This window comes from Cupressus sempervirens, chromosome 4 (genome assembly GCF_028749045.1).
Source record: "Cupressus sempervirens isolate cs-2001-9-10 chromosome 4, ASM2874904v1, whole genome shotgun sequence".
NCBI lineage: Eukaryota > Viridiplantae > Streptophyta > Pinopsida > Cupressales > Cupressaceae > Cupressus > Cupressus sempervirens.
Window position 1 is genome coordinate 648090843 of NC_143121.1, and position 144179 is coordinate 648235021.

Genomic DNA, 144179 nt, shown 5'->3' on the forward strand with positions numbered 1-144179 from the left:
AATAGAAGCTTTGGGTCTTCTGTGTTGTTTCTATTTATGTATAGGTCCTTTTTCTGGTCTATGTTTTTGGTTCTGATTTTTGGTTCTGGTTCTATTTTTTGGTAAAACTTTATTTCAAGTTCCAGGTCCTTGTAAAACTTGGATACTTTTATTGAAATTTGCTAGTGGTTTCAAGTCCCTATAAAAACCAATTTTCATTTTTCTTTTTAGTAGGTTTCATGACTATTCTTGGTGGTCTTAATTGCCTATCTTTCTTGTTTTTGTTAAAAGGGTTTCGGGGCCCCTTCAAAACCTTCTTTTACCGTAATCTAAAACAAATAAATGGTCACTTTATTGTATGTGGTACACATTACTTTCATAGAATTAGAATAGATTAAAGGGAGATGAATATGTTTTATTGTGTATTATTTCATTTTCTTGAATTTATTGTATATTGTCACTTACTACTTTCATAAAATTAGAATAGGTAAAAGAGAGATGACTATGATGTATTGTGTATTATCCAATTTTCTTAAATTAATTATATATAATAGAGAGATGGTCACTTTATTGCATGAATTATAGTATTTTCTTAGAATGAAAATAATTGAAAGAGAGATGATTATATTTTACTATTTACTATCTCATTTTCTTAGAATTTTATATTTTTAGATAGCAAATATTCTTCAACAAGACTCTTGTTGATATTGTTATATGGTTATCTAAATAAACTTTAGACTTTACTCAATTATATAGTCATTGTACATAGAAGAGAGATTGCCACTTTATTGCATATAGTATATTATTTTTTCATTTACTGTGGTTGTGATAATGTTATAGAGTTGACATAATAAAATATCTATTCAATTATAGAATTATTTTAGATAGAAGAGAGATAGTTAGAAATGATTATGTTTTATAGCTTTAAGTATCTGGTTTTCTTAAATTAATTATATATAATAGGGAGATGATGACATGTAGTATACAATTATATCTAAAATCTCTATTCAATTATAGAATTATTTTAGATAGAAGAGAGACAGTTAGAAATGATTATGTTTTATAGTTCAAGTATTTGGTTTTCTTAAATTAATTATATATAATAGGGAGATGGTCCCATCTAGTATAATATTTCCTTAGAATGAGAAAAGATAAAGGGAGATGATTATGTTTTAACTTGTTGGTCATTTTATCAGATGTCATATATTATTTGTTTAGAATGTGAATAGATTAAAAGGAGATGATTATGTTTTATGATACGTATACTATATTATTCTCTTAAATTGATTGCATATAATAGGGAGATGGTCATTTTATTGCATGTAGTATATTATTTTCTTAGAATGAGACTAGAGATTATTATGTTTTATTTTGTAGTGTCTCATTTTGTTAAATTAATTTTACATATAAGTATATGGTCACTTTATTTCATGTAGTATACTACTTTCATAGAATGAAAATAGACAAAAGGGAGATGTTTATATTTTATGGTGTAGTATCTCATTATATTAAATTGATTATACATAATAATATTATGGTCACTTTATTATGTGTAGTATTTTTTTTTTAAAGAATGAGAATAGATAAAAATGAGATGTTTACCTTTTATTGTGTAGTATCTAGTTTTCTTAAATTGGTTGTATATAACAAGGAGCTTGTTAGTTTATTGCATGTAGTATAGTATTTTCTTAGAATGAGAATAGATAAAAGAGAGATGATGTAACGTCCCACTTGGAAACCCAAAAGAAATAAACCTAATATGTTACAAAGTTTATTGAAGCATTTTTTTCTAAAGTTTATACAACATCAAAGTAACAATGTGGAAGCAATAAACACAAGCACAATATTTACAGATGCAATTACAATATAGATTCCATTCCTCAAGGGTTCCTTCATTTTGAGTCACGTTTAAGATTTTTTTATCAATTTCTTAAGTCTTAAGTACAATGTCCATAATCATAAAAATCTAACATATTGATCTCATAAGAAAATGCATGACTACAATTGATACAATAAAATATATCTAATGGATAGCATCCACTGCACATATAGCATGGTATGCGAGAATAGATATAAGTACATCAAAACACAAGATACATGATAATATATAAATACATCAACTGAATAGAAGTTTTCAAGATAGGGATAAGAATGATAAAGGTACAACTACATCATCAACCTTCCAACATCTTTAAATATGAGGGGGGCCAAATGGTAAGAATTCACTACCTCCCGACCACATGGTTACCTAGTCAAACTTCCACTCCCACCATGTTGAGAAGATAATGAACTATCTATATACAAAAAATCAAACCATAAAACATTCTTAGGAAAGGAATCCTTATAGTCAAATCTACCTCAAGGGTAACATGTACTACTCAAGAAGAAATGACAATCAAATCAATGAACACTCCATCCAATACCAACACCACATACCAAGTCAACATACATATACCAAGTATATATCAAGTACCAAAATCACGAGATCAAGTCCATAAAAGATATCCACCTCAAGTCAAAAGATACATGTCAAAAATACAATCACCATAAATCACTAATCACCATCAATGAAAGTAAACACCAACAATAAATACATCAAACAATAAGTACAACACCAATAACTGCACCACTAGAGGAAAATACAAAATCTATAGAGGAGACTCAGGCTACATAATAGGGAGTGTCATCCCATGGTCAAAACACTTGAGTTACCCTGAACTAGTCTCTCAATGGACCCAAGACCCTCAAGCATTGAGTTACCTTGGATTGGTCACTCTGGACCTCGGACCCTCAACGCGTGTCATGCCCAAAATACAAGGCAAAAACACATGTAATTTTTATTTTAAGTTACTTAAATCTACTATGTTAATATTAGTTGACAAAAGACATACATAAGTCACATTAGGTTTTGATATAATCGATATGTTTGTTTCACAAGTTAAAGTATAGGTACACTGAAGGACATATACAGGCTCCTTTAACAAGACCTTAAGACAACATTTTAGTTTATAACCATTGTGTAGGAATTAACTCATATAAAAACATTCATTCTTTAAGCAATTTTGACATTTATTCATTTTTATATTAGACCCCAATCTAACATCTCCCACTAGCTATCTTGCTAACTAACTCATCCTTTTATTGTCAATCTTAAATTTCACTATGTATTAACATTAATAAGATTAATGTTGACCAACTTAAACATTACCAATACTAATTAAATATTACTTGATAAATAATATATACTTTAATTAAATTGAATTTAATTAAAAATATATATATTATTTTTATTTACATTTTAATATTCCAAACACAAATCTTCCATACACTAATCCTACTAGTAAACATAAATTACAACTAAAACAAATTTAAAATGAAATTAAATTTACCAATATAATATTAACTAAACAAAATACTAATTGACAACATTTTTAAATCAATTCAGCAACAAATTAACAAATTTGAATCTTATTAATCAAAATATTAAAATTACAATAAATAACCGACTACACTAATATTAACATCTAATATACAACCCTATCTTAGAACTTTAAGATAATCTAATAAAGTAATTTAAACATTTAATTTAAAACTTTAAAATATAATATTAATGTAAAAACAACATATCTAAAACATTTCAAAATTTTAAACTTTTTAAACATTTAAATAACATCAATGTATTCTATTAAAAAGAATACTAAACTAAATTATAACTACATAAAACTATACTAAAATACTAACATTTATCAATAATTAACTTTGCTAACTAACTGAAATATTAATACCAAGTAATTAAAAGAACTAACAAATTTTAACATCTAACAAATAAAAATTATTTTTAAAATATAATTCTAACATTAACACACACTAATAAAATAACTTAACATCAACTAAAAACTAATTATTAACTAACACTAATTAAAATCTAATAAAGCAACTAAACTTTAACTAAATTATTAAAACAAAAAATACACTAACTAAATTCTAATTACTAACCTATTCTACACATCTAACAACTATCCCAACCCTTACTAACTTCATCTAACATCTTACTCCTTACTCCTAACTACCCCTTAACTCCTCCCTAACCCCCACCTAATCCCTCTCCCACACCTCCCAAGCAGGTCACGTCACCCAAGTGGGCCTGGGCACTTCCCCATGTTGCTTTCCTTGTCCCCCATGAGGATGTATGCAAAGCATGAAAGTAGGGGCAAATAAAAAAAAAGTCAACCCACACTCCCCCAACCAATCACATCAAAGGATGGGGAGCTGACTAGTTTTTTTAAAGGCTTATGCCATCCAAATTTAAATAATATTCTCAGCCCTTTATTCAAGTGCATGGCAGAGAATGCAAAATTTAAAGAAAGGGATAAGGGGTGAAATAAATGTGAGTGGTTAGCTTAGGTAAGAGTGTGATGAGATAGGGTAGTAATTATAAAAAGTTTTTTGGGTGAGACATAGGATAAAGTAGGATAGTATATATATAATAACTTGAACTATTAATCAAATTAATAATAAGGATTTTAAAAACAAAATCTTAAGGAATATGCTCTATCCTAGATGAATAAAAGCCTTTCCTCATACAAAAGACAATGAGTTTTTTTTTACTCTTAGGATGTTATTTTTCCTTTTTCAAGACCCAATTTTTTTTTAAGTGTTGAATTTTGAATGCAAGATATATTTCCTTGGCAAGGGAAATTTTTTTGGCCCCTGATTTTTTTATAGTAATGAATTATTAAATCTACTTAGTTAACCAAAGGGGACATTTTTCTTTTCTGAGTTGATTATAACGTAGAGTTAAACATTTATGTTGATACAACAATGTAGGAATATTTTACTTCCTAATAAAATGAGAATTTAAATGAAGTACCAATCATAGCATCAAATTTTCTTAACATATTTTGAACTCAAATTGCATAACTTAATATATATCATCATTTCCTCTGATTACAATTTAATCCATGAATACAAATTTGAATCACATAAACATATGCCTATAAATTGAATCACATGGAATATCATATGAACGAAAGGTACTCCATTTTTATTCATTCATCTAATTCAAGGAATCCCTCAAGAAAGAACTAGGGAAGAAAACCTGAGATTGTAGTCATACCTAAAATAAGTTTAACAATCACATTTTTACAACAGGATCATTATCCTAAGGAGAAATCTTACAACACATTTTGAATAACAACTCTGCATTTATTGATTGGCTCCATAACAAGGTAGCCAATGTGAAAACTACAACACATCAAGGTAACCATGAAAATAACAAAACTAACTGGGAGACGAACAACTTTAGCACAAAGAAAAAATCAATCATTTACTCCCATCCCAAGTTTGTACAATAGGTTCTTCATTGAACCAGATTAGGGAGAAGGTGGATATTTCCAAATAGGAGACATCAGTCACAACACCATAACAAATGCCCTTTCAAGGTTAATATCACAAGAAATTTTGTTCTTACACTTCTCAAATTCCCATACACAAAATATGGTTTGTATTGATGAGTAGGGGCCCATAACACCCTACTCTCTCCCTCTCCTCATCATAAGGAGAGACTTTGCATTGCTGGGGTCCAACTAAAGCCCTCCTCCCATACATGGCCACTTCTACCCTATCTGAGGGTGAGTAATGCCAACACAACCCATACAATCCCTTTGAAAATAAAAAGTAAAATACAAAGAAAAAACATTTAAATAAAAACCCATTACAATCCCTCCCAAACATGTTCATCAAACACATGATCATACATATGCAAACAAAACTACTTAAGAATGAGACATAGCATGGAAATATGCACTTGAAGGATTCCTACCTTCATAATAAGTTTATGGCAATTGAAATTTGAGAAGAACTTCCCTTCCTTCTCCTTCCATCTTGAATTGCTTTCTAAAACTAGAGGTTGGGTGAACAAATATTCACTCTCCAATCTGCCTCTAAATAGGCTCCTAACTAAATCACTTACAAAATGCAATAACTCCCCCACTTGATTAAGGTTTCTAGAGCCTTCTAACTCAAACTTATCATTAAGGCTAACCTCCAGGTGGAGTTTAACCTTCCAAACTCATGGTAAAACTTCAATTTTCGCAATAAAGCAAGAATTGGATATTTGGGTGGTCACCAAAGTCAACAAAAGGGGCTAGAGGGGTGGAAAATGCTCCCAACCCAAACATATACCCCCTAGGTACTTAGTTTTCATGATTTTTGGACTTTAGGACTATTTAGGGACCTACTAAAATGCTTGAATTATTTGGACTTCCTAAAAGACCTAAGAATGCAATTTTATCGCTAAACCCTGATTAGGATAATTAATCCTGATTACCCACTAATTAGCATTAGGTCACAATCCTAGTCCAATTCAAATTATTAGGTTAGTCAACTAACCCTAATTATCATGTTGAAATTCATAAATGTATCACGAGTGTCAAGCGACACTATAAAATTACTGTTACAAAATATTAACACTTAATGCTTACAGAATGATACATTCATTCAATTCATGATACAAATAAAATACGAACAACGGGGTCTGTATATTTTATGAGACTCAACCTTGGTTTTCACAAATGGTACATAGGCTCTAGTTCTAATTCTCCATTAGATTCCTCGACTAATAAATCCTGCACACTCATTTCACACATCAATAGCTCAATAGAATCACATGCATATATATAACTCATCAGGATAATTACATAAATCTTTCATTTAAATAACTCTTTGTAATTTTGGCACACACATTTAGTCATTAGTAATTACATAATCAATACAACATAACTTTATTCATTAATTCAGATTAAAATACTAGAATAATCATCGTTAGGCATGCATATATTTAAACATCATAAACATCACCAATTAAGGAATACTGAACTATCTGAATGCATATAACCCAATCATCAAGGTACCATAATCAACATTATCATCATTAGGCGAAAACACCTTGTATCATCGTTAGTGCAATTTAGTGTTTAAACTGTCAAGATAATGTAGTAGTTCTTGAATCACTGAGTAATTAAAACATGAATGTATCATTTGATCTCAATATTCATTAGGATATCTAACACATACAACATTACTTCATATCCATTCAAATCTCCTATATGGATTTAATGGAGAAATTCATATTTAAAAATTACATGTGAGGAGGAACTTGACAACATGACACATGCGAAACCAAAATACCCTCTCATGAAGATGAGAAAAACCAGTCATACCTCTCACTAGGTATCATCCCATTCCCATCCTTATCTTGTACAAGCACTCAAGGCATGGGCAAGGCACATCTCTAACTTATCTTTTTAGTGTATCTCAAGGGTAACCTATTGTAAGTTGTGTAATAAGTGATAACATAGTAATTAAAATATCTTTCCTAGACAACCTCCCCTAAGCACATAAACCACAATTTTGTCGCATACCACAACACCCATAATGATAGAACTTGGTTCCTTAACATGAAACCCAAAAAGAATTTGGTTCTTGAAACTCAAGTCTTCATATATGCTCACCAAATAAATCTCATAAACATAAGTCTCAATTTTGAATCATAAAGTACATGTTGACATCTAGTCAAAAACCATCATAAAAGAAATCTTAAAAGATGCCTCTAGTACACATCCTAGTTTGGCCAGCTAAATAGTTCACATAAAATTCATCACAAAATAAAACATCATATTAAAATTTACAAAACCCATCTCAAAACAATAATCACAAAAACTTAAATAAACACACATCAAGTAATACAAGGTTCCATCAAATAATTTGGATTAGGTTGTTTTCAAAAGTTTTATTTGATTATATAAAGGGTATATAAGTGCAAATAAATTCAATATGTTAATTGTTTAATAAGTTTAGAATTAATTTTAATTTTAATTTTAATCAATTATATTTAACAATAAAGATAAAACATTTTCAAAGTTCATAACAATGAGTTTTTTAAATTCATTTTCTCTATGTAAATCAGCTAGTTATTTAAATGTTATAATCTCATATAGGATGTACAGATTTACAACCTATATTGATAGAAAGATAATTTAATTTCACATATCTTTCATTATTACCAGTCCTAAATAAAAGTTCATTTGAATGATGGTAAAAATGAATCTTCCTAGTAGCACTATTTAGATTTGAAGGTTACTAGTTTAGAAGAAAGAGCATAACTTTTTGTTGAACTGTTGGATCTTCATGAAAATCAAGAAAAGTATTCATAGTAGACTTATTTAAAATAAAATAAAAAGATATTTTCCTAACTATATATTTTGCAAAATTTGTGAGTGATTTTTCGTGTATCTCTAATTGAAAAATCAATCTCAAATAGGCCTACTTTTAGCATGACAATCAATATTTGACCGTGTTTGTACAAAAAATCATCTATGATTTTTATATATGTTAAATAAAATCCAAATGGGTATCTAAAAATATCCTTACATTTTTTATAAGATATGTTAAATAAAAGTTATAGAAAAATTACATATTTCAAACTCTCAAATTGACACACAATTAATTGTAACCAAATTTATTCATAACCAAGAATATAACTATATATATTTAATTAAACTTATATAAAATAGTTAAACAATAATTATAAATACTAGCACTATAATTTATTTTAAATCTTCTCTCCTAAGGTTTCCAAACAAACTTTCTCAGAATATCAATTATGTCACAAATGAAATTTTTAATAAAATTCTACTATTTTCGATTTGTCAAAAAATTGAAGGTCCTCATTCAAATTCAAAGCTAAATTCACAACACAGAGAATACACTCTTTCCAACATAAATTGCAAAGAGATTTGAAAATCCCTACCTTCAAACACGAAATTGATTTGTTAAGAAGAATAAAACCCAATTGTAGACTTCACTCTCAAGCTTTGAAAAAAATCTTTTATTTCAAAATTTGAATACATACCTATAATTTTTCTTCTAAAATCTCTATTCTAAATTATCCGATTGTTCCCCAAAAATCTTCCCACTCAAAATGACTAGAATGACCTCTTACTAAGCAAAAATAAATAAATAAAACTAATAAAACTAAAGTATCTAAAATGAGTAAACTTACAAGAGAAGGTAACTCAACTAGAATTAAATAATAGTTTTAATTTATTTTCCTAGATTTTTAAAACATAAATAAAATCTTTACTTATGTTTTCTAAGAAAAGAAATACATAATTTCTTTTCTTTTTCCCCCCTTTCTTTTTATATTAAATAACTTCATTTATTTACTTTCTTTCCACCAAATAGATTTATATTTTTAGAATAAAATAAATAAACATCTTTTCTATTAAATTAAATAGCTTATTCCCCACTCAAAAATCTTATTTTAAAGGTAAGAGCCTACAACACAATGGTAAATTGTGGGCCTCCTATGTGGGAGGTCTTGGTTTTGAATCTACTCAAGATTAATACTTAATAATAATAATTAATCACAACACATAATGATAATAATAAATCTTGGCTTTGACCTCTTACCGATAAAAAATAATAATCTTATTTTAAATTAATTAATTAATGTGTAATTAAATTAATTATAATTAGTTTAATCATTAATAATAATTAAAACCCACTAATTATGTGAAACTCTAATTTCATTATCATTGATTAAATATTCATGATAAATCAATATTTAGTCTTTAATGTTTTAATTTATCCCTTTTCCAACTTTTCAATTTAGACTTTTAAATCAAGTCTTTTAAATAAAAAAATGACTATTTAATTAATTTAATTTCCCTATTAATTAAACATCTTGATATTGTCATTCTTCCTTTTGTTTAATAATATTTAATAATTCTAATATTATATAATTCATCTAATTATTCATATTTTGATTGGCACTACTAGATATTAATTTTAAATGAAAGATAAAATATGATTCCTTTTTAAAGTCCCAAGCGGAATATGATATGACTATAAATGTACTTATGGATTTAAGTAAGAATTTATTATGAGTGAACCACATTTTATGATGCTTGATCTAGAGGAGTAACCACTTACTCTCAACTTGGAAACTTCCAAGTTATGAGAGTGGGAATATTCTTTAGTTTTTCTTTTCATTAAAAGCACACAAAAAAGGAGATGGAGGTTTTTCTAGTTTTTATTTTATTTTAAATTTCTCTCAGGATTTAACAGTTGAAGAGGTTTGAGGAACTTTAAAAAAAAAAGATAGCCATTGAAAAGGCAAGTGAAAAATGTCTAAGAGAATTTCACACAAGGATAATACTCAATTGTATGTATGAACAATTATTTTTGTATCTCATTAGGATATGAAATATTTTTGATACCCAAGATTTAAAGATCTACCATTCCCTTGTAACATTTTACAAATGGGCTAAATACTTGTTTTTCTATACTATTTTGCATGAATCTTTGGATAGACATATGATGCAGATAATGATGAAATATTTGGTTTCACTCATTTGCATTCTAGTGATTATAACCATATGCCAAGATAGATTAAGAAAGCTATGCATCTTAATATCACATTCTTATCAGTACACACATTTGCATATGTGTAATTGCTTTGAAACATGTTAATCTAGTGCATCTTTAAAAGTAGCCAATATAAATCTAGGCTGAATGTGGTTCTAATACTTTAAATTGAATTTTCTAGTAAACATTCTTCCAAGAGAGGGATTTTCAAACACATATGATGTTATTAAAGAAACACAAAAGAGATAAAGAAGTTAACACAAGAAGAAACAATTGATAGAATGTTTTTGAAATATTAAGCAACCAAAACAAGGGGGTTGACCCTTACAAAAAGTCAAGCTGGCCGACTACTAGTAGATTACCATTCCAACAAAATCACCCCCTACCCTAGCTTAGCACACCAAAAACATAGTATGTAAAAACATAAGAACAACTAGGCATCCTACTAAGATAACCATCACTAGCACTGTTTAAACATAAAGAGTTTTCAGACAAAGGCAACACTACCTTAAAACTAAGTCAGAGATCCACCAAAAAAAGAAAAACAACATAAAACTAGAAGAGGACCAAGGCACTATTTAGCTTTTTCATCACCATTTCCCCTGAGGAGGACATACACCCAGTCTTCCACTAGGAACTTGAACAGTAATTTGGGGTCCTTCTAGTTCAGATCTTCATCTTTGTTATCTTTCAACAAATGCAAGGTTGTAACTGCCACATGGGTCACTTTGATGGTGAATTTGAAAAAAAAGGCCAAACCTTCCCTCCAAGACCATAATTTTCTCTCTCAGCTCCTTGACCTCCATTTTTAGAGCCTTCACTGTTTCTTCTAGATAGCCACATGACTTGCCCTTCTCCATCTCCAAGCTGTTAACTTGTGAAAATGGGGAGTCAGAACTAATTGTCCATTTAGAATTCACCCAAGCTAGGGAGGACACCATCATGGGGGAGGGGACCTTATCTGCCATCTCTAGAAATTGATCCTACGTGAGATCCTCCGTAGCCATCGTGAGGGATGCAAAGACATGAATCACCTCCTTACTCTCCTTTTCATCCTCTCTTGAACCTGACACTAAGGAATCCAAAATATCCACCTCCATTTTCTTATCCTCCTCCTTTTCTTCTTTTTAAGTCATCATCTTTTGTTTCATCCTTTTCTTGGACGGGGGGGGGGGGAGTGCAGGGCAGGGGTGTATCATCATATTTTGAATCATCCTCCTCCTATGATGTAGTGGTTTTCAATCCCCTCTTGGCATTAGTTTTTGTGAGTCTCCCAGACCTTCTTCTACCCCCTCTAGCCTCCTCCTTCAAATCCACTAGATCCTTCTCCTTTCCTTTGTTCATTTTCAGCCTCTTCTTAGTGGGCATCAATGGGGTCTTCTTGATCTTCGTAGGGGACCTGCTAGGAGAGGATTGGGGGGTGGGGGCCCTAGGACCAATAATTCTTAGAGGGACATGTGGAGGGTGGGGGTCATGATAAGTAGGGATATCAACTTCAACAATTTTAGGTGGTAACAGGGCCAAATGAAAATGGTAGAGATGAAACATCAAACCTTGGTGAAGCATAGTGTAATTAGCAACCTTTTTAATTTTTTTTGTCACATCCGTAATAATGTCCACTAACTAATGCAACAAAAAGAAATGAATGGAAAGACTATCACAATGTCTAAAATGGTTAAGGAGGGGAAAATGGTAATAATAGCACACCCCATACCTCCCTTTAGGAGTGAGTTACTTCATTAGAACTAAACATACCTCATTCCAAGGCCCTGGTAGCTTCTCTGTAAGAAACCCACCATAGTGGTGGACATGTTCTTCTTCTTCCCAAAAGAAATGGTTTGGACTAGCCTTGTCTACAACCCTAGTCACTTTCTACCATTTCCTACCTTTTAGAGCAAGGCCCTTCGCCATAGCAATTACTTCCTTAGACACCTATAAAATGATACCATTCACCATCATCCTTCTATCATCCCAAGAATTTACAAACTGAAGCAAACATCTTTCATCATAACCATTCATTGCCTCTATAAATAGAACCAGACTCCCTCCTTTAAAACATGTACTAGGTGAGGGTTTTTCAAGCACTTTCCTCAATTGTCAAGGTTCAATCCGAAGAAGGTCACCCCCCATTGCAATGTCATTCACAAAAATTCTCCCACCCTTTTGAGTCCTAGGCTAGGAATATAAAATGAAACTACAGTAACACTTTCACAAAAACAAAAGTTGCACAAAATAAAGCTTATACACATAAATGCCTTTAATGCCATGAAAACCCATGTCTATACTTGACCTTGTTACCACGTGCCATCTACCACTTCCCCCATTCCACTTTATCTCATTATCAACAAGGAACTAATGCCATTTGAAATTTGAATCATCACTTGTCATTTGGTACAAATTCATTATAAGAAAAATATAAAATATACACTCAAATCATACTTTGATTTTCTTTCCCTCTTGAACCTCATGTCTTTATTATTGGAAGTGCTCTTTCCATAAATTCTCGCCATCTATCTATTGTGCCTTGGTCCCATCAATCATCTTAGCATTGAGTTATCATCATAATCAATAAATTTTCTCCACATAGGTCCAATCATGAGTGGTTGTCCTTATTCATCGAAGGTATTACCAAATTTGGTAATGCCCCAACATCCCTCCAACAACCTAATCCATGCATCTTTAGACCCACCATAGCCATTGTGTCTACCATTGCATTCCCTTCCTAGTAAATATGTTGCAGGTCATATCACTTTAGGGTCATTAATAAATGCCACACTTCTTCAATCACCCTTCTAAATGCCCAACATGCTTTCATAAGACCCTCCATCATGCCTATGATAACCTTCAAGTCTCCTTCAATAACTACATTCTCCCACCCAATGAAAATAGTCAATTTTAGGCCCCAAAGGAGAGCCATAGCCTCAAAAATGTTATTTGAAGACTTACCTAAATTGCAAGCATAAGGGTATGTGCAAGATCATGGTCAACCAAACTATGACCTTAAGTGGCAGTGAAAAACCAACAAATCAGGGTTATGTCAACTTGACACATAATTTTAAAGTGGTTCTGTACTTTATATCAAAATGTTGTAAGAAAATAATCTGTAGGAAATTGAATGTAGTTTCTAAACTACTAGGCCTTGTCTGGAGAAAAAATTATTTGATTGGTCAAAAGTTTGGATTTTAATGCAGTACTACAAAAATTTCAAGGTGAAAATAAAAAGTAGGTGTATGTCTGACCACCTTAATCAAAATCAAATGATAATTTTTTAAATATAATTATAGATATAAAAAGTAGACTCATGCTTGGATGTGACACATATTTTTGGGTATTTTTATTCCAAATAAATAATTAAACATGATTTTTCTACTATAACTTTTCTAGGATTATAAAACTCCCATGTCTAACCACCTTAACTAATTGAAAACTTTGCCAAATTAATTTTTTTTCCCTTATACTAGGCAAAGCATAGAATGTGACACAACTTTTGGATTTCAAAAATGTTATATGATTTGAAAGTTATAGTTATTTTTCAATCAGTATGTCAATCAACACTTTACAATCATTTTCATTAAAAATTAATGAATAAATACTTATTGAACACATAATTTGACAACAATTATATCAATGGAATCTTGAGAGTGTTATAAAAAAACCCTTTTTGTTCATTGAATTTTGATGAAAATAATATTGTCAAATGGCTACTCGAAGTCTGAATGTCATTAAAACCTTTCTCAAACACATTTTTTGAGTTGACCAAACAGGTTTGGTAAATACCAAGCCTAATTGGGTATCCGATACCAAATTGGATACCTGATATGAAATCGGGTACTCGAAAAGTGGCATCCAAAATTCTTCCCCAAATTTTTCAAATTTTGAAATTTTGGAGGGAAACCACCCATATTGGAGGGAAACAAAAATTTGGGAAGTGTGGGCATTATTATTATTATTACATATGATTATGATTATTATTATTAACTATTATTATTATATATGATTATGATTATTATTATTATATATAGTAATATATGATTATTATTATTGTATTAAAACATATAGTATTATATTATTATTAAATATAATATTGTCATGAATTGCATCGAAAGGGGTCATAGGTTAACCTATGACCCAATTCAACACATTCCAAGCAACCAAATCGGTCCTTAGGGGTCATAGGGCCCCTAGGGACATATGTTGTTATGAAATGTGTTGAAAGGGGTCATGGGTTAACCTATGACCCCTTTCAATGCATTCAAACCAACCAAATGGGTCCCTAGGGGTCCTAAGGCCCCTAGGGATATATGTTGTCATGAAATACATTGAAAGGGGTCATAAGTTAACCTATGACCCCTTTCAACACATTGGAACCAACCAAATGGATCCCTAGGGGTCCTAGGGCCCCTAGGGACATATGTTTTCATGAAATGCATTGAAAAGGGTCATAGGTTAACCATTGACCCCATTTGATGCATTGGACATATGTTATCATGAAATACATTGAAAGAGATCATAGGTTAACTTATGAGCCCTTTTGACACATTTGAACCATCCAAATTGAATAAATATTGTCATGAAATGCATTGAAAGGGGTCATAGGTTCCCCTTTCAATGCATTAGAACCAATCAAATTTTCCTCTAGGGGTCCTAGGGCCCCTAGGGATATATGTTGTCATGAAATGCATCGAACCCCTTTTGATGCATTGGAACCAACCAAATGGGCCCCTAGGGGTCGTAGGGTCCCTAGGGACATATGTTGTCATGAAATGCATTGAAAGGGGTCATAGGTTAGCCTATGACCCCTTTTTATGCATTGGAACCATTCAAATGGGTCCCTAGGGGTCCTAGGGCCCCTAGAGACATATGTTGTCATGAAATGCATCGAAAGAGGTCATAGGCTAACCTATGAGCCCTTTCAACACATTTGAACCATCCAAATGGGTCCCTAGGGGTCTTAAGGCCCATAGGGACATATGGTGTCATGGAACCAACCAAATGGGTCCCTAGGGGTCCTAGGACCCATAGGGACATATGTTGTTATGAATTACGTCGAAAGGGGTCATAGGTTAACCTATGACCCCTTTTGACGCATTTGAACCAACCAAATGGGTCCCTATATATATTAATAGATTATATTTATAGGTAATAATAATATAATAATAATAATATATATTACTATATTATTTAATAATAATATAATATAATAATCATATATAATAATCAAATTTGTTCACATTGCCCACACTTTCCAAATTTTGACTTCCCTCCAAAATTTGGGCATCCAATTCGGGTACTCGATATCATATCAAATATCTAATTTGGGATCAGATACTCGATATGGGATTGGGTACCCAAAATACTGGTATGCTTTTTCCAACATATTCCTTATCATTGTAGACTTGGCAATCACATTTTTTGAGGATCATTTTCACGGATTTGGAGAGAACTGATTTTTTGGGGCCCATACGATTGAAAAAGGTTCTCTAATGTATGATTAGGTGTCTGATATTGTTTTCTAAATGGGGAGTAGTAGTCATCAAAAGGCCAAATGAAAAAGGAAGGTATCACATGAAGACATTGTAGCATATAGGGAAAGGGACAAGGTATGTTAAATTTGAGTCAAGTTGACGATGTATTGATCGAAGGTGAAATCATAGAGTCAGATAATGAATATGTACAATTGTAGAATGAAAATGTACCAATTGATAATGATAATGTCGATATTGAAAATTTAGAGAATGAAAATTTGGAGAATGAAATGCTACCAATTCATAATGTAAATTGCATGATTGACCATGTCAAAAATGATAATGCATGGGAATGTTACATATCTCCTAATTATAATCGACATGAAGGTTCTAGAACACCAAAATGGATAATTGAAATTGATGAAATGATTATTACCAATTTGGAAGGGAAAAAATTAGAAAGAACCATTTGGTTATGGGTTTCAAGATTATATAAGATGTTTTTCAACAACAAGATAGTGGTGAAGCAATGTCAACTTTTATGCACTTATTAAAGATGCAAAAGATGAGACCTATGGTTTCCAAATTGAAGATTCGTGTTAATAAAAAATTGGAAAGAAATGCCATTATTGTGAAGAATCTTTTTAGTGCTCTCAATAGCATTGGGAAAAATAGTAGGGAGAAGGATAAGAGAACTGCTCAAAGGGTTATTACAACCTCTTTGGTAAGTCATCATTTGAGAAAGGGTAGATAAGTGAGACAAACTTTCATTGACTTGAACCTAAATCATACTACTTTGAGAAGAGTACTTAGTAGATGAGAGAGAATTGATGATCCTCTTTAAAATGAAACATGGGCTTTTGGTGGGAGACTTCCACGTTTTGATGAGAAGCTATCTGATGATGTGAAGGAAAAAATTACACAATTTTGGCACTCTAGCTCAAGAGTATCACCCAATGCTAAAGATGTGTTAAAGTTGAGAATTGGCATCAAAGACCGCACGCCACATCCTAAACATTATTTGGAGGTAAGTCAAACTATGTTGATCAAACAATTTATAGAGAGTCATCCAAGATTACATATATCACAAAGGGCTTTTGAATCTTTGAAGCCATTTTATTGCATGCCACTTAAAATTCAAAATACATGTTGTTGCAAGTACCATGTCAAGTTTTCTATGCACAATGAACTATTACGCTCCATCCATTCTACTCTACATAGTAAAGAAATGTTGGACAATTGTGGTGCTAGTGGTCTTCCAAAATCATCAAGAGAATTGCTAGATCAATTTTTATGTCATAGAGTTGACAATTGTTTCTTTTATAGAAATGCTTACTTAAATGAGAAGTGTTTAGAATGTGGTGGGTTATCCAATTTTGACACATGTTTTCATGGAAGGTGCAAAAAACATCTTGGGAAGACAATAGTAAAAAAATGGTATATGAAACAGTGAAATACACATTGAAGAGTGGGGGTGAGTGCTCTAGATGTGAATTGGTTGCAAAAGAAATCAGTGTGGCTAGTTTTATTTCAGATTTCAAGACAAATATTTTTTACAAGTATGCAAGATATAGTCATAGGTCTTAGTGGTTAGATCAACAATTTAGAATGTGTAAGGAGACTTTTTCCATTGGCACTATTATATCAGTTGTTGACTTTTCTAAGAACTACACATTGCAGCCTCAAAATGAGACACAATCTTAGTATTACAACTCCATTCAAATTGCTATTTTTGTCCACATAACATATAGACATACCCTTGATAGTGCAGAAGATAATCAGAAGATTATTAGAGAGTACCATTTTTATATGAGTGATGATAGATCTCACTCTCATGAGTTTGTGCAACATTGTTTCAAGAATTATTTTGATTTCTTATAGTCGCATGCAATTGCTATTGATAGGCATATCATTTGGTTAAATAACTGCACAGGTCAATTCAAGAATGCTCATATGTTTTATTGGTTGTGTGGGATGCACATAGAGAGGGGGTGCCTCATATTTGGAGTTTTTTTGAGTCTGGCCATGGGAAAGGGGAACATGATGGAGTAGGGGCATGTGTGAAGAGAGCTCTAGTTAAGGAGAAATTGAAGATTTTAGGAGCAGAGCTTCTTGATGCTCATAGCATTGTTGATTGGTGTAGTTAAACATTATCATGGGGGGGACTCTTGATTCAGTAGTATGCAAGTTCTTTTGGTTGGTTTAGGAAGGGTCCATAGGTGATAGATTAGATTGTGCTATAGTGAGAGAGTCATAAAATATGCATTCATTGCAAAGCTTTGATTTTAGTAAATGAACCATTTGGACATGACAACTAGCTTGCTTTTGTCCTAGTTGTTTTCAGTGTGATTGGGATCACTGTAAGTTGAGTGAGTGGGTGGACACATGGGCTCCACATTATCTTACTCCATTTTCTATCATACCCTCTATTAGAAATGATGGTATGGAAAGTTCACTTGAGCATAACCATCTATCAGATCTTCTTTAGTTAGGACATGTCTTTGCATTGGTTGCACCATAGGGAAATGACGAGAAATCATTTTATTGGTTAGCACATTGTGTAAGAGATAAACAAAAGCTTGCACAAATGATCACAGATGATGATGGATTCACATATCCTATTGGTTCAGTGGTTGTCACTGGAACATGGCTACGGACATACATGCTTAGAAGGAATGGAATTCCTACATTCAAAGATTATTAGAAGCACAAAACAATTCTCATATATTCACATCTTATTATAGCAACAAATGTAAAGTTGAAGCATCAAGGAAGACCAAAACTAAAATAACTTTTTACTATTACTAATGATGATAATGAAGCCTTATTGGAAGTCCTAAAATAGAGAGAGGACCCTATTGGAACACTCAACTAGGTATATTTACTTCTTATGTTATTTTGTTCATAATGATTTGGTGAACCGATGATTATCTTGTTTAATAAAATAAGTTACCACTATTTTTTATGATATTAGAATGCAGGTACATCATGAAGAGTAGCCATGCATGAAGATAAAAAACTAAATAAGGAGTAGAATGAAGAAAAATCTATTCTATTTTTGACACTATGATTTTTGACACTACTTTTTTTGACACTACGATTTTTGACACTATGATTTTTGACACTACTATTTTTGACACTATGATTTTTGGTAGTTGTGAATTGATGTAATAATGATGAAACACTTGAGATATTATAAATGTAAAATTGTTGATTTAATGTAAGAAACAAAGATTATTTTACTTAATGCAATTTATGTGGATGAACCTAAAAAATGATGATTTTAATACATACTAACACCAAAATTACATTGTTCCCAATGCCAAAAACTTGAGAGAGGTAAAAAATAATAGTTTTACTTAATACTAACCCTAGTAACACCCTTGTTCTAGCTACAGAGAGCCTCCATTGTTCGTGGCCACCCCATACCAAAGAGTCTCCAAGGTGCTCTAAGTGCGTGTCAAGGTCGATCTTCCAAGGGTTCTAACTTAGAGCTCATGAGGGCTATTGATGAAATGTCGAAGCTATAAGATGCTCATGCCAAGGCCTAAAATAACATATCTCATTTTTGAGAGATCACATTCTATTTTGATTTGGCACAACAATCTCGCTTGATGCCAAAACTCGTAGTGTGCCTAAGTTCATAGGTGAATCACAATGTAACTTTGAAACCACTGATCTTGGCATCAAATCATCCATGCCATTAGCTCTAGATGGGCAGGTGTACCCTAGTGACACTCTTGTTCTAGCCATGGAGAGCCTCCATCATTCGCAACCACCCCATACTGAAGAGTCTCCAAGGTACTCTAAGTCTATGTCAAGGTCAATATTTCGAGGGTCGTAACTCAGAGCTCATGGGGGCTATTGATGAAACATTGAATGATACGATATGGTCATGTTGAGGCCTAAAATAACTTATCTCATTTTTTAGAGATCACATTCCATTTGGATTTGGCACAATGATCTCGCTCAATGCCAAAACTTGCAGTGTGCCTCAGTTCATAGGTGCATCACAACGTAACTTTGAAACCACTAATCTTGGCATCAAATTGTCAATGCCATTAGCTTCAAATGCGTGGGTGAACCCTAGTGACACCCTTGTTCTAGCCATAGAGAGCCTCTATTGTCCATAGCCACCCCATACCGAGGATTCTCCAAGGTCCTCTAAGTGCATGTCGAGGTTGATCTTCTGAGGGTCGTAACTCGGAGCTCGTGGGGGCTATTGATGAAATATTGAATGTTAAAGGAAAGTAATACCAAGGCTTAAAATAAATTATCTCATTTTTTTGGATTCGGCTCAATGATCTCATTTGATTCCAGAACTTGCAGTGTGCCTCAGTTCATAGGTACATCACAATGTAACTTTGAAACCACTGATCTTGGCATCGAATTGTCAATGAAATTAGCTCCAAATGGGTGGGTGAACCCTAGTGACACCCTTGTTCTAGCCACTAAGAGCCTCCATTATTTGCAGCCACCCTGTACCGAAGAGTCTGCAAAGTGCTTTAAGTGCATCTCAAGGTCAATCTTTCAAGGGTCGCAACTCAAAGCTCATGTGGGTTATCAATGAAATGTCAAATGATACATGACATTCATGTCAAGGCCTAAAATTAATTATCTCATTTTTAAGAGATCACGTTTTGTTTGGATTCAACACAATGATCTTGCTTGATGCCAAAACTTGCAGTGTACCTCTGTTCATAGGTGCATCACAGCCTAACTTTGAAACTGCTGATCTTTGCATCGAATCGTTAGTGTCATTAGCTCTGTATGGGTGGGTGAATCCTAGTGACACCCTTGTTCCTTTTGTAGAGAGCCTCCATTATCTATGACCACCCTATACTAAAGAGTCTCTAAGGTGCTCTAAGTGCATGTCAAGGTTGATCTTTCGAGGGTTGTAACTTAGAGCTCATGGGGGCTATCAATGAAATTTCAAATGTGATAGGATGGTAATGTTGAGGCCTAAAACAACCTATCTCATTTTCAAGATATTACATTCTATTTGGATTTGGCACAACAATCTTGCTTGATGCCAAAACTTGCAGTATGCCTTAGTTCATAGGTGCATCACAACATAACTTTGAAACTGCTAATCTTGGCATTGAATCATCAACGCCATTAGCTTTGGATGGGTGGGTGAACCATAGTGACACCCTAGTTTTGGCTGTGGAAAGCCTCCATCATTTGCAGACACCTTGGTGCAGGAGCACCTAGGTAGTCTAGTTTGTACCTAGTGCTTCTTTCTTGTCATTTTGGCTTGTAGTGATGCTAGCCATATCACTAGTGGTTTAATAAGACCTAATAGGTCCTTAGGTAAGGTTAACTTAGTTTCTAAGTGGGTTTTTGCTCTTAAGTTGTTGTTATGCATATAAGTTGCTCAATAGGAGTTAGGTTGACCAAAGAGGTAGAAAAGTTGACCAAGGGCCAAAAAACATCTTGGCATGTCTAATAACCTAATATGACCCCTTACCAAGTTTGGTGAACTCCTCTAATTAAGAATTTTAAGTTATAGAAAAAATTGCTCAAAATTGCAAAAGTTGCAAAATTGCAATTTTGCAACTTTTTCAACTTTTTCTTGCAGAGTTGAAATGAGTGTAAAGAGTTAGTTAGGGGTTTAAGCATGACCAAAAAATGTTGGAAACACCTATATAAGGTGTGAAATGACCTTGCTATGACTGTAGTTTTGATGTGCTAACAACAACTACTACTTGAAATTTGTTTGAGATATTGATTTTTAGTTATTATAGACCTATTGGTTGATTCAAACTCATACATATCAATGTCATGATGTTGATGGAAGCCTTGAATATTTCTTACATTTCCAAAATGTCATGTGGGCTTGGTAAGTCGAATGTGTAGTAAAGTCTGATAATAGCACCTGTTCTCATTTTTCTTTGTAAAGTTGATGTACTAGGGTAAAGGAGGTGGATCTTAGTTGGATCCAAAGTGGAAGAAGAAAGAAGAAAATAGCAAGGTCTTGAATTTGACCTTTGGAAGTCCTAAAAAGGACTAGCCAGTGTGAGAAAGCCTTGTAGTACATCACACCCCATACCAAAGAGTCTTCAAGGTGCTCTAAGTGTGTCTCAAGGTCAATCTTCTGAGGGTCATAACTTAGAGCTCGTGGGGGTTATCGATGAAACATTGAATTCTATAGGATGGTCATGTTGAGGCCTATAATAACCTATCTCATTTTTGAGAGATCACATTCCATTTGGATTCAGCACAATGATCTTGCTCATTGCCAAAACTTGCAATGTGCCTCAATTCATAGGTGCATCACAATGTAACTTTGAAACCACTGATCTTGGCATCGAATCATTAGTGCCATTAGCTTCGGATGGGCAAGTGAACTCTAGTGACACCCTTTTTCCAGCCATGAAGAGCTTCCATCATTTGTGGCCACCTTGTATCGAAGAGTCTTCTCCAAGGTACTTTAAGCATGTCTTGAGGTCGATCTTCTAAGGGTCATAGCTTGGAGCTCGTGGGGGCTATTGATGAAACATCAAATTCTATAGGATATTCATTCTAAGGCCTACAATAACCTATCTCATTTTCAAGGTGCTCTAAGTACATTTGGGTGGGTGAACCATAGTGACATCTTAAGGGATTACAAAGATTATTTCAAATTAAACATATAAGATAGCATTTCAAATTAAACATTGCATCAAAATTTGATAATAAAGGTTGTTAAAATGTTATTCATAAATTATTTCATTTGAATCAAATATAAAAAACATGATCAAAGTGAATGATATTCCATAAACATAAACAATACACATGATCCATGATAAATTGAACAATACTATACTAAATTAATATGTATATCATTGTGCACATAAATGAAAAAAATATATATCAAAATACATGTATCCCTAGAAAAATTACACAAATATATATCAAAGTTCATGTATCCATAGACAAATTATAGAAATATATATCAAAAGACATAGATCTATATACAAAATGTGGCTGATCATGCCATTGGAATGTGTATAATATCAATGTTTCTATATACAATGTGGCATATGCCATCTCAAAATGTCTCATGATGCATCCTATGACAACTATATTATCATAGGCTGCTAGTGGATGATCGAAATGTAGCCTCTTCATTGCACTAGGTGGATCGAATGCCTCCTACATAAACAAAAAAGGAAAACCCAAAGTTAGACTACTAAATTTATATGATTCTATGTACCTAACATTGAATTACTCAAATGCATAATGATATTTTTTAATAAAGATTTATATTATTAAAATTTCATCATAAATACCTCTCTTGTCGACCTCTTGTATTGGTTAGGAGTTCTCTCATATGTCCTCAGCAAAGCTTGAACCTCGTTGATTATGGCCTGTGTATGTTAAAGTATTTTTCAGATGAATCTACAAGTTAAGCTATAACATTATAATTTATGGAATCCTAAATTTATAACATATAATCAAAAATTAAAACTAAAACTTACCTGTGTCGACTCCTCCTTTGGATATAATGGCTGCATTAGTAAAGATACAAAACTCTGGCATCCAACCTCCTGTACACTAGGTGTTTCCTATGAGATACAAAATACTAGTTGTTGATATCATGGAAACCAGTTTTGAATTTATTTATGAAAATAAAGAAAATAAAAATAAATGATACTTATACATACAATGGGGCTTTCACTACGAATGGAAATGCCAGAGGGTTTGCGATTTGGAATCTACCTAGACTCATCACCAGTAGCCACACCCTATACAATAAAGAATGTAATTAAATTTCATTACCAAAAATATTTACAAGAATGCATCGATATTTAATCAAATAGAAAGAACCTAATTACCTTCCCCTTTCTAATGGGTTGTGCCTCATCCCCTACACTCTGCCTCTCATTGATAGGTGATACCTACAAGAGAAAAAATATATTAGAAACCACATATGCTCCAATATCAAATAGAAAAAACAATGAGAACACAACATAATGTACCGTAGATGTATCAAGAGCAAATGAAATAGCCAAGAGTGTGACATTATCAACCCGTCTGAGCTCCTCCTTAGTCATCAACTAAACATGAATGAAGATCACATACATGTATAAGTCAGTATGGGTTAAAAATTAAAATGACTCTATTATAAAGATTAGCTTTAAATTGCATATGTCATAACAAAAAAATGTATACATGTACTGACACAAAAGGACTCCATGCCTTTGCATGCCCCTCCTCTCTCACGTTAGTGTATGTAGCCTCTATATGTGCATCTTATGCATCCTCCTTAAATACAAATTGATACTCAAAAAGATCACCTATGGGACCCAGAAAAATATTCTTGCATGTTATGCAAGGATGGGGAACACAAATATGTGATGAGCTCGCCGATGATGAACTCACACTAGTATCATCAACACGGTGAGCCAACACTAACCTAGCCCAGGATATCAATAGGCTACTCAATGTATGGATGGCTGTAATAGTCTGAGAGCTAACCTCTGCAATGATATCAAGATGCTACACTTGAAGAGTGGGGGAGACATCTATAGGGGGGACAAAAGGGCTAGCTTTCTTTAGCTGGGAAAAGGGTCTATCCTGAGGAGCTCCTCCTCCTACACCCATGTTGGGCTTCATGCTCCAATAGTTCACCTTGAGGCCCAACAAAAATTTTGCATACAATTTTTTAATGAAATAAAATGGTACCTCTAAATTGTTGTGTGGAGGGATGTCAAAAACATCCACCAACGATCCCAAAAGTTTGCACTCATAGCCTCATTTGTGCACCATTTAATTGATAGTTTCAGCTTTTTGTTTTTGACTTGTTTACCAATTTTTTGGTCTGTAAAAAGGCTAACCATATCAGCTTTAGTTTTATTTAGGGCCACAACCTCATCATAGTCCAAACCATCATAAAAAATGGCATGCATTTGGTCATGCCGGTGAAGAGCAACATTTTGTTCATTGGTAAGTGTTTCAATATTATCCACTATGGTGTGTAACATGGATAACATGATAGCCAATGCGGGTATAGTATTATATGTGGTTTGCAAAACCCTCAATTCGGCAATATTTTCAAATATCAAATCTTCAATTTGAGGAGGGTTTTGAGGGGGTAGGGAATTGTTTGGTGGATGGTTTTGAGGGGGCACTAGATCGTTTGTTGGAGGGCTATGAGGAACATTGTTTCTTGCCTTAGTATCATCATTTGGGTCAGCCATACCTATTAATTTGCAAAACATAATTTCTATTAAAAATAACCTAAATTTCAACAATTTCTATTAAAAAAAACCTAATTTTTAACAAATTCAATTAAAAATAACTAATTTTTAATAATATTCATTCAAAACATTTTTTTTAAAAAAATTACCATTATCATATACTTGTTCTAAAATCCGATACCTGAATAGAGGTCAACTCTTAAGCAAAAAAAATGCAATGTGAAAAGAGCTCTTGGGTTTTTAAAAAAAAAATCAATGTTAAAGGTTTTGGGTATTCGATTTTATATCGGATACCCAATATAATATTGGGTATCTGATATGAAATCAAATAACCGATAAGGCTTGGTCCTAACTTTTTGGCTTTGGTATTAGGATGGGTGGAAAAAGGTCAGAGCAGATTTTGAAATGCTTTTAGATGTTTTCAAACTCTATTTTTTTCACATTGCCACTTTTTGGCACGCCATGATCTTGCACATACCCATAAGCCAACAAGATTCTACCTTTTGTATCTCTTACCATACCTCCTCCCACTGACCCATCTCCTCTCATAGCTCTGCCAAAGTTTAGTTTGACCAAATTTTTCTTTGGAAGGCACCATTTCGTCCTTGCTCTGGCGAGATGTTTTGAATTGTCAACCTCCATAAATCCCTCCTCAAGTTTCCAATTCCTAGAAATCCTTTGTTCACCAAGCATGGGGAGGGGGGGGAGGTGGGGATGACAATTTCTTCCACTTTCTATTCTACATGTTCTCCACTATCAGCTTAACAATCAATCCCATTACAACCTCCTCATTCCTTTATAAATTTTTGAAGGCCCTATTATTTCTTTCCTTCCAAATACCCCAATAGACATGGGGGGGAATCACATTCCACATTTGGGTGATGAGAGGATTGTGGAATAGACTCTGCCAATTCACAACAAATTATTCTATCCCCATATGAATGGCCTACTCCACCTCCAACATCTAGAGAATTCTTCCCCAAATACTTTTAAGTAAAGGTACATTCCTGAATGCTTCAATTAGAGCTCCATATTATAAGATTATTAACAAGTGCCACTTAGTGGCTAAGTATTTGCCATATTATAATAACTGGGTACAATGCGGGTAGGTGTCATATATGAAATCTAGATTCATAGAGAAAAGAGGCTACAAGGAAAGGTAAGTGATTCACTAGTATAATTGTACAATGCTAAAATTTAAAAATTATTTATTATACATACTTATGTGTGTTGACCATAACTTAACTAATTATAAGTTGGAAAATTCAACCTATGACCATTGGACTAAATTTCTTAGTTCTAAAAAGTAAAACATGTATATCAAAATAGTTTCTCCTGTAATCTAGGCACATGATGATAAAGCTCTAGTCCTTAATTTAAAAAAAAAAAATTCTCTTAATTAGTTTAAAATAGAAAATGACACCTATTGACCTCATGATTGAATTTATTAGTGGCAACCAATAGATTCTATAAACTTGTTCACTTTCAATTTAAACCTAGCGCAAGAATTTGCCTAAGGAAAATAATGAAAATGCCAAGAACTAGAATCTCAATTGCATAAAAAGAAAATAATAGAAAGGAAAATTTCAATATTTGATAACAACTCACTTCACCTCAAGTGAATTTATTCTACACCATGTGCTAAAATAAAATGCAAATCTTCTATGTCTACATGACAAGTAACATGGGGATGCATTATCTTAAGTTATGTAAAGTGTAATTATAATTAATTAATATACTAACAACCCCCATTAAGTGATATTTAGAGGAATGCACTTAGGCTCAAGATGCTAGATGAAAATGCATGATGGGTCCTAGCTACTAGGCCATGTTAGGTAGCCATGCACAATATGCAAGTATAAAAGATATGCAACACAATCTCACATAAATCTATGAAAGATTAAAAAACCTCATGGAAAAAATTCCCTAAAAAGAGAGATTAAGAAACAAAAAGATGCTAGAACCTTGGATGAAGTAATCATGACCCTTGCATTATGACGTACATCATGTATATACAATAAATAACCCCCATATATGAGAGAAGAATTGGAAGAGAGACTAAAAATATCCCCCATTAATGTAGAATATACACCAATATTAGATGCTCTAGGCTAGATGTATAAACTACTTAATGAGTATTATATAATGTTCCTCCCATTAGGAAGAAAGAAAACAAAAGGTGCATGTACGTAGCTTCCCCAAACTATAGGAAGAAACCTCAAAATGTATGGAAGCTTTGAATCCCATTCAAATATCTTTGTATCAGTATAAAAGATGTATCCTCCAATTATGTGTACTAGATCACACTACTAACAAGAACACAATAGAATCAAATGAGGATGAAAGTAGAACATGTTCCAAAGACTCAAGTGTCTCCTTTGAATATAAAGTGATCTCAAAATATTGCAAAAAAGTATCCACAATCATTTCAATCTCAAATGAATGATCAAGTGGAGAATAATGGGTTCCCTCACAACAATTGGAGAATGATCATACTCATCTAAGAGAAGATGAATGTCATCAATACTGTCATCTTAGACATTTGTATGTTTCAAATTTCATTCATGATCATAAAGCTGGTTCAATTAACGGGCTGAGCTAAGAAAATATGACATTTGCAATTCAATGTTGTCTTAGGTATATTTCAGTATTTAAATGTAGATAACATGTGCACAAAATTCTTTGATTGCTACATTTCTCAAACAATAAATAATTTGAAAATATTATTTTTCAAAACATTATAAAATTATTATTGATTTCTATATCCCAATTTGTAAAAGAAATTTTCATTTCATTTTATTTTTATTTTTTAACTTATGTTATTAAATCTCAAATATTATAATACAATCATATTTAATTGATTAATACCACATTCTTTTTTCACAAAGTTAATTTATGATATGTGATGTTTTAAGTCTAAAATTCATTAATATTTCATAACTAACCACTCACGAAAATCCATTTACAATGAGAATGAATAATAGACTTTAACCTCAATATATTTAAGTGATGATCATAAAAATGAAACATTAAACTTTCTTGAAAACATATGCATCCTTATACTATTGCAAATGATAGAACATATCTAATACTATTCCAAATGACATTCCTTCTTAAAATTCATTGTAATCTATATTACTTCCTTACCACTTATTTAGGTTTGCCATTAGGAAAATGACATTGAACAATTTTATGGCACAGGAGAAAGAGCTCTTTAATCATGTAATCATCCCTATTAAATATGTATGTACCGAGTCTTTAAAAATTTTCCTAGTTGAGTTTGAAAATTCTGGGTGCTTCTATAAAACTTTTATCACGCTCACTCTGCTCTATAATTTGTAATTCCTTTTAGCTTTCATCCCATTTTTGTATAAAAAAGAAAAAAGAAAAAGAGAAAATGATTTCAATCTTCAACTTACTTTAGCTGGTCTAAGAGAATGTGAATGTGAAGACGAGTAGACATCAAATCTTATATATATTTTTGTTTGAAAGACTATAACAAAAAATACTTTTATATGTTTGGGAAAGGTGCTAACATATTCGAAATTGGGAATCCATTGAGAGTTGTATGAATTTAAAATCTGAGACATGAACACTGTGGATGGATGCCATTTGAATGGTCTACATGCCTCTCTTTCTTTTGCCAACCCCACCATTTTAGAATAAATAGCAGACGATGAAGTGGTAATTTCACAATTCATATTTGTTGGCTTTGATTTTTAAGTTGTTGAAGATCTTCTCTCCCTTTTGTTGTTGTGGTGGTGAAGATGTCTTGCTGTGGTGGAAAGTGTGGCTGTGGAGGCAACTGCAATGGCTGTGCAGGGTATAAATCACACACTTCTTTATGTGTTCTTGTTTTTTTTATAAGTTCAATAGGAGAAATTGCTAATTTTTTCTTCTTTCTTTTGTGAATAAATCAGAATAGTTGTGTTTGATGTTATTGCAGTTGCAAGGCCTTCTCAGAGAAGGTTGTAGAAGGCTCAACTTTGGCAGCCATGACTGCTTCTGATATGCTCATGTAAGTTCTTCCTATTCCTCTTTTGAGTACCCACAAAAGTATAAAGGAAATAAATCTTATAATTGTTATTTGAATGATGTGAATGAAAATGTAGATATAATGGGGAGATGAGTGTGGCAGGGGAGAATGGATGCAAATGTGAAGGTGGGTGCAAATGTGGAGGCAGCTGCACTTGCAATCCTTGCAACTGCAAATGATCTGCCATTATTACGGTTAACATTATCATCATTTTCTATTAAGTTTGTGTACTATAATCTTTGGTATTATACCAAGGTTTGAATATTATAAACCCATAAAAATGTCATGTATTATGGCATCGCATAACTCTTATATAACTAGATTTTAATCCATGATGACAATTGGGCGTCTTAATTGGAATGAAAGAATACTTGATTTAAAGTTTTTAGTGTACTTTTATATTAGACATACATTATCATATGGAGGGGCATTCTACAGTTAATATATATAATGTAAAATCTTTTGTGAATTTACAGGTGATTTATTTAAATTAATGCCTTATGATACTTACAATTACAAAAAAAAATTGAACACTGACTGACTAATTTTATAAAAGAAAATTGTAATTTAAAATATTGCGGGAACGTTTCTATTATGATTTGGCAGAGATACAGAAAAAGGTTTATATTCATTTCAGGTTTTAGAGTTGCATGCCATTATTTCAGTGTAGAGTCTTTTGTCTTCGCTGTGGGTAAAGAGAATTTGTACTGTCGTCAGTTCAATATTTTACATGTATATCTGTCTGTTTTGAAGATTTCTTTATTGTCATTTTCATGGAGAGATGATTGCATTCTTCATAGAATTAATGATATTCCTTTATTGCATGATCGAATAAAAAAAAAATGTATATAGTCTTATTGTTTTATTAATGGTGCTCCTCATATTGCTCAACTTATATGGACCATCTCATAAGCCTCTCTCAATCATCAAGGTTATTTCCCTTTTTAATCTATAAAAACAACGGTCGTGACTGTCTTTTCCTGTTTTTGGATATTTAATCATAGATACCAACATTTATTCCATTTTTTTTTCCCCTTGAGATGAAGTTTCTAGAGGAAAACTTCTTATTTAGTGTTAAGGAACTAAAATATTCACATATCATCCAATCATTAGGGTTTGTAGATCTAGATTTTTTTTTGTTTTCTTCTATTTAATATAAAGATATGAAGTTGACATCTCTTCTAAATGTTAAGCTATTTAAATTTGAAGGTAGATAACATACCAAGTCATAATATATTGATAGCAATTCCCATAAAATAAAGTTTTTGGATTAAGGTAAAAGTAGCTTTTACAAGGACCTAAAATTCAATAATTATCAAGTTACAAAAGTTTAAACATTAAAGTCTAAAATTCAAGACTATGTTGAAAAACAGATAATCCTTGACTAAAACCAACATCCTTACCCATAGACTGAGCAAAACAAAAGACCAGTAAGAAGAATAAGAGGAAAAAACACAAAAAACAAAAACAAAAACAAGTGAACAACATAAAACCAATAGTACAAGTTGAAGAAACAAATAAAACTTACTTGCAAAACCTGCCAGTGGCTCTTGCCTACAACTCTTATGCATGTTTCCTGACTCTCCTGGGGGTTCCTACCCTCCCCCCCAACATGACCTGGAGCAAGACTGTTTGGACCTTTTCCTAGTTCTTTCTTCCAAATCTCATGATACCCCTATGGAGATTAGATTGGATATCATTTACAACCCTACCAGGTCAATTGATTTTTCTGATGATTTCGCATTCATGGGCCCCCTCTGCCCCCACCCCACGAGCCCCTATGAGGTTGTGGGCTCCAAGGGAGATGCAACCTCGAAGTCAGACTAGAAAGGGGTTGTCTTGGGTTCCAAGAGACCTATGGATCTTGGGGAATAACCAAAGGTGGTCTCAAAATCAACAGGGCTTGAGATTTCATTGTCAGACTTGGTGGTTGACTCAACATCCTCTGGGCTCTCCCTCAGTTTGGTGCGTAAGTTTGTTTCTTTTAGACCTAATGTGGATTTGGTTAGGAAATGGTGTTTTGCTAGATGGAGATTGGTAGAATCTATGACTATCTCGACAATGATAGATTCTCTCTTTCTATTTAATTTCACAGCTAAAGCTAACATAAATATTATTCTAGCAAGCTCGTGGCATTATGGTAAACATCTTCTAATTCCCGTGAAATGGAAACTATATTTCTGTCCCAATCTAGACTTGCAGAAGCTTGTGCTGGTTTGGGTTCAACTGCTGGGACTCCCTTTGGAATTCTAGGATGAGAGGGTTTTCAGGTGGATTAGGGATTCTAATTGGGCACTTCATTAAATCTAACATAACCACCAATACCAAAGTCAGACTAGCTTTTGCTATATTTTGTGTGAATGTAGTGATAAATAAACCACTATAGACCTTTGTGGCCTTGAAGTCAAAATGGGGTTCTTGGTCTAAATCTATCTTGTACAAGAATGTTGCCCCCTTTTTCCACACCTAAAATACATTCAAAAATATAGTAGTGGACTATACATGCGTACTAAGAAGCAAAAGGAAAAGTCTCCTCTCTTGGTGTGGTTAAGGTCAACAGTTCAAAAATGATCGCAACTAGGGGTCACGATAGCACAGAGTCACCTAAGGCTTCTAACATGTAGTTGAGGATCATCCAACCTTTGCGGAGGAGTGAGGGACCCTAGAAAGAGGTTGAAGGGACATCCATGGGTTCAGAGATGCAAATGGCCCTTAAAGTGCAGGCCTATAGTAACCCTATATAAGGGTAACGTTGGACATAGAATCTTAATATGTGACTTTTGAAAAAGGTAATCCAGAACTTGAGGAAGGGGAGATTTTCTCAATACAGACCAAGTTGCACTAGTGATTGTACCCTAGAGTGTAATGCTAGATGGACTTTACCAAAAAGGAAGTCGAGGGGGTGAGGAAGGCTAATGTTGGAATGATTTTGAAAATTGGGAGACCCCTAACCATGACCCTTCAATAGAAGGAGACAATAAGAGATATAGCACAAGGAAAGAAAATGACCCTAGAGGAGATATAGATAAAGAAAAAATGAAGATTATTTCTTGGAATGTGAGAGGGTTTAATGACCCTAGGAAGCAGTATGAAGTCAAACAAAAGATTATTGAACTGAAAGTGGATATGATTATTTTGCAGGAGGTAAAAATGATGGTGCAAACATTTTCTAAAGTTGTTGAATACATTTGGCCTAGGGAAAAATTCTCTTATAGCACAATGATAGGGGCCTTAAGGGGCATAGCAACTCTTTGGAACCTTGAAAAAGTCATGAGTAAAGAGGTCCTAAACCCCCATTTCACTATTGTTTCTTTTGTCTCTAAAACCCATAAATGGAACTTGTTTAATTTTTATGCTACTAATACTCAAAATAAGCAACTTGTGGTATGGGAGGAAGCAACAAATATTGCTAACTTACTGAGGAATGAGATCATGTTGTGTATGAGAGACATTAACACTCCCTATATGCCTTAGAGAAGATGGGTGGACTAGAGGACTTCTCTGCGAGTATGTATCACTTAGAAGATTTCTTGGGTCAGAATGACCTTCTTGATATTGATTTCCAAGGTACCCCATTTACCTAGTCAAACATTATATTAGAAAACAACCTGATCCAAGTTAGACTTAACTGTGCTCTAATCTCTATTGATTGGGACATTTCTCGTATACCTCCCTAATGGTGTATTAGGGGACCATCTCTGACCATTCTATGATTTTATTTACTTGGAAGTAGAATCAAACCTATAAAAGAAGACCCTTTAAGTACAAAATAATGTAGCACTCACATCCAAAATTTAGAGATTGTATCTCTTGATGATGAAACATCCCTATTTAGGGATCAACTATATTTCACATTACTAGGAGGTTAGAAAGGATTCAGAAGGAGGTCAGAGGATGGAACAAATCTTCTTTTAGTAACATTTTTAAGGACAAGAAGGAGACTGAAAAGAAGATTGAAACCCTCCAAAATAATATGGCTAGTGGGAATTCATCTGAAGAGGCTCAACAGGAGGAAATAGCTTGCCATGCTTAGTGGAAATTGATATTAGAAAGGGAGGAATTTTTTTGGAAACAATGGTCAAGGGTTCAATGGTTGGCAAGGGTGAAAAAAATATGTCTTTCTTTCACATGTTCGCTTTGAAAAGAAGAAATAGGAATACCATAAGAAAATTAGTGGACAATGCTAGACATGAGATCTTGAATGAGGATAAATTGGAGGGATGGGTGTCTAAGTATTTTTTGAATATCTGCAATCCCTCTTATCTACATTGACATCAACACTCAGGATACTATATTTGGATTGTGAGCCTAATTATTGATGATCAAATGAATAAAGATCTGGTTGACAAGGTCATAGAAGAGGAAGTGAGAAAATTTATTTATACTATGAGCCCATATAAAGCCTCGAGACTTGATAGGTTTCCCCCTGCATTTTTCTAGGATTTTTGGGACATTGTTAAGTATGACATTTCTCATGTTGCTTGGAACTTTGTTGGAACCAACAAGTTGCTAAAGGAACTTAACTAGACCTTTGTTGTTCTAATACCTAAAATTAATGAACCAATGTGTCTGGAGAATTTTAGGCCTATAAGCCTTTGCAACATGGTTTACAAGATCTTGTCCAAGGTGATGGTAAACCACATCAAACCCTTGTTAGAAAAATTCATTGGCCATTATCAAAATGGGTTTGTCCCAAGAAGATAGATTTTGGATGTGATTATTACCACCCATGAGGTGATCCACTCCATTGAGAAATGTGGGAACCTAGGTATGGCTTTGAAACTTGATATTTCTAAGGCCTATGATAAGGTAAGGAGGGAGTTTTTGACTACTATTTTGAGTAAGCTAGGATTTAAAGAAAATTTTGTCAAGATAATCTTGGCTACTATTGACATATTCAAGTTTTTAGTTTTGTTGAATGGGACCCCAGGGAGATTTTTTTAACCTCTTGCTAAGGTCTTTGACAAGGGGACCTTCTATCTTCTTACTTATTCATCATTGTGGGAGAGGTTCTAGGAAGAAACTTAAAGGCTTTAGCTAGTCAACACAAAATAATTTAGGAATAAGACCTACCTCTTTTTTTTCACCACAGGTGCTCTAGTAAATTTGCTGACAATACTTTCCTTTTTGGCATCTCCTCAATCCAGGAAGCAAGGTCATGGTAAAAAATTCTTAACTAGTACTAGGAAGTCTTAGAGCAATGAATAAACTATCAAAAAAATAAGGTGTATTTCTTTAACACAGAGAGGGACCTAAGTTAGAAACTGATTAGAATTCTCAAATGTTAGGAAGTGGATTTACTAGCTACCTATCTTGGTCTCCCACTCACGGTTAAGGAGGTGACTCCCCACTACTAGAATGGATTGGTGGAACATATATAGAGAAATTTTTCTTGTTGGAAAGGAAAGATCCTAAGCAGCATGGGGAAACTTCAACTCCTCTTAGCCTCCTTACAGAGTATACCGATGTACTTTCTCTCCCTCTTTAAACTCCTAGGTAGATACAAGGAAGCTATTGAGAAAATAAAAAGAAATTTTATCTAGTCAAGGATTGAGGAAAAGACTAGGATAATCTTGGTTAGTTGGGACAAGGTCTGCATGCTCAAGTCTCTAGGTATGTTAACCATCAGAAGCATTATAAACCTAAATAAGGCCCTCCTTTCTAAGGTAGGGTGGAGACTGGTGAACTCCTCAAATAATTGGTGAAATATTATTTTTGATAAGTACTTGAGGGTGGATTCATTTCACCATCATCTATATTGCACTAATCTTCCCCCAAGATCCAAAATATGGGATAATATACTACACACTAGAAATTTTTTCAAGGGAATAAATTGGGTGTTAGGGGATAGGGAAACTATTGAATTTTGGAAAGATCGTTGGCTTAAGGAAGGTCCTCCCACCTATTCCAGGTTCCATCTTGTTAGATAATTTTGCTCTAGACATTTTGTTGGTTCAGTAAGGAACTATATGACACCTAATAGATGATGGAAAAGACTTCAAGATTAGGATAATCCTAGGGTGAGAAGGTTTCTCATTGTGCTACATGAAATGATCAATAAATGTCATATCCTCATTATCCCTATGGAAGACTCTTTGGTTTGGAGCTTGAACCCCTGAAGAGACTTCATAGTCAAATTGGCTTACACTTGCTGTATTGAGGGTGGTGATGCTCAAAGGGATTGGAAGTATGTTTTACATCCATGTATCTTGTCAACAATCAATTTCTTTTGGTGGATGACCTTGCATGGAAGCATCCTCACCAATGGTAAAAATCAATTTCTTTTGGTGGATGACCTTGTAGGGAAGCATCCTCACCAATGATAACCTACAAAAGAAAGGCTTCCAATTAGCTAATTGTTGTGTGCTATGTTATAATGTTGTTGAATCCATCTGACACCTTCTCATACATTGCCCCTATGCTTAGGAAATATGGAGGAAGATTCTACCTAAATGAGAGGTTTAGTGGTGCTTTAACAAGGAGTTCCACTAGTTTGAGGATTGGAAAGGCCCATCCAATCATTCGTTCCTTAGATCCTTTTAGAAAATCACCCCCCTCTCCTTGTGTGCTGGCAAGTTTGGAAGGAATGGAATAGTACTATTTTTTGGGATAAATCAACCACCCCCCAATGGTGGTTGTGATACAAATGATGAAGCTCTTGAAGGAATGTAGCAATATCTAGAATGAGAACCCCACCCCCCGAGTGATTATGAAACTAATTGGACTAATTTGTGGGAACTTAGCTAGAAGGTGGAAAAATTTGATAGGTCTAAAATTGATGCCAAACAAAAAATGGTGTGGAAACCTCCCCTTGCTTCATGGATAAAACTTAACTTTGATGATTTTTCCATTGCTAGAAGGACTATGATAGGTGGGCTTATCTGAGATGAAATGGGAAAGTTTGTGGTGGCCTATCTCGGAAGTTGTTGAAGAATATCAAATAACAAAGTAGAAGCCTTGGCCCTTTTGTGGGGATGAGGATAGTAGAAGCTAGAAGAATAGAACTGTCAAGAAATCCCCTGGAACTAGAGAGAACATTAGCATTATTGACTTTGATACTGATATTGGGTTTGGTAAGAGAGTCACTAGGAGATCTAGCAAGTGTCTCAAAATGGAAAAAATTTAGAACCTTCTCTCACTCCCCCCCACCAAAACAAAAAGGAAAAAGAAAAAAAGAAAGAAGAAAAAGAAAGCAAGTTCACAATCTGTGGAGATAGAAAGTAAATCTATGAGGAAGAGGAAAATAAAATTGATTCAACTTGGCCTAGAGAGTAAGGGTAACCCTAGCCCATCACATGTTTGTGATACCATGGAAGGTAACCCATCCCTAGAAAAGAGTTTGGGTGAGGATATCACCTTCCCTATGAAGGAGGCAAAAAAAAGTTCTAGGGGAAGATGGGTGGTCTCCACTAGGAAAAAAAGAAAAGTAAAACTAGGATGGATAGGTTGGATAAAGCTATGAATGCTTAGATAGACAACTAGGAGGCTATGTACCACAAATTTGAGACCCTTGCTGAGTTCATTACAAATTTTATGCATTCAACAACCACTACTCTTTATTTTCTATAGGTTAACAATGAGGAGAAGGAGGTGGGAAAAGAAAGTGAAACCACCTACTCCCTCTATAGCTTCTTGGCGGATGACTAGTTCAAGACCCTACTGGATAAGCTTGTGAAAGAGGAGGATGCAAGCTAGTTAAGGATGACCTAGGAGATAAAGAGGGAGCCAACTCCTATGTTATTTTTCAACTTTTACTTTTTTATGAAGTGGTAATTTATGAACTCTATACCCTGTGAGGCAAATTCTTATAAGCTAAAGTATTGTTGGTTCCATAGTAGCACCCATAGATTATATTGTTACATTAATTTTTAGTTTAGATATTATGGTAGTATGTTTATTTGGGTGAATACTATTAGTAAGGACTTTGATCCCTTTGGAATTGATAAATTATTTTTGATTTTTAGAAAAGAATAGGTTGACTTGGCATGGTATGATCTTTGACTGATCTCCAACTTGTTGTACTTTGGGGTCAGTTCCCTATGGCTTATTTTTAATACATCCAAAACATTAGGATGAAGGGAAATGAGAGCAGATCAATATTATATATCCAATAATTGAAATTGAATAGCTTCTAATAAGACGATATATGTGCATATTAATATGCCATAAAATAAAAAATAAACATTGTTGATTTTCCACAATTAAAATCTTAAAGGAAAGTGATTACAGTTTACAAATCTAAAAACTTTCAATAGCATTATGACATACAGATTTAATATTCTACTATAATCATGAAACTAGAAGAAAGAGACACAATTGAAAACACAAATATACATGGGGGAAACCTTTCTAGATCAAAACCCTACCCTCCAAACCATCAAGCTAATGTATTATTCAACAACAAGTTAAAATACATTTTCAGCCTTCACATGGAGATTTACATCTTACTCCATTCTAGAGAAAATTTGACAACATAAACCTATGCAAAGAATGTATCATCTCTCTCTTTCATCTCTTCAATAGCTCATTGTATTTATCTAGAGTTGTCATACAAAAGGAAAATAGTTTCTAAAGAGTCTACATTCAATGTATCTACAACTTACTTAGAAACTTCCTTTATGCACAACTAGATTGCATTAAAATAAAGAAAAGAGAATATAGCCCAAAAAGAAAACATTTTTTTTTTGTTCCAAGTCTATCCTTGTGGAAGATTTGGTCTCATTTACATTTTCAAAAAATGCATAAATTAAAAGCCAATGAAGAATGATAAGGTTTGAGTCACCATATCCTGACAATCTCCCACTTGACAAAGATCTTACAGGAATCGAACTGATGAAACTATATTATCACAACAATCCATGAAACAACTTAAATCTTAACACATGCACTCATGCTCCAACTAGACACATGTACAAAAACATAGGCATAATATCCTAGTGATAAAAAAGGATACAACATATTGCTACCACTTCACTATGCTCATGAGCTATACAAAAGAATAAAAAACATCAACTTCTTAGCCCAACCCAACTCCAAAGTAATTCTCTAGAAAATAAGATAAAACATCAGCTAGAACAACAACCAAAATGATTTCTCTAATCCAACTGATAAACCAACTAGATTGAAAAAAATATCCACAAAAAAATACTAACCCATCCAATCACTCATACCTCAAAGTCATCCAAAATTAAGAAAATCATGCTAGCAACATGACCAATCCATAATCTACAACCTCAAATTCTATATGCAAACCAATCAATGAAGACCAAGCACATACAAGAAATCCCACTACATGAGTAATGCCAAATATGAAAAATCAAAGGTATATTGATTCTACTTATAAAAACACAAAGAAAGTGTAACCATGTAGTACCAAGGACTATCCACAAAGTTATGCAAAATATTATAGCAAAAATAATGTAAGAAACATCTCTCTCATCTAGTCTCCACAACTCTCCCATTTTTTCCACATCCACCTAAGAAAAATGATAAAAGAACCACCATGTCATCACCAAAAATTAATAAAGTGTATATATATATACTACTACATTTTCAGATACCAAATTACCATGGTAGGTCTGTCGCAACCTATAGTAGTCGTACAAGTGATAACATATGTCTACAAAAGTGTGACCACCATAGCTCAAAAAAATATCAAAAAAAATGTTATGTGAATTTAAACATCCAATAAGATAACCAAGACCAAAGAGAGAACTTGCAAATCATAAGCATGTATCATTTCTTTCGATAAACACCTCTAAATGTAACCTTTGCACAGTACAATCTACTTCACAACCCAAGAGAAAATCTATCACCAACATCCAAAACCATTTAACATCAAGAGATCAAATGTAACATGATATCATAAATCTACATGGATGTAAGCCTCTCAACAAAGATCAAACAACTCCATTTCTCATTTTCGAAAATCAACCCACTACCATCTCCTACTATCATCATAAATGAAAAAAATAACACCTAAAGGAGATAACCATGTTATCCATCTCTCATAAAGAATCCTCCATAACCATCTAACTATAGATCAAGATCCATGGATATGAAATAAAATATAAAGCACCTAAAAGTAACATTGAGCAATAACTCTCAAGTGACAAACTTCCAAGTACACTAGGAGTGGGGAATGAGAATGCTCCTCCAAGACATGTAAGTCATTGTGACTTATCCACGAACGATCTCCTCATAGGTCTCTATTGAACTCACATCCAACTAAGGTGTAGGCTCCTTAGAATTTTTTCTTAAATATCATCACGAGTATACATCTCAACACATCTCACATATCAAGAGAAATCTAGCCTCAATTAAGTCCCCAAGTATCCATGACCACCTATAATCAATTAATCCATGGAAAATCCAATGCAACATAACACTAGATCATGAAGTATGAAGAAATAAACTAAACCAAGATGAATTCTAAATCTCTATCAATAGAACCAAGAACATAAACATGACAACATGATATAAACCATATCCTCCAAAGAGATAATAGGCTCTATGTGATAATATCAAATACTTATATCATGTTAGAACTCTAAATTGGTAATTATGAGAAATATCATGACATAAAAGCCACCATGATAACATATCAAATTAAAGCATTTAAACAACATTTCTACCAAGGACCCCTTGAATCCTAATGATGACAACTTCTCCAACCACATAAAGATACCATCTCCAACTAGTGAACCAACAAATGTGAAAGACCCTTCTATAGTAACATGGTCTAAAGAATCCTGCAACATTTGTAACACCAACAAAGATCATCCATCACCATGTGATGAAAAAATATAGGCACTACAAAAGCTTCCATTAAAATCTAATATGAAGATCTCCAAGCATATGACACACTATCTTCCAAATCTAAAAATCATCCAAGCCCACACATCACATTGAGTGAAGCCAATATTTCCAAACTAAGGAAATTCACCATGCTATAGGACACCATAATTGACTATCCAAGTACTCACTTATCATCCATTCTCTCATTCCAAATAAATCAAACCAATGCATAAGCGACCATAGACAATGCCAGCTAACAAGTCTACACCAATGTTGAATCAAATTTGGTGGATATAGACAATCCACTTCCAAGTTATCCCGATGCAATTAAATGGGTGACCTACCCACCTGGCTACATAACTTTTCCAATCATTACAACATGAAAATTCACTATCATTTTAGTGACATTTAAAAATGAGATCAAAGAGAAAAATCATGTAGAGAGCATACCTCAAACACTAGATCAAGCACAACTATGATTTTCCAATTATGTCCACATCAATATTTTTTGGACATAGGCAAAGATGATTAATCTTTTATTTATATTGTGGTCATGATAATGTTATATAATAGATGATATATAATTTATAATAAACTATAGTTTTGTTGTAGATAGCAGAGAGATAGTCAGAAATGGTTATGCTTTCGTAGTATACCATTTTTTTAGAATGAGAATAATATACTATTTTCTAGTTTATTTATTGTGGTTGTGATGGTGCAATACAATCCCTATTCAATTATAGAATTATTGTAGATAGGAGAGATATAAATGATTATGTTTTAGTAGTATACTATTTTCTTAGAATTATAACAAATAAAGGGAGATCATTACTCTAGTTTATGTATTGTGGTAATACAATCTGTATTAAATTATAGAATAATTATTGATAGAAGATATATAAATGATTTTGTTTTCATAGTATATTATTTTCTTATATTGAGAATATATAAAAGGAGATGACTGCTCTAATTTATTTACTGTGGTTGTGATAATGTTATACAAATGAGGTAATATAATTTGTATTCAATTATAGATTTATTGTAGATAGAAGAGAGATAGCCAAAAATGGTTATGTTTTAATAGTATACTATTTTGTTAGAATGAGAATAGATAAAGGGAGATGATTACTCTAGTTTATGTAGTGTGGTTGTAATAATATTATAGAATTAAGGTAATGTAATCTCTATTCAATTATAGAATTATTGTAGATAGAAGAGAGACAGTCAGAAATGATTATGTCATAAAGTGTAATATACTATTTTGTTAGAATGAGAATAGATAAAGGGAGATGATTAGTCTAGTTTATTTACTGTGGTTGTGATAATTTTATAGAATCAACGTAATACAATCTGTATTCAATTATAGAATTATTGTAGATAGAAGAAATAGAAATGATTATATTTTCGTAGTATACTATTTTTTTAGAATGATAATAAATTAAGGGAGATGATTACTCTAGTTTATGTACTATGGTTGTGATAATGTTATAGAATCCAGGTAATACAATCTTTATGCAATTATAAAATTAATGTAGATAGAAGAGGTAGTCATAAATGAACATGTTTAGTAGTATACTAATTTCTTAGAATAAAAATAGATAAACAAAGATGTAGAATCCATGTAATACAATATGTATTCAATTATAGAATTATTGTCGATAAAATAGATAGTCAGAATTGATTATGTTCTAGTAGTATAGTATTTTCTTAGATTGAGAATAGAAAAAGGGAGATGATTATTCTAGTTTATCTACTATGGTTGTGATAATGTTATAGAATGGGGTAATGTAATATGTATTCAATTATAGAATTATTGTAGATAGAAGAGATAGAAATGATTGTATTTTCATAGTATACTATTTTTTTTAAATAGATAAAGGGATACGATTACATTTTAGGGTGTTGACCAATTTATCATATGTAGCATGTTTTTTTATAGAATGAGAATAGATTAAAAGGAGATGATTGTGTTTTAGTGTGTACTATATTATTCTCTTAAATTAATTGTATATAACAAAGGGATGGTCACTTATGTAGTTTAACTATGTTGTTGTGATACAGTTATAGAATTGAGTTATACAACCTCTATTCAATTATAGAATTATTGTACATACAAAAGAGATAGTTAAAAATGATTATGTTTTAATAGGGAGATGGTCACATGTAGTAGGCTATTTTCTTAGAATGAGAATAGATAAAGGGAGATGATAATATTTTAGAGTGTTGGTCATTTTATCAAATGTAGAATATTATTTTTTAGAATAAGAATAGATTAAAAGGAGATGATTGTGTTTTATTGTGTAGCACATCATTCTCTTAAATTAATTGTTTATAATAAGGGGATGGTCACTTATGTAGCATATTATTTTCTTAGGATGAGAATTTAGAGATATGATTATATTTTATTGTGGAGTATTGTACATAATAGGTAGATGGTCACTTTATTGTATGTAGTATATTACTTTCATAGAATTAGAATATATTAAAGGGTGGTAAGTATTTTTATTGTATATTATTTTATTTTCTTCAATTGATTGTATATTTTCATTTACTACTTTCATAGAATTAGCATAAATAAAAGAGAGATGATTACATGTTTTATTGTGTACTAGCCCATTTTCTTAAATTGATTCTATATAATAGAGAGATAGTCACTTTATTGCATGAAGTATAGTATTTTCTTACAATGAAAATAATTAAAAGAGAGATAATTATATTTTATTCTCTACTATCTCATTTTCTTAGAATTTTATATTTTTAGATAGAAAATCTTCTTCAGCAAGACTCTTGCTACGATTGTTATATGGTTATCTAGGTAAACTTTAGACACTACTTGATTGTAGAGTCATTGTACATAGAAGAGATATTGCCACTTTATTGCATATATTATATTATTTTTTCTTTTACCATGGTTGTGATAATGATATATAATTGGCGTAATAAAATCTCTATTCAATTATAGAATTATTGTAGATAGAAGAGATAGTTAGAAATGATTATGTTTTATAGCTTTAAGTATCTGGTTTTCTTAAATTAATTATATATAATAGGGAGATGATGACATGCAGTATACAATTTTCTTAGAACGAGAAAAGATAAATGGATATGATTATTTTTTAGCTTGTTCGTCATTTCATTAGCTATCGTATATTATATTTGTAGAATGGGAATAGATTAAAAGGAGATGGTTATGTTTTATTGCATGTATACTATATCATTCTCTTAAATTGATTGGTTTGGTCATTTTATTACATGTAGTGTATTATTTTCTTAGAATGAGAATAGATAATTTAGAGAAATGTTTATATTTTATTGTGTAGTGTCTCATTTCATTAAATTAATTTTACATATGAAGTATATGGTCACTTTATTGCATGTATTATATTATTTTCATAGAATGATAATAGACAAAAGGGAGAAGATTATATTTTATGGTGTAGTATCTCATTTTCTTAAATTAATTATAAATAATAAGAAGATGGTCATTTTGTTATGTGTAGTATATGATTTTTTTAAGAACGAGAATAGATAAAAAGGAGATGTTTACATTTTATTGTGTAGCATCTAGTTTCCTTAAATTGATTGTATATAATGTAAGGAGATTATTATTTTATTGCATGTAGTATATTAATTTCTTATAATGAGAATAGATAAAAGAGAGGTGATTATGTTTTATCACACTATCTTGTTTTCTTAAATTTATTATATATAACAAGGATCTATTGCTACTTTATGGAATATTACTTTCTTTGAATAGATAAAACAGAGATGGTTATGTTTTATTGTGTAGTATCTCATCTTCTTAAAATATTTATATGTAAGAGGGAAATGGTCACTTTATTGAATAAAGTACATTATTTTCTTAGAATGAGAATATATAAATGAAGATGATCATGTTTTTTATGTAGTACATCATTTTCTTAAATTGATTGCATACAACAACTTGAGATTGTCATTTTATTGTATCTAGTATTATTTTATTAGAATGAGAATACAATAAAAGAAATTACATGATTATGTTTTAATGTGTAGAATCTTATTTTCTTAAATTGATTCTATATAATAGGGAGATGGTCACTATATTGAATGTAGTATATTATTTTCATAAAATAAGCATAGACAAAAAGAAGAAGATATGATTAACTTTTACTATGAAATATATTATTTTCACAAAATAGTTAAATATATGAAATAGAGATGTTTATCTTTTATTTGTAGTATCTTGTATTCTTATACTAATTGTAGATTGAAGGTGGGTGGTTATATCTTTTATTATATACTACATTGATTTATTAGAATGATAATAGATAAAAGAGAGACACCCTTTAGGTTCTATATACTCAACCAAAGTTATGCTGATAAAACTAGTGAGACCTTTATCTAAGTAGATGACATAGTATACATATTCTTGTAAAATCAAAGAAGTGACATTGAAAAGTGATTTAAAGAAATCAACTAGTAATAAATAAATTAAGTGTTTCTCTTAAAGTAATATGCTATTTTGCATAATTGATTTATATGTTCATCTACAAGTATTATTTGGAATATCATCCTAACTTAATATTTATTATGAATATGTTTGATGGAACTATCTATGATATTTACATGTACATTTAAACACTTTTTTGAGGACCATTCTCTTAAAGGAGCAGTACAAAAAAATTATGTAATTTTGTTTCTCTAATTATTCCTATTTTGATTGGTGCTACTAGCTATTCATTTTAAAATAAAGATAAAATATGATTCTCTATTAAAGTTTCAAGTGAAATATGCTATGACTATAAATGTACTTATGGATTTAAATAATAATTTATTATGAGTTAACAATATTTTATGATGCTTGATCTAGTGGAGTAACCACTTACTCTCAATTTAGAAACTTCCAAGTTATGAGAGTGGGAATATTCTTTAGGTTTCCTTTTCATTTTAACTAAGCACACAACAAAGGAGATGGAGGTTTTTATAGTTTTCATTTCTTTTAAATTTCTCCTAGGATTTAACAATTGACGAGGCACGAGGAACTAAAAATAAAACAAAGATAGCTATTAAAAAGGCAAGCTAAAATTGTCTAAGAGAATTTCAAACAAAGATAATGCCTGACCATAGGTTTGAACAATTATTTTTGTATTTGGTTAGGATAAGAAATATTTTTGATACCCAAGATTTAAATACCTACCATTCCCTTGTAACATTTTACAAATGGAATAAATACTTGGTTTTCTATAATATTTTTTTTGCAAAAAGAGGGGTAAAAATTTATTAAGACAGAAAGGAATACAACAAGGAGAGCTCAACAAGGAGCTCGATCCTGAGCAACAAGATCATCAAATTCTTGCACCATCTCAAAGGACAGTTGCCCCCTATCCCTAATATTCCAACCCGGATCATGACTAGAAGCCCATTTGGCTAAACAATCAGTAGGTCTATTCCATTCTCGCGGAATATACTTGAACCTAATGAACTGAAAAGAGGAAGAGAAGAAAAGAATCTGCTTAACAATAGTGGCCAGCTGCCAACTAACATCCTCAAGCTCTTGCGAAGGAAGCATGTTCACCACCACCTGGGAATTAGACTCACAAATAATCTTACTCCATCCCCACAAGCAACACTGTTCCACAACATATAAAATAGCTTGAGCTTCCATGAGATTGTTAGTATAATCACCCTTATGAATTGAGAAGAAAAATTTAACATTCCCAGAACTACAATGAGCCACTCCGCCAATACCAGCTGGACCAGGATTCCCACGAGAAGAACCATCAGTGTTAATTTTCAGAACTCCACAGGGAGGAGGAGTCTAGTGCCCATCCCGGTTAACCCGACCCTTCCTCTGATGGTGAAGCTGCCTGGACATAGAAGGAAACCTATGAGCCGCAACCCCATCCTGCAGATGAAAATTGAGGCGATTACAGATAGCAAGATCGACCGGATCCATACCCCCATCAAGCTCACACTTCACAAGAATAGTTTCCTGGAGAGAATGTGATATTTTCCACCAAAGATGCAAAACACCAAGCCAAAAATCTTGGAATATGCGACGATTCCTCTCCAACCAAATATGCCAAAGCATGAAAGATGGGCCAGCAATCCAAGCAGCATGGAGAGAAGAAGACTTGGAGGGAGCACTACCCAAGCGAGCCCAAAACTCAGGCAAAGAGGAAGCATGCCGACAAGAGCAACCCCAAGCGCTCCACCAAAGGTGCCATATCTGAGTAGAATAGGAGCAATGGAAGAACAGATGGGAGATAGACTCCTCTCCATTACCACACAAAACACAATAAGAGGGGGCCTTGAAATCCACATTTACAAAGATTATCCCAGGTAAGACAACGGTTGTGAGCCACTAGCCACATGAAAAAATTGCACTTGGACCAAGAAACTTTATTCCAGACTTGCTTCCACCAAGGGACCTTAGCATCCCCAAATAATTGTCTAGTTATCTCCTGATACCCAGCAGAGACATGATATTTACTAGACAAGGTACCGCCCCAAGCCAATACATCTGGACCAAGCAAAGAGGAACACTCTCTAGAGGCTAGAATTTGAGAAAGCTCCTGACGATCCATGTCTATACCTCCAGGAGGCCAATCAGAGGAATGCTTCCATCTATAACCAACAACAAGTCCCAATTGATAAGGAGTCTTGTAATGAGCCACTTTATCCCATCCAACGGCAAGAAAAGAGTCACAAAGAGGCTAAAGATGAGGGTATATGGATAAAATGGAAGGGAATCCATCCCAAGCATCAGACCAAAACAAAGCCTGAGAACCTCCTTTACATATCCAGAAAAGACCCCTCTTCACCAACATCACACCTGTCTTCAAAGTATGCCAAACCATTGAGCCACGACCTTCAAGAGGAAGTGCAAAAATAGAGCAAGGATCAACACCATGAAAATATTTATGAGTGATAATACGAGCCCAAAGTTGATGCTGTCCAGAGCACCATCGCCAATAAAGTTTAGCAGCCAAAGCTTGTCTACTAAATAGAGCAGAACGAAGACCAAGACCACCCTCCTTTTTAGGCCTACAAACAGTTGCCCAATTAACCAAGCTCCATTTAGTACTACGCAAATTACCACTCCAAAGGAATTGTCAAGAAAGAGCATCAAACTCCTTGAGAAAGTAAATATATGCAGCATGAACCATGCTTCTATAAGTAGGAAGAGCTTGGATAACAGCTTGAAGAAGAGTAACTTGGGCAGCAGTAGAAAGCCATCTATGAGTCCAATGATTTACCTTATCCTGAAGCTTGGTAATCAAATTTTGCCAGAAGAGACATGGCTTCCTAGAAACAGCAATAGGAATCCCAAGATAAGTCAAAGGAAGTGAACCTATCTGAAACCGTAGGATACCAACAATCCTGTGCTGAATAGAATCAGGAGTGTTAAAAAAGTAAATGAAAGATTTGTGCTCATTAACTTTCTGGCCTGAAGCTACCAAATAAACGTCCAAAGCATGTCGAAAGGCTTCAGCTTCCTTGATCCTAGCAAGACTCGCAAGAGCAGAATCATCAACAAATTGAAGATGAGAAAGAGAAGGTAAGCCATTACCCCACCGCCAGCCTTGAATAGAATTCTGGGAAACTTGATGCTTAATGAATCTGCCCAAGCCTTCAGCCATGATGATGAATAGATATGGGGAGAGAGGGTCACCATGGCAGAGGCCTCTAGAAGCACCAAATAGTTGTGAAGGTTGACCATTAATAAGAATAGAAAAAGAGGCAGAAGTAACGCAACTCATAATCCAACTCACCCAGTCAGAGCTAAATCCAAAAGAAAGAAGAATACTCCTTAGGAAGCTCCATTTAACTCTATCGTAGGCCTTAGCCATATCCAGCTTAACAAACATGGCTCTCTCCCTTGAAGTAGCCATAGAGTGAATAGCCTCAATAGCAATAACCACCCCATCCAAAATTTGTCTTCCAGCAACAAAACCACCTTGTTCTTCTAAGATAATAATGGGAAGCCACCTTTTCAGTCTCTCAGCAATTAGCTTAGTAATAACTTTGTAGACCACATTACATAAGGCAATTGGTCTAAAAAACTCCAATTTATTAGCACCCTCTCTCTTAGGAATAAGAGTCAAGAATGTAGAGTTCAAAGCTCGAAGCATCTGCTTGCTAGCATAGGATTCTTTAACCACCTCCAACAAATCATGATTAATGATGTCCCAAAATTCTTGAAATAATTCAACTGGAAAACCATCAGGACCAGGAGCCTTCCCCTTAGGCATGCCAAAGACCACTGCCTCCAGCTCTTCCAAAGAGATAGGACGCATGAGATAATCATTCATTTCCTGAGTGATAAGGGAAGGAATACAGGACAAAATAATATTTTCTTCATTATCAGCAGGAGGAGAGTCCTCAGAGAAGAGGGTAGAGAAGTACGAAATAGCCTCCTGGATAGACATATGACAAAGATGAGGATGCAATATTTGGATGCATTGATTTGTATTCTAGTGATTACAACCATATGCCAAGATAGAATAGGAAAGGTACATATCTTAATATCACATGCTTATTACTGCACACATTTACACGTGTAATTAATTTGAAACATGTTAATCTAATGCAACTTTAAAAGTATCCAATATAAATCTAGGCTAAATATGGTTCTAATATTTTAAATTGAATTTTTCATGAAAGGTTGTTTCAAGAGAGGAAACTTCAAACACATGTAATGTTATTGAATATTTATTAATGTTATTGAATATTTATTATTCTACACAAAAGAGATGAAGAAGTCAACAAAAGCATAAAAAAATTCTAGAATATTGTTCCTCATATGTTTAGTGATATAATGATAAGCTATTATTGATTTATTTGAAGTTGAATATATACTTAAATTTATTTCAAATTTATGTTTCAAAAATATTTGTTGCATATAACTTCTCCATGATCCTTGGAAATGTTATATCTTGTATCTTGGAAATATTGTACATGTATGTATATCCTACTTCTCATGTAGGTTTAATTGTACTCCAAGGGCATATTTCAAATACTTTAAAACGATTCAAAATAGGATTCATTGTATTGACTATCAAACCATGGGCAAGATATATTAGCTTAGCCATTTAATAATTGTTATCACCCTAGTAACTAAGCAGTGTTCTAGATTAATATAATTAACATTTTTTTATGAGGTTAACAATTTTATTTATATAGTTGATCTTGTATATACATACATATTTTCAAAGAGATTCAATTTGTTTGATATTTTTGGTGCTTATAATCTATTAACTATATACTTTAAACATTTAATATGAACCATGAAATGGGTCCTTTTAAAGGAGTCACTATTTCAACAAATAAGAAGCATTACCAATGCAAGTTGGAATAGATTATTTCTAATATCATTTGTAAGGTAGCTAATTGGGAGGCAAGAGTTAGACAAATTGGAAACACTCCTTTAATTTTGAAGGTCTTGTTGGAAATAAATTTATCTTTCACAAGAAGTCTCGACACCATGAAAGACTAGGTTCCTAATACTCATTGACATTTTGGTTAGAATAAGTAACAAGGATAAGATGATTAAGAAGTGCCATGTAGTGACTGAGTATTTGGCATATCTATATCTATATATATATAATTCTACTGAATTAAATTTTAAATTTTAAATTTTGTTTTAATATTTAAAAATGACATTTCTTACAAAGATATATTACAATATTATTTAATTATAATTTAGTTGTACACAATATTTTTTAAAATATTCTATTTTTAAATTATTTTGTTATTAAAATTAAATATAACCAAATTATATGGTTATAAATATAAAATAATTAAAATAATATATAATATCAATCATTATAATAAATATGAAAACTAATAAATAAAATTGATAATTAAAATAATATCTAAACCAAATGCACAAAGACTAGCCTTGTATATTCAAAATAATAGAAAAATTTAGGTTAATAATACATATTTTAAAATATATACTAATTATAAATATAATATTCTTAACTTGTAAAAATATAATTTAACAAAATAATTATTTAAAATAACTATACTCTACAATATTTATTTGGAATGAACATTGACTTTATTGCATTCTCCAAAAGTTTAAAAAAATTTAAAAATTCACAAAACTCTTTCTATGTCATTATTAGTAAATTTCATATTCAATGCTTATAAAAATCATAATTATTTGTGTAGTGCCTATCCCTTTGTTACATTTTGCTATCATTGTCGAACTCTTTTAGGACAGTTTTATGTTGATGATTATTAGTGACATTATTTTGAGAATTATCAGATATTGTTTAAGATTTAGCTTATTATATGATGAGATTACTTGGTACTTTATATTTCATGTATGCATGGTGATTATTCAGTGATTTCAATTATTGATGATGATTAGTTAGATGGTTTATTATCACATGTGTTTTCTTATGGATACTTGCCCCATACTGCATGTGTATGGTGTGCGTGTTTGTTTTATTTATGTATGGCATTTTTGATGTGGTTAAGGAAGGAAGTCGTAGTCACTTGCTAGTCAGGATCTACACAATGCACCACTTCCTGCCATTGCCTATTTAGCTTAGTATATATTGTGTATGTACATGCATGGATTTTATGCAGGTTGCAGGTACCAGGTATCGACTTCCCTGAATTGCCAGGATGAGCATACCCTATCACATTACCTCAATGGTAAGAGAGGGGAGATAAATTCTCAAGTCCAAATCCCAACCCTTTAAGCCATTTGTTCTAATTGAAAATTAGGACAAGTATTTGAGTTGAGTACCCTCCGAATGCGTCAGATGATGTAATTCATGATATTAACCCTTTAGTTTGATTTTGTATGTGTTTTGCTATGATGGGTTTTTGTATTTTACTTTACGAGTCTTTGGTGTATTTTCTATTAATTAAGTCTAATTAAAAGATTTAATTAATGATTTAATTTAATGGAAAATTAGTATGATTTTTTAGTATTTAATTTTATTTAATTAATTAGGAAATTAATTAAATAAAAATAATTAAAGTTGAAGATAAAATTTATAAGTTTAAAGTTGCAACATGATAATATTTATTTAATTTAATAATAATATATTTAGAGTTCATGCTAAATAATATTATTATCAATTAAGCTTCGAAAATAAATTTAGAAGTAGAAAAGAAATTAATTTATTAAAAAAATTCATGATAATTGCATGAGATTTAAAATTAATAAATTAATTTAAAAAGGAGTCAAGTGAATATTAAATAAAGTAATGTGCATTATTTTTAATATTTATTCACATAGGAGTATGCAAACTCTTGTGAGTTGTCATGTTGACAACACAAGAGTTTGCACTCTAATTATGCACACGTTATCTATACTTAGGAGTTAGCACATTATTTGAGCACACGGTGTCTACAACATTCTAGACTCCTCATCGTCTTTATCTTCTTATTGTGGAAGTTATGTGCTTAGTTGTCATGCTCATCTCCTAGTTCTTTCTAGACACATTCTAAATACATCTTAGAGGACTTTATATACAGGCTCTGCTAGTATGCTTCTACATCCTCATATGCTTATACAAGCACTCCTAGTCACTTGGGGGGGTTCGGTTCTTGGAGGAATTGCGAATGTTGGAGAAGGAAGAAATTTTTGGAAAGGAGAAGGTTCTAAGAGGAGGAGCTTCTCTACAATTTTTTGAGGCGTAGTGAATTAGCATCAGTGTCTAGGTAGGCACTTGTGATTATTTTTCATATTTTATTATGCTCTTTCTTTTCCTGTCTTCATCGTGTCTGCTATGTGTATCTAAATAATTCTCTATGAATGAATCTTCAATTTTGTAATTTGGAATTCGAGCATGCATATTGTTTCATCCAGTTATGGGAATTAAAAATATTATTGCAATCTTCCCTTAGTAGAATCAAGATTTGGAAATTAATTCGGGTTTGGGTTTGAATTAAAATAGAATCTTATTATTATGCATTAGTTTTATATGATTTATTAACTAATCTAATTAAGTTTAATTTAATTAAGATTAGTTAATAGTAGAAGAAGTGTAATTAATTATTAGTCAATTTAAGTAAATAGATTTTTTAATGAGGGCAAATTAAAAGAAAAGAAATATTAATAAGTGTTTAGTGGAATTAAATAATTGAATTATTAATGAGATTGATTTTAATTAAAATCAATGAAGATTATTTTAAATAAATGTTTGTCCTTGAAGTGTTTTAAGGAAATAGTAAACTAATTATATGAAAGTTGATAAGTATTATTCTTATGATTTGAATAATGGGAGATGCTCTTGGAATTAAGGGAGTTTCATTTAATTATTAGTAACATTGATTTTAGTAAAATAATGCAATGATTTTATTAAAATTCAATGGAAATTAGTTTAATGATTTAAATAAGTAAATAATTATCTTTTGACTATTTTAGAAAATTTCTTTAAAATAATGGAGGGATAATTCTATGTTTTATTTGAAAAGATAAATAGGTTGACTTGGAGATTAAACGAAGAATCTTATACACTTGAAGTATACTTGAAACAAAAATTGAAGCCTCATATTTGGCTTAACCATGTGATTGCAAAAGAAAATCAAAACATGTGTTTGTATCTTGTTTCTCTATGCTATATGTGTTTTGGGGTTTGTCCTAGCTTTGACCAGTCTTAGGTTGTTACCAAAAGCTCAGGGGTTATGTGTTTGCGATGTCATGCTGATGTTGATCTCAATCTTTTTAAAACCCAACCATGGTAATGTGATCCTATGCTATATGAGATGTTTGTATTTACCAATTGTTATTGCTTTCCAGTCTTCTTATGTGAAGCTAAGGTGTATGTATTTAAGATACTTGACTTAACCATTTTTGAGTCATCAATCAGTTATACTTGGATTACTTTCTAGTCGCCTTGATGGGACTGAAGTGTTTGTTTTGATCTTATGGTGTCATGTTATGACATGTTTTGACTTGACCATTTTGGAGTCTTCGATCAGTATTACTTTGAGATACTTTTTGGTTGCTCATTGAGAACCGATGGATATTGTGATCTATCATTTGATGCTTTTCAGTTGCTCATAGAGGACTGATGTGATTATTGTGGATTATCTTTTCATACTTTTCAATCACTTATATAGGACTAAGGTGATTTTTTGATTTGTGATTGCATGAGCTTAGGGTAGGTTATCTATATGTAGTGTCGAGAAGTGGCTTGGAATGGGGGCCGGGGCCCTAAGTGGCAATAAGTGAAAATATTACACTAAATGGGGATTAAAATGAACCTAATAAGATAATTGTATGTTCTTGCCCATGCCTCGAGTGCTAGTATAGACTAAGATGGGAGTAGAGAGAATGCTTGGTTGTGACCTTGCATTCCATAGTATGCCTCGTCAGTACAAGAGGATACTAGTGGCCACATAGGGATCACTAGGGGGCCAGGGTCTATTAAGAGACTACTAGGGTAACTCTAGCATGATTCGTGCAATGACACATTCCTGCTTACGTAGTAGATTCCTACATGTCTTTGTTGTGCTTCTGGGTCTAGATGTCGATCTGTGTGTTGGAACCTTTGAGTTAGTGTACTTTTAGGATTCCTAGACTTAGAGAGTACTTGTGTTATGTGATTTGATATCATGTTTGGAACTTGAGACTATCTTGTCAGCGTGGTGGGAGTGGGCCATTTAGGTTCCACGCGATCGGGTGGTAGTGCTTTCTCACTCTTACCATTTGAGATCTGTCCGTAGTCACCATGGCTAGAGCATTCTTTGTTGGCATTTACCTTCATTCTATTCATGGATCTTATGATGGATGTTATTTACTAGTACATTTCTTTATATTGATGATTAGCATGTGATAGATGATGTTATCTATTTCATGGGATCATCTTATGCTTTATTCTTGCATGTTAGATTTATTTATGCATATGCAGTAGCATGTTCCAGGAGTGACATTCCTACTATGATAATACTGATAATCTCTTCAGTTACTTGGGATGTTATGCGTGGAGGGATGGCTAGGGCCCACGATGGTCTAATGATGCTATTGATGGTTGGGAGGAATCATGCACTTAGTTAATTATGTTTATGATGGATGGTTATCTTTTACAATGGATGTTATATCTTTATTGATGGATGGATGTATCATGTATGTTACTGATTTCATTTACATTGTTGCACTTGTATCATGGATTCGATGTGGATGATGTATCTTTATTTTAACATATGTTTAATCTTTTAAGATTTTCATACCCTATGACATGTATAGTGGATGATTGAGCATTCCAAATTTAATTGCCAAGAGGCATTCGAAACAAATGTGTAATATGTACATTGGACTTTCTATTTATTCTTTCATGTGGATGTGGTAGTTGTTAGACTTAGTATTAGTTAGATTAAATGTGACTCAATGTCTTGGGATCCTTAAGGAATGTAACCTATTATGTATGCTTATGTATGCTTTTAGTTGTACATACATTATTGCTTCCACTACTATGTGTTTGATATGAATGATTTATCTTTCTTGTTTTAAAAAAAATTGTTTGGCAAACTTAGTAAAACCTTAGGTTAATTCTTTTGGATCCCTTGGCGGGGTGTTATAGTTTGTAAGTATACGATATCAAAAGTGTTAGTTTTTTATATTTAGAGATTGCAAATTGATTTTTTTGCACATACAAAGAAATATTTAATTTTAATTGGTAGACATTGGTTGGAAAAAATATATTTAATAACAAGTTAATAGTCACAATTTAAAAATGAGTACAATAGTATTTAGCCTACTAACAAGTACTAATAACTAAGTATGATGTAGATTTGTAGAGAAAAGAGGCTACATGGAAAGACAAGTGATTCACTACTATAATTGTACAATGCTAAAAGTTATAAATTATTTATTATACGTACTCATGTGTTGACCTTAACTTAATTAATTATAAGTTGGAAAAGTCAACCTAATGACCTCCTCAAATCTAAAAATAAAACACATCAAAATAATTTCTCTTGTAATTTAGGCACATTATGATAGAGCTCTAGTCCTTATTTATTTTTAAATATTTTCTCATAATTAATTCAAAATGAAAAATGACACCTATTGACCTCATGATTGAATTTATTAATGTCAACCAATGAATTCTATAAACTTGTTCACTTTCAATGAAAACCTCAAGAATTTGCCAAAGGAAAATAATGAAAATGCAAAGAACTAGAAGCTCAATTGCATAAAAAATTAGATAAATACAAAATTATATGACTATTTGATTAATTCAATATTTGATAACAACTCACTTCACCTCTAAGTAAATTTATTCTACACTATGTACTAAAATAAAATGCAAAATCTTGTGTGTCTACATGACAAGTAACATGAAAATGCATTATCTCAAGTAAAGTTGTGTAAAGTTCAATTATAATTAATTAATTACACTAACAACCCCCCCTAATTGCAACTTAGAGAAATGCACTTAGGCTCAAGATGCTAGATGGAAATGCATGATGGGTCCTAGCTACTAGGCCATGTTAGGTGCCCATGCACAATATGTATGTATAAAAGATATGCAACACAATCTATCATAAATCCTTGAAAGATGAAAAAACTTCATGGAAAAAAATCTACGAAAAAGAGAGATTGAAAACAAGTAAGATGCTAGAAGGATGGAATAATGTAGGATATACACCAATAGTAGATTCTCTAGGCTCGATGTATGAAAGCTTCAAATATCTTCGTATTAGTACTAAAATATATATCCTTCAAATTATGTGTACTAGTCCAAACTACTAAAAATAACACACACTGATCAAATAAGGATGAATGTAGAACATGTTCCAAAGATTCAAGTGTTTCCTCTCGTGTTCCCTCACAACAATTGGAAAATGATCATACTCATCAAAGAGAAGATGAATGTCATCTTAGACATTTACATGTTTCAAAACTCATTCACGATCATAAAACTGGTGACATTTGCAATTCAAGGTTGTCTTACATATATTTCAATATTTTAAATTCATACACATTAGTAGACAACAAAGTAGGTCAAATCAAGCCACATAGATAAGCAATTTCTTGGATTTAGTTTTTTGGTTATAGAACATTTTTATGTAGAAAAATGTCAGTCATACATGTTAATCACACATAATGTAGATAAAATGTGCATAAAATTCTTTGATTGCTACATTTTTCAAACAATGAGTAATTTGAAAATATTAATTTTTAAACATTATAAACTTATTATTTAATTCTACATCTCAATTTGAAAAAGAAACTTTCATTTTATTTTAATTTTTAATTTTTTAAAAAAAAATTATGTTATTGAATCTCAAATATTATAATACAAGCATATTCAATTGATTAGTAGCATATTCTTTTTTCATAAATTTAATTTAATATGATATATGATGTTTTAAGTTTAAAATTGATTAATATTTCATAACTAGCAACTCACATAATTCTATTTAGAAGGAGAATAAATAATACACTTTAGCACGCAATATATCTAAGTGATAATCATAGAAATAAAACATTAAACTTTCCTGAAAAGATATTCATCCTTATACTATTCCAAATGATCTAACATATCTAATACTATTCCAAATGACATCCCTTATTAAAATTCATTGTAATCTAGATTACTTCTTTACTTACCACTTATTTAGGTTTACCATTAGGAAAATGACATTGAACAATATTATGGCACTGGAGAAAGAGCTCTTTAATCATGCAATCATTCCTATGAAATATGTATGTACCGAGTCTTTAAAGTTTTTAAATAATTCTGGGTGCTTCTATAAAACTTTATCACGCTCATCTATGCATCGTCGCCTGTGCATTCATGTTTGCACTTCTGCTCGAATGCCTTTTAGTTGTCATCCCACTGTGTATTAAAATAAAAAATAATTTCAATCTTCAACTTGCTCCAGCTGGTCTAAGAGAATATGAGGACGAGTATACCTTAAATCTTTTAAATCTTATATATATATATAAAACTTTTATATGTTTGAAAAAGGTACTAATATATTCGAAATTGGGAATCCATTGAGAGTTGTATGAATATAATATCTGAGACATGAACACTGTGGATGGATGCCATCTGAATGGTCTACATGCCTCTCTTTCTTTTGCCAACCCCACCATTTTAGAATAAATAGCAGACGATGAAGTGGTAATTTCACAATTCATATTTGTTGGCTTTGATTTTTAAGTTGTTGTGGTGAAGATGTCTTGCTGTGGTGGAAAGTGTGGCTGTGGAGGCAACTGCAATGGCTGTACAGGGTATAAATCACACACTTCTTTATGTGTTTTTGTTTCTTTGATAAGTTCAATAGGAGAATAGAATAGAAGAAATTGCTAGTTAGTTTTTTTTTTCTTTCTTTTGTGAATAAATAAGAATAGTTGTTTTTTTTGATGTTATTGCAGGTGCAAGGCCTTCTCAGAGAAGGTTGTAGAAGGCTCAACTTTGGCAGCCATGACTGCTTCTGACATGCTCATGTAAGTTCATCCTATTCCTCTTTTGGGTACCCACAAAAGTATAAAGGAAATAAATCTTTTAATTGTTATTTGAATGATGTGAATGAAAACGTAGGTATAATGGGGAGATGAGTGTGGCAGGGGAGAATGGATGCAAATGTGAAGGCGGGTGCAAATGTGGGGACAGCTGCACTTGCAATCCTTGCAACTGCAAATGATCTGCCATTATTATGGTTAACATTATTATCATTTTCTATTAAGCTTGTGTACTATCATCTTTGGTATTATACCAAGGTTCGAATATTATAATCCCATAAAAATGTCATGTATTATGGCATCGCATGACCCTTTAAGTAATATATAACTAGAGTTTAATCCATGATGACAATTGGGCGTCTTAATTGGAATGAAAGAATACTTGATTTGAAGTTTTTAGTGTACTTTTATATAGACACACATTATCATGTGGAGGGGCATTCTACAGTTAATATATATGATGTAAAATCTTTTGTGAATTTACAGGTGATCTATTTAATTTAATGCCTTATGATACTTACAATTACAAAAAAAAATTAAACATTGACTGACTAATTTTATAAAAGAAAACTGTAATCTAAAATATTGTGGGAACATTTCTATTATGATTTGACAGAGATACAAAAAAGGTTTATATTCATTTGAGGTTTAAGAGTTACATGCCAATCATTTCAGTGTAAAGTCTTTTGTCTTCGCTGTGGGTAAAGAGAATTTGTACTGTGGTTAGTTCAATATTTGCATGTATATCTGTCTATTTTGAAGATTTCTTTATTGTCATTTTAATGGAGAGATGATTGCATTCTTCTAAGAATTAATGATATTCCTTTATTGCATGATGGAATAAAAAAATTAATCTATATAGTCTTATTGTTTTATTAATGATGCTCCTCATGCTGCTCAACTTATATGGACCATCTCATAAACCTCTCTCAATCATCAAGGTTATTTCCCTTTTTAACCTATGAAGGCAATGGTCGTTACTGTCTTTTCCTGTTTTCGGATATCTAATCATAGATACCAACAGTTATTGCTATATTTTCTTTTTTCTTGAGATGAAATTTGTAGAGGAAAGCTTATTATTTAGTATTAAGGAATTGAAGTCTCATATCACCCAATCCTTAGGGTTTGTATATCTAGATTTTGTTTTGTTTTGTTCTATTTAAGATAAATATATGAAGTTGATATATTTTCTAAATTTTAAGCTATATTGTAGTTGCATTTGAAGATAGATAACATACCAAGTCATAATATATTGATAGCAGTTCACATACAATAAAGTTTTTGGATTAACATAAAAGTAGGTTTTACAAGGATCTAAAATTCAATAATTATTAAGTTACTAAACAAAAAAATTTAAGTCCAAAATTCAAGACTATGTTTAAAAACAAACAATCCTTGACCAAAACCAAAATCCCTACCCATAGCCCTCTGCCCCCCCTCCCTCCACCAAACTTGACCTAGAGCAAGACTATCTAGACCTTTTTCTAGTTCTTTCTTCCAAATATCATGATACCCATGTGGAGATTAGATCAGATATCGTTCACAACCTTACCAAGTCAATTGGTTTTTTTGATGATCTGACATTTATGGACCTCTTCTCTCCCCCCTTCCCCTCCCCTCCCCTTGCTACGGGCCCCTATGAGGTTGTGGGCTCCAACGAAGATGCAATCCTGAAGTCAGACTAGAAAGGGGTAGTCTTGGGTTCCAAGATACCTACAAATCCTGTGGAACAACCAAAGGTGGTCTTAGGATCGACAGGGCCTGAGATCTCACTATCAGACTTAATGGTTGACTCGATATCCTTTGGGATCTCCCTCAGTCTGGTGGGTAAGTTTTTTTTATTTTAGACCCAATGTGGATCTAATCAAGAAATGGTGTTTTACTAGATGGAGATTGGTATGATCTGTGATCATCTCGATGATGGCATGTTTTCTCTTTTTATTTAATTTCACAGCTAAAGATGATAGAAACATTATTCTAGCGGGTTTTTGGAATTATGATAAACACCATTTAATGCTCATGAAATGGAAATCAGATTTTTACCCCAATCTGGACCTGCACAAGCTTGCGCTGGTATGGGTCCGGCTGTCGAGACTCCCTCTAGAATTCTAGGATGAGCAGGTGTTTAGGTGAGTTGGAGATTCTTTTGGGCACTTCATTAAATCTAACATAACCACCAATACCAAAGACAAACTGGGTTTTTCTAGATTCTATGTGAATGTAGCAATAAATAAACCACTTCTGACCTCTATGGCCCTAAAGTCAAAATGGGGTGCTTGGTCTAAACCTATTTGTACAAGAATGTCACCCCCTTTTTCCAAAGTTGCAATACATTCAGACATCTGGTAGTGGACTGTACATGTGTAATGAGAAAGTCTCCTCTCCTAGTGTGGTTGAGGTCGGTTGTTCACAAATGACCGCAATGGAGGGTCAAGATAGTGCAGAGTCAACTAAGGCATCTGACATGGAGTTGAGGGTCACCCAACCTTTGGGGGGGAGTGAGTGACCCCAAAAGAGGTTGAAGGGATATCCATTGGTTCAAAGGTGCAGATAAGGGGAACCTTGGTAGAGTCTTAGTGACTTGTGAAAAAGGTAATCTGGAACTTGAGGAAGGGAAGATTTCCTCAATATAGACAAAGTTGGCCACATCCCACATGGGGGGGTAGGGAGGTCTTCTACATGAGATTAGGGATGTAGGGCCCATTTGCCGTTGCACCAAAAGCCATGACTGTTAGTGAACATGGAACACCACATAATTAACCACCTGTGGGCAGGGGAGCGCATCGCATCACCCAACAATCTCCCCCTCGACGCGCATACTAGGTGCTTACGCGGGTCAAGAAGGCACCGAGGAGATTTGAACCCATGACCAAGCCAAACCCAGGCTCTGATACCAATTGTGGGGCCCATTTTCCGTTGCACCAAAAGCCATGACTGTTAGTGAACATGGAACACCACATAATTAACCACCTGTGGGAAGGGGAGCGCGTCGCATCACCCAACAAGGGATACCTAGATTTTGGACCCATCAAGAACCCCTCAGGAAATGGGAACAACTTGGCCCATTTGAATAAAACCCTTGTGCTTTCCATCTCGAGCATTGTTGAGGTGCATTCTCCTGTCTAGGCCTACACTACTGATTGCACCCTGGAGTGTAATGCTGGATGGACTTTACCCAAAAGAAAGTCGAGGGAGGTGAGCAAGGTTGATGTTGGAATGACTATGAAAACTAGGAGACCCCTGACCATGACCCTTCAATAGAAGGAGACAGTAAGAGATATAGAAAATGGAAAGAAAATGAGCTTGGAGGAGATACATATAAAGAAAAAATGAAGATTATGAGATATAGAAAATGGAAATAAAATGAGCTTCAAGAAGATACAAATAAAGAAAAAATGAAGATTATTTCTTGGAATGTGAGAGGGTTTAATAACCTTAGGAAGCAATATGAAGTCAAACAAAAGATCATTGAGTTGAAAGTGGATATGATTATTTTGTTGGAGGTTAAAATGACGGTGCAAACATTTTCTAAAGTTATTGAGTACGTTTGGCTGGGGGGGAAATTATCTTATATTTTAGTGATGGGAGCTTTGAGGGGCATAACAACTCTTTGGAATCTTGATAGAGTCATGGGTAAAGAGGTCCTTCTAAACCTGCATTTCACTATTGTTGGTTTTGTCTCTAAAAATCATAAATGAAACTTGTTTAGTTTCTACGATCCTAATACTCGGAATAGGTGACTTGCAGTATGGGAGGAAGTAATAAATATTGATAACTTACTAAGGAATGAGAGCATGTTGTGTATGAGAGACATCAACACCCCCCTATACCCCTCATAGAAGATGGGTAGACTAGAGGACTTCTTTGAGAGTATGTATGATTTGGCAGACTTCTTGGGTCAGAATGACCTTCTTGATATTGATCTCCAATGCACCCCCTTTATTTGGTCAAATAATAGATTGTGAAACAACCTGATCCAGGTTAGACTTGACCATGCTTTGATCTCTACTGATTGGGACATTCTCCCCTATACCTCCCTGATGGAATACCAAGGACCATCTCTGACCATTCTATGCTTTTGTTTACTTGGAAGAAGAATCAAAATTGTAAAAGAAGACCCTTTAGGTATGAAATTATGTGGCACTCACATCTAGAATTTAGAGATTATATCTCCCAATGATGGAACATCCCCATTTTTTTCTTAACTATTTTTCACATTGCTAAGAAGTTAGAAAGGATTCGAAAGGAGGTCAGAGGATGGAGAAAATCTTCTTTTAGTAACATTTTTAAGGAAAAGGGGACTGAGAAGAAGCTTGAAACCCTCCAAAACAATATGGCTAGTGGGAATTCATCTAAAGAGGCTTAACATGAGCAAATGATCTGCCATGCCTAGTGGAAATTGATATTAGAAAGGAAGGAATTTTTTTGGAAACAACATTCAAGGGTTTAGTGGTTGGCAGAGGGTGATAGAAGTATGTCTTTCCTTCACAGATTCATTTTGAAAAGAAGAAAGTGGAACACCATAAGAAAATTTGTGGACAATGTTCGAAATGAGATTTTTGAATGAAGATGAATTGGAGGAATGAGTTTCTATGTATTTATAGGATATCTAGAATCCCCCCAGTCCACATCTATATCAACACTCAAGATACTATTTTATAGATTGTGAGCCCAATTATTGATGATCAAATAAATAAAGATCCATTTGACAAGGTCACAGAAGAGGAAGTGAGAAAAGTTTTTTTTCTAAGAGCTTGTATAAAGCCCTGAGAAATGATGGATTTCCCATTTTCTTTTTTCCAAGATTTTTGGGACATTGTTAAGTATGGTGTTTCTATTGTTGCTTGGGACTTTTTTAGAACCAACAAGTTGCTAAAGGAACTTAACTAGATCTTTTTTGTTTTGATACCTAAAACTGATGAACCTATGTGTCTGGAGGATTTCACGCCTATAAGCCTTTGCAACATGGTTTACAAGATCTTGTCTAAGGTGATGGTAAACCACGTCAAACCCTTCTAGACAAATTCATTGGCTCTTATCAAAATAGGTTTGTCCTAGGAAGATAGATTCTAGATGTGGTTATTACCACCCATAAGGTGATCCACTCCATTGAGAATGCAGGAACCCAGGTGTGGCTCTGAAACTTGATATTTATAAGGCCTATGATAAGGTAAGGAGGGAATTTTTGATTGCTATTTTGAGCAAGCTAGGATTTAAATAAAATTTTGTTAAGAGAATCCTAGCTATTATTAACATGGCCAAGTTTTCAATTTTATTGAATGGGACCCTAGCGATATTTTTTACCTCTTGCCAAGGTCTTTGACAAGGGGAACCCCTATCTCCTTACTTATTCATCATTGTGGCAAAGGTCCTGGGAAGAAACTTAAAGGCTTTAGTTAGTCATGAAAAAATAAAAGGAGTAAGATCTACCTCCTTTTTTTCACTGTAGGTGCTACAACAATTTGTTGAAAATACCTTCCTTTTTGGCATCTCCTTAATCCATAAAGCTAGGTCATGGAAAAAAATTCTTAACTAGTATGAGGAATTCTTGGGGCAATGAATAAACCATCAAAAAAATAAGGTGTATTTCTTTAACACAAAGAGGGACCTGAAGCAGAAAGTGATTAGAATTTTGGAATGCTAGGAAGTAGATTTACTAGATACCTATCTTAGTCTCCCACTTAAAGTTAAGGAGGTGACTCCCTAGTACTGGAATGGATTGGTGGAACATATATAGAAAAAGCGTGTGGGCTAGAAAGGCAAGATCCTAAGTAGTGTGGGGAAACTTCCACTCCTCTTAGCCTCCTTATAGGGTATACTAGCATACTTTCTCTCCCTCTTTAATTTTCCAGGTAGATACAAGGACATTATTGAGAAAATACAAATAAATTTTCTCTGGCTGAGGATTGAGGAAAAGACTAGGATAAGCTTGGTCAGCTAGGACAAGGTCTGCATGCACAAGTCTCTCAGTGGGTTAACCATCAAAAGAATCAAAGATCTAAATAATTCCCTCCTTTCTAAGGTGGGGTGGAGACTATCGAACTCCTTGAATAATTGGTGCACTATTATTTGTGCTATGTACTTGAGGTGGGATTCATTTTACCGTTATCTATACTACAACAATATTCCCCTGGGATCTAAAATGTGGAATAATATACTACACACCAAAAAAAAATTGAAGGGCATAAATTGGGTGTTGGGGATGGGGAAACCATTGACTTCTTAGAAGATCATTTGTTTAAGGAAGGTCCTCCCACCTATTCTAGGTTCCATCTTGTTAGAGAATTTTTCTTCAAATAGTTTGGTGGTTTGGTAAGGAACTATATCACACCTAATAGATTATGGAAAAGACTTCAAGATTAGGATGATCCTATAGTGAGAAGGTTTCTCATTGTGCTACACAAAATGATCAATAAATGTCATATCTCCTTGAGTTGTCTGTATGGAAGAATCCTTGGTTTGGAACTTGACCCCCTTAGAAGACTTCATAGTCAAATATGCTTACACTTGTTGTATTGAAAGTGGTGATACTCTAAGGGATTGGAAGAATATTTTGCATCCGTGGATCTTGCCAGCGATCAATTTCTTTTGGTGGATGCCCTTGCATGGGAGAATCCTCACCATTGATAACCTACAAAATTAATGCTTCTAGGTGGCTAATTTTTGTGTGCTATGTTATAATGTTGTTGAATCCATCCAACACCTTCTCATACATTACCCCTATGCTCAGAAAATACGTAGGGAGATTCTATCTAAATGATAGGTTCAGTGGTGCTTTAACGAGGAGCTCCACTAGTTTGTGGACTTGAAAGGCCCCTCCAACCATCTATTCCTTAGATACTTCTATAAAATCATCCCCCCCCCCCCCTCCTCACCCCATTAATGTGGTGGCAAATTTGGAAGGAACAAAATACCCATAATTTTCAGGAGAAATCAGCCCCTCATTGGTGGTTGTGATACAAATGATGAAGTTCTTGAAGGAATGTAGTGACATCTGGCACTAGAAACTCCCTCCCCTTGTGGACCCCCTAAGTGACTACAATACTAAATGGGCTAATTTGTGGGACTTTAGCCAGAAGGTGGTGAGATTCGATAGGTCCAAAATTGATGCTAAATACAAAATGGTGTAGCAACCTCCCCCTACTTCATGGATGAAACTTAACATTGATGGTTCTACCATTGCTAGAAGGACTATGATAGGTGGGCTTATCTGGGATGAAATGAGAAATTTGGTGATGGCCTATGTCAGAAATTTTTGAAGGGGATCAAATAATGAAGCAAAATCCTTGGCCCTTCTATAGGGATGAGGATAATGGAAACTAGAACAATAGAGCTGTCAAGAAATACCCTAGAATTGGAAAGGATATTAGCATTACTGACTTTGATATTGATACTAGGCATAGTAAAAAAGTCACTACGAGATCTAGTAAGTGTCTAAAAATAGAGAAGTTTAGAACCCCCCAACCCCCAAGGAAGAAAGGAAGTGATTTCAGAATCCATGGAGACAGAAACTAAACCTATGAGGAAGAGGAAAATAAAATTGATTCACCCTAGCTCTAGGAGTAAGGATAACCCTATCCCATCCCATGTTTCTAATACCATGGAAGGTAACCCATCCTCAAAAAAGAGCTTGGGTGAGGATATCACCTCCCCCATGAAGGAGGTAAAAAAGAATGCAATGGGGGTTCTCCACCAAGAAAAAGAGAAAAGTAAAACTAGGATGGATAGGCTATAGAAAGCAATGAAAGATCTGAGAGACAACTATGAGGCCCTATACCCCAAATTTGAGACCCCTATTGAGTTCTCTACAACTGTATCATCACAACCATCCATGAAACCACATAAATCTTAGTACATGCACTTGTGCTCCAACTAGACACATGTCCAAACAACACAAGCATAATATCCTAGTGATAAAAAAGGATATGAAATACTACTACCACTCCACTATGCTCATGAGCTACACAAAAGCATTAAAAACATCAACTTCTTAGCCCAACACAATTCCAAAGTAATTCTCTAGAAAATAAGATAAAACATCAGCCAAAACAACAACCAAACTTATTGCTCTAATCCAACTGATATACCCACAAGATTGAAAAAAAAAATCCACAAAAAATACCATCCCATCCAATCACTCATGCCTCAAAGGTATCCAACATTAGAAAAATCATGTTAGCAACATGACCAACCCATATTCTACAATCTTAAGCTATATGTGCAAATAAGTCGATGAAGATCAAAGACATACAAGAAATCCCACTACATGGGTAATGTCAAATCTGAAAAATCAAAGGTACACCAAGTCTATTGATAACAACACAAAGAAAGTGTAACCATGTAGAACCAAGGACCATCCACAAAGTTATGCAAAATCCTATAGAAAAAATCCCGCAAGAAACATCTCTCTCATCCAGTCTCCACAACTCTCCCATGTTTTCACATCCAACTAAGAAATGAGATATATGAACCACCATGTCATCACCAAAAATTAATAAAGTATATATATGTGTGTGTCTGTATATATATATATATATATATATATATGTATATATATATATATATATATATATATGTATATATATATATATATATATATATGTATATATATATATATATATATATATATATATGTATATATATATATATATGTATATATATATATATATATATATATATATATATGTATATATATATATATATGTATATATATATATATATATATATATGTATATATATATATATATATATATATATGTATATATATATATATATATATGTATGTATATATATTTATATATGTATATATATTTATATATGTATATATATATATATATGTATGTATGTATATATATATATATATGTATATTTATATGTATACGTATATATGTATATGTATATATGTATGTGTGTGTGTGTGTGTGTGTGTGTGTGTGTGTACTATTGGATTTGATACCAAATTACCACTATAGGTTCGTCACAATTATGACATTGCAACCTGTAGTAGTCATACAAGTGATAACATATGACTACAAAAGAGTGATCACCATAGGTCCAACAATTCTATGAAAAAAAATGTTATGTGAATCCAAACATCTAATAAGATAACCAAGACCAAAGGGAGAACCTGCAAATCATAAGCATGTAGCATTTATTTCGATAAACACCTCTAAATGTCACCTATGTAAAGTATGATTTCCTTCACAACCCCAAGAGAAAATCTATCACCAACATCCAAAACCATTTAACATCAAGAGATCAAACATAATATGATATCATAAATCTACATGGATGTAAGCCTCTCAACAAAGATCAAACAGCTCCATTTCCCATTTCATAAAATCAACCCACTACCATCAACTACTATCATCATAAATGAAAAAAACAACACCTAAAGGAGATAATCATGTTATCCATCTCTCATAATGAATCCTCCATAGCCATCTAACTATAGCTCAAGATCCAAGGATATGAAAGAAAACATAAAGCACTTGAGAGTAACATTCAACAATAACTCTCAAGTGACAAACTTTCAAGTAGACCAAGAGTGGGGAATGAGAATGCTCCTCCAAGACATGTAATTCATTGTGACTTATCCAAGAATGATCTCCTTGTAGGCCTCTATTGAACTCATATCCAACCAAGGTGTAGGATCCTTAGAGTTTCTACTAAAATCTCATCATGAGTATACATCTCAACATGTCTCACATATCAAGAGAACTCTAGAGCCTCAACTAAGTCCCCAAGCATCCATGAGCACCTATAATCAATCAATCCATGGAAAAATCCAATGTAATAGAGCACTAGATCATGAAGTGTAAAGAAAGAAACTAAACCAAAATCAATGTCAAATCTCTAGCAATAGAACCGAGAACATAAACATGACAATATGATATAGACCATATCCTCCAAAGAGATAATAGGCTCCATGTGATCATATCAAATTATTGTATCATGTTATTGTAGACACCTAAATTTGATTACACTACTTTGGTAATCTAATTTAGCCATCTCTAAAGGCATCATTAATTAAATTCTTATTTAATTAATCCTTTGTCATCCCCTAGTTGATTAATTTAATTAATCATCTATAGTCCTAATTGATAAATCAAATAATCTATCAATTAAATCCTTTTCTCCTATCTAATTCCAAAAATCCCCATTTATTAAATAAATCTATTTGATAAATGAAATCCTCAAATTCAAAAAAACCCTAACCTATCTCTAATCCTCCATTTAGCCTAATCCACCCCATCCACCCATACTAACCAAGCTTAGCCACTAACTCACCCACCCTCATTAATGCCATCCACTTGCACATCTCTAACATCCCTAATCTAATCCTAAACCCAAGCCTAATCCACCCCCTAATGTTGTCACATTCCTTAAACAAGTTTAAGACTTTCCTAATCCAAACCAAAGTCTCCCCTCAAAAAAACCCAACCACTAAGTCATGATTTCTCTTACAAAACATAAAGACTCTTACAAGCCCACTCATGACTCTTACACCCATCTTCCACACTCTTCCCTCTTCCACACTCATTCCTCTTACATCCCTCTTACATACTCAACCCCACTCATCATGCCCTTAACCAACCCTTAACCCTACCCTCTCACACTCATCCTCCTTGTGACAAGTGTCACCTTCCCATTGGTGCTAAACAAGCACAATCCATGTGCTCCCCTTTGAGTGCATCTTAGCCCTCCTTAAGCCTTCATCCATCCTTGCATCTAAGCCCTCCATCCCTCTACCCCTTAGCCTATAAATTGAATCCCATCCCAAGCCATTTCATCAACAATCTTTGAGCTAAAGTTACCATGCTATTTTGAGAACCAAAGCCATCAACCATACCCTTATAATGCCAAATTGAGAGCTCACAAAGCTACCAATTTGCCATTACCCATCTCCATTGAAGCAGCTTTTGAGCATCTTGAGCATACATCCACAGCAAAAAGGACACATCTACAGAATCAAGAAAGCATGGAGTGTTTTCTCTTGTGAGGTTTGCACTTCTTATTTTCTTTCTTAGTCTAAGCATATATGTGAATTTAGTTTTTGGTTTGTGAATGTTTACTTTATTTGTTAATGTTCTTTGCATACTGATTCTGGTTCTACAGTTATAACTCTAAACTGGCAATCAAGAGAAATATGATGAAATAAAAGCGACCATGATAACATATCAAATAAAATCATTTAAACAACATTTCTACCAAGGACCCCTTGAATCCTAAAGATGTCAACACATCCAATCACATGAAGATACCATCTCCAACTAGTGAACCAAATAATGTGAAAGACCCTTCTACAGTAATAGGATCTAAGGCATCCTACAACATTTGTAACACAACAAAGATCATCCATCACCATTTAATGAAAAAAATATAGCCACTACTAAAGCTTCCACTGAAATCTTATATGAAGCTCTCCAAGCATATGACACACCATCTCCCAAATCTAAAAATTATCTAAGCCCAAACATCACACTAAGTAAAGCCAATATTTACAAAATAAGAAAATTCACCATGCTATAGGACACCATAACTGACTATCCAAGTACTCACTTATCATCCATTCTCTCATCCCAAAGAAACCAAACCAATGCATAAGCAACCACAGACAAGGCTAGCTAACAAGTCTACACCAATGTTGAACCAAATCTGGTGGATATAGACAATCCACATCCAAGTTATCCCTCTAGAATTAAATGGGTAGCCTACCCACCTAACTGTATAAATTGTCCAATCATTGCAACGTGAAAACCAACTATCACATTAGTGGCATGTAAAAATAATTTCAAAGAGAACAATCACATAGAAAGAATGACTAAAACACTAGATCAAGCACAAATATGATTTTCCAATTATGTTTACATCAATATTTTTTGGACATATACAAAGATGATTACTTTTTTCTTTATCATAGTTGTGACAATGTTATAGAATCGAGGATATATAATATATATTAAACTATAGAATTTTTGTAGATAGAAGAGAGATAGTCATAAATGCTTATGCTTTCATAGTATACTATTTTCTTCTAGGATGAGAATAGATAAATGGAGATGATTAAACTAGTTTATTTACTGTGGTTGTGATGGTGCAATACAATCCCTATTCAATTATGGAATTATTATAGATAGAAGAGATAAAAATGATTATGTTTTAGCAGTATACTATTTTCTTAGAATTAGAACAGATAAAGGGAGATAATTACTCTAGTTTATGTACTATGGTTTTCATAGTGTTATAGAATCAACATAATACAATCTGTATTCAGTTACATAATCATTGTAGATAGAAGAGATATAAATGATTATATTTTTGTAGTATATTATTTTATTATATTGAGAAAAGATAAAGGAAGATGATTACTCTAAGCTCATGTACTATGGTTGTGATAATTTTATAGAATTGAAGTAATATAATCTATTTTCAATTATAGAATAATTGTAGGTAGAAGATATATAAATGATTTTTTTTTGTAGCACATTATTTTCTTATATTGAGAATAGATAAAAAGATATGACTACTGGGTATGTGTAGGATCATGGTGTACCAAACTATGGCCTTAAGTGGTAGTAAAAAATAGGCAAATCAGGGTTATGTCAACTTGACACATAATTTTAAAGTGGTTATGGACTTTATATCAAAAATTTGTAAGAAAATCATCTATAGGAAATTGAATTTATTTTCTAAACTACTAGGCCTTATTAGGAGAAAAAAATAATTGATTGGTCAAAAGTTTGGATTTTAATGCAGTACTACAAATTTTTTAAGGTGAAAATAAAAAGTAGGTGTATGTCTGACCACCTTAATCAAAATCAAATGATAATATTTAAAAATAATAATTATAAAATATAAAAAGTAGACTCATTCCCGGATGTGATGCATATTTTTTGGTATTTTTATTCCAAATAAATAATTAAATATGAGTTTTCTACCAAAAAAAATTTGGAAAAAAATAATTCACATGTTTGACCACCTTAACTAATATAAAATTTTACCAAATTTTAATTTTTAAAATTTTTTTTTATACTAGACGAAGCATAGAATGTGACGCAACTTATAAATTTAGAAAAATGTTATACCGTTTGAAAGTTATAGCTAATTTTCAATCAGTACGTCAATCAACACTTTACAATAATCTTCATTGAAAATTAACTAATAAATACTTATCGAACTAAGAATTTGACAAAAATTATATCGATGCAATCTTGAGAGTGATATTAAAAAATTATTTTCGTTTCAGTCAATTTTGATCAAAATAACATTGTTAGATGGCTACCCAAAGTTTGAGTGTCACTGAAACCCTCATCAAACACATTTTTTGGGTTGACTGGGCAGGCTTGGTAAATACCAGGCCTGATTGAATATCTGATTTCAAATTAGATATCCAATTAGCCACAGTAATTTCAAACTCATTTTTGGTGAAAAGGCAATTTTTTAAAATTTTAAATTTGGAGGGAGACAAATTTAAGAGAATAACTTTAGACAATTTTAAAGGAAAATATATTTCGTGAATGTGTGAACATTAATATTATTATTATAATTATTATTACATTATAGTAATATGTATGATTATTATTATTAAATATAATATAGTGATATATATGATATACATTATTATTATTAAATATATATAGTAGTATTATATGAAAAAATTATTCTATATAATAATATATATTGTTAATATTATTATTAAATCTATAATCTAGTAACATATATAATTATAATTGTTATATAATCTAGTAATATATTATTATTATATGAAAATATGTAATATAATATAATTATTAAATATAATATTATCCCTTCGACCCATATGAAGCATTCTAATATGTCCCTAGGGGTCCTAAGAACTCTAGGGACATATTTCGTCATGTAATCGGATGGAGGGGGTCATAGGTCAACCTATGACCCCCTTTGACCCCTACAAAACATTCTAATATGTCCCTAGGGGTCTTAGGACCCCTAGGGACATATGTCATCATGTAATAAGTCGAAGGGGGTCATAGGTCACCTTATGACACCCTTCGACCCATATGAATGATTCTAATATGTCCCTAGGGGTACTAGGACCCCTAGGGACATATGTCAACATGTAATGGGTTGAAGGGGGTCATAGGTCAACCTATCACCCCTATCGACCCATATTAAGCATTCTAATATGTCCCTAGGGGTCCTAGGACCCCTAGGGACATATGTCATCATTTAATTGGTTGAAGGGGGTCATAGGTCAACCTATGACCTATGACCCCCTTCAACCCATACGAAGGATTCTAATACATCCCTAGGGGTCCTAGGACCCTTAGGGACATATGTTGTCATGTAATGGGTTGAATGGGGTCAAAGGTCCCTTCAACCCATTTGAACGATTCTAATATGTCCCTAGGGATCCTAGGACCCTTAGGGACATATGTCATCATGTAAAGGGTCGAAGAGGGTCATAAGTCATCTTATGACCACCTTCGACCCATGTGAATGATTCTAAAATGTCCCTAGGGGTCCTAGGACCCCTAGGGACATATTTTATCATGTATCGGTCGAAGGGGGTCATAGGTCAACCTATGACCCCTTTCACCCATATGAAGCATTCTAATATGTCCCTAGGGGTCCTAGGACCCTTAGGCACATATGTTGTCATGTAATGGGTTGAAGGGGTCATAGGTCAACTTATGACCCCCTTTCACCCATACGAAACATTCTAATATGTCCTTAGGGGTCTTAGGACCCCAACAGACATATGTCATCATCTAATGGGTCGAAGGGGGTCATAGGTCACCCTATGACCCCCTTCGACCCATATGAAAGATTCTAATATGTCCATAGGGGTCCTACGACCCCTAGGGACACATGTTGTCATATAATGTGTCAAAGGGGGTCATAGGTCAACCTATCACGCCTTCAACCCATATGAAGTATTTTAATGTCCCTAGAGGTCCTAGGATTCCTAAGGACATATGTCATCATTTAATTGGTTAAAGGGTGTCATACGTCAACCTACAACCCCCTTTGACCGATAGAAAAGATTCTAATATGTCCCTAGGGGTCTTAGGACTGCTAGGGACATATGTTGTCATATAATGGTTCGAATGGGGTCATAGGGTGACCTATGATCCCCTTCGACCCATACGAAAGATTCTAATATGTCCCTAGGGGTCCTAGGACCCCTAGGGGCATATGCCATCATGTAATGGATTAAAGGGGGTCATAGGTTCGACCCATACCAAGCATTCTAATATGTCCCTAGGGGTCCTAGGACCCCTAGGGACATATGTCGTGATGTAATGGGTCAAAGGAGGTCATAGGTCAGCCTATGACCCACTTTGACCCATATGAGAAATTCTAATATGACCATAGGGGTCCTAGGACCTCTAGAGACATATGTCATCATTTAATGGGTCGAAAGAGGTCATAGGTCAATGTATGACCACCTTCGACCCATATGAAAGATTGAAGCATTCTAATATGTCCTTAGGGGTCCTAGGACCTCTAAGGATATATGTCTTCATTTAATGAGTTGAAGGGGGTCATAGGTCAACCTATGACCCCCTTCGACCCATATGAATGATTGAAGGACCCCTAGGGACATATTTCATCATGTAATGGGTGAAAAGGGGTAATAGGTCAACCTATGACCCACTTCAATCCATACGAAGAATTCTAATATGTCCCTAGGGGTCTTAGGACCCCTAGGGACATATGTCATCATGTAATGGGTCAAAGGAGCTCATACGTAACTCCATAACACCCTTCGACCCATATGAAGGATTTTAATATGTCCCTAGGAGTCCTGGGACCCATAGGGACATATGTCATCATGTAATGGATCGAAAGAGGTCATAGGTCATCATATGGCCCCCTTCGACCCATACAAAGCATTCCAATATGTCCCTAGGGGTCCTAAGACCCCTAGGCACATATGTCATCATGTAATGGGTTGAATAGGGTCATAGCTCAACCTATGACCACCTTCAACCAATATGAAGCATTCTAATATGTGCTTAGGGGTCCTAGGACCCCTAGGCATAGATGTCGTAATTCTATGGGTCGAAGGGGGTCATAGGTCACCCTATTAGCCCCTTTGACCCATGTGAAGCATTCTAATATGTCCCTAGGTGTCCTAGGACCCCTAGGAACATATATATTAATATATATATTATATTTATAGAATGTCATCATATGTCATCATGGAATGTGTTGACCCCTAAGGACATATGTCGTCATGGAATGTGTCGATCGATATGAATGATTCTAATATGTCCCTAGGGGTTCTAGAACCCACAAAGATATATGTCATTATGTAATGGGTTGAAGGGGGTCATAAGTCACCCTATGAACCCCTTTGAACCATATGATCGATTCTAATATGTCCGTAGGGGTCCTAGGACCCCTAGGGACATATGTCATCATGGAACGGGTTGAACGGGGTTATAGGTCACCCTATGACTCCCTTCAACGCATATGAACGATTCTAATATGTCCCTAGGGGTCCTATGACCCCTAAGGACATATGTCGTAATAGAATGTGTCAGAGGGCGTCATAGGGCAACCCATATGAACAATTTTAATATGTCCTTGGGGGTCCTAGGAACCCTAGGGACATATGTCATCATAGAATGGGTCGAAAGGTGTCATAGGTTACCCTACGACCCTCTTCAACCCATACCAATGATTCTAATATGTCCCTAGGGGCCCTAGGACCCCTAAGGACATATGTCATCATAGATTGTGTTGAAGGCGGTTATAGGTCACCGTATGACCCCCTTCGACCCATATGAACAATTCTAATATGTCTGTAGGGGTCCTAGGACCCCTAGGCACATATGTAATCATGAAATGGGTTGATTCTAATATATCCCTAGGTGTCCAAGGACCCCTAGTGACATATATAATCATGAAATGTATCGAAGGGGGTCATAGGTCACCGTATGACCCTATTCGACCCATATGAAAGATTCCAATATGTCCCTAGGGGTCATAGGACCCATAGGGACATTTGTCGTCATTGAATGTGCCAAAATCTATGATCCCCTTTGACCCATATGAATGACTATAATATGTGCCTAGGGGTCCTAGGACCCCTAGGGACATATGTCAGCATGAAATGGGTCGAATGGGGTCATAGGTCACCCTATGAACCCCTTCAGCCTATGACCCCCTTAAGCCCATATGAACGATTCTAATATGTGCCTACGGGTCCTAGGACCCTTAGGGATAGATATCATCATGGAATGTGTCTAAGGGACCCAACCCATATGAATTATTCTAATATGTCCCTAGGGTTCCTAAGACACTTAGGGATATCTGTCATCATTTACTGTGTCGAAAGGAGTCATAGGTCACCCTATCACACCCTTCGACCCATATAGATGATTCTAATATGTCCCTAGGGGTCTTAGGATCCCTATCGACATATATCATCATAGAATGTATCAATGGGGCTAATAGGTCACCCTATGACCCCCTTCAACCCATTGGAATGATTCTAATATGTCCCTAGGGGTCCTAGGACCCCTAAGGACATATGTCATCATGGAATGTGTCAACTTCAACCCATATCAATGATTCTAATATGCCCCTAGGGGTCCTAGGATCCCTAGGGACATATGTCATCATGGAATGTATCAAAGGGGGTCATAGGTCACCCTATGACCCCCTTTGACCCATATGAATGATTCTAATATGTCCCTAGGGGTCCTAGCACCCCTAGGGACATTTTTCATTATTGAATGTGTCAAATGATTCTAATATGTCCCTAAGATTCCTAGGACCCCTAGGGACATATGTCATCATGTAATGGGTTGAAGGGTTTGACCCATATGAATGATTCAAATATGTCCCTAGGGGTCCTAGGACCCCTAGGGACATATGTCATTATTGAATGGGTCAAAAGGAGTCATAGGTCACCGTATCACCCCCTTCAACCCATATGAACAATTCTAATATGTCCGTAGGGGTCCTAAGACCCCTAAGGATAGATGTTTTTATGGAATGTGTCGAAGGGTGTCATAGGTCATCCTATGATGCCCTTCGACCCATATGAATGATTCTAATATGTCCCTAGGGGTCTTAGGACCCCTTGGGACATATGTCATCATGTAATGGGTCGAAGAGGGTCATAGGTCACCCTATGACCACCTTTGACCCATATGAATGAATCTAACATGTCCCTAGGGGTCCTAGGACCCCTAAAGACATATGTCATAATGTAATGGGTTGAAGAGGATTATAGGTCACCCTATGACCCACTTCGACCTATATGAACGACTCTAATATGTCCCTAGTGGTCCTAGGACCCCTAAGGATATATGTCATCATGTAATGGGTCGTGACCTATGACCCCCTTCGACCCATATGAACAATTCTAATATGTCCATAGGGGTCCTAGGACCTCTAGAGACATATGTTGTCATGGAATGGGTCGAAAGGGGTCATAGGTCACCCTATGACCCTATTCAACCCATATGAACGATTCTAGTATGTCCCTAGGGGTCCTAGGACCCCTAAGGACATATGTTGTCATGTCCCTTTGATGCATATGAATGATTCTAATATGTTCCTAAGGGTCCTAGGACCCCTAGGGACATATGTCATCATGTAATGGGTCGAAGGGGGTCATAGGTTATCCTATGACCCCCTTCAACCCATATAAATGATTCTAATATGTCCCTAGGGGTCCTAGGACCCCTAGGGACATATATCATCATGGAATGGGTCAAAAGGGGTCATAAGTCACCCTATGACCCCCTTGAATCCATATGAATGATTGTAATATGTTTCTATGGGTCCTAGGACCCTTAAGGACATATGTTGTCATAGAATGTGTTGAAGGGGTCATAGGTCACCCTATGACCCCCTTTGATCCATATTAATGATTCTAATATGTCCTTAGGCATCCTAGGACCCCTATAGACATATGTCATCATGGAATGTGTCGAAAGGCATCATAGGTCATCCTGTGATGCCCTTCGATCCAAATAAATGATTCTAATATTTCCCTAGGGTTCCTCGGACTCCTGGGGACATATGTCATCATGGAATGTGTCAAAAGGGGTCATAGTTCATCCTGTGACCCCCTTTGACGCATATAAATGATTATAATATGTCCCTAGGGGTCCTAGAACGCTTATGGACATATGTCATCATGGAATGTGTCAAAACGGATCATAGGTCATCCTATGACCCCTTTCGACCGATATAAATTATTCTAATATGTCCCTAGGGGTCATATGTTGTCATGGAATATGTTAAAACTTTTGACACATATAATTGATTCTAATATGTCCCTAGGACATATGTCATCATAGAATGTGTCAAAAGGGGTCATAGGTCATCCTATGACATCTTTCGACCCATATAAATGATTCTAATATGTCCCTAGGAGTCGTAGGACCCTTAGGGACATATGTCGTAATGGAATGTGTTGAAAGACCTATGACCCCCTTCGACCGATATAAATAATTCTAATATGTCCCTAGGGGTCCTAGGACCCCTATGGAGATATGTCATCATGGAATGTGTCGAAAGGGGTCATAGGTTATCCTTTGACCCCTTTCTCTGCATATAAATGATTCTAATATGTCCCTAGGCATCCTAGGACCCCTAGGGATATATGTAATGTTATATGTCAAAAGGGTTCATAGGTCATCCTATGACCCCCTTCAACCCATATAAACGATTCTAATATGTCCCTAGGGGTTGTAGGACCCGTAGGGACATATGTCATCATGGAATGTGTCGAGAGGTGTCATAGGTCATCCTATGACCCCCTTCGACTCATATAAATGATTACAATATGTCCCTAGGGTTCCTAGGACCCCTAGAGACATATGTCGTCATGGAATGTGTCGAAAGGGGTCATAGGTCTTCTTGTGACTCCCTTTGACCCATATAAATGATTCTAATATGTCTAGGACCCTTAGGGACATATGTCGTCATGAAATGTGTCGAAAGGGGTCATAGGTCATCCTGTGACCCCTTTCGACCCATATAAATGATTCTAATAGAAATAATATAGTAAAAATATAATAATATAGTAAAATAAATAATAATATAGCGTAATAATCACATATATATATATTATATTTATAGATAATAATAATAATAATAACATAATATATTATTATATATTAATAGATTATATATTATTTCTTTATGTTACGTTATTATATATATTATACATTATATAATATATAATATTTACGTTATTATATTATATATTTATATATTATATATTATGTGTTTACATATTTCATAACTCAAATTAGTCATATAACTAAAAAATTCATTTTTCCCTCCAATTTTTTTGCCTCCAATATCAGATATCCGATTTGATATCAGATATCCAATAAGGCTCGGGCCTTACTTTCCAGGTTTGGTACCTCGATAGGTGAAAAAAAGTTAGAGCAGATTTTGAAGTGCTTTTAGACGTTTTCAAACTCTATTTTTTTCACATCACCACTTTTTGGGACACCATGATCTTGCACATACCCTACTCTTGTTTATATACTATGGTTGTGATAAATTTACAGAAATGAGGTAATACAATTTGTATTCAATTATAGAATTATTGTAGATAGAAGAGAGAGTGTTAGAAATGGTTATGTTTTAATAGTATACTATTTTGTTAGAATGAGAATAGATAAAGGGAGATTATTACACTAGTTTATGTAGTGTGGTTGTAATAATATTATAGAATTGAGGTAATACAATCTCTATTCAATTATAGATATATTGTAGATAGAAGAGAGACAATTAGAAATGATTATGCTTTATAGCGTAGTATACTATTTTGTTAGAATGATAATAGATAAATGGAGATGATTAGTTTAGTTTATTTACTATGGTTGTGATAATGTTATAGAATCAATGTAATACAAATTGTATTCAATTATAGAATTATTAAAGATAGAAGAAATATAAATGATTATATTTTCATAGTAAACTATTTTCTTAGAATGATAATAGATTAAGGGAGATGATTACTCTAGTTTATGTATTGTGGCTGTGATAATGTTATAGAATCTAGGTAATACAATCTATACTCAATTATAGAATTAATGTACATCGAAGAGATAGTCATAAATGATCATATTTAGTAGTATACTATTTTCTTAGAATAAGAATAGATAAACAAATATGTGGAATCAGCATAATACAATATGTATTCAATTATAGAATTATTGTACATAAAATAGATAGTCAGAATTGATTATGCTCTAGTAGTATAGTATTTTCTTAGATTGAGAATAGATAAAGGGAGATGATTATTCTAGTTTATTTAGTATGGTTGTGATAATGTTATATAATTGGGTAATGCAATATGTATTCAATTATAGAATTATTGAAGGTAGAAGAGATATAAATGATTATATTTTCATAGTATGCTATTTTTTTAGATTGAGAATAGATAAAGAGAGATGATAATGTTTTAGGGTGTTGGCTATTTTATCAAATGTAGCATATTTTTTCTGTAGAATGAGAATAGATTAAAAGGAAATAATTATGTTTTATTGTGTACTATAGCATTCTCTTAAATTAACTGTATATAAGAAGGGATAGTCACTTATGTAGTTTAATTATGTTGTTGCGATACAGTTATAGAAATGAGTTATACAACCTCTATTCAATTATAGAACTATTGTAGATAGAAGAGAGATAGTTAGAAATAATCATGTTTTAATAGGGAGATAGTCACATGTAGTATACTATTTTCTTAGAATGAAAATAGATAAAGGGAGAATATAATATTTTAGAGTGTTGGTCATTTTATTAGATGTAGCATATTATTTTTTGGAATAAGAATAGATTGAAAGGAGATGATTGTGTTTTATTGTGTAGCACATCATCCTCTTAAATTAATTGTTTATAATAAGGGGATGGTCACTTATGTAGCATATTATTTTCTTAGTATGAGAATAGATAATTTAGAGAGATGATTATATTTTATTGTGGAGTATTGTACATAACAGGTCATGGTCACTTTATTGTATGCAGTATATTACTTTCATAGAATTAGAATATATTAAAGGGTGATAAGTATGTTTTATTGTGTCTTATTTCATTTTCTTTAATTGATTGTATATTTTTGTTTACTACTTTCTTAGAATTAGAATAGCTAAAAGAGAGATGGTTATGTTTTATTGTGTATTATCTCATTTTCTTAAATTGATTCTATATAATAGAGAGATAGTCACTTTATTGCATGTAGTATTTTCTTGGAATGAAAATAATTGAAAGAGAGATGATTATATTTTATTGTCTACTATTTCATTTTCTTGGAATTTTATATTTTTAAATAAAAAATCTTCTTCAAGAAGATTCTTGCTAATATTGTTATATGGTTATCTAGGTAAACTTTAGACTATACTCGATTTTAGAGTCATTGTACATACAAGAGAGATTGCTGTTGTATTGCATATATTATATATTTTTTCATTTACCGTGGTTGTGATAATGATATATAATTGACATAATACAATCTCTATTCAATTATAGAATTATTGTAGATAAAAGAGAGATAGTTAGAAATGATTATGTTTTATATCTCAAGTATCCGGTTTTCTTAAAATAATTATATATATAATAGTGATATGATGACATGTAGTATACTATTTTCATAGAATTAGAAAAGATAAAGGGAGATGATTATGATATTGTAGATAGAAGAGAGATAGCTACCAATGATTATGTTTTATATCTCAAGTATCTGGTTCTCTTAAATTAATTATATATAATAGGGAGATGATGATATGTAGGATACTATTTTCTTAGAATGAGAAAAGATAAAGGGAGATGATTATGTTTTAGCTTGTTGGTCATTTCACCAGATGTCATATATTATTTTTTTAGAATGGGAATATATTAAAAGGAGAGGATAATGTTTTATTGCATTATACTATATCATTCTCTTAACTTGATTGTATATAACAAGGGGTTGGTCATTTTAGTACATGTAGTATATTATTTTCTTAGAATTGGAATAGATAATTTAGGGAAATGTTTATATTTTATTGTGTAGTGTCTCATTTCATTAAATTAATTTTGCATATCGAGTATATGGTCCATTTATTGCACATAGTATACTACTTTCATAGAATAATAATAGACAAAAGTTAGATTATTATACTTTATGGTGTAGTATCATTTTGTTAAATTGATTATATATAATAAGAAGATAGTCACTTCGCTATGTGTAGTATATTATTTTTTTAAGAAGGAGAATAGATAAAAAGGAGATGTTTACATTTTATTGTGTAGCATCTAGTTTCTTTAAATTGATTGTATATAACAAGGAGATTATTAGTTTATTGCCTGAAGTATATTATTTTCTTAGAATGAGAATTATAAAAGAGAGATGATTATGTTTTATCTCACTATCTTGTTCTCTTAAATTGATTATGCATAACAATGATCTATTGCTACTTTATGCAATATTACTTTCTTTGAATAGATAAAATAGAGATCGTTATGTTTTATTGTGTAGTATCTTATTTTCTTAAAATATTTATACATATGAGGGAAATGGTCACTTTATTGCATTTAGTATATTATTTTCTTAGAATGATAACATATAAATGAAGATGATCATGTTTATTATGTAGTATATCATTTTTTAAATTGATTGTATACAACAACTTGGAGATTGTCATTTTAGTGTATCTAGTATATTATTGTATTAGAATGAGAATATGATAAAAGAGATTACATGATTATGTTTTAATGTGTAGAATCTTATTTTCTTAAATTAATTATGTATAACAGGGAGATGATCATTGTATTGAATCTAGTATATTATTTTCATAAATTTAGCATAGATTAAAAAAGACATGATTATATTTTACTATGAAATATATTATTTTCATAGAATATTAAAATATACGAAAGGGACATGTTTATCTTTTATTTGTAGTATCTTGTATTCTTATACTAATTGTAGATTAAAGGTGGGTGGCTATATCTTTTACTATATACTATATTGATTTATTAGAATGATAATAGATAAAAGAGAGACACCCTTTAGGTTCTATAGATTCAACCAAAGTTATGCTAATAAAATTGGCGATACCTTTATCCAAGTAGACAATGTAGTATATATTCTTTTAAAATCAAAGAAGTGACAATGAAAATTGATTTAAAGAAATCACTACTACTAAACAAATTAATTCTCTTAAAGTAATATGCTCTTTTGCATAATTGATATATATGGTCATCTACAAGTATTATTTCGAATATCATCCCAACTTAGTATTTATTATGAATATGTCTAATGGAACTATCTATGATAGTTACACATACAATAATCTACTTGTTTGAGGATCATTCGCTTAAATGAGTTGAACAAAAAAATTATGTGATTTTTTTCCTCTAATTATTCCTATTTTAATTGGTTCTACTAGATATTCATTTTAAATGAAAGATAAAATATGAGTGTTCTTTTAAAATTCTAGGTGAAATATGCTATGACTATAAATGTACTTATGGATTTAAGTAAGTATTTATTATGATTTAACCACATTTTACGATGCTTGATCTAGTGGATAAACCACTTACTATCAATTTGGAAACTTCCAAGTTATGAGAGTGGGAATATTCTTTAGTCTTCCTTTTCATTAACTAAGAATACAACAAAGGAGTTGGAGGTTTTTATAGTTTTCTTTTCTTTTAAATTTCTCCCAAGATTTAACAATTGAAGAGGCTTGAGGAACTAAAAATAAAACGTAGATAGCTATTGAAAAGGCAAACTAAAAATGTCTAAGAGAATTTTAGACAAGGATAATGCCCAACCATAGGTATGAACAATTATTTTTCTATTTAGTTAGCATATGAAATATTTTTGATACCCAAGATTTAAATATCTACCATTTCCTTGTAACATTTTACCAATGGACTAAATACTTGATTTTCTACAATATTTTGGATGAATCTTTGGATAGACATATGACAAAGATGAGGATGAAATATTTGGATGCATTGATTTGTTTTCTAGTTATTACAACCATATGCCGAGATCGATTAGGAAAGGTACATATCTTAATATCACATGCTTATTACTGTACACATTTACATATGTGTAATTAATTTGAAACATGTTAATCTAGTACAAATTTAAAAGTATCCAATATAAATCTAGGCCAAATATGGTTCTAATATTTTAAATTGAATTTTCCATGGAAGGTTGTTTCAAGAGAGGAAGTTTCAAACATATGTGATGTTATTGAATATTTATTACACCACACAAAAGAGATGAGGAAGTCAACAAAATAAGAAACAACTGATAGAATGTTGTTGCTCATATGTTTAGTGATATAATGATAAGCTATTATGTTGATTTATTTGAAGTTGAATATATACTTAAATTTATTTTAAATTTATGTTTCAAAAAGATTTGTTGCATATAAATTCTTCATGATCCTTGGAAATGTTATATCTTGTATCGTACATGTATGTTTGTCCTACTTCTCATGTAGGTTTAGTTGTACTCCAAGGGGCATATTTAAAATACTTTAAATTCACTCAAAATGGGTTCATTGTATTAACTATCAAACTGTGGGCAAGAGCTTAGCCATTTAATAATTGTTATCACCCAAGTAATTAAGTAGTATTCTAGATTAATATAATTAACATTTTTTATGAGCTTAAAATTTTTATTTATATAGTTGATCTTGTATATACATATATATTTTCAAAGAGATTTGGGTATGTGAAGGATCATAGTGTACCAAACTATGGCCTTAAGTGCTAGTGAAAAATCAGCAAATAAGGGTTATGTCAACTTGACACATAATTTTAAAGTGGTTATGGACTTTATATCAAAAAGTTGTAAGAAAATAATCTGTAGAAAATTGAATCTAGTTTCTAAACTACTAGGTCTTATAAGGAGAAAAAAATAATTGATTGGTCAAAGTTTGGATTTTAATGCAGTACTACAAAAATTTTAGGGTGAAAATAAAAAGTAGGTGTATGTTTGACCACCTTAATCAAAATCAAATGATAATATTTTTTTCATATAATTATAGATATAAAAAGTAGACTCATGCTTGGATGTGACACATATTTTTTGGTATTTCTATTCCAAATAAATAATTAGATATGAATATTCTACCAAAAAAATTTCAGAAAAAAAAACTCTTGTGTCTGACCACCTTAACTAATAGAAAATTATACCAAATTTATTTATTTATTTTTTTTTCTTATACTAAGCGAAGCATAGAATGTGACACAACTTTTAGATTTAAAAAATGTCATACCATTTGAAAGTTATAGCTATTTTTCAATCTGTATGTCAATCAACACTTTACAATAATCTTCATTGAAAACTAACTAATAAATACTTATCAAACTCAGAATTTGATAGCAATTATATCGATGCAATCTTGAGAGTGATATTAAAAAACCCTTCTCATTTTAGTCAAATTTCAATCAAAATAACATTGTCAGATGGCTAACTAAAGTCTGAGTGTCACTGAAACCCTCCTTAATCACATTTTTTGGGTTGACCAGGCAGGCTTGGTAAATACTAGGCTTGATCGGATATCTGATTTCAAATAGGATATTCGATTTCAAATAGGATATTCGATTTCAAATCGGATATCCGACATTAAATCGGATATATGATTAGCCATAGTAATTTCAAACTCATTTTTAGTGGAAAATTTAAAAAGAGAATTTTTTTAAATTTTAAATTTGGAGGGAGACAAATTTAAGAGAACAACTTTAGACAATTTTAAAGGAAAATATATTTCATGAATGTGTGAACATTAATATTAATATTATTATTATTACATTATAGTAATATGTATGATTATTATTAGTAAATATAATATAGTTCTAAATATAATATAGTGATATATATGATATATATTATTACTATTAAATATATATAGTAGTATTATATGAAAAAATTATTCTATATAATAATATATATTGTTGTTGTTATTATTAAATCTATAATGTAGTAACATATATGATTATTATTGTTATATTATCCAATAATATATTACTATTATATTAAAATATATAATATAATATAATTATTAAATATAATATTGTCCCTTCGACCCATATGAAGCATTCTAATATGTCCCTAGGGTTCCTAGGACACCTAGGGACATATGTCATCATGTAATGGGTCGAAGGGGGTCATAGGTCAACCTATCATCCCCTTCAACCCATACGAAACATTCTAATATGTCCCAAGGGGTCTTAGGACCCCTAGGGACATATGTCATCATGTAATAACTAAAAGGGAGTGATAGGTTGAGTTATAGGTCAACCTATCACCCCCTTCGACCCATATGAAAGATTCTAATATGTCCCTACCCTAGGGACATATGTTGTCATTTAATTGATTGAAGGGGGTCATACATCAACCTATGAGCCCCTTTGACCCATACAAAGGATTCTAATATGTCCCTAGGGATCCTAGGACCCTTAGGAACATACGTTGTCATGTAATAGATCGAAGGGGATCATAAGTCAACCTATGACCCCCTTCGACCTATATGAAAGATTCTAATATGTCCCTAGGGGTCCTAGGACCCCTAGGGACATATGTCATCATGTAATGGGTCAAAGGGGGTCATAGGTCACCCTATGGCCCTTTCAAACCAAATGAATGATTCTAATATGTTCCTAGGGGTCCTAGGACCCCTAGGGACATATGTCATCATGTAATGGGTTGAAGGGGGTCATAGGAAAACCTATGACCCCCTCCGAACCATATGAAGCATTCTAATATGTCCCTAGGGGTCTTAGGACCCCTAGAGAAATATGTCATCATTTAATGAGTTGCAGGGGGTCATAGGTCAACCTTTGACCCCCTTCGACCCATATGAAGCATTCTAATATGTCCATATAGGTCCTAGGACCCTTAGGGACATATGTCATCATATAATCGATCGAAGGGACCTATGACCCCCTTCGACCCATATGAAACATTCTAATATGTCACTAGGGTCTTAGGACCCTTAGGGACATACATCATCATGTAATGGGTCAAAGGGACCTATGACCCCCTTCGACCCATATGAAGAATTCTAATATGTCCCTAAGGGCCTTAGAACCCCTAGGGACATATGTCATCATGTAATGGGTCGAAAGGGGTCATAGGTCAACCTATCACCCCCTTCGACCCATATCAATTATTCTAATATGTCCCTAGGGGTCCTAGGACCCCTAGGGACATATGTCAAAATTTAATTGGTCAAAGGAGTTCAGAGGTAAACCTATGACCCCCTTTGACCCATACAAAGGATTCTAATATGTCCCTAAGGGTCCTAGGAGTCTTAGAGACATATGTTGTCATGTAATGGGTCGAAGGGGGTCATAGGTCACCTTATGACCCCCTTCGACCCATAGAAAGGATTGTAATATGTCCCTAGGGGTCTTAGGACCCCTAGGGACATATGTTATCATGTAATGGGTCGAAGCGGGTCATAAGTCAACCTATGACCCCCTTCGACCCATTACATGACAACATATGTCCCTAAGGCTCCGAGGACCCCTAGGGACATATTACAATCCTTTCTATGGGTCGAAGGGGGTCATAAGGTGACCTATGACCCCCTTTCGACCCATTACATGACAACATATGTCCCTAAGGCTCCTAGGACCCCTAGGGACATATTAGAATCCCTTCGACCAATACAAAGCATTCTCATGTGTCGTCATGTAATGGATCAAAGGGGGTCATAAGTCAACCTATGACCCCCTTCAACCCATATGAAGCATTCTAATATGTCCCTAGGGGTCCTACAACCCCTACAGATATGTGTCATCATTTAATCCCCCTTTGACCCAAACGAAGGATTCTACTATGTCCCTAGGGGTCTTAGGAGCCCTAGCGACATATGTCATCATGTAATGGGTCAAAGGGGGTAACAGGTCAACCTATGAACCCCTTCAACCCATGTGAAAGATTTTAATATGTCTTGAGGGGTCCTAGGACCCCTAGGGACATATGTCATCATGTAATTGGTTGAAGGGGTCATAGGTCACCCTATGACCCCCTTCGACCCATACGAAAAATTATAATATGTCTCGAGGGGTCCTAGAACCCCTAGGGACATATGTCATCATGTAATGGGTCGAAGGAGGTCATAGGTCAACCTATGACCCCCTTCAACCCATATGAAGCATTCTAATATGTCCCTAGGGGTCCTAGAACCCCTAGGGACATATATATCAATATATATATTTTATTTGTAGAATGTCATCATATGTCATCATGGAATGTGTCGACCCATATGAATGATTCTAATATGTCCCTAAGGGACATATGTCATCATGTAATGGGTCAAAGGGGGTCATAGGTCACCCTATGACCCCCTTTGAACCATATGAATGATTCTAATATGTCCCTAGAGGTCCTAGGACCCCTAGGGACATATGTCATGATAGAATGGGATGAAAGGGGTCATAGGTCACCCTATGACACCCTTCAACCCATATGAATAATTCTAATATGTCTCTAGGGGTCCTATGACCCCTAAGGACATATGTCATAATGGAATGTGTCAAAGGGGGTCATAAGGACCCATATGAACAATTCTAATATGTCTCTAGTGGTCCTAGGACCCCTAGGGACATATGTCATCATGGAATGGGTCGAAAGGCATCATAAGTTACCCTATGACCCCCTTCAACCCATATGAAAAATTCTAATATGTCCCTAGGGGTCCTAGGACCCCTAAGGACATATATCATAATGGATTGTGTCAAAGGGGGTCATAAGTCACCCTATGACCCCCTTTGACCTATATGAATGATTCTAATATGTCCCTAGAGGTCCTTAAAACCCTAGGGACGTGTCATCGTGGGATGTGTCGAAGGGGGTCATAGCATGAAATTGTTCATATGAGTTGAAGAGGGTTACCCTATGACCCCCTTCGACCCATATGAACGATTCTAATATGTCCCTTGAAGTCCTAGAACCCCTAGGGACATCTGACATCATTGACTATGTCGAAGGAGGTAATAGGTCACCCTATAAACCCCTTCATCCCATATAAATGATTACAATATGTCTTGAGGGGTCCTAAGACCCCTAGGGACATATGTTATCATGAAATGGTTCGTAGGGGGTCATAGGTGTCCCTCGGGGTCCTAGGACCCCTACGGACATATGTCGTCATGGAATGTGTCAAAGGGGGTCATAGAGTTCAACCCATATGAATGATTCTAATATTTCCCTAGGAGTCCTAAGACCCCTAGGGACATCTGTTGTCATTGACTGTGTCGAAGGGAGTCATAGGTCACCCTATGACCCCCTTCGACCCATATGAATGATTCTAATATGTCCTGAGAGATCCAAGGACCCTTAGCAACATATGTCATCATGGAATGTGTCGATGGGGGTCATAGGTCACCCTATGACCCCATTCATCCCATATGAACGATTCTAATATGTCCCTAGGGGTTCTAGGACCCCTAGGGACATATGTCATCATAGAATGTGTCGAAGGGGGTCATAGATCACCCTATGACCCTCTTCGACCCATATGAAGGATTCTAATATGTCCATAGGGGTCCTAGGACACCTAGGGACATATGTTAGTGTGGAATGTGTCAAACGGGGTCATAGGTCACCCTATGATACCCTTCAACCCATATGAACTATTCTAATATGTCCCTAGGAGTCCTAAGACCCTTACAGACATTTGTTGTCATTGAATGTGTCGACGGGGGTCATAGGTCACCCTATGATCCCCTTCGACCCATATGAATGATTTTAATATGTCCCTAGGGGTCCTAGGACCCTTAGGGACATATGTTGTCATGTAATGGGTTTAAGGGGGTCATAGATCACCCTATGACCCACCTTTGACCCATATGAACGATTCTACCCCTAGGGACATATGTCATTATGGAGGGGATCGAAAAGAGTCATAGGTAACCTTGTGACCCTCTTCAACCAATATGTACGATTCTAATATGTCCCTAGGGGTCCTAGGACACCTAAGGACATATGTCGTCATGGAATGTGTCGAAGGGGGTCATAGGTCACCCTATGACACCCTTCGGCCCATATGAACAATTCTAATATGTCCTTAGGAGTCCTACGACCCCTAGGGACATATGTCATCATTTAATAGGTCGAAAGGGGTCATAGGTCACCCTATGACCACCTTCGACCCATATGAAAAAATCTAATGTCCTTAGGGGTCCTAGGATCCCTAGGGATATATGTCATCATGTAATTGGTCGAAGGCATCATAAGTCACCCTATGACTCCCTTCAACTCATATGAATGATTCTAATATGTCTCTAGGGGTCCTAGGACCCCTAGGGACATATGTCATCATGTAATGGGTCAAAGGGGATCACAGGTCACCATATGACCCCCTTTGACCCATTACATGATGGATCACAGGTCACCATATGACCCCCTTTGACCCATATGAACAATTGTAATATGTCCCTAGGGGTCCTACGACCCCTAAGGACATATGTCATCATGGAATGGGTTGAAGGGGGTCATAGATCACCCTATGACTCCATTCAACCCAGATGAATGATTCGAATATGTTCCTAGGGGTCCTAGGACCCTTAGGGACATATGTTGCCACGTAATGGGTCAAAGAGGGTCATAGGTCACCCTATGAACCCCTTCGACTGATATGCATGGTTCTAATATGTCCCTAGGGGTCCTAGGATCCCTAGGGACATATTTCATCATGTAATGGGTCGAACGAGGTTATAGGGTGACCTATGACCCCCTTCAACCCATATGAACGATTATAATATGTTCGTAGGGGTCTTAGGACTCCTAGGGACAATTGTCACATTGAATGGGTCGAAAGGGGTCTTAGGTGACCCTATGACTCCCTTGAACCCATATAAATGATTCTAATATGTCCCTAGTGGTCCTAGGACCCCTAAGGACATATGTCATCATGGAATGTATCGAAGGGGGTCATAGGTCACCCTATGACCCCCTTTGACCGATATGAATGATTCTAATATGTCCCTAGGGGTCCTAGGACCCCTATGGACATATGTCATCATGGAATGTGTTGAGAGGGGTCATAGGTCATCTTATGATGCTCTTCGACCCAAATAAACAATTCTAATATGTCCCTAGTACCCTTGGGAACATATGTCATCATGGAATGTGTCGAAATGGGTTATAATTCATCCTTTGACTGCCTTTGACCCATATAAATGATTCTAATATGTCCATAGGAGTCCTACCGCCCCTATGGACATATGTCATTATGGAATGTGTCAAAATGGGTCATAGGTCATCCTATGACCCCTTTCAACCCATATAAATGATTCTAATATGTCCTTAGGGGTCCTAAGACCCCTAGCGACATATGTCATCATGGAATGTGTCGAAAGGACCTATGAGCCCTTTCGACCTATATAAATGATTCTAATATATCCCTAGGGGTCCTAGAACCCCTAGGGACATATGTCATCATGGAATGTGTCGAAAGGGGTCACAGGTCAGCCTATGACCCCCTTTAACCTATATAAATTATTCTAATATGTCTCTAGGGGTCGTAGGACCCCTAGGGACATATGTCGTGATAGAATGTGTTGAAAGGGGTCATAGGTCATCCTATGACCCCCTTCGACCGATATAAATGATTCTAATATGTCCCTAGGGGTCCTAGGACCCTTATGGAGATATGTCATCATGGAATGTGTCAAAAGGGGTCATAGGTCATCCTCTGACCCCTTTCTCCTCATATAAATGATTCTAATATGTCCCTAGGCATCCTAGGACCCCTAGGGACATATGTCATGTTATGTGTCAAAAGGGGTCATAGGTCATCCTATGACCCCCTTCGACCCATATAAATGATTCTAATATGTCCCTAAGGGTCCTAGGACCCCTAGTAACATATGTGGCCATGGAATGTGTCGAATGGCCTATGACCCCCTTCGACCCATATAAATGATTATAATATGTCCCTAGGGTTCTTAGGACCCCTAGAGACATATGTTATCATGGAATGTGTCGAAAGGAGTCATAAGTCATCTTGTGACCCCCTTCGACCCATATAAATGATTCTAATGTGTCTAGGACCCCTAGGGACATATGTTGTCATGGAATGTGTCGAAAGGGGTTATAGGTCATCCTGTAACACCTTTTGACCCATATAAATGATTCTAATAGAAATAATATAGTAAAAATATAATAATATACTAATAATAATAATAATGTAGCGTAATAATGATATATATAATATTTAGAGATTATAATAATAATAACATAATATATTATTATATATTAATAACATATATATATATATATATAATATATTACGTTATTATGTTTAATAAAAATATAGTAAAAATAATAATAATATAATATAATAATATATATTATATTTATAGACTATAATAATAATAACGTAATATATTATTATATATTAATAGATTATATATTATATCTTTACGTTACGTTATTATATATATTATATTATTATATAATATATATTATATATTATATTATTATATAATATATATTATATATTATATTATATATAATATTTATGTTATTATATTATATATTTATAGATTATATATTATGTCTTTACATATTTCATAACTCAAATTAGTCATATAACTCACAAATTCATTTTTCCCTCCAATTTTTTTGCCGCCAATATCAGATATCTGATTTGATATCGGATATCCGATCTGATATAGGATATTCGATCTAAGATCGGATATCCGATATCAAATCGAATATCTGATAAGGCTCAGGCCTTTCTTTCCAAGTTTGGTATCTGTATAGGTGAAAAAAAGTCAGAGCAGATTTTGAAGTGCTTTTAGACATTTTCAAATTCTATTTTTTTCACATCGCCACTTTTTGGCACACCATGATCTTGCACATACCTATTTGGTTTGTTTGATATTTCTAGTACTTATAATCTATTAGCTATATAATTGAAACATTTAATATGAACCATGAAAGAGGTCCGTTTAAAGAAGTCACCCATTTCAACAAATAAGAAGTATTACCATTTTTTGGTGAATAGAATTGTCTTTTAATTAAAATAAATGAATGAAAACTTCTATGCCAAAATCCACAAGACAAATGCAATTTCCCAATAGTTGAAGAATTTCAACTTCTTCAATTCGTCTCTGAATTTCGTTAAGGTTCAGTTTCCTTATTAGATGTTCAATCAAAACTACCTTTTAAATGAAAGCTACTTTTAACCAAAAACTATTAAGGCTTCCCATCTATTCTTAGATAGAGGGATAATCTAGTAAACAATAATTAAATAAAGAAGAATACATACAATGGAGAGAACACATAGTTTCTCTATCAATCAGTTCTTGAAAAACATTCAAAATTAATATTCATCTAACATAAAAAGAATTATCCAGCATCAAAGGAATTTTAATGATTCAATACTAAATCAATAACAAGAAAATTCAAAGCATAACATCTTCAAACATTCAAACATTTCCTTTCCAAAAGAACAATATTGTTTAGATACAATACTGGAAAGTTAAAACATTTACATAGCTATAAAACTTAGATAAAAATGGTCACAGTATGATAACCATCAAAAACTTCCAACCCTAAACACTACTGAGTTTCAAACTTAAATAGAGCCATTTGAGAATCTCCCTGAAAACTCAATTCTCGGATAGTTAAAAGTAGTTATGAAAACCAACATAAAGGCGAGAAAACCCAAAAATTTAACTTTTAAAAACATGAACTAAATGTTTTGGGAGCATTTAAAAGATAACAATAATCATCTATTGATTGGTCAAGCAACTCTTCTTCCTCCTCATCTTCAGCATCGGCTTGTCCATGTTCTAGCTTCCACGTCCTAAACACATTCATGAATTTGGTCATGGAAGTTGTATTCAAGTTCTTGATGCTTTGCATTCAATTTTTCCAAATATCTTTATCCAACCTCGTCTTATTCATGGTATCTAGGTAACTAGGGAGTCTTAGAGTGAACATGCCTTCAACATTACCTCTCTTTTGGCCACCTTGGAGAAATCAAATGATGTGAGATAAATTTTATCTTTCACAAAATTCATGCATTCTTCATATTGTTTGATCATGGTATCCACATCAAAACCTCCTTCCTTAAGAGGATTGGAAAAGGCTAGCCGATAGATTGAAAATCCCTGCTTACATGTTCAAGCAATGTTTTGAATTCCTTTTCACATGATTGCATCTTGGAAATAGCAGAAGTGTAATTGGATACCCTCCAACCTATATTCTTTCTCAAAACTTAAATCAATGCTATGTCCACATGCTACAACAAGTTCTTTTTTAGAAACTTTTCTGGCCCGAAATCTTCTCCCGATTGGGTTACCATGGCTGAGAATTTCTTGACTTCACCTTTCCAAACCGTAATTGAATGTGAGATTCATCAAGTGCGGCCCCAGCCAGAGAAATAATCTCATGCAAATTTTACATGAGTTTAGTGACCTGATATGTTACTAAGCTAATCCAACTGAACACGATAGGCATCATCATCTTCCCTTTCTTTAAATCCTCTTGTAGTAGTTGATTTTTAGGAGCATTGAAGTCAAAGATAAGTTATGATTTTTTACTAGGAACTAAACCCTAACAAATTTCAATGAATTTATAATCAGCCATTGCATTATTCTCAGCTTTCAGTTTCTTCTTTTCAATCCTATCTTTTTGGGACTATAGCACAATTTGTTTAGTAGATGCCTCCACCTGGTGTTCTTTTGTTTCACGGTTTATCACCCCCAAATCTGTGCCTGTGATTTCAAAATTTCTTAGATCCAATTTATCAGTGCCTTCTTTTTTATTATAGGTGGCTACCTCAACTATACACCTCCCCATTACCTATTAAAAGTTATCCTGGCTATGCTTTAGTCCTCTTGTGTTTTGGGGCCTTGTTGGCATATTTGCTCACAATTATGTGAATAGGGAAAGAAACAAGGACCAAAATCCTCTTCCTATTTACTGAAGCTATGAGCTAGTTAGGAGTGGTAGCATCTTGTTGTGATTTAGTACCTTTTTTCAGGAGGGCTTACGACTTGCATTATTGGAGGAGATGAACCCATTGTCATTTGAACTCTCTAGCTATTATCAATAAGCTCACCACCTAGGTGTTTATCTAGCTTTCCATCTACCTGGATTACCTAGTGAAGTTTTACCAGTATTGACATTTTGGTTTTCTTATTAAAATGAAATTTTTGCACAATGGGGGGATTATGGATCTTCTTCTCGAAGATCCTTGATGACCTTTTGTTACTTGCAATTGAAAGACCAACATTAGAAACAAGGTCAATCTAGTCACTAAAATGTGTGTCCTTTTTAATTCTCAACCAAGAATTTGTCTTTTCAATCACATTTGTTGTTCTTTCAAGAATATTATCCTTTCTTTCGAGTTCCAATCTATAGCAACTGTATTATAATTTACTGGTTCAATTTCTTGGGGAGTTGGGATATCTATTTTGTCTTCTTCTATGTCTATGATATCTACACCCAGTTTCATTTGAAAAAGATGGACTTATGTAACAATGAACCTGGATAAACCTCTTCTTTTCACCTCCAAATCATCTGTATAATCCTCCCAAAATTCTTCCACATTAGGGACATGTACAATCTTTGCATGAGTGTTAAATAGGCTACAGATAATTCTTTTGCTATCAAAATCTAGTCTAGCCTAATTGAAGCCAAAACCAAGTTCAACCAAGTCAGAGCTTATACATGTTGCATCTTCCATGCTTTTGTATGTCAATTTGCCTAGCTTAAGTGAGAAAATAATATCACAAGCTTCTTCAGCTAAGAATTTGTTTATTATAACAATTAATTGTTGAGCTACCTCTGCTAGGACAAAGCAATCAAGAGAAAACTTGGGAAGGCATATAGGTTCTTCATCAAAACCTCCTCCTCTCAGATAAGTATACAGGCTACCGAAAGATTGAATGAGCTTTTGAGACTCAGGGGACAATATATAGTGCAAGGGGCTTTTCAATTCAAAACACAACTTTCCAAAAAAGACATCATGGACCCTTCTAAAATCTTCCAAAACTTTATCTTTGTGTAACAAGGGACAATAATTATATATAGTAATGTTCTCAGTCTAGGGTTTATGTGGTAAATGTTATAAATCCTGAGTGCTAGCTAGCATATACATCAAATAGGATGACATGAAAAGTTATTTTTCAAATTTAGAGAACCTTTTGTCTAATCTCTGAGATAGCTACTTATTAATTTTTCCCAATCTAGAAATTGTGAGCCTTTTAACACAATTTGAATATAAAAGTACATCCATTCTTCAAAAATGCATATGTCGAAAGACCCACAAATTCTATGTAGTAGAACCATTATGTCCTAGACCTAAGTGGTTATTTGGCTTTTCTTCAAGTGTTTGGGTAACCTTGAACCACCTTTGTAGAAATAATCAATCCAGCTCTTTGCTATGGTGTTCCTATAGACATTTGTTTGTTCTAAAAATCTAGCCATGAACAAGGCAGGAATTAGGCCAACAAATTATTGTTCTTCCAGGTGGAATAATCTAGATACAATTTCCCTATTGACACTTAGCAAAATGCTTCCATCTTTCTTTAATATATTCCCCCTAGACACATTATACATATGAATACACTCTTGAATCAGTTTTGGACTAGGGTAAGCTAGTGGGAAAGTGGAGGCCATGAGGAGGTTAGTATCCAACACTTTAGTGGAAAAAAGTTTGAGAAGTTTGTCACACAATCTCTCTGCAATACCCCCCAAATCAACCCCTATTAGGTTTGTGTCAAATACTATAGGTGATTTACATTGTAAACTACAATTATTCCCAAATAGGTGTAGTGTAGACTTCATGATTTAGGAATTTTACTCTTATTTGAAAATAAAGAAACAACCACAAATATGCTTTGCTCCACAGGCGAGAGAAAAATAACCAGAAAGTAGAAGGGTTACCTAAAGAGTGATGACCTTAACAAATATGGAAGAAGGCTTACTCTCTCCAATTTTCCTGCAACTGATTATTTCAGACAAGATAAGAAACTTATTGCCCTCTTTTTAAAGGAAAAGCCTTTTTTATATGCATCTCGAAAATAGGAAATGATCATTAATTATGTGGAGGACAAAAATAATTTTGGCATGCCACAAAGGTAAGGTGACAAGACAAATTAGTGACTGACATTAAACTAAGAAACAAGTACTTCAAATGATTGTTGCCCTTTACATGTGCCAAATCTTTATTTTGACACTCCTAAATCAAGGTTCCAACATGATAATTTATGATGACTTTACTTCAACCATTAATTACTTGCACTTACCCTTAAAACATGGCATCACACATGATTGTGTTATATGTGATGAGGCATCTAGTTGTTGCATGTCCTCCACACATGCATATACACGATATGTTGTTTGGGCCCACCAAGAAACATTGTCCTTGAGAACCGGATGAAGCATTGAGTTTGTGAACTAGTTCAATTGGTACAAAGGGTTCAAGGTGGCTTTTTGCTATCTGAACTTGGTACAAGGTGTACAAATGGTTCAGGGGGTATAAAGAAGTTTACATTTTATACCAAGAAACTTTCAAACTTTTTGTAAGATGGCTTCGGGATAAATCACTCCTGATCAAGGCTTTCTAAGGGAAAGACTTGGTCAACAATTAGCTTGAGGGAAGGATGAATCTAAGGAATGAGGTTGGAGAAAGATGAAAATGTTATCATACCTCAAAATACATTTGACTCTTGATAGAACCAATGGTTCAAATGAAACCACTTAAAAACAAGAGTGAACCAAAAGTAAAGAATAAAAAAATGGTGACTCTAAAAAATCATGAACTAACACCAATGTAAGTTAGAATAAATTATTTATAATATCCTCTCTAAGGTAGCTAATTGGGAGGCAAGAGATAGATGAATTAGAAACATTCCTTTGATTTCAAAGATCTTTTTGGAAATAAATTTATCTTTCTCAAGAAGTCTCAACACTATGAAAGACTAGGTACCTAAAACTCATTGACATTTTGGTTAGAATAAGTAACAAGGATAAGATGATTAACAAGTGTCATGTAGTGACTAAGTATTTGTCGTATCATAATAATTATAAAACATAGATATAACTTTTAATTAAATTTAAAGTTCTACTAAATTAAATTGTAAATTATAGAATTTATTTTAATATTTAAAAATGATGTTTCTTACAAAGATATATTATAATGTTATTTAATTATAATTTAGTTGTATATAGTATTTTTTTAAATATTCTATTTTTAAATTATTTTGTTTTTAAAATTAAATATAACTATATTGTATGATTATAAATCTAAAATAATTAAACTATTATATAATATCAATCATTAATAAATATGAAATCCAATAAATAAAATCCCCAATTTTTTTTAAAAATATCAAAACCAAATGCATAAAAATTAGCCATGTATGTTCAGAATAATAGAAATCTTTAAGTTAATACTAAATATTTAAAGATATATACTAATTATAAATATAATATTTTTAACATGTACAAAAAATTTTTTATAAAAAAAATTATTTAAAATAACTATACTCTACAATATTTATTTGGAATGAGCATTGACTTTATTGCATTCTACAAAAGTTTAGAAAAAAAAAAATTTAAAAATTCACAAAACTCTTTCTATGTCACTATTTGTAAATTTCATATTCAATGTTTATAAAATCATAATTTTTTGTAAGTTTATGGTACTAAAGATGTTAGTTTTTTATATTTTAGAGATTGCAAATTGATTTTTTTGCACATACAAAGAACAAATTTAATTTTAATCGATAGAGATTGGTTGGAAAAAATATATTTAATAATGAGTTAATAGTCACGATTCAAAAACTGCTACAATAGTATTTAGCCTATCAACAAATATGAATAACTAAGTACAATGTGGGTGGGTGTCATATATGAAATCTAGATTTTTAGAGAAAAGAGGCTACAAGGAAAGATGAGTGATTCACTAGTATAATTGCACAATGCTAAAAGTTATAAATTATTTATTATACATACTCATGTGTGTTGACCATAACTTAATTAATTATAAGTTGGAAAATTCAACCTAATGACCACTAGACTAAATTTCTTAGTTCTAAAAATAAAACACATATCAAAATAATTTCTCTTCTAATTTAGGCACATTACGATAGAGCTCTAGTCCTTAATTATTTTTAAACTTTTCTCATAATTAATTTAAAATAGAAAATGACACCTATTGACCTCATGATTGAATTTATTAATGTCAACCAATGAATTCTATAAACTCGTTCACTTTCAATGAAAACCTAGTGTAAGAATTTGCCTAAGGAAAATAATGAAAATGTGAAGAACTAGAAGCTATATTGCATAAAAAATAAGAGAAAGACAAAATGATATGATTAATTGATTGATTCAATATTTGATAACTACTCACTTCACCTCTTGAAGTGAATTTATTCTACACCATGTACTAAAATAAAATGCAAAATCTTGTGTGTCTTAATGACAAGTAACATGAAAATGCATTATCTTAAGTAATGTTATGTAAAGTTCAATTATAATTAATTAAGTACACTAACAACCCCCCTTAACTACAACTTAGAGGAATGTACTTAGGCTCAAAATGCTAGATGGAAATGCATGATGGGTCCTAAGTACAAGGCCATGCTAGGTACCCACACACAATATGCATGTATAAAAGATATGCAACACAATCTCTCATAAATCCATGAAAGATGAAAAAACCTTATGGAAAAAACTCTACTAGAAAGAGAGATTTAAAAAAAGTAAGATTCTAGAAGGATGGATTAATGTAGGATATACACCAATTGTAGATTCTCTAGGCATGATGTATAAACTAATTAATGAGTATTTAATAATGTTCCCCCCATTAGGAAGAAACAAAAAAAAAAGTGCATGTATGAAGCCTCCCCAAACTATAGGAAGAAACTTCAAAATGTATGGAAACTTCAAATTCCATTCAAATATCTTGGTATCAGTATTAAAAGATGTATCCTCCAAATTATGTGTACTAGACCAAACTACTAAAAATGACACACAAGGATCAAATGAGGATGAATGTAGAACATGTTCCAAAGATTCAAGTGTCTCCTTTGGTGTTCCCTTACAAAAATTGGAGAATGATCATACTCATCAAAGGGAAGATGAATGTCATCAATAATGTCATCTTAGATGTTTACATGTTTCAAAATTCATACATGATCATAAAGCTAATGACATATGCAATTCAAGGTTGTCTTAAGTATATTTCAATATTTTAAATTCATACACATTAGTCGACAACAAAATAGGTCAAATCAAGCCACATAGACAAGTAATTTTTTGGATTCAATTTTTTGGCTATAGAACATTTTTATGTAGCAAAATGTTTTGATTAAGTAAAAATAAGTTTTAAAGGACCCAAAACCTTTACATCAACAGATTTCTATAGATAAACATGAGCAAAGAACATTAGAGAAAAGTATCCAAAAATAACATGAAACAGACCTCAAAAAACAAACAAGAGGTCATACAAGACAAAATTGGAAAAGACAACAAAAGAACAGCAAAGGAACAACAACCAACCAACTAAGAAGTATTTATTAGGTCAATAACCTGATCCACCAAAGTGTGCATGGTTTTAGTAGAAGCCTTCACCTCGTCTTTCTTACTGGTTTCCTCAATCTTCTTCGAGTGGGCCCAGGTACATTTACTTGGTCCTTGAGTATCAGCCCTCAGAGGGGAATCTTGGCCCTTAACAACCTCATTCTTCTTCAATAAATTACTCACATTGTCCACCAAATGTTTAACCTATTTATCCATATTACCCATCCAGGTTTCAAGTTTGGACACCTTCCCCTGAATGCTATTGATATCCTTATCCATGACCCTTTTTTTAGCTTCCAACACTAGAATCTTATGCATGAGATTTTTCACTTCTTCAACATTCCCTATGACCTCTGAAAGCTTATCAATGTGTTGTCCTAAAGTTCTTTCCCCTCTAGATGTTATACTAAGTTGTTCCATTTCCTTACTCAGTAGAAAAATTTTATGCTTGAGGATACCCATCTCCTTCTGAATAGAACCAGGGTTGCCAAAAATACCCTTAGCATACCCTCACCCACCTTCGGCTTTATCACCCAAATCTGACATGGACCCCTATTCACCATCATCTCCATAGTTAGATTCCCCACTCTTCTTAGTATCATACATATACTTCTATCACCACAGGGAATTTCTTTTCCTCTCCAACCATTGAGCTAGAGGCTCATCATTGGAAGGAGGAGAGACCCACTCACCTTGACATCCTTTACCCTTTCCTTTGCTTCCACTCATCTTTTTGTAATGATCTCTAACAATTTCCTCCATAAAGTCACTTTACCAGTCTCGATCAAAATCTTCCTCCTCAACATTCTTTTTCTTCTTTTTAGAGCTGCCACTCAAGCCTTTTTTTGAGCTAACTAGACCCCCTTCAACTTCATCTTATGTCTTAGATTCATAGCCCTTATCCTAAATACTCCCTTCCGTATCCTGATCAGCGCCTTTCAAGGTTTTGGGTTTTGGAATTTTTTTAGATTTTAGCAAGTTCATAATCAAAACCATGAGACCCTCATGGTAGACATGCTTGCTAGTCGGGTCTTTCTGGATGGCCTGGGTAGATATGGTAAGATATTGCAAAAGATGGAAAGGAAAATTTACCCTAACATCAAGTCAGAAATGGTTTGCCAACATAAAGTGGTATCCATACAATTTTGTAAATCTTCCATCCAGAGTCAAGTATTCCATAATCACAAAGAGCACAAAATGCCAAGGACTAGAAACAAAGGTTGGGATAATACGAGTTACCTATTTTAACCAAATGATTTCTCTCTTGTTCTATCTCCACAAAGTCATCAATTTTCTTATTCGAGAGCTTACTCTCCCTATAAAAATTTATCCTATCCATATCCAGCCCTATAGTCTCCATAATGATCTCTTTTGTGACATCCATCTGTTGGTTCCTTACCAACACCGAGCCACCCTTCCATGATTTAACAAACTAGTGTGTGATTGCAGGGTTATTTCCTTTGAGTCTCTCCATATAACTAGTGAAATTTCCATGCCTAAGAATGTCCCACACCTCCTGCTTATTCTTCCACTTTGCACAGCTAGGCGGTTCCACCGGTTTCCTCTTTCCCCCCATAATCTTTGTATCTAATTCACTAGTTTGCTTGCTCTGAAAACCCCAAATCACTCTACGAACACCACTACCAAAATGAGGAGAGGAAGAAACAACCCAGAATCTATGCAAACTGCCCACATTCCTAGAAATTATAACCCACCTCAATCCAAAGGAGTTAATCTCATAATTCACTAGCAGCATCAGAATTAAATGATTTTTGCTATGATCTCCATTTATCATGCTTAACATGATCGCGACCATCTAGAGGTAATCTATCATATGGCTCCCATATGATTTTATGATCATTACAACATGCCACCTTCGAAACCCAATTAGCTAAACCATTGGCTTCCCTATAGTTATGGGATATTATGCAATTTTGGAATGAGTTAATAATGTTAAAAGCCTTAGATATAATATTGCTAATGGTCCATGAAGGTGGACTGATTTTATTTAAACAATTAATGATGTTGAGGGAATCACAATCAATCCATATATTCTTCAAATTCAAACATTTGGTGTAAATAAGACCGTGAAGAGTAGCAAAGGCTTCAATAATGTGATTAGATTGGCTCCCTAATGGTATGGCCATACCACCAAAAAAGTCACCATTAGAATTTCTAATCATAACTCCACATCTAGCAATGCCCAGGTTGCCTTTCGAGCCCCATCAAAGTTAATCTTAAACCAATTTACTGGAGGAAAATCCCATCTTGCATTATCCCTTGGGTTAGGATCCTTTGTATTCATATTCAAACTCCTTATATTCCAATTATTAAGCACCCCAACTTCCCACTCATGACAAGGTTGTTGTCTAGTACCACAAATTTTAATGTTTTCAATCAAAAGGACCTTGAGTTTATGGAAAAATTGAGTAGGATTGGATTCTATCCCTCTAAAGATCTTGTCATTACATTCCTTCCATATGCCCCAACATAGATAAGGAAGAATAAAATCCCACAATTTGATAATCAAAGAATTCTTGGAAGGAGCCTTCTAACTAGAAAAGAATAGCTGGATGGTAGCATGGGAAACCCAATCCACATTCATTGAACTCCAAATTTTATCCCAAACCTTCTTTGTAAAGGGGAAATGTAGCATAATATGATCCACAAATTCCTTTTCATTCTTGCAGAGAACACATTGATTAACAATGATGAAATCTCTCTTCTTAAGATTGTCAAGAGTTAATATTTTGTTTTGCAAAAGAATCCAAAAGAAGATATTAACTTTGGGAGTCACACTTTTCGCCCAAGCCTTAGCCCATCAAGGTTCATCATGATCCTCAAAAGAATTAGCCAAGGCTAAAGCAATAGAGTACATACCACTAGGATCAGCTTTCCAAATCAGAGCATCCTCTTCATGGTTCAGAAAGTAAGCATTCAAGCATTTAACAAGCTCTACCAAATTTAAATCCACCCTAAGAAGATTCAACCACAAATCATCCTTCCAATAATCACTGACCAAAGTACCAAACTGATTCTTGCACTACTCCATATACCCATTCCACCTTGGGTCATCACAAAGGGGGTAATCCAAGATCCATATATTTTCCCAAAAAAGAACTCTCATTCCATTTCCCACCTTCCATTTTACCCCTCTCCTTAAGATATGTTTAAATTTCTTAGCATTCTTCTAGATTAGAGAACCCCCTTGATGAACATCAAAATACAAGAAATGTTGAAAATCAAAGTGATCCCTATTATATTTATCTGCCCAGATATTCCTCCATTCCCCCTCTTCCTTGTGCCATCTCCAAAGTAGTTTAGCTAGTAAGAGTTCATTCATAGTAGAAATCCTTCATAGACCAAGCCTACCCTTCCCCCTGGGAATACATACATTCTCCCAAGCAATAAGAGCAAGTCTCTTTTTAGTCTCCATACTAGTCCACAAGAAAGTCTTCTGTATTTTCTCAATAGCAAGTGCAAACTTTCTCAAAATTTTAAAAACACTCAAAGCATAAAGCGGGACACTTTGAAGGATAGATTTCAAAAAAATAACCTTCCTAGCCTAACTAAGGAGAGATCCCTTCCAACTAGCAAGTTTCAAGTGTATTTTATCAATCAAAAAATTCCAAAAGTTGTCAAGAGGGGTTAATCCCAATGGTAACCCCAAATAGATTCCTAGCAAAGAGCCACTCTCACAACCAATAATCCTTTTAATCTTTAATTGTCTTACCTCACTAACATTGATAAAGTAAATCACACTTTTACTCCAATTAATGGTTTGACCAGTGGCTTCACCATAATCAATCAACACCTTCATAATGTTCCTAGCATTTCTCATCGAAGCCTCCCCCATGACAATAGATTCATCAACAAATTTTTGGTGTGAGCACACAAGAGCAGAGGAAGAAGGTTTGAGACCCACAAAATCTCCTTTCATCACCATATTATTTACAAATCTTCTCAAGCATTAAGATAATAAAAAGAATCAGAGAAATCAGGTCTCCCTATCTTAGGCCCCTTGAAACCTTAAAGAAGGAGGTAGGGGAACCATTAACAAGCATTGAGAAAGAAGATGAAGAAATTAACATAAATATAAGATCCTTGAATCTTTTATTAAAGCTAAACACTTCCAACCCCCTGAGAAGGAAGTTCCAATCCACTCTGTCGTAAGCTTTAGAAAGATCAAGCTTGAGAAGAAATCCTTCCTTCTTAGACATCGCAAGAGAATGAATACTTTCATGAATAGATATGATGGAGTCCAAGATTTGTCTACTTGGAACAAAACCACTTTGCTAACTAGAAATGATAGCTGGAAGAAGGGAAAGAATTCTAAGAGTAAGAACTTTAGAAATGATCTTATAAAAAGAATTACACAAACTAATAGGCCTAAACTGATCCATGCTATTAGCACCCTGCTTCTTAGGAATAAGGGCAATAAAGTCCCATTTAATTCCCTGAGAAGGTTTCTAGTACCAAAAAATTCCTTCACACCATTACAAACATTGGCCCCAATGATATTCCAATATTTATGAAAGAACAAAAGAGGAAACCCATCAGGACCAGGGGCTTTATCACCCTCGAAAGAGAAAAAAGCCTTAGAAATCTCATCCATAGAAGGAATGGAGGTAAGGGATGAATTCTAGGCCTCAGAGATGCAAGAAGGAATGCTCTCCAGGAACATTTGTTGCTTGTCTAAATTCAAATCTAGGTCACATTGTAGAAAACTACCAAAGAACTCCACGACCTCCCTTTTAAAAATCTCTTCATTATTAGTCAAACCTTCCTCCATGTTGAGTTTGGAAATTCTATTAGCCACCCTATGTTTCATGGTAGTCAGATGAAAGAACTTGATGTTCCTATCTCCTTCCTCTAGAAAGACCTTCTAGGAACGTTGTCTCCAAAACATCTCCTCCTTAGTAATAAGATCATGAAGTTCAACCAATTTGTTACTCTCCTCTTCCCTAGAGACCATCTCATAACCATCAACCTGAATCCTGTCTTGAATGTCTTTAAGCTCCTCCACAATCTTTTTTTTGTTCTCAAAAATGTTGCCAAAGGTATTTTTATTCGAAATTTTAATATTCTTCTTGACATTTTTCAGTTTAGCAACCACTCTAAACATAGCTGTACCCTCAACTCTAATGTTCCACCACTCCTTTATGAGGCTTTCCAAATTTGGGTGAAGAGTCCACATTTTTTCAAATCTGAAAGGAAAATTCTTATGAAAGTTAATTTTATCAGTAGCAAAGAAGATAGGGTAGTGATCAGATCACACCCACACTTGAGCATTGAGTGAACATTTATAATTCAAAATCCACTCACTACTAATAAGAGCACGGTCCAACTTGACTTGAATAAGATCCTTACCAGCTTTTCTGTTCATCCAAGTATACTCAATCCCATGTAAATCAAGATCATGGAGAAGATGAATATCAATAAAGTTCATAAAATCTAATCTATTATCTAGGTTGGTCTGATTGCCTCCCCATTTTTTAGATTCCTTCAGAGGGGTATTGAAGTCCCCTATCACCAACCAATTATCCTCAACAAAAAGCTTCCTCTAATTTGAAACATCCTCCTACAAAGCCTTCCTCCCCCATTTGGTATTGGGGGCATAAACATTAGTAAGGACCCAACTAAAATTGTCTTTTGTATTAACAAAATGAACATTCATCATATTTCTGCTCTAATACAAAAGTTCCCCCTGAATCCATTCGTTAGTCCAAAAAACTGCCATACCACCTGAAGCTCCTTCAAAATCACTACCAATAATCTTTCCTCCCTTAAAAATAGAAAGACATTCCACCTTATCCTTTAGCATCTTAGTTTCTTGAATAACAAAAATGTTTGGCCTATTATCCCTAATCATATTTTTCAAAATATCATGTTTATGAGGGTTATTTAACTCTCGAATATTCCATGAGATAATCTTCATAATTTAATGAATTGTTTAGATTCAAGGATGGTCCTCTGACTACCATCAACAATGCTCCTATTAGCCTCAGTTGTTCTTTTGTACAAATTGGATGGTCTTCCAGCTGAAGATGGAGGAGATCCTACATCACAATTCTTAAAAGAAGCTCCACCATTCTTAGACGAAGAACCATGAATACTCCTGACAGGTTTAGAAACCCCATTTTTGGAATCAGTTTTGGATCCTTTCTTGTTATTTTTCGCAGGAACAGAGTCCTCATCTTTTTTATTACCTTTCCTCCTACCTTTAGAATTTTTCCCAGCTGCAGTCTAGTTAGCATTAGAACTTTCCTCTACCCAAATTGCTTCCTCAACATGAGATACAGTGAGAATGTCCTCAACCACACCACTCACAAAGTTACCTTCCTTTGACACGGGATCCATGGATTTTGGACTCAAAGGCAAAGGCAAATCCATCACCTTTGAGGTTCAGCTTCACCAAAAGCCCTTCCCTCCTTTAATATGGTTACCGTATCTTCCTGATTGCTCTACAAACTATCAATGATAGGATTCTCCAAAAATGACTTGAGCAAGGGTGGGATCACTAGACTCCCTCACCAATGGTGAAACAATAGAGGTGGGAACACCAATCTCCTTCTCCAAAGGTGAAAATACACCAAGATCAGGAGCACTAGAATCTACCACCAGGATGCTACTCACCATATTAACTTCAAAGCACTTAGAATGGTCCTTTGGGGGAGCAGATTCATCTGCATTTGCCCGCACCCCCTTAGAGGGATCTTTCTTCACCCACACTTTCTTAGTATTCTTAATCTTTCCTTTCAAAGAAGGACATTTCTTAACCCAATGACCAGCTTTCTTGTAATGAAAGCATGCAAAAGGGATAGATTCAAACTCAATCCTTTGGTCCCAAACACCAAGTTTAGATTTCAAAGAGATAGATTCAGGAAGATCCACACCATGGGAAACCCCAACACAGAATCTAGCATAGTTCAGTCTCCTCCTAGAAATGGTTATAGGATCTAAAGAGAGAAGCTCCCCAAAAGTATTAGCAATGCCTTTGAGCACATCTTCCACCCAAAACTCAAGAGGGAGGCAATGCAGTTTCACCTAAATAGGGGCTTGAATAGTAGTGTCATCCAAAGAGTAAAGGTTGGGTGTCCATTTCTATAGCAACAGGGTATGCCTCCCCAAAACCCAAGGGCTACTTCAGAGGATATCCCGCTTATCCTCCTCACAAGAGAAATAGAAGGAAAGACAACCCTTTGCCATAGCTGAAATGTCAACTTGTCCCTTCAAACACCATTTTTTTTTGGGCAAAAGCTTGTACATCTTCAATATTGGGTTTGGCTCTAATAAAACGCCCAACCAAAGTAGTGTCTGTACATGAAATATTTCTATCAATAATTTGATCAGGGATTTTGATTGAGAACTTACCTCTATCCTTCGCCAAGATATCTTTAACCGGTAGGAAAGCAAACTTTCTAGTTGGTCATACCCCAAACAAACTGGACCATTTTTAAATCTACTTGGGCCCCCCTCCTAAGTCCTCCAAAAACTTGCCATCATTAGCATCCCCAAATTCAACATCCCCAGATTTGACATGGGAATCCCTAGAGCTCTCGCCAATTACAAAGGAATTTGAATTCTGAATCTCGCCCGAACTCTCCTTGCTCCCATTCCTGCTCACCATTTGAATTCTATATCCAGAGTTATGTAGCAAAATGTTAGTCATACATGTTAATCACACATAATGTAGATAAAATATGCACAAAATTCTTTGATTGCTACATTTTTCAAAGAATGAGTAATTTGAAAATATTATTTTTCAAACATTATAAACTTGTTATTTATTTCTACATCCCAATTTGAAATAAAAACTTTCATTTTTTATTTATATATATATTTTTTAATTTAGTGTATCAAATCTCAAATATTATAATACAATCATATTTAATTGATTAGTAGTATATTCTTTTTTGAGGAAGTCAATTTATGATATGTGATGTTGTAAGTCTAAAATTGATTAATATTTTATAACTAGCTCCTTAGAAAAATCTATTTACAATAAGAATAAATGATACACTTTAACACTCAATATATTTAAAAGCGATGATTATAGAAATGAAACATTAAACTTTTTTGAAAAGATATTCATCTTATACTCTTCCAAATGACATCCCTTATTAAAATTCATTTGTAATCTAGATTGCTTCCTTACCACTTACGTATGTAATCATCCCTATGACATATTTATGTACCGAATTTTTTAAAAACAATAATAATACCGTCCAGCCTAGTTGAATTAGAAAATTCTGGGTGCTTCTATAGAACTTTTATCACACTCACTCTGCTCTATAATTTGTAATTCCTTTGTAGCTTTCATCCCATTTTTGTACAGAAAAGAAAAAGAGAAAATGATTTGAATCTTCAACTTACTTTAGCTGGTCTAAGAGAATGTGAATGTGAGGACGAGTAGACATCAAATCTTATATATATTTTTGTTTGAAAGACTATAACAAAAAATACTTTTATATGTTTGGGAAAGGTGCTAACATATTCGAAATTGGGAATCCATTGAGAGTTGTATGAATTTAAAATCTGAGACATGAACACTGTGGATGGGTGCCATTTGAATGGTCTACATGCCTCTCTTTCTTTTGCCAACCCCACCATTTTAGAATAAATAGCAGACAATGAAGTGGTAATTTCACAATTCATATTTGTTGGCTTTGATTTTTAAGTTGTTGCAGATCTTCTCTCCCTTTTGTTGTTGTGGTGGTGAAGATGTCTTGCTGTGGTGGAAAGTGTGGCTGTGGAGGCAACTGCAATGGCTGTGCAGGGTATAAATCACACACTTCTTTATGTGTTCTTGTTTTTTTTATAAGTTCAATAGGAGAATAGAATAGAAGAAATTGTTAGTTTTTTTTTTTTTTTCTCCTTTCTTTTGTGAATAAATAAGAAAACTTGTTTTTGATGTTATTGCAGGTGCAAGGCCTTCTCAGAGAAGGTTGTAGAAAGCTCAACTTTGGCAGCCATGACTGCTTCTGACATGCTCATGTAAGTTCTTCCTGTTCTTCTTTTGGGTACCCGCAAAAGTATAAAGGCAAGAAATCTGTTAATTGTTATTATTATTTGAATGATGTGAATAAAAAACTTGCAGGTGTCATGAGGAGATGGGTGTGGCAGGGGAGAATGGATGCAAATGTGAAGGCGGGTGCAAATGTGGAGACAGCTGCACTTGCAATCCTTGCAACTGCAAATGATTTACCATTATTATCATTTTCTATTAATTATGTGTACTATCACCTTTGGTATGTTATACCAAGGTTTGAACATTATAATCTCATAAATTCTCATGTATTATGGCATCGCATGACCCTTTAAGTAATATATAACTAGATTTTAATCCATGATGACAACTGGGCGTCTTAATTGGAATCGAAGAAATATTGGATCTTGCAGCAGATTGGAGGGTCGTGAGTGTCGTCCTGTGGTTTGTATGCATGGCAGATTCATCTTATTTTAAAGATTGTTTTACTTCATTTTCAAATAGACATCTTTCTAAATCTTTCGTTGAATATGAGGTATGGTGCAGTTAAAAAAAATTAGATGTAAATCAAAGATATTCTTAAAAGAGAAATTAAACTTGGAAAAATAAGTCAATTTTGACTATTTAACACTTTTAGCTTAGGAATCAAGTCTTAGTGTGTTGTTTAAGCCCTCTTGAAATTCACATTTGCAGTTCTTGTGGTTTACTTTCCTCCTTATTTCGAACACAATTAGAAGTGCACAATATTTCATAGAGACTTGTTTGGGTGGATTACACTTCTTGAGCTAAATTATCATGGCTATGGGTATGTGTATGAATACTAGTTATTAGATATAGCTTGGTACTCTGGTATTTGATTTATGGTTTCTTTTCTATATTAAGTTCACAAGTCTCAATAAATGTTATTTTCCAATTTATAAATAGTTGACTGGTCAATGACCTTCACTTTGGTGGACTTTCCACATCATGAAATATGCTCACATGAACATTGTTTTTGTAGGGGCAATCTTAATCTTTTCTTCCTTATGCATATCTAATCATACATACCAACAATTATTGCTATATTTTCCTTTTTCTTGAGATGAAGTTTGTAGAGAAAAGCTTATTATTTAACTGTAATGAACATAAATTTTCATTGTGACAATTCTATCCATATCGATAGAGGTTGTAGATCCAGTTTTTTTCCTCCTCTTTTATTTAAGATAAAGATATGAAGGTGATAGGATAAAGATATGAAGTTGTCATCTCTTCCAAATGTTAAGTTGAGCATACTTTTGAAGGTTGATAACATATCATGTCATAATATATTGAGAGCAATTCAAATAGAGTTTTTGAGATTGTGGAGTATAATTTTTTAATATATTTTTTTAATGTCATTTGTGTTGAAAACAAATTTATAAATAAGAAGATAATTAGCATAAATTTGTATCTTTAAGGAGTGCAAAATTATGTCGATAGTAAAATATATTCCTATTGGAAGTGTGTTAAATAAGAAAAGAAAAGAACAGTCAAGAACTCAATAAAAGGACTAATTTCATTCGATATAAAAGAGATCAATTTTACTCTAATTGTGGAGTATAATTTTTTAATATATTTTTTTAATGTCATTTGTGGTGAAAACAAATTTATAAATAAGAAGATAATTAGCATAAATTTGTATCTTTAAGGAGTGCAAAATTATGTCGATAGTAAAATATATTCCTATTGGAAGTGTGTTAAATAAGAAAAGAAAAGAATAGTCAAGAACTCAATAAAAGGACTAATTTCATTCGATATAAAAGAGATCAATTTTACTCTAATTAGAGACTAACCATTTTAAGGTTGGTTCTTAATTTTATTAACAAATATGGTAGGATTTAATTTGTCTTGTGAGGATGATTGACCACATAGTGATGCCATGTTATGAATGAGAGTGTAGTTAATATAAATACACACAATGCTTTGGCTTTCATTTTTTTTTTGTTTTTTCTAACAAATTTGTTTAAAACTATTGGGCCTTCATAAATTCTTAGTTTTTTTCTAACAAATTCGTTTAAAACTATTGGAAAAAATAGAATTGATCAATATAGAAATCTTAAATTATGAAAAATTTGGCATTTTATAACAATATTTCTAAAATTTAGGTAATCTGATAGATTGATAAGTAGGAGATAATTTCCACAGCAAGTCAAATTGTGATGTGAATATCAAGATTTAACTGTGTGATTTTGAGTCAAACTCGATGACCCGTGTTTCATGAGTAGTGATTCAACATGAATCCATCTCTCATGAGAATAAATGGAACATTTAGCACTCATTGGATCTAGGTGATGCTCACAAGGGTGAAGCACCGGGACTTTCCGGGAGGTCACCCATCCCAGTACTACTCCAGCCTGAGCGCGCTTAACTACAGAGTTTCCTCCATAGTTAAACCCAAAGCTTGCAACCCCATTTGCAAAACCTTCACCAAGTGTTGTGCCTTATGAACCATTCATTATAAAGCCCCTTAAGGTCATCAATTGATAAGTAGGAGATAATTTCCACAGCAAGTCAAATTGTGATGTGAATATCAGGATTTAACTGTGTGATTTTGAGTCAAACTCGATGACCTGTGTTTCATGAGTAGTGATTCAACATGAATCCATCTCTCATGAGAATAAATGGAACATTTAGCACTCATTGGATCTAGCTGATGCTCACAAGGGTGAAGCACCGGGACTTCCCGAGAGGTCACCCATCCCAGTACTACTCCAGCCTGAGCGCGCTTAACTATAGAGTTTCCTCCATAGATGTTCTCATAGATGCCAAGGGAGATTTGCATAGCTATCTATCCCCCCATCATTGAAAGCCCCAGTTCAAGCGATAGTAAGACCATGATTTCCAACTTGATGAAAGAATATGAATATCTATACCATAATTTTAGAATATACATGTTTTATCTATTTTTTACCTATTTTATTTTGAAATCTATTCTTCCTACATTTTAATCATGTCACAATTTCTAAAATTACATTGGCTCACATTAAATTCTATAGAATTTTTTATTTTATTTGTATCGATCTCTAATCCTCTCTATTTCTATATTCATGTCTCTCTAATTCACAAACCCTCTCTATCTACCTTCATGTCCATACCTTTATATCTTTCTTACACATCATAGACTTATTTTTCCCTCCCAATATTTTTCTATATCTCTATCTTATCTAATTCCTCTCTTTACCTTTCATCTATCTCTATATATATCACATTTCGCCTATTTCTCTTTGATCTACAATATCCTAGATTTGTGTATATATTTACTTGAATCTTTATCTCTATTTAATATATGATTAGTCCTAGTATTATTGTACCAAATCTTAAATCTTCATATAGACATGAAGAATCATTTATTGAAAAAAATGTCAATTCTTATAAGTTGTCTAATAGTTGAGTTTGAAGATACTATTTAATTTTTAAATAAGCTAAGAAATTCATTGTTTGCTCATAAATTTCAAACTTTATTCTATCTTATTAAACACACAATTATTACAAATTATTCCAATAGAAAATGTGAAAGTCTAATATTTTTAGAGAGAGTTCTAAAGTGATTTTTTTAAAAATAAACCTTCATCAATCTTAAGAACTTGAAGATATAAATAGTAATGCAAATATTGTTTTGTAGGGGTAGTCTTGATCTTGATCTTACTTAGAAGGATAAGATATGGGAGATGGAGGGATATATAGATCATGAGATGGAAGAATATGTTCTTGAAATGAGGTAGAGGGTATGATTGGTTTATCACGTAGTTCTTGGGATATTAACCTTGGGTTAACTATTAGATGAGGAACACAATCTTGATCTTTATCTTTATTAAGACTTGTTTCTTCATGTTGTTGGATTATCCTCTTGACATGGAGCCACTTCTAAGGAAGAGTTAGGATTTACAATATGGGTGATGTTTGAAGGGATCATGAGGGATTATTTAGAATAACTTTTATAGGTGGTCAAGCATTACCAAAAATACTTTCAACAAGAAATAAGTTAGCTTGGATCTCTTTTAGAGCCAATCCTTGATGGTAGACATAGTCAACATGAGAAGAATCAGGTTCTTTGTTCAATGTGGGATATTTAGATAGCTTTGATGCTTTTAGAAAGTAATTGCATGCTGAAAGAAGTAGAGGTTGCATAAAAATGATTACTAGACATAGGTTGATGATGTTGATAAAGGTTGAGAGTAGTATCTTCATTAGACAAGCCATTAGGATTTTTAAATTTCAATTATGTCATCATCAATTAGACCTTTGGATTTTATTCTTCAACTCCATGCAACGTGAATTTTTATCCTTGTTATTTCTATGATATACACAATAGTTACTTAAAAATGAAATTCCATGTGAAGTGGTTTTAGGTAGTATATTGAGGTTGTTTTCAAGGAGCATTTCCAAAGATGGTTCATAAGATTGTCTCAAAGGCATAGAATCACACTTTGGTTTAGGTCCCAAACATTTTTCTTTAAATATTTCTCCAATTTTTTTGGATGTGTGTGCAATGTTCTCAACAACTCTGGTTTGAAGATCATAAGGATTTGAGATTTTGCTATTAGAAGACTAATTTAAAAGACTCTCAGATGAATGTGATATGTCCTCTTCGGGATTTTGATAGATTGGAGTATCATGAATTTCTAGAAAAGGTTACTGATAAAAAATTGGATTGTATTGAGATTGTGAAGTATGCTCTTGATCAAAGAGGAGATTGGTGTGAGATTGTAAAGTAGCCTTCATATTTGAGGAAGATAAAGATATGGATGAACCATGATCATAGAAGTAAGAAAAATTTGATATCAATGAGAAATTTTATTGATGATGTATTCTTTTCTTCCTTTAGTTTTTGAAATTGACAGCTCAAATATTGGAGTTGTTTTGACATGTCTACAATAAGAATTTCATCTTCCTTGCTAGGAATGTAGGATTTAATCCATTTTTTTCATCTATTGTGATATTTGCATTCTTCTTTCTCTTTTTAGGATTTTTTGGAGAGATTCTAGTCTTAACATACATCAATTATTGATGTAATTGATAGTTGAAAGTGACAAAGCATGAAAATCAAGTCCAAAATATGCAAGTGATTTTGTCTCCAAAGATTATTAGATTGAGGATTGATTGTAGATAAATCTATTTTGATGTTAAACTAGGTAAGAGGTACCAAAGTGATGTTTTAAAAATAGCTTAACATTATGACACTCATGACCCAAGTTTAGACAATAAGATTCATAAAATCATCTGTTGTTGATAGGATGGATAATAGATAATTTCATTCATAGATTAGGAAAAATACCATCAAAACCAAGGAGATATGCTATCAATTTGTTGGTATAATCTCATCGACATAGGTATAACAATCAAAAGACTGATCATGAAGCATTTAGAGAGGTCAAAAAATGGAAAATCATGTCAAATAAGCTCTCTTATATATAATAATTATACAATCTTGTGTGACAATGTTTTCAAGATAGAATGATTATTTTTATAATTTCACAAATTTGCATAGTTTTTGGGGAATTTTTGATAGAATCAAGTTATTATTAAGTTTTCAAGGCACTGGACTATGATTTTTGACATAAAAATGTGCCATAGGTAGTGATCTCAAAAAGTTCCACAAGGGACAATGCAACCTTGTAGGATACAAGCATGGTGATGTTTGACTTTTCAATTGTAGAGAAACATCATGTGTATGTTCAAGATATTCCCATTAGCATATCACAAATGAAGACAATTCAAGCACATATCTTCCTAAGGTCAAATTTGGTTATACATGGATAAAAAAGTAGCTTCTAATTAACCAAGATTTAGTAAGGATTTTGTTCAAAGAGTTTGTTGTTACCTCTTTTTTGAGAGCTTCCCATCAATGCTAGGGAGGCTCTATGAAATCTATGAGGACTACTAGAGGAAGGATATTGCATGCTCTTTGTCCTTCACCCCATTAAGGATAAAGGTGCTTTTTTTATAGTGCATGATAATGTCACAACTAAAGAAATTGTATTCCACTTTGGGCTTTCCTTCTTAATGACCCTTCTCAGGAAAATCTATAGAGGTATGCCCTTGTGGCTCAAATATTGATAGCAGGAAAATGAAACCAAAAGTAGGTCTAGGAGTTTGATCACCCTAAGAAGGATGAAAGCATATCTTGACTACTTTTAACTTCCAAAAAAAATAGACATGATTTATTTAGTTCTAAGCATTTCATTTAGTAAAAATAGGAGACTTCTAATTAATATATGTTTTTGTTCATCCCTTAGTTTATATTCATAATAAACTTGACATGTTTGACATTCTAATTCACTATAAAATTGAAGAGCACAGGCCTAATACCAAATCTGAAATTCCAATTAGCTCTTCTAATGAGGCTAGATTTGAAATTGAAATACCACAAAAATTCAAAGGAATTAGGCTTACCTCTTTTTGAATCTAGAAAAGACCAGGCACATTTTTACATTTTTTAGTTTTTTTTTTTTTGCATGTATCTAGGAAATTGTTCCAGCTCCTAAGCATCCATGATAGCTTCTACAAACATTAGTGCAATACAAAACAAACCAGATTTTGAAGATCTCATTATTTTTCCTCCAAATTCAAAACATAGAGAACAAACCCTTATTAAAGTTTCAAAAAAAATTCATAAATGTAAAGTTTTCAGAAAAAATTAATATTTTGCTTCTAGAATTAATTTTTAATAAAAAATAATTAAAATTTTATAAATTACTGAAGAGAAAATATCTTGACAATTCCTTTACTTTTTGCCAAATTAATGGTTTTTTTAATTTTTTTTTTTGGTGATAAAACTTTTTTTAAAATATAAATTGCCAAAAAATATCCAAAAATTTTGAATTTTTTAATGTAAGTTGCACACATTACATCAATATGCAAAAAAAAATTCATCATAAAATTCTTTTAGTTTCTCCCAAAATGATTTTTTTGTGAAAAAACATAAAAGAATTATAAATTGCCAAAAATTGATCCAAACAATATGAGTTTTTGACTCTAGGTTGTAGACATCAACATCAACCCACAAAACAAATTTCATTAGCAAATCCCTTAATTTTCTCCTTGAATGATTTTCATACGAAAAAACCATTAAAATTTTATAAATCATCAAAAATTGTTCCAAATTTTTTTTTTTTAGGTTGCACTCCTAATATCAACCTTAACCCATAATCAATATTTTTATGCCATTTATGAGATATGAAGAAAATATTTTAATCTTGCATGCAAAAAAGAAATCAGGAAATAAATCTTAGTGATTTGAAGTTAAACCCATAGTAGGTGTCATAAATGTATGTGTAAATATGCTCTTTCATTTGTAACATACACTTCAATAAATCATTATATGCTAGGTTAGTTGAATAAGATGATCCACTAAAGCAAGCATGAATAACCTAAACAAATCAACTTATTGCCTTCTATCTAATGTGAGTGTGAATGCTCTATGATTCAAAAGATATTAGTGACTATAGACACCATTAGAATGAAGGATTTCAATGCAAGCTAAGCTATTTTTGTATTTTTTATGCAATAAGATGAATGAATCTAGATGGATTTATCTAATATGCATGATTAAACTATATGAAAACAATAGCCATTGGTCTTCAAATGTGATGCACAATCTATAGAGAGAATTCATCAGAGTCTCCTTGCTTCTTCAATTGAACATCTTGAAATGAGAGGTTAGATGCCTTCTTTTAGAGAAATCCTTATGGTTGAATCATAGTTGAGTTGAAACTTAGCCAAAGCTGAGTCAAAACTAAGTTTAAGATTAATTAGAAGTTCAAAACTCACACACCTCCTGCTAACTAAAGGCTTTGGGAGGTGGAAGTACAATTCACTTTCCATGATTGGGAGTCATTTCAGAAGATTAAGTTGGCTGATCCATCTAATTTAGAAAGTTCAGTTAACAAAACAATCTCCCTTTTCTAATTTTGAGTTAACCATCCTCATGTTTTTTGTTTAAATTTACTTTACTTTTTTCAAATTGCTAATTTTAGGTTCAAAACTCAACTCTTCTTTCAAATAAATTTTTGTAGAAGAAAATAACATAATATTTATCTCATTTTAATTGATTCTCTCAATAATAAAATATTTAATTTAGTAATCAATTTTTTGAGATATTTGGTTCCATTTAATTAATTTAATTCCTTTTTTATTTGTAATTGACAAATGAGTTCAATTTAATTAATGCACCAAGAAATTAAATTAAATTAATTTATTATTGATGATTTAATTATTTAATGTTCATATTTGAGAACAAATGAATATTTGATGATAATTACAAATATGATGATTTATGCAATTTTGATAACCTAAATTAGATTAATTTATAGAAATTGATGTACCTTTTTAGTTAGGACTTTGATGATTTTTTATGGATAATTAAGATTAGGGACACCTGGTTTAGAAGACCTTTTTTAGGTGATTACAATTAACACCAATAATATAGAGGAATTTAAACCCTTGGTAGAAGGATTTTTGTAATGTTTAGAATTAGATCTGAAAAAGATTGATATAGAAGGGGACTAGACTAAATTACTATAAATGATCTCCAAAGAAGAAAGACCTCAAATTGGAGATTGCATTCTTATTTGGAAAATATATATAATAGGTTGAAATATTAGGAAGTGTAACAATGAATCATATCTTTAGAGAGTGAAACACATTAGAAAATAAATTAGCCAATAGATAAGTGAATGGTAAAGATTTCACGTAGGTCTTTTAGTAGGATTAAGGTGAATGATGTTCTCTAACTAAAAGAACCTAGATAATATCTAAATTGGAACTACTTCAAGACAAATAAATAAATATGTCTCCTTTTGGAATCAAAAGCTTCAACAATGTGGTAAAATAAAAGAGACATACTTGAAGCGAAAGTATATAAAATATTTCTATCTTCAAAATTAGTGAATGAAACATTAGCACAAAGGTAGTTAGAGGTAATGTTACTTTTCCAAAAACTTGAGCTAAAAGAAATAGTTTTATTTGAGGGAAAGCTGAAACTAAGGAAAAAAATTCAAAGAAAGTCCAAATTCTTGTAGGAGGTGTTTTGACCATCGTTTGGCAATAAAGTTGGTATGTTAGTATGTGAACTAATCTAGATGAGCCTAAAGATTTAACTAATTTATTAAATTAGGGATAATGATGTTATGATCAGGTTTTAGCAAGATGTGATGGAAGCATCACTTAAGAAATTAATGTGATTTCTTTTGAGGCAATGAGTTGGACAATTTAGTAATGGAAAGGAGTTGAAAGGATATTTCATGGGTGTCGATCTTCATTCTTGGGTATTTTGGGTTTCTTTGAACCTTTTTTGAACCACCAAACTTATTATGATGAGTTAGTGTATGAAGCAAGTCTAAATTGAGCAAGAGATTTTTAGAAAGCATTTAAGATTTTCTTGGTAACATTCTTTCTCTCTAGACAATGTATCTCTCCTTCATGCAACATTCAAAACTTAACAAATAGAATTCTAACAATGCATACCCCTATGAAACTCAATTCTATCAAAGACACATGGGTTTTGATAGCTTTATAGTAGATTTCATAATCAAAAGGGTATCACCATACAAGAATTGTTTAGTTCTTCATTACATAGGAATAAATTAATGTCTTAATAAAACATACAAATTATTGACTTTAGCATTCATTTAGACAAATTTTGTGGCATTCTTGCATCAATTTTGGCGGTAGGAGAAGTTAAAGTCATAGGAAAGATTGTTTAAGGATAAACACTTTCACAGTCTTCATAACACCATTATCATCAACATTGATTAATATCTTACAATACCTTTCTCTATGGATTATGCATTGGTTATTGAATTTTGGTGGTAGATTCTCAAAATTTGGAGGCTAGACATGAAGAATCACCTATTATGTAATGTTTTTTTTTGTTAACTAGGTGAGAGTGGAAATTCAAAGAGCTAAGGTTGAGTATTGAGAAAAGGAATTTAAAATTTCTGAAGAAAAAAAGTTCTTAGAGTTTTTTTATGTCCTAACAGAATTGATTGGTAATAATATAAATGAAGATGAATAGGCTTCTTTAGTTTTGAAGGTTTTTCAATTCTAAGGGATGTCATATTGCATAGGTTATTCTTTTGTGATATTAAATGGGAAGCATGGGATTCGATACCTGATGGCTATATTTTGCATGTTAAATAGATGCTTTTGGCCTTGACCACTATTTATCAAAAAAAAAAATAGAATGGTCTTGTATTTTGCTTTAACACCATTCTAAAGTAGTCTCCACTTGCTCAATCATCTATTTAGCAATGATGATCAACAAATAGACATTTTTCACTTTCAATCTCATAGATTTGGATTTGTAAATATTTAAAAAAGGAGAGAAATGAAACAAAATAGTAAAAACAAAGAAGAATGAACATAATACACAGGTATCTATCGTGGTTTGAAAAAACTTGCCTACATCCACACTCGAGCAGGGAATACTTTATTATGGAAAATATTTGATACATTACATGGGTTGCACACAACCATTATATAGAATATTATGGATATAAAGAGTCAAGAAGGAAAATGAAAATTCATATGACTGTTGGGCTTCGTATCCCAATAATCTTCCCTGTGAATTCCAACTGACATAGCTATGCAATTCGACATTCCCTACTTCCCATTTGATTTCATAGAAGAATAAAGCCTTGTGACAATCTCAAGGCAGCCAAACTCTATTCCAATACAGTGCAAATGAGTCTTCTCCAAATTAAATTGGATTCAAAAATGTCTTATCTTATAAAAAAACTCAATCACAGACTTTCTCATTAGTACATAATCTAAAATGTTATTTTCAGCAAATTCAAAACATACTTGTCCTGCACTCACCACAAAGTCACATGCACTTAAGCTCCCCTTCTTAATAATTATTGACAGAACATTACCATTATCAAAGCCTCATTTCGGCCTTGACCACTATTTATCAAAAAACAAAATAGAATGGTCTTATATTTCCCTTTAACACCACTCTAAAGTAGTCTCCACTTGCCCAATCATCTATTTAGCAATGATTGTCAACAAATAGACATTTTTCACTTTCAATCTCACAGATTTGGATTTATAAATATTTAAACAAGTAGAGAAATGAAACAAAATAGTAAACAAATAAGAATGAACACAATACACAGGTATTTATCATGGTTCAACAAAACTTGCCTATGTCCACACTCGAGTAGGGAATACTTTATTATGGAAAATATTTGATACATTACATGGGCTACACACAACCATTATATAGAATATTACGAATATGAATATTCAAGAGGGAAAATGAAAATTCATATGACTATTGGGCTTCATATCCCAACAATCTCCCTCGTGAATTCCAACTAGCACAGTTATGTAGTACAACATCCCCTACTTCCCATTTGATTTCATAGAAGAATAAAGCCTTGAGATGATCTCAAGGCTGCTAGACTCTGTTCCACTATAACTCGAATGAGTCTTCTCCAAATTAAATTGGATTTAGAAAAGTCTTCTCTTATAAAAAAAATCAATCACAAACTTTCTCATTAGCATATAATTTAAAATGTTATTTTTTGTAGATTCAAAACATACTTCTCCTACACTCACCACAAAGTCACATGCACTTAAGCTCCCCTTCATGATAACTTTTGATAGAACATTACCATTATTAGATTCTCATTTTGCTTGGCATTGATTTTATGTATTCATACTACAGACCATGACATCAAAACTTCCACCAAATTTGTTGAAGAAGTCTTGCACAAAAATATTGCCACACAACATAGATGTCTAAAGAGTCATGATTGTTGAGCAACCTATGGGATAAGGGTGTATGACTAATCTATGTTTGTTCATCACATTCAGGTCAAACTTAAATAATTCCCCCTTACCATCGTGACTACTAGTATTATTATGATAGCTAGAGTCACTCTTGTAAGATCCCCAACAACCTATCTACTCCTTGTGTGTGAAATTTGGTATGGAAACTCGTGGCTCATCGTCTACCACATAATGTTGAACATCCTACATACTATTCATATGTGCCTTTAGGGAATTCTCTTGCCCTTCCTTTGTACTTTCACCTTCTTCTAGAGGGAACTCCTTGTTTTCACTTCACCTTTTCCTACAACAATCCTCTCGAATGCCCCATTATCTTCTTTCATAATAGATTTATTGTCTTCCCTTTCATCTTCTTCTACAATGAACTTCTTGTTCATCCCTTGATCCACTTCTATAGAAAACTTCTCGTCTGTCCTAGACTTTCATTCTTTAGGGGCATATGTATAGTATTCCAACTCTAACATCTTGTGAACTTTAGAAGAAAAATTATTTTGGATCATCTAGTCTTAAGTCAAAAATAAGAGAAGTTATGTCCTAAAAGGCCAACACCAAGTGTTTTATAGACTTGCTAGTCTTGTTCTCTTTTATAGACTCGCTAGTCTTGTTCTCTTTTGCTCTCTTCCACAATTCTTTCATGATAGCTTTCTTGTTTTGTGCATCACCATTACCCATGCGCTCAAGAATTGCATTAAGCTTAGATTTAAGAGCTTTAAAATCTTCTTCTACTTTTGCTTCTGCTTCCCATCCCAACCATCCCACCAATGCAAATGGAAATTTATTTTTCTCTTTCCATGCACAACCTCACTCTATACTGAGTTTAAATTCCCAAGAAATTCATTGATGATGGAATCAATTCCACTATCTTCCATCTCTTTTCTAGCCTCTCCTTGGCTCTAATACCAATTGTAAATATATAAACAAGCTAAGGAATGCAAGGAAATAGTAAACAAAGAATAATGAGCACAATACATAGGTATTTATCATGGTTCAGAAAAAATTGCCTATGTCCACACTCGAGTAAGGAATACTTTATTTTGGAAATATCTAATACATTACATGGGTTGCACACAACCATTAAATAGAACTCTACGAATATGAAGAGTCAAGAGGGAAAATGAAAAGTCATATGACTATTGGCCTTCATATCGTGACCGAATTTTCAATTCATTATAAATGAGCATTTATTTTTAAACTTGATTCAAGTAGAGGTTTGTTGTATATTTCAAGTGTGGGGTGTATGATTAGGTCACTACAATTTGCAAATTTTAGATATTGATTGTATTTCTTATAAAAATTTCTTTGTAGGTTATGAACTTTGGATGTCATTTATCATAGATGTTTTGAAATATACCTAAAAACTTTTCATTTATGTTTTAAAACTTTGTAGATTGGTGATTTTGACATTATTGTATATTGCAAAATTTTCTTTAAAAGTTGTAAAATTTATTTGAAATGCATTTTGAAAATTGCAAAATGAAGAGTACATTTGATAAGTAAGGGATATTTTCATTAGCAAATCAGATTGTGACATTGTTATTAGGATTAAATTGTATAGCTTTCAAGTCAAATTATTGATCTACGTTTCATAAGTAGGGGTTCACAATGACCCATCTCTCATGAGAATGAATGGAATACTTAGTACTCATTACATCTAGGTCATGATTGTCACCAGGATGGAGTATGGAACTTAATGGGAGGTCACCCATACCAATATAGATAAAAAATTCAATCCATAGTGGGGTAAGTGCACAAAGTTGTGGTGCTAAAAGGGGGGTATAAGTGGACACCTTTTTCCTGAAATCTGCAAATTTTGAACTTCAACAAGAATTTGAAGATAGTTACGCTCAAAATTTTCAGATATGACAAAAAAAAAAGTCGTAGTCCTTTGAATCTAGTTTTTAAACTACTAATTTTTTTTCAAAATGGTTTAGTTTTAGGTTCTCAAAAAAGGGGGCCACAAAAAGTGGTACTGTTTATTCCAAAAAAACATAACACAGTACAAAGTGTGGCCCCCCTAAAATTTTAACTTTTTTTTTTGAAATTCTTTAATCGCTCTAATCAAAAGTTACTTAACACTATGTAGTTTATCCCAGATTTTTTGGATAATTTTATAATTTGTATTTTTTTTTTATGAATTTTTTAACTAGACACATCCCAAAAATGTGAAATATCTGTGTGCTCCCCCGAGAAATAATTGAAAACTAATCTAAAATCAAAACCTTTTTTTTTCAAAGTGTGTAGAATGGAGTCTAGTTTCTAAAAAATTAAGTTATTACAAAATTCGATGAACAAACTAAAATCTATAGCCCAATTAGTACATGGTGGTTTTTGACAAAAAATGAACATACATTCAAAAGAAATTATAGATGAAAGGCTTGAAATAGTTCAAATTAAAAATATATTATATGGTTAGATAGCTAACACAGAGAGCTATAATGCTATGTAACCTGATCTTATCGATACCCAACCATGAGAAATCTTGAAGGGGAGCACAGAAGAAAAAATAATCATTTTTTGTATGTTTGCAGGAAAACACGTCTCAGGCCTGTTCATCAAATTCAAACCTTTGGGTTGGATCTCCAAGGCAAAACCAAGCCTTAGGCTTGGGTTTAATTAAGGTTTAAATAGTGTGTGCACCCTATAGCACACGCGCTATTTAAACCTTAGTTCTAAATAGTGCGTGCGTGCTATAGTGTGCATGCACTATTAAGATCTAACTTGCAAAAGAGAACTACGTGGGGGGGGGGATAGGGGAATGGCTATGTGTGTGCATGAAAGAGATAGAGAGAAAGTAGGGGATAGGAGAGGGGAGAGAGTACAGGATGGGAGAGAGAAAGTGAGAAAGAGTAGGGGTGGCAAAGAGAGGAAGTGTGAGAGAGAGTAGGGGTGGAAAAGAGAGAGTGCGGGATGGGAGAGAGAGAAAGTGTGAGAGAGAGTACAGGTTGGGAGAGAGAGAGATTAAGAGTAGGGGATGGGGGAGAGAGAGAGTAGGCGATGGGAGACGGAGTGGGAGAGGAAGAACTTGAGAGAGAGGAGGATGGGAGTGCATGTGTGTGAAAGAGAGAGAGTATGGAATGGGAGAGGGGGAAGACAAAGTAGCTCAAGAGAGACTAGGGGATGGAAGAGAGAGTAGGTGATGGGAGAGGGAGTGGGAGAGGGGGGAATAGAAATGTGTGTGTGTGAGAGAGAGAGAGAGAGAGAGAGAGAGAGAGAGAGAGAGAGTAGGGGATAGGAGAGAGTGTGAAAATTTAAGAGAGACTAGAGGGTAGTAGAGAGAGAGAGAGAGAGAGAGAGAGAGAGAGAGAGAGAGAGAGTGGAGAGGGAGAGATTGAGAGTGAGAGAGAGAGAGAGAGAGTAGGCAGTGGGAGAGGGAGATCAAGTGAGAGAAAAAGTAGGGGATGGAAGAGGACAAAGGGGGGATGGGTGTGTGTGTGTGAAAGAGAGAGTCAAGAATGAGAGAGGGGAGAGAGAGATAGAGAGAGTAGGCAATGGTAGAGCGATGGGAGAGAGAGGAGAGAGAGAGAGAGAGAGAGAGAGAGAGAGAGAGAGAGAGAGAGAGAGAGTGTGTGTGTGTGTGTGAGAGAGAGAGAGAGAGTAGGCGGTGGGAGAGGGAGCGGGAGGGAGAGAGAGGTGGAATGGAAGCATTTAAGAGAGATAGAGTAGGGGATGGGAGAGAGTAGGCAGTGGGACAAGGACTGTGAGAGAGAGAGAGGGGGGGGAATGGGAATGTGTATTTATTTATAAGAGAGATAGAGTAAAGGATGGGAGAGAGTGTGAGAGTTTGAGAGAAAGTAGTAGGGGATGGGAGAGAGAGTGAGAGTAAGGGATGGGAGAGAGAGAGAGAGAGAGAGAGAGAGAGAGAGAGAGAGAGAGAGAGAGAGAGAGAGAGAGAGAGAGAGGAAGAGAACTTGAGAGAGATAGATAGTAGGCGGTAGGAGAGGGAGTGGGAGAGGGAGAGGGAGAGGGAGAGAAATAGGGGGGATGGGAGTGTGTGTGACAAATGTAGAGAGTAGGGGATGGGAGAGAAGAAGAAGAGTGGGGGGATAAGAGTGTGTGAATCTATGAAAGTGAGAGAGTAGGGGATGGGAGAGAGTGTGAAAGTGTGAAAGTAGGGGGTGGCAGAGAGAGAGTACAATGATGGGGGAGAGAAAGTAGGCAGTGGGAGAGGAAAAGAGAGAGGGGGGATGGGAGTGTGTGTGTAAGAGAGACAAAGCAAGGGATGGGAGAGAGTGTGAGAGTGTGAGAGTAGGGGGTGGCAGAGAGAGTACAACGATGGGGGAGAGAAAGTAGGTGGTGGGAGAGGGAAAGAGAGAGGGGGGATGGGGGTGTCTGTGTAAGAGAGATAGAGTAGGGGATGGGAGAGAGTGAGAGTGTCAGAGAGTAGGGGATAGGGGAGGAGAGAGAGAGTAGAGGATGGGGGAGAGTGTGAGAGTGTGAGAGAGTAGGGGATGGGAGACAAGAGAGAGAGTAGGAGATGGGGAAGAGAAAGTAGGCGGTGGGAGAGAGAGTGGGAGAGGAAGAGAGAGCTTGTACAAGATGGGAGAGAGAGAGAGTAGAGAGGGAGAGAGAGAGAACTTGAGAGAGAGAGAGAGAGATAGTAGGTAGTAGTAGTGTGAGTGTAAGAGAGAGTAGGGGGTGGTAGAGAGAGTACAACAATGGGGGAGAGAAAGTAGGCGTTGGGAGAGGGAGAGAGAGGGGGAATGGGAATGTGTGTAAGAGAGACAAATTAGGGGATGGGAGAGAAGAGAGAGTAGGGGATGGGGAGAGAAACTAGGTGGTAGGAGAGGGAGAGGGAGAGAGATAGGGGGGGTAAGAGTGTGTGTGAGAGATCTAAAGAGCTGGGGATGGGGGAGGAGAGGGGGTGAGAGAGGTAGAGAGAGTAGGTGGTGGGAGAGGGAGAGTGAGAGAGAGTAAAGGATGGGATATAGTAGGAAGAGAGAGAGGGAGGGGATGGGAGAGAGAATAGTGAGGATAGAGAGTAGGGAGGATGGGGAGTGATGTGTTTTGAAAGGAAATGTGAGAGAGAGTACAGGTTGGGAGAGAGAGAGATTAAGAGTACAGGATGGGGGAGAGAGAGAGTAGGCGATGGGAGACAGAGTGGGAGAGGAAGAACTTGAGAGAGAGGAGGATGGGAGTGCATGTGTGTTAAAGAGAGAGAGTATGGAATGGGAGAGGGGGAAGACAAAGTAGCTCAAGAGAGAGTAGGGGATGGAAGAAAGAGTAGGCGATGGGAGAGGGAGTGGGAGAGGGGGAGAGAGGGGGGAATAGAAATGTGTGTGTGTGTGTGTGTGTGTGTGTGTGTGTGAGAGAGAGAGAGAGAGAGAGAGAGTAGGGGATATGAGAGAGTGTGAAAATTTAAGAGAGACTAGAGGGTAGCAGAGAGAGAGAGTGAGAGATAGAGAGAGTAGGCAGTGGGAGAGGGAGAGAAAGTGAGAGAAAAAGTAGGGGATGGAAGAGGAGAGAGGGGGGATGGGTGTGTGTGTGTGAAAGAGAGAGAGTCAAGAATGAGAGAGGCGAGAGAGAGATAGAGAGAATAGGCAATGGTAGAGGGATGGGAGAGAGAGGGAGAGTGAGTGTGTGTGTGTGTGTGTGTGAGAGAGAGAGAGAGAGAGTAGGCAGTGGTAGAGGGAGCGGGAGGGAGAGAGAGGTGGAATGGAAGCATTTAAGAGAGATAGAGTAGGGGATGGGAGAGAGTAGGCAGTGGGACAAGGACTGTGAGAGAGAGAGAGGGGGGGGGAATGGGAATGTGTATTTATTTATAAGAGAGATAGAGTAAAGGATGGGAGAGAGTGTGAGAGTTTGAGAGAAAGTAGTAGGGGATGGGAGAGAGAGTGAGAGTAAGGGATGGGAGAGAGAGAGAGAGAGAGAGAGAGAGAGAGAGAGAGATAGTAGGCGGTAGGAGAGGGAGTGGGAGAGGGAGAGGGAGAGGGAGAGAAATAGGGGGGATGGGAGTGTGTGTGACAAATGTAGAGAGTAGGGGATGGGAGAGAAGAAGAAGAGTGGGGGGATAAGAGTGTGTGTATCTATGAAAGTGAGAGAGTAGGGGATGGGAGAGAGTGTGAAAGTGTGAAAGTAGGGGGTGGCACAGAGAGAGTACAATGATGGGGGTGAGAAAGTAGGTGGTGGGAGAGGAAAAGAGAGAGGGTGGATGAGAGTGTGTGTGTAAGAGAGACATAGTATGGGATGGGAGAGAGTGTGAGAGTTTGAGAGTAGGGGGTGGTAGAGAGAGAGAGAGTACGATGATGGGGGAGAAAAAGTAGGTGGTGGGAGAGGGAAAGAGAGAGGGGGGATGGGGGTGTATGTGTAAGAGAGATAGAGTAGGGGATGGGAGAGAGTGAGAGTGTGAGAGAGTAGGGGATGGGAGAGGAGAGAGAGAGTAGGGGATGGGGGAGAGTGTGAGAGTGTGAGAGAGTAGGGGATGGGAGATGAGAGAGAGAGAGGGCAGGGGATGGGGGAGAGAAAGTAGGCAGTGGGAGAGAGAGTGGGAGAGGCAAAGAGAGCTTGTACAAGATGGGAGAGAGAGAGAGAGTAGAGAGGGAGAGAGAGAACTTGAGAGCGAGAGATAGTAGGTAGTAGTACTGTGAGTGTGAGAGAGAGTAGGGGGTGGTAGAGAGAGTATGACAATGGGGGAGAGAAAGTAGGTGGTGGGAGAGGGAGAGAGAGGGGGAATGGGAATGTGTGTAAGACAGACAAATTAGGGGATGGGAGAGAAGAGAGAGAGCAGGGGATGGGGGAGAGAAATTAGGTGGTAGGAGAGGGAGAGGGAGAGAGATAGGGGGGATAAGAGTGTGTGTGAGAGATCTAAAGAGCCAGGGATGGGAGAGGAGAGGGGGTGAGAGAGGTAGAGAGAGTAGTTGGTGGGAGAGGGAGAGTGAGAGAGATTAAAGGATGGGAGAGAGTAGGAAGAGAGAGAGGGAGGGGATGGGAGAGAGAGTAGGGAGGATAGAGAGTAGGGAGGATGGGGAGTGATGTGTTTTGAGATAGTGCGTATGCACTATAGTGTGTATGCACTTTATAGTGCATACGCACTATCTCAAATCACCAAAAAAATGGTCAAAACCCAACCTTGGGGTCCATTTTATCCATTTTTAACTTTTGGTTTGTTATGCTCTCTATTATTTTGATAGAAAACACGGGTTTCAACATAGCAAACACTATTTCAACACTTTTGGAAGCTAGCAAACACCAAATTCAGTCATTGGATACGTGATTTGAAGAATTTTTGAATATTCCTTTAATAGAAAAGGTTAGTGCAATCCATTTTAAATATTGTTTGTCGATATATATATACAAATTTGATTATAATTTGATATGTTATGTAATATATAGTGAATTCATTGAAAATTGTATGTTGTAATGAAATGTTATTTCGAAATGGTTAGAAATTTGACAAGTTGTTTGATATATATTGTGTATTTGTTCAAATAATTATAATTTTTATTTGTAATTGAATAATTTGCAATTTACACATTTTAAGTAATTTGGATGTTTGAATAATTTGACATGTAGAAATCATCATATGCCAAGGAAGAAACCAAAGATTCAAACAAATGCAGATAGGGAGAGAGATTTGATAACTAAAAGAGATAAAATGAAATTACTATGTGAACAAAGAAAATTGCAAAGCAATGATGAAGAATAGACTTTTGAAGAGGATCAAGAACCACCAGTACAAAGAAACAAGGAGGAAGAATTAGAAAGACAAAGAGAACGAATGAGATTGTTACGCTCAAGAAGACAATTGAATTGTGAAGCTACACCATCGTCCAATGTTGGAGTCATATCGTCCGCTACACCACCTTCGAATGTTGGAGTCATATCATCTGCTACACCATCTTCCAATGTTGAAGTCATATCATCCTCTCATGTTGAAGAGACACTGATTTATAGATCCGACGATATACGCACTCCATCATGTCATGTTGAAAGCACAACATCAACACATCAAGTAGGTGATATTCCATCTTTTACATCTTATTGCCAAGGCACATCATCTTCGATTCAAGGTACACAATACACTCAACCTTATATTGATATTCAAAATGTTGAGAGAATTGAAGAGATTAGAAAACCTTCTAAAATTCATTTTAGAAAACCAAAATATTTGATTGATATTGATACTAACATTTTGAAATCAATGCCTGACAAGATTAGCAAGCGTACTTGTCAAAGAAAAGTTAATCATATGTGGAGATTATTTTTTGAAGAATTAAATATTATAGGTCAATCCCAATTATTTGTTGAAATGATGAAGAATTTTAAATTTAGGCCTATCATGAAGATTCTTGGGCTAAGAACGATGGATGATTCAAATGAAAGAAATATTGTAAAGAATCTAATGAGTGCTTATGACAAAGTGGGTTCTAAATCACGCACCAAAGATAGTAATATCACAAGATGAGTACTCACATCGACAATAGTAAGTAGCCAAATGAAGAAAGCTTGACTCATGAGAAAGACAAGCAAAACATTAAAAATTGGTAGAGGTATTGTAAGGAGAGTCATGCTAAGGCGTGAGAGATTAGAAGATCCAACAAAAAATGAGTTATGGACATTTAGCGGTAGACTACCATGAAAGGATAAAGAAATTAGTGAAGCCTTAAAATCATTGATCGAAGATTTTTGGAAAAATAACACACGTGTTTCTCCTAATCAAAGAGATTTTGTAAGAAGGCAGATTGGTAGCCGAAATCGTGAGCCACATGCAAAACATTTTTTGGACTCAACTCAGACACAATTTTTTGCAAAATTTATTGGTATGTATCCTCAAATTCAAATAAGTCAAAGATTTTTTGAGATGGGTAAACATTTTAATGTGAAAATAAATCTCACACACACAACTTTTTGTTGTAGGATACATATTGAATTTTCTAACCATTTTGATGTTTTTAGGCACATATGCGTAGTTTTGCATTCTCAGTTTGTTTTGCAAGATTGTGACATAAAAGAGCCACAAGATCTTCAAGGGAATTCATATCCAACATTTTATGTGAAATAGGATACAACCAACAATTTTACAAGACATCATGCTTGGATGGTACATGCTTATTTTGTGGTTCTTTGCAACTTTTATCAACTTGTCAACATATGGATAGTACACATGCAATTGGAAATGAAATAGTAGATTATGGAAAATTCAAGACAGTGACATATGCTCTAAAAGATGGGAAACATGGTAAAAGATGTGATCTAGTTATTAAAAAGATTCCAATGTATGAGTTCATCAATATTTTTCATGAAAAGATTATTTACGAGTATGCAAGGCATACCCATAGAGCTCGATGGTTGGATTTGCAATTCAAGTAGTGCAAGGATATGTTTCCATTGGATACCATTGTTTTGGTTGTAGATTTTGCAAAGAACTACACACTACAACCACAAAATGAGGTGCAAGAAAAATATTATACATCTCAACAAGTTTCCATATTTGTTCACATAACATTCATGCATTCACCTACAAGTACAGAGGATGACAGGAAGATTTTGAGGGAGTACCATTTTTACATCAGCGATGATCGATCACATTCTACAGAGTTTGTACATGGTTATTTTCAACTATTTTATGGAAATTTGGCTAACAGGGGTATATCATATCGTCAAGACATTATTTGGTCAGACAATTGTGCATCTCAATTCAAGAATGCACGGATGTTCTATTGGTTGAGCAAGATGCACAGGTTGTGTAGAATTCAATATATGTGGAATTTTATAGAGGCTAGTCATGGTAAGGGAGAGCATGATGGTGTAGGCGCATGCATTAAAAGAGCCTTGGCTCATGAAGAACTAAAGTACAAAGATGGAGCAATATTGATAGATGCAAAATCCATCATCCAATGGTGTAATGCTACAATGGGTCCGGGAAAGGAAGGTGAGTCTACAGTTCATAGATTTTTTTGGTTGATAGATAATACTAACATTGCACCATATCAGGATTGTTGCACACTAATAGGATCTAGTGAGTTACACTCTTTTAGAAGCTCTGATGCAGGTTCATGGAGCATCCACACACGAAAAATGGCATGCTATTGTCCATCATGTGCAGAGGAAAATTGGGAATACTTTGAGTCAACTGAATGGGTGGACAAATGGGATATACGGGTTTTGGAACCAATTGACATCTATCCTCCCCCACAAGCACTAAAAATGGTAGAGATGGATTCATCTATTGACTTTGACTAATTGTTAGATCTAGTGCAACCTAGTAATATATATATATATATGTATGTATGTATGTATGTATGTATGTATGTATGTATGTATGTATGTATATATATATATATATATATATATCTTTGTAATTTCAATATGTAACTTTATAACTTTTACCCAAGTATTTTCTAAATTAATGACCACATTTTGTACATTTGTCACTACAGGCCATGTTTTTGTTGTTATTGCGCCTGAAGACAATGAAGAAGGGACAGATTATTATTTGTTTCATTGTGTTGAAGCCAAACAAAAATTGGATCACTCGGTTATAGATGGTGAAGGTTTAGAGTACCATGTCGGTGCAGTGGTTGTAATAGGCACATGGCTTAGACGATATCCTATGAAGAATCCTAACTTGTGGTTATTCGAGGATTGGCAAACAAAGAGGAAGATTCTTCATTATTCAAACCTTGTTGTCACATCAAATGTCCACTTCATAAAATATGGTGGAAAACCACATAATAAGATTCTTTCGAAAGTTCGCGAGTCAGACCATGAGGCAATACTTGAGATATTAAAATGTCGAGCAGATCTAGTTGGCTCATTAGATTGAATTGGGAGAGAGAGAGAAAAAGTGATCAATTGGATCCAAATACAATGTTACAACCTCTTCCCCAAGACTATCACATGACTAAGGTGGACTGTATTGTTATGATGTGTAAGTGATGAGATTTAGTTTTGATTTGTTTAGAATCTAGATACATTATTTGAATTTATATTAGATTCTTTAATAGGACCCATTTTTTTAATCTTATCTTAGATTTTTTAGTGTGCTAATTCTTCATTTGTAGGTCACCAAAGAAGAGGGCTAATAAAGTTGATGCATAAGTGATAAAGGGTGAGATGCCAAAATCATCTGCGAAATGGTATTATCAATTCACATCCTCAATAGTTATTAGTGTTCTTTGTTCAAGTACCATTGTATGCTAATCATCTTATGCCTGGAATTGTAGAGGTTAAATTATGTCAATACTAAGGTTTGTAGCATCAATACTAAGGTTTTTAGCATCAATTGGTCATGCTAAGTATAGTAGTTGTATCATGAATCCTTCTGAACCAATATGACTAAGATTCTCGAAAGAAGACTAAACCATATCATCTGTCTACTCCCTCTTTATATAAGAGTTTTTCAAACAATGAGAATGAAACATTGATTATTACTCCCCCCTCAATGTAAAATTCTCATTGATTGCATTTTGTAAAGTTTTAAGTCACTATCAACCTCTATATCATTGTATTCTTCTTCATTTTATTTGTTGTGCCCTTGACCTTTGAGGCTTTGAATTTAAACTTGTGCACTTTGGTTTTTGAAATTTTATGTTCTTGAGGTGGCTAGGAGGTATGTTCTATGTTGCTAGTTATATGTTGTGATGTTCTCTATCAGGTTCAATGTGGAACATTGATAGAATGTATAAGGGAGTAGATTGCGAAGAACATACCATTCTCCTTTTTGTAATACACTATTTATTATGTTTTAATTAAACTCACTTCTAAATCCTATCTTCCACTTGGACCCATTCCTCTTTTGGCAATCCCTGAGATTGCCAATTCTTATTAATTTGAGTAGAGACAAGATGAGCCAGATTAATACAGTGACCTATAGATCGAAGGAGGATGGTTAAGAAATGGTCTACCAGAGATCAGCCAAGGATAAGGATAGCATAGTAAGAAAATGATTATTTATCTGGTGGATATAAGTCTTTTATATAACAAACCATTTATATGCATAGTAAAAGAACTGAATATAGATTTGAGACATATTGATCACCTGCAGGCTGATCATCTTCACAAATATGCAACTTTTGTTTCACTATTCCATGCGGGTTTATTGAACTTTCTTTATGAGGTCATTTACAGATGGGATGTTCAAAGGTTGAGTTCCTATGGGCTGTCAATACTTTGACTATGGTGACATATGATGAGGTTGTCGCATTAATTGGTCACATTCTTAATATTGACACGCAACTGAATTGGGACCAACTATTCCTCACAAGTTTACACCAGAAAACATATTTTAATGGAGATTCTCTATACATCTGATGCTCATAGTCATCTATCTTTTAAGAAAATTGTCACTACTTAAACATGTGATGCTCTATACGGCCTATTGTGTGGTGACCATTCCAAATATAAATTGTTCACCATTTCATATGAAACTAAACTATCATTTCTTCCCATATTATTGGTTTTTCTTCCACTTCCTCTATTTTCATTTCCTCTACCACCTTCTTGTCTCTCTTTCTTCCTATTGACCATATCTTATGAACTTATAGCCAATTGGAAACTATCCCTAAGCATCTTAGGAAAAATCAAGGTAATCCCATTTTGCAAGTTTTATATGAGCCCATTAAGATACCTTGCAACATTTTCATCTTTATGCTCTAATCCACCTCTTATGCTCAACTTTTGAAATTCCTCTATGTAGGTCATCAAACCCATCTCCTTTTCTTTCAAGTTATTCCTTATCCTCTATTTTTGGATTGCATTATTTGATGGAAGAGGCACATCCTTCACCATTTGGTCATGTTTGTTCCACCCTTAAAAAACCTCTTTTCCATTACACTACTCCAAAATGTCAATGTTGTCCCTCTTAGCTATGTTTTGTATAGCTTTACCTTATTTTACTTCACTTATATCTCCATAATTATAATAGTTCTCTTGGGAATCTATCAACCGCAAAACCTCTTCACTATCTATCTTGCCATGATAGATATGGAAATCAGTTATTGTCTTTCTTCTAACACATTGAAATATCTTCAACAAACTTTTCATCCTTCTTTCTTCAAGATCTAAGTCCCCTCCATCCTCTCCATGAGGATTCTCAAGTGCTTAAGCATCACTTTCTTGTTCTTCATGCATATCCCTCGTAGGAATCCTTTCCAAAGCTTCCAAGATTTCTGAGATGGTTGCATTTTACTTGCTTACTTGTCTCACTTCTCTTTACCTTATTGCATCTTAGTCTCTTTGTTTCCTCAACTCTCTATCCATTATTTTAGTAGCTTATATCAGCTCTTGTATCTCCTTCTATATATATTTTTTGGAGGCATCTTCTCAATATAACAATCTAGAACACAAGTAACTAATTTTGCACCCCTCAATAGATCTACTAGATTTGATACCAATTATTTGAGGAGTCAAACTAGATCCCCAAGAAGTAATAAACAGTCAACAAATGACTTGTTTCAAGAATAGATTCAAACCATTAAACTAAATACCTACCCTTCTCCACAAGGGTCCCTCCAAATGTTCAAATTGGGTTACCAAACCACATTCCGCAAAATATCCTTCTTATCAGGAGCATTAAATCCTCTAATATTCTATGATATGATATTCCTTTATAACTTTTGTTACAACTCTCCTAGATGGTGAACTATCTCCCATTTACTATATCAACTTTACTTGCCAATTCTCTTATTTCTTTATTATTCTTCCTACCCAAACAATAATTCTTACCTTACACATTAGGTTTTTAATTTCTCTTAGTAACCATGTTAAAAAAGGGGCTAGTAGTCGAAAACTTCTTCTTCCTACTATTGACTTCTACCCATTGGCTTTGAGCTTTGTTGGTGTAGGAGCACCTAGGAAATATGCCAAGTTTCCTAAATCATTTTTGGCTTGTAGTGATCTTGGCTAGACCACATGAATAAGGGCTATGTGATAAAGCCCCAAGTGTTTGATTTGTGTTTGTAAATATGTTTTTGTTGTGTTTGAGTTCCCAAGTTGCTTCTATGTTGGCAAAATTGCTTAAATTGCTTGTTAGAGCCTAGAATGGTCAAACATTGACCAAGACCCTAGGAGGATGGGAAAAATGGAAAAAATGTTAAAAGTTGTAATTACATGGAAATAGTTTCATTTAACCATGTTTGAGGTCATGGAGCCATTAAATGCACAATAGTGCAAAAGTTGCACTTGGCAAGTTTGCAAAGTTGCTTGACAACATTAACAAAAAGTGATAAAACTTTATAAGGGCTTCAAGAATTAGTTGGAAACCTATGAGATCTATTTATTCATGTGGGTAAGAGGTATTTAAGACCAATCCAAGTCATTTTGAGGGTTGGCACATGCTTTTGTACGAATTTTGGCATTGGAATGAAGAGCAAACTAAGCATTTTGATGACAATTTTATGATTTCACCCTTCATCCACACCTTTAATGGATTGATAGGGTTGTTGTTTTCATGTGGTTTGATAGTGTATGGAATTTAGATGCTTTGGTAAAGATTAAGAGTTTTTTTTATCAGTTTCTTTAATAGTTTGAAAAATCTTTTTAAAGTTGCTAGTTCGCTGGTCTGTACAAAGCAATCAGCAAAGAAACCTCTATAACTTGAATTCCATTGGTGGAACAATGATGGCCTTTTGGAATCAAGTAATAGATTTTATAAAAAATGTAAATATGTATTTTGGTCTTGTTTTGCAGATTTTTTTTTTTTTTTTTTTTCTCATGAGGCCCTAGGCGAGTTTGCATACCCGGCTAGGCAATGAAATCAGCAAATAAGTGTTTGAAAGGAGCATAGAAATCTAGCCCTAGGCGAGTTTGCATACCCTCCTTTCTAGCCCCTTTACCCTAGGGCTTTCTATAAATCTTACTTTGCAACGTCTCTAGAATCCCAAAATGGTTCAAACACCTTCACTTTGGTTATATTAGATGACTTCCATTGTAAAATGAAACTCTTGTTTAGAGAAAACACTAAATCCACCTTCGGAGCAATCAATTTCAACTACCCAAACTTGTCTCCCACACATGGGAATGAGGTTTTAATCTCATTTAGACTCTCAAAACCAAATGAAACCTCCCTTTGGATCCTTTACATGACTTGATTAAGCCCATTTTGGCTTATATTGCCAATGTTGGCAATTTTACAAAATATTGCACTTTTAGTGCCTTTTACATCTTTTAGAGGCTTTGATAGCCTTATTACATTATTTAATACCTTTATAGGTCTTTTCTATCCACCCCTAACCTAGGATCAATCATGATGTAGAGGATAGGGTGATGGACCCAAGTAACAACCCAAAATGAGCAAATTTGTAACAATGTGCCAAGTGACCCTTCTAGTCCCTGATGGGCAAATCCTACAAACAGTCAACTCTAAGATGTTTTTAGGCTTTAATAGGTTTTTTATAAACTATCTAGCATGCTCCCATCAGCACCTTTCAGTTTCCATACCCTCCAAGCCAAAATGCATAATTCACCCAAATGTTGTCAATGCAAAAATTGCAAAGTTGCATTAGCAACTTTTGCAACAATTTAGCAACTTTTAGGAAACAACCATAAAACTATCTATATTCCTATATTCCTTTAAGGTTTTACTATTTCTGAACCTTTTCTAAGTCATAGAATTGGAATCAAGTGAAAAATGTAAAAATTGCACTTTTTGTGCAAAGTTGCATTGTTGAAAGTTGTAAAAGTTGCTCAAATTTGTAACTTAGTGGAAAAAAGGTCGTGGGATTGAATTGTCTGCTCTATTAGCTCCAGGTGGTTAGGTAAACCCTATCCTCAACCTCATCCTATCTGCTTCAGCACTTGAACATTCTCGGGCACGCCGAACCGGAATGTCCCCAAGGGTCACTAAATGCTAGAGGGCTACGATCTTTGACGGGGTATATCTTGGAGCTCGTGTGAGGTATGGATGCAATTCTAGTTCCTACAAGACCGTGTTGTAGAGACCTAGAATAGGCTCTCTCACTTTTTGGAGATCACATTCCATTTTCATTTTACAATGCCATCTCGGGTGATGTTGAAACTTGCAGTGTTGGCTAGTACAAAGTTGCCAACTGCCAAATCTCTCTCACCTTTCGTTGTGGGATTGAACTGTCTGCTCCGTTAGCTCCGAGTGGCCAGGTAAACCCTATCCTCAACCTTGTACTGCCCCCTTTAGAACTCAAACATTCTCGGGCACGCCGAACCAAAATGTTCCCAAGGGTCACTAAATCCCATAGGGCTGGGATCTTTCACGGGGCATATCTCGGAGCTTGTGCGAGATATGGATGCAATTCTAGTTCCTACAAGATCATGTTGTAGAGACTTACAATAACCTCTCTCACTTTTTGGAGATCACATTCCATTTTCATTTTACAATGCCATCTCGGGTGATGCTAAAACTTGCATTGTTGGCTAGTACAAAGTTGCCAACTGCCAAATCTCTCTCACCTTTCATCGTTGGATCGAACTGTCTACTCCATTAGCTCCAGATGGTTGGGTAAACCCTATCCTCAACCTTGTACTTCCCCCTTCAACGCTTGAACATTCTCGGGCATGCTGAACCAAAATGTCCCCAAGGGTCACTAAATCCCATAGGGCTGCGATCTTTGACAGGGCATATCTCGGAGCTCGTGTGAGGTATGGATGCGATTCCAAATCCTACAGGACCATGTTGTATAGACCTAAAATAATACCTCTCACTTTTTGGAGATCAAATTTCATTTTCATTTTACAAGGCCATCTCGGGTGATGTTGAAACTTGCATTATTGGCTAGTACAAAGTTGCCAACTGCCAAATCTCTCTCACCTTTCGTCATGGGATTGAACTGTCTACTCCATTAGCTCCAAGTGGCCAACTAAACCCTATCCTCAACCTCATCCTTCCCCCTTCAGCACTCAAACATTCTCGGGCACCCCGAACCAAAATGTCCCCAAGGGTCACTAAATCCCAGAGTACTGCGATCTTTGATGAGGCATATCTTAGAGCTCATGCGAGGTATGGATGTGATTCTAGTTCCTACAAGACAGTATTGCAGAGACCTACAACAACCTCTCTCACTTTTTGGATATCACATTCCATTTTCATTTTACAATGCCATCTCGGGTGATGCTGAAACTTACAGTGTTGGCTAGTACAAAGTTGCCAACTACCAAATCTCTCTCACCTTTTGTGTGGGATCAAACTGTTTGCTCCATTAGCTCCGAGTGGCTGGGTAAACTCTATCAACCTCGTCCTACCCCCTTCAATGCTCAAACATTCTCGGGCACACCAAACCAAAATGTCCCCAAGGGTCACTAAATCCCATAGGGCTATGATCTTTGACGGGATATATCTCAGAGCTCGTGCAAGGTATGGATGCAATTCTAGTTCCTACAGGACCATGTTGTAGAGACCTACAATAACCTCTCTCACTTTTTGGAGATAACATTCCATTTTTATTTTACAATGCCATCTCGGGTGATGTTGAAACTTGCATTCTTGGCTAGTACAAAGTTGCCAACTGCCAAATCTCTCTCACCTTTCATCGTGGGATTGAACTGTCTACTCTGTTAGCTCTGGGTGGCTGGGTAAACCCTATCCTCAACCTCTTCCTACCCCCTTCAGTGCTTGAACATTCTCAGGCACACTAAACCAAAATGTCCCCAAGGGTCACTAAATCCCATAGGGCTGCGATCTTTGATGGGCCATATCTCGAAGCTCGTGTGAGGTATGGATGCAATTCTAGTTCCTACAGGATCATGTTGTAGAGACCTACAATAGCCTCTCTCACTTTTTAGAGATCACATTCCGTTTTCATTTTACAAAGCCATCTTGGGTGATGCTAAAACTTGCAGTGTTGGCTAGTACAAAGTTGCCAACTGCCAAATCTTTCTCACCTTTCGTCATGGGATCAAACCGTCTGCTTCGTTAACTCTAGGTGGCTGGGTAAACCCTATCCTCAACCTCATCCTGCCCCCTTTAGCACTCGAACATTCTTGAGCACGTCGAACCAAAATATCCCCAAGGGTCACTTAATCCCATAGGGCTACGATCTTTGATGGGGCATATCTCAGAGCTCGTGCGAGTTATGGATGCAATTCCAATTCCTACAGGACTGTGTTGCAGAGAAATACAATAACCTCTCTTTCTTTTTGGAGATCACATTCTATTTTCATTTTACAATGCCATCTCGGGTGATGCTAAAACTTGCAGTGTTGGCTAGTACAAAGTTGCCAACTACCAAATCTCTCTCACCTTTTGCCGTGGGATCGAACTGTCTACTCTGTTAGGTCTAGGTAGTTAGGTAAACCCTATCTAAGCTTCATGTGAAGCTGATACATTCTAGATTCCTTGACAAAAGGAGCAGACAACATTGGTTGAGTAGTAACAAGAAATCCAAGTGCCTAAACCACATATGCTTAAACTTAAAAAATGGTTTACTACCACTGGAACTCCCCTTAGATTCAATACATAGAGAAATGGAAAAATGATCTGAAGCAACCAAAGTGAGGATTTCTAAATTAATATTAATATTTGAAAGGAATCAATCATGAGAAATAAGAAACCTATCAAGTCTCTAGTAATTTGGTGAAATTCTTGTCCCTTATTGGTCCATGTAAATGCCCCTTTAGAAGGAGGGATATCAATGAGGGTGTTATTATTCACAAAATCAAAAAATTTATCATTTTATGAAGAGGGGGAATATACCTTCAATTTTCTCATCCCGAGATAGAATGCCATTGAAATCCCTAAGCATAATAAATTTATCATCTTGAATGTTGGAAATAGCCTAAGAATAGGAATCCAAAAGTTTTGTCTTATCATCACATGTAGAAGTAGGGTCATATATATTGAGCACTGTGAATGACATACCCAAATTAGTAACAACTACTTGCCACTAGTTAGGAAAAATTTGAATATATAGCAGTGCAAGATTTATGGTTCCAAAGAATACATGAACCACCCGAAGCACATGCAACATGAACATGAAATGAGTTCCACTTAGTCAATTTTGCAATTATAGAAGAATATGATTATTGAGACAATTATGTTTTTTGAAGAAAAATTACATCAGCACCACTTGCATCAAGTTAGATTAGAGAGCACATCTTTTGTCTAACACTTCACGAAAGGTCCCTCATTCTTCTAAGGAGTGCCTTTTGCACTCCTTTTCCTTTTGCTATCTATCAAATTTTTTTCCAGAGTAGCTTGAATACCAAGGTCAATTTTCTCCTTAATCTTTTAAGCATTAGGAATCTTTTAAGCATTAGATTTTCTTTTTTGTCTCTTACAAGTAGACACTTGAATTGAATCAAGCATGGGAGTTTGATGTGGAGAATAGCTTTGCAAAGGATCAAAATTCTTCTTAGAGTCCTTATTCGCAAAATATGACTTACTAATAGGTACCTTATGCATAATCAAGTCATAATTAGTTAAATCCTTATAGAAATTATCAACTATTATAGGATTGTAATGAATAAAATGAAACATTATTGGGGTTACATGGATTAGTAACTATCACTATTCCCTTAAATAATAATGAACACTGTTGTATACACATAGCCAAAACTAAACAAAATTGTTGTTTCAAATGTTCTTATAGGGACACTAGCTAAATAGCCTAATATTTGCACAACAAAAAGTGGGTAAAGTAAGACAAACCTTTAATTGATGAGAAAATTAAGAAATCTAAGGAGGAGACGGCTTTAGTGCAACCAATTATATCACCAAGTACAAGATCAATCACATTACAAGACAAGAAAAAGATGAAAAAGTGTAGAAGAGATAAGGTAATATTAGATGAAGCTATCATACTTTCAATCTATGATCATACACAATTCGATTATGATGCTATGATAAATTATGGAGAATTATGAAGGGGAAAGATGCAAAAGAGAAAGATAGGAAGTGAAATAAAAACAAGTATTATAAGATGTGAAGGACATCTTACTACAAATTGTTCTAGATGCACCAGCCAATGACAAACCTACAATGATTGATCAATTAAGTTTACTTGTAAAATAGGTAAATGCACCTGATGTTGATGTTAATGAAAATTTGATACAATTAGAAGAGAAAAGAATAGAGAAGAAGATTATGGAGAAACTAAATGAGTCCATTACTGCTCAACAAGTTGAACTTGGTGGTATTACAACCGAGCTAGAAAATATTCTTAAGGAGATAATCCACTTACTCCAATAGTTATGTGATGTACTACATTTGACACAATATATTTTAAAGAAAGTTGAAAAATATTGATGAGGATTTAAAGAATAGTGTTTTTAAGTTAATTGAGGTACCTTAGTTAATCCAAGTTGATTTAAGTAAAGACATGGACAAGATGAGAAGACAAAGTCTTGAATTTCAAGCACTCTTCATACCTTACTTGGAACTCATACAAAAGAATGTTAATAAGGTTAGATAACTTATTCTTACTCCTAAAATGTCTATTATTTAACATGTGATTGAACTTTGAATGGAGATACATCCACAACACTTGGCATTGGATGGCCACTTGGTAAATATTAAGTCTATCTCTCTAATACTTGTAGACCACTATTTTGTTGGATAGAGTAATTTCAAACTAATGATTTCTTGAATGGAGTTCCTAATAAATCTCAAGGTTCTCATTTAGGTGACCATTTGCCAGGAGGTCCATGAATATTGCCTAATAAAGTCTATTGCCAATCAATATTGTATCAAAAATTGAAACTAATTAGGTATTGAATTAAACTTGATAAACAAATGATAAAGAAGGAAAACTTTAAACATGAACAAGATCATAAATCATATGACGATGACATATTGCAAATGCTTAACTTATGCTTAAACAATGATAAAGTTTATTGTTAATCAATATTCTATCAAAATTTTGAATAGATTAGGTATTGAATTTAATTTCATACATGCACATATCTAATTTAATGTCATACACGAACATATCTAATTTAATGTCATACATGAACAAACATGAACAAACATATCATATCATATGTCGTATATGAACAAACATATCATATATTAGCCAATAATGTCATAAGTTGAATAATGTCATACATCGAATAAATGTCATACATCAAATATAGAATGTCATATACATCAAATGTGTATCGAATATGTCCACTGATGCGTATATATATACATGTCTAGATCAACTACATCTTTTCCTTCCCATGAGGGGAAGGAAACAAGTCTCTCGACGTCTTTTTCCATCGTGTGGAGGGAGATAGTGGAGATGACGGGGCCCTCCTGACATGCTCACTCGACCTCTTGTTGAGGCTCTTCTCTAGCTCCAACTGATACAAAGAAAGTAGATATGAATCAATATTTATTATACATTGAAATCAAATATATGTACACACAAAATCAATTATTTTCTTACTGCCAACAAATAGTCACTTTGTAAGTTCACCTCAAATGCTCGTGGATGGTCAGGCGTAACGAGACCCTACAAAAATTCAATAAATATAATCACTTATAAATACACATATCACCAACAAAAATATTGTACCCAAGTAAATATCACCAAAGTCATCTTATACCCACCAATTCCAGCCCAAGTTTTGATTGTGGGTCCAAGATATTTAGAGCGTGTGAAATTTGATCTAACAAGTTATTTTTGGGTTTAGAGAGAAAATACATGCCATAAATGGTAAGATAAGGTCCAATAAATGAAAGGAATTATTTGATTGAAGTTGAAATAGAGAAGCACACTTATAGATAAGGGTAACCTTGAGTTTCTAAAGAAAGTGAATCAATATAGCACTTAAATAATAATTTGAAGGTCCAATAAGTGTTTAAAGGAGAGTCTGAAATCAATGTAGGAACCCATAATGTATATTAAAATGGGGCTAAAAATAATACCAAATAAGTGTTCTTACTTTTTCAAATGATACATGTAGTCCCCACTTTATTGGAAGCATGTGTCCACCTCATGCACACAATAAAGTAGAATAAAAAAAGAGAAAGAGGTAAAGATTTTGGGAAAACTACAAGGAGATTAAATATCACCAAGCTGAAGGAAAAAAGCTCCCAAACCAATAATATTAACTATTACATTCATTTGCAAGGATACATAAAAGAACAACAAAATCCTAAAGCTTACTAAGATTCCAAGTCAACTAGTTGAAGAGACCTCACTCAAGAAAATATCCCAATCTCAAGCATCATATTGTAAAAGCTATAGCAAAAGCTCAAGTGGTCACTTGAGAAAAGAAAGAGAAAAAATAAAAGATAAGGAAATACTCAATGATTTATCCCACTTGCATAGCTATAAGAGTATGAAAAGAAGAGAGAAGGGCCACGAATCCAAAATTCTAGCAAGTTATCTTATCCAAGTTTATTTTGTATGAGAGGAGGAGGAGGACGAGAATGAAAGAATGTAGAATTTTGTTATGCTAGTTCCATTCATCCCAAAGAAATAGTGAAGGAGAGTTGATGGTGTTGATTCCAAAAACTATAGTTTCTTTGAATCATAAGGATATGCCTAGTTCTATTATCAAGTTCAACATTTGACTTTGGCCTATGAATAATATTAATTTAAAACACAAATTCTCCTGCACTTATGACTCTACTAGACCAAGGTGAGTATATCTAATCACCAATTATATCTTTAAACTTGACTATTATTTATAGAAAACATATAACTTCCATCTTTTAGGTCCTACTCCTAGTTGCAATCAACTTGGAATACAACTAATCTTCTATTCCTATCTTTACTTTTAATTTCATTATCTCCTACTCTTAGTCCTCATACCTTTATTTGATTTTCCTACTTCTTCTCTACTTCTAACTTCAATATGTGCTCCTAGTTCTTCTGTATCTAATTCTTTCACTGCCACTTCTACCTTCACTCCTAGTTTTTGAATTAAAAGTAGCCAAAACTAGGGGGCTGACCTTTTAACAACAAACTAACCTACTATTAGCAGATAACCATTAAACAAAACTACCCCTTACCACTTAGTAAAACAAAAACAAGGTTTCGATCCATACTTAAAAGAGTATCAGTAGGCCTAACATACATACTGCTTGTGTAAAAACCATAAAAGCTATAGTAATATATAAACAAAGGTTAACATTAGAAATTTTGAGATTAACTATTATAAACAACAACTAAAATGAAGAAAATTCTTTCATACCTCCGTCAATGGCTGTGAACTAGCCATAGCTGCGGCCACTCCACTATCAATAGACTATCGCAGATGAGGAGGTGTGTCTGACATCATGAGCTGCATGTCATACAATACATGTTAATCTAACATGAAACATAAAATAAATATAATCAAATGAATTAAATTAATATGAAACAATTGTACCTGTGTGAAGCTCGTATGATGTCTATGCTCCGAGTTTGTGGTAAAGGTTGAGGGAACTGTGGAGAACTGATGCACATGCATAATTTTTTTTGTCAATCCTTAATATGATTACATAATAAATATATGTATTAATAAAAATGATTAAATCGATACATACCTCAGGACTCGTCGAAGGGACAAAAAATGGGTCTGGAGGATCGCTGCTAGGCCCAACAACACTTTGACCCTGAATTTTGAACAATGTCAATAGATGCTAATTAATTAATTATTCACTATACATATGAAATGTGATCAAATTAGTAAATTATAATTGTAATTTACCTATGTGTCAATGCCAAATGTGTTGTTCAGGAACTGATCGGTGACAAGCCCATCATCTGCACCATCTCCAGCATGAGTGCCAAATGTGCATAGGGATCCGCATGAAGTGCACATGTGACCACAATGCATAGAAGGCTCCCCCTCAACTAATGGGCTCATGGAATGGATGAGGGTCTACGTCAAAGCATTAATGGTCCCTAGAGTGGTAGCCTCTACATTTTCCTTCACAACTAAAGGAATAGTCACATGCTCATGCTGTGGCTTGACCACAAGTGCCCTAACTACATTAGGGTCACGACGTGCTCCCGACCTCTCAAATGATGACCCCTCATCTCTACCCTGGGAGTCTAATATATCAAAATAATTGGGGATCTCCCCAAGGACAAACTCACAATATAATTTCTTCAAAAAATACATGGGGACCTCATGATTGTTGCAAGGAGGGGCATCAAAAACCATCCACCATCTATCCCAAAAATTATTTCTAATAGCATCGTGTATGCACCAATGGATGGGGAATTGTTTAGTACCCTCTCTAATAGTATTTTGCTCACCGGGTTTTCTAAATAATGCACATATACTACCTTTTGGTATTTCTTTTTTTTTAACATCTTCATATGACAATTTATTTGCATAAAATCTTTTTTGTTCATCCCTCTTAACCCGCCAAATATCTAAATGACCACTAACTAAGGCTATCTGGGTGTTAATGGATTTGAGGGATGATGCCAATTGAGCCCTCATTGGATTGGTTTGTCCGGATTCTTTCAACCAAGCAATGAGTCTTTCTAATTCAATTTTGCCTCTCACTATTTCATTTATTATATTTTCTTGTGTGCCTGGCGGAGGTCTTGCAATTGGTTCGAGTTGTGGAATTTGTTGTTCTTCTTGAGGAGGGTTTTGGTTTTGAGGTTCTTGAGGGTTTTGATGTTCTTGTGGATTTTTTGGTTGATTATGAACATTTCTTGATAAAAAATCAATTGAAATCCAAATAAATAA

The 144179-nt window shown here is 34.1% G+C and overlaps 2 protein-coding genes across 2 annotated transcripts; both read left to right on the forward strand.

Annotated features, from left to right (window-relative positions):
• The first annotated feature begins 28743 nt into the window (after positions 1-28743).
• LOC149562900 (uncharacterized) lies at positions 28744-108201 on the forward strand. Its single transcript, XM_089826348.1, has 4 exons — positions 28744-28880; positions 107542-107631; positions 107777-107848; positions 107952-108201. Exons 1-4 carry the CDS (start codon positions 28825-28827, stop codon positions 108052-108054), a joined length of 321 nt encoding a protein of 106 aa, XP_089682474.1. The 5' UTR covers positions 28744-28824; the 3' UTR covers positions 108055-108201.
• On the forward strand, positions 56961-57667 carry LOC149562901 (metallothionein-like protein type 2). Its single transcript, XM_089826349.1, has 3 exons — positions 56961-57084; positions 57229-57300; positions 57395-57667. Exons 1-3 carry the CDS (start codon positions 57029-57031, stop codon positions 57495-57497), a joined length of 231 nt encoding a protein of 76 aa, XP_089682475.1. The 5' UTR covers positions 56961-57028; the 3' UTR covers positions 57498-57667.
• Positions 108202-144179: the final 35978 nt, after the last annotated feature.

What these genes read in the sequence shown, in the direction of transcription:
- LOC149562901 (XM_089826349.1), top strand. Translation starts at nt 57,029, where the DNA reads ATGTCTTGCTGTGGTGGAAAGTGTGGCTGTGGAGGCAACTGCAATGGC. An exon ending in AACTGCAATGGCTGTACAGG is followed by an intron (nt 57,085 to 57,228) that starts GTATAAATCACA and finishes ATGTTATTGCAG; the next exon opens with GTGCAAGGCCTTCTCAGAGA. An exon ending in ACTGCTTCTGACATGCTCAT is followed by an intron (nt 57,301 to 57,394) that starts GTAAGTTCATCC and finishes ATGAAAACGTAG; the next exon opens with GTATAATGGGGAGATGAGTG.
- LOC149562900 (XM_089826348.1), top strand. Translation starts at nt 28,825, where the DNA reads ATGTCTTGCTGTGGTGGAAAGTGTGGCTGTGGAGGCAACTGCAATGGC. An exon ending in AACTGCAATGGCTGTGCAGG is followed by an intron (nt 107,632 to 107,776) that starts GTATAAATCACA and finishes ATGTTATTGCAG; the next exon opens with GTGCAAGGCCTTCTCAGAGA. An exon ending in ACTGCTTCTGACATGCTCAT is followed by an intron (nt 107,849 to 107,951) that starts GTAAGTTCTTCC and finishes AAAAACTTGCAG; the next exon opens with GTGTCATGAGGAGATGGGTG.